At 44.5% G+C, this 128,890-nt stretch overlaps 1 protein-coding gene across 1 annotated transcript; it reads left to right on the forward strand.

Moving 5' to 3' along the window:
• The first annotated feature begins 30,447 nt into the window (after nucleotides 1–30,447).
• Nucleotides 30,448–105,736, forward strand: KCNJ6 (potassium inwardly rectifying channel subfamily J member 6). Its single transcript, XM_025871432.2, has 2 exons — nucleotides 30,448–31,362; nucleotides 97,029–105,736. The coding sequence occupies exons 1-2, from the start codon at nucleotides 30,465–30,467 to the stop codon at nucleotides 97,352–97,354; spliced, it is 1,224 nt and encodes a 407-aa protein (XP_025727217.2). The 5' UTR covers nucleotides 30,448–30,464; the 3' UTR covers nucleotides 97,355–105,736.
• The last annotated feature ends 23,154 nt before the right edge of the window (nucleotides 105,737–128,890 follow it).

Below are 128,890 nucleotides of genomic sequence, written 5' to 3' on the forward strand. Positions count from 1 at the left end.
ACAGCCTCGCTGTGTGAACTCTGCAGCCTTTGCCGTTTACACCTAGCCAAAGCGTCTTACGTCTTAGTCCCTCTTCCATCAGAAATCTGGGTCCCAGGAAGAAACACACAGGTGCCCTCAGTGTTCTGATTACAGGGCGCTAGGAAACATCCAGGATCACAGCTGTCATCCAAGCCAGGAAATGCCATCTGGGGCCCTAACTGTTCACTCTGGTTGTTTCAAAAGTTCAGAGTGCCCTGCTTCCACCTCTGGGCATCAGGAAGCCCCCGCAGATTTGCAGACACCCAGGCTGCCTTTCTCAGTATGGTGCAGGCCTATGCCACTCGTGAGCGTGTGTTTGCAAGGCGATTTCTGTGTTGCCATCTCAACCATACTCAACACAAAGCCTCGCCTCTGGGACTACCTTCTCGGGGGCCTTCCCCCTACTCCCTGCCTGACAACTTAATATATACCACCTTGGGCTGCATCCCAAACTCGAATATAAATTCCTTCCCAGAGAAAGGCAAAGTCTTACAGTCTTCCAGAGTTCCCCGTTCCCCACAGCTTGCAGAACCCTGAATTCACATCTTGGAGCAGATTCTAGACCAACTGGCTCGTTGCACAAACGCCAAGGCCCAGAGAAGTGAAATGTGGGCGTTGGGCTCCTTGAGGTTGCAGGAAGCCAGTCTGGTCACCTGTGGCCACCAGGCCAAGCTTCCTGGGAAATGAAGCTTCATTTGTCATCAGGATTTATCAGCACCGATGGGGTCCGGTGGCTCTGGTGACCCAAGAACAGTGAGTCAGCCTCTCCACCTCTACAACTCTGTGTCTGCTCAGTGCCCTGCTCCCTTCTCATCCGCCCCCCTCCTACCTCAAAGTTTCTGCTTACTGCCTTCTTGGAGTCCCTCTCGACTTTCATGCCACCTACTACTTCTCCACCGAGCTCACACTGACTTCCAGCGAGGGAAGACACTGGGTGATCAGCCACCATCCAGTATAGCCATCTCCCATTGGATAGAGCTTCACTGCAGGCCACCTCATAAGCTGCTGGTCAGCCTGTAGCAGCTATTTTCTCGGTCAGGTGTCCATCTCTGCTCCAATCAGCTGTGAACAGAGTAGCAGGGCTGCTTGGGAAGGAAAGCTCACCCTGGAAAATCCCCATAAAGGAGGCTGAGGGCATGGTGCGCTCTGGGGTCCAAAGTCTTATGAGGACACAGAGCGGCCTGTGTTGCATGTGTAACGCTTCTCTGCTTTCCACTTGGTGGACAGCAGATCCTTCAGAAGCCTGGAGAGCTGTCCTTTGGGTGACTCACCTTCAGTAGTCACTGAATGCTGAGCTGAATTTGCAAAGGAGCAAGATTCCCATACATTGTAGATAGAGAGCTTTCCATGGCTGCCCATTCTTTATGCTAATACACTCTTCTGAAATTGATGCATTCTGTTCACACAGCGAAAATGTCTTCCTTCCTTCCCTCCTTCCTTCCTTCCTACCTTCCTTCCTTTACCAAGAATACACTGAGGTCTTACCATATGTCATTGTGCTGGGGCCTGAGAATACAGAAGTCAAGAAAACACAGTTCCTGTCTTCAGAGACCTCATAATAGTAAAGAGCTTATAATACGTTGGTTTGTGATATGATCATACTCTACATCATTCTCCCTTCTGGTGAGGAATTGGGAGGAAGTGTTTTAAAAGGTGCCACAATCACACTTTTAAACTCAGTACACAGGAACTTAATTGCTTTTAGTCACGGCCCTTCTGTGGCACCATAAACATTACATTTAAAGGGAAGCCCATCCTCGGAGGTGGAGCGTCCAGGGACGGCTGGATTCCCTACAATGGTCCAATTCCCTGGGTGGGCTGAGCAAAGAAGCACTTCTCACTGCCCTCAGCAAGTGCAAACTCACCAAACACAGGAGTAGCCAAATTTGCACTTCATATGTGAGCGTGAAAACAGGCACATCCTCATACTAATGTAAGTGCCCACTTCACTCCTCTCCCTGGACCCTGCACTAGCACAGGGAGAGACCAAGCCCACACTCGTCAGCAAGTCGGCAGGTCACACTCTCCACATTTTGCTAATAGAAAGTCCGAAGTCCAGGAAGCCTCACACAACAACCACATCATGAATTATTTTAGGCATGAAGAATTCCATTGAGAAATCAGACAATTAGAAAATGTTCATGAGATCGAGGGCAGATGCCCTGGTGTTTTCTCTGCGTGTGCAGCTCTGTCTCACTGGTGCTTGGACTTGCTCCAGCTGCCCTGTCCAAATGACACGAGCCCTTCCTGACTCTCAAAGATATTCTCTCAGTTGTTCACAGGCTTCTTCAAAAGGACATCACGGAAACCCAAATAGAAATAGGATTCTCTCATTTCAGAGGGTTTGTAGTTAGTGTATTTGATTTTACTAACCCTAAACCCATAACAAGGGCTTCTCTGAGTGTGTGACAAGATCACAACTTTAAACAGCCAGTTCTTACCAAGTTTTAGTTTCTAATAAAACTATTACAAAAATGTAGTCTTCCATGTTCTGCTACCAATAAAGCAACAAACAGTTTTTAATATATAAATCCAAATGTGTTATCCCACAGATAAAGTTCAGAGCCATGGCTTTTTAGTCCAGCCCTTACCTCTCCTAAGATAACATCCTACTAATAGTTCGCACCGGTTGGAGCTCCTCTGGTGACAAGATGAGGCAGAGTGGGCAGGTAGGATTATTGCCCTTTGACAAATGTCACTCATTCTCTGGCACATTGGCTCCAAAGGCAGAAGTCTGCCGTGCTTCCCATGATGTCTCAATAGATTATATCCTTGCAACAAGCTAGAGGACTTGCTTAAGACCATTTTCCAACCTCCAACATCTTTTAGATTCAATCTTTAAGCTAATAGACTAGAAGTCACTTAGGATCGTGACCCACAAACATGACTTTCCTAGTTCCTTGCAATATGATGAGCTTAAACGTGAAGGCTCCCTTTACACTGGCATCTAAATCTTCTTGGAAGGGGGCCAGGACAGCCCTGACATCTCTACTTTGTCTCAGCACAGAGAGTTATAGCCAGGTTCTGGGCATGGGTGCAATAAAAATCCCATCTCACACAGCCTAGTGACAAACCAAGTCCATGTGTGTTTATTAAGCAGCTCTTACAGGGTTCCTGGCATGGCGCCACATTCCATCCACTGCTAGAGGATGTTTCTTCTAGTTATGTTGCTATTTGCCCAGCCTTACCCACATACACATCTCTACCCAGCTGTTTCCCAAGCAAAGTTGCTCCTGGCTCTGCTACTGGCTACACGCACAAACCCAGCTTCTTCCAAAGAAAGCCAATGCCTGTTCCTGCCCTCTCTCCCTGGGCAAATATCCCTGCAACTTGCTATCTACCTGCCACCATACAACCCAGCCTGACACCTACCTGTCACCTAAACTGCCCATGCCCCAACTCGAAAACTAGAAATTGTAGAGATTAATCTATACATTTCTAAAATTAATGCCTCCTATCAAAAACTGTGTGTGTGGGAGAGAGAGAGAAAGATGGATTTGAGGGTTAAATATCCATTGCCTACTCAGGATTGATTGATTGCTCCTTACCTAGCAAAACAGCACAATGCAAAGATCACCCTGAAATACATAATGCTTACGTCTCTCCCACAGTTTTATCCCTGGACCTTCCCCTTGTCATTGCAGCTCCGTGGCTTCCAAGTTTAGATCAATAAAACCCCAGTGGGGGCACTCAGACCCACTGAGTTTGTCCTTTATACTACAAAGCTGAGTACAAATTTAAGTAAAGTGGGCAAAAATTAAATTAAACTGCAAGTTCCTGGAACAGCTGTCAATCTCAGCATACCGTGTTGGGAACTGAGAGACAGTGGCCAGAGCAGAAGCCCCAGTCTAACACTGAAAGAAAGCACCTCTGAAACCTTCTGCTGAGACCTGACCCTTGTGATTATGAACACTGCCGTTATCTATTACCAGGATACAGTGTTGCTGTATTTTCATCAACATAAAGCCAAACTCTGAGAAAAATACTCAAAACACTTCTGCAATTTCTGGGTTGGACTCCTGATGTCGGTCTCTGAAAGTTTTGTCTCCTCCCGTCCCCTAAAGCCATTGAGCTTGGTCCCTACCTCCTTGCCCACCACTCCTCCCTGTCCAAAACACAACTGAAAACCCATCTCTTTTAAAGGCTTGCTCTGACAAGTACAATTCTGAAATAATTCACATACTCTTTTAGAAAAACCTCAATTAGGAGATTATGCTAAGTGAAATAAGTCAAGCAGAGAAAGTCAATTACCATATGGTTTCACTTATTTGTGGAACATAAGGAATAACATGGAGGACGTTAGGAGAAGGAAGGGAAACATGAAGGGGGAGGGGGATGGAGGGAGAGATGAACCAGGAGAGACTATGGACTCCGGGGAACCATTAGAAGATTTCAGAGGGGAGGGAGGGTGGGGGGATGGGTTAGTCCGGTGATGGGTATTAAGGAGGGCACGTACTGCAGGGAGCACTGGGTGTTCTCTGCAAACAATGAAGCGTGGAACACTACATCAAAAACTAATGATGTAATGTATGGTGATTAACATAACATAATAAAATAAAATTAAGTTAAAAAATAAATAAATAAAATAAAATTAATCCTTTAAAAAAAAAGAAAAAGAAAAAGCTCAATTAGCACAGCAGCTGTGGATCTGCTCACAGATCTCAGGTGCAAGACACATCACAATCCTAGATGTCCCTCCATGGCACTGAACTGGAGCTGAATGTCTGCTGTCCAGGGCTGGGGAGCCGTCCTGTATCGGCCGTTACTGACAGACACGACCTCCTCTCTGTGGGGTTGTACAAAGGGCCCAAGAGGCTCACGTGGTTCACAAAATGTGTGGGAGGGACTTCTGGTCTACACAGTCCATTTGAAGGTGTGAGACTGTGTGAGCATGAGGTTCACTCCTCCACATCCGGCAAATCCACCAAGACGTGCACTGTGGCTCCCACAGTCTCAGCACTGTGGCTTAGTCCCCAAGCATTCCCATGTCCCCCTGTGTTAGTCTCCTCATGCCACTCTAGCAAAAGACCTTAAACTTGATGGCTTAAACAACACAAATTTACTATCTTACGCTATTGACTGGAAGTTTGATGCAGGTCTCATTGGGCTAAAATCAAGTTTTCAGCAGGACTGTGTCCCTTCAGTAGGTTCTAGGGAAGAATCCATTTCCATGGCTTCTCTGTCTTCTAGAGGCTGCCCACATGACCAGCAACATGGGGCTGAATCTCTCCTGTGCTACAATTTCTGGTTGTCCCTCTTCTGCCGCCAAGGACCCTTGTGATGCCATTGGGCCCACCAGGATAATCCAGGATAATTGCCCTATCTTAAGGTCATCTGCTTGGCAACCTTAATTCCATCTGCAACCTTAACTCCCCCTTGTCATGGAAGCTACCATAGTCACGGGTTCCAGAGATTATGATATAAACATCTTTAGGGGGCCATTATTCTGCCTGCCACACACTTCCGCAGAGATCCTGCCACTTCCCTTTGTAACGTTCAGACACGGGTGCCCGCACTTGCAAACCCAGCCCCCTTCTCCAGGTCATGGGGTCTCTGCCCCTAGCAAGGCCTCTGCCAGCTTTTCCTGATTAAACCCCAACAGTTCACCCCTTTAGAACAACCCAGCTCTTTGCCTCCCACAGCCAAGGCTTTGGAAATCAAATAACCTTTAAAGGACTTCTCTAAGGCAAGACACAAATCCCTTCGGGTCCTCTCGAGAGGGGATAAATACCTGCCCCTTTAAAGGAAGGAGAAAGGTCAGCCAGTCTCTCAGTTGTCTTTCCTGCAATTGCCTTCTTGTGTCTGAACTCCTGCAGTGTTCCTCTTCCTCCCATTATGCTTGTTTGGGACTGGAACCACATCCTATATCCCTGGAACCTTCCACCAGGGCTCACACAGGGCTCTGTGCATATGTTCAAATGTTCTATTGATTTCACACCAAGACATGCAACAGTGGAGGCTTTAACTTTATCCGGGAAAGGCTCCAAAAGTCATTAAAAAATATAGAAGAATGTAGGGCTTTGCTACCAATTCCAATAGCCAACAAAATCCTATCACTGGAAAGCTTAAAACTGTTGCTTGGGTTCTATTTGGACACAGTGTTAGAACATTAAAAAAACAAAAGCTATGGAGCCATCAAAGAGAATAAAGGACAATTTAGGAAGCATGAAAAAGTTGTAGCCTACCACTCCAAAAGTTTGGTCTTGAAGGAAGTGACATCATTCATTCATTTATTCAAGAAACATTTTTTGAGCTCCTATTATGTTCCAGGGCCAGTTTTAGACTCTGAGTTTAGGGTCACAAGCGATCTCATGCCCTCTCCTCCCCACAGTTTAATCAGCGGGGAGTTACTCAGAGCAAAGTGAGTGTCGTGGAGGATATGGGCTTTGACCTCAGACAGGAGCTTGGATACCTGGGCAATTTAGCAGACTTCACAGATCACCTGCTGGGCAAAAGGAGGGAAATGGCTTTCTCAAAATTCCATGCTTTGTTTGAATCCTCATTTGTGATGCCCGCTACCCAGTGGAATCCCAACACCCTCTCCTGCTGCCACCCCTCCAACATGTGCCCCCTGTAAGCCTGGTCTCTAGTCTTGAGTGTCTTAGGGCTTTTTCTGAGAAACACTGCCTAGGAGAGAAGTTGCCAATCCTGTGACGCCCATGCTATTTCTTACTGTCCTTACTTCAGGAACCATTTAGTCTCCCTTACTATAAATGAAGGGGACTCTTTTGAGAAAGGCATTGGAATGGGGGTCCTGCCACTTTCGTTGCCCCTTGCCCTTTCCCAAGAGGACATGCTTGGTGAGACGGAAGCCCCAGATGAGGCCTGCGAACGTTATCAATGGGACCACTGAACAGTCTATGGCAGGGCAGGCACATGGTCAGGTCTGAATGGGAGAGACCTCTCTGGAAAAGCACATGGAAGTAGGAAAGCCTGGAGCCCACAGCCCAGACTTGGATGCGACTGCACTAATCCAGACAGAAACTAATGAGGGGGTCATAAAATACCTGAATGGAATGATGGCTTGCACATGAATGTGTCAATGCACAGAGATAACCAGAGAGATGTTCCCTAAAATGTTAACAGTGGCTATCCTCCACGAGGACATGTTATCATCTTTATAATCAAGAACAAAAAAAGCTTTGTTGCTGTTATTTAGTAAAAACTGGCAATGACCCTGAGAGACTGACTATACAAATGGGTGATGGCCAGACCACATAAATAAAAACAGAGCTCTGACCCACAGCCTGCAGCAACATGCCCAGGAAACCAGCCCCTCATATATAATAAGCAACCCAGGAAGCCAGCCTGCTGCAAGTCAGACAGCATCTCTAGTAACAATCTAGGAAGCTAAACAATGAGTTCCATAACAACTGGCCCCAAATGGCCAGGACTTGGTTAATAAGTGACAGCTTCCCTAATATTTGTTTCTTCTTCTACCTTAGGACCAACTAGAGAAAGCCAAATGTGCACCCTAATTAATCACATAGGATGTCCCACTGCGAGCTAGCTGCCTAGAGCAACTCCAGACCTATAGCCCTTCCTTTTCTCCACCATGAAGCTTTCCCACTCCCCTGCTTGCCTTTGAGTCTCTGCCAAAATTCAAGTGCCATGGCTGAATACCTTGCTGTAGCAAACTCTAAATACATTCTAGTCCTTGCTTTCTCATTGACTGGGCTTCACTAAATCCCTCAACCTGAACAGTTCTGTTACAGTGGGGATAGCAAAGAGGGACTATGAGGAAAATCTATTAGAAAAAAGTTGTGGGACTTAGGATCTACTGGCAGTGGGGTGAAAGAGAGAAGGCAAGGATGCCTCTAGCTTCTGGCTTGGGGTTCTGAGCCACATGCTGGTGCCATCTCTGGGGTCATGTAAAGGGAGGGAGCACATGGGAGAGGTACATGTCAGGGTCTTCAGGAGACAGGAAGCTCACATGGTGGTGTGGGGACAGAGGAGGGTTAGAAGACTCTGGAGGTATGGGATAGACTAGGGGAAACCAGCCAGGGATGGAAAGGCACCCCAGAGCTGGGAACAGCTGGAACCATCATCACCCTGAGCCTAAAGGTGCAAAGAGAGGAAACTAGACAGAACTACTGAATGAGAGTATGATGGTAGGGAGAGGAACTCCATGCATTTCAGCTCAGCCTGGGACCTGGGGGAAGATTCCATTTTCCACCTGCCCCTTGATCTCCTGTCAGTGCCTCCCATGAGCCAAGTCCACTGGGAAGCCAGAGGATATGAGAAACCTGGTGCACCTATAAGAGCCATTTCCTGGGATATAGAGCATCAAAGGGGTGAAGGGAAGCTCTCTGGGGGCAGATGGAGAATTGTTAGCCCAGACAGCATGGGGATGATGTGCTCCATCTCGACAATGTTCAGTTTGAGGATCCTATGGGAAATCCAGGTGGAGATATCTTGCAAGCAAGTCAACATGGCAGTATAGAAATTAAAAAGAAAGATTTGAGTTGCAGAGCTAGATGTGAGAGTCATCTAAATACAAGGAGAATTTCATAACAGGTGACCTCTCCCCGAGAAAGAGTGAGGAACGAGAAGAGAAGCAGACTGAGGACAAACTCTGGGGCTCCTACACTGAAGTGGGAAGGCAGGAGAGGTGGTCAGGGAAAGTCACTAAGAAGAAGAACCAATCAGAGATCTAGAGGCACAAACAAGAATGTCCATCAGATTTTCAGTCATACTTTTTAGCAGTGAAGTCTACCAGTAGGTTAGGCAAAGATCTAAACCAAAGGTATAGAATCAAACCAAACACAAATAACTCTTGAAGTTCATGATCTTTGGGGACTCCTGGGGAAGGGCAATCAGGGAAGGGCAATCACACTGTTTGCACTTTCTTGAACATACTTTAAAAAATAATAATAATAAATAAAGTAATAAAGTAATCCTAGCAAGAATACTTTACAAGCCAGTCTGGAATAATTGACTTGTGGGAAAGAGCAGGGTGTCAGACTGTGTGACTATCAACACAGGTGATGTCACCGATGCTCCGAAGCTGGGACCAGGACTCATTACTTCAGCACTACATGCCAATGCCTGGTGATTATTGTTATTTAATGAGAAGAAGCAGGAGCAGCAAGAGAAGGAGGAGGGGGAGGAAGAAGAGGAAGAACGGAAACAAAAAAAAAACTTTAAAAAAACTCTTTTTTAAAGATTTTATTTATTTATTTGACAGAGAGAGACAAAGCAAGAGAACACAAGCAGGGGGAGCGGGAGAGGGAGAAGCAGGCTCCCCGTGGAGCAGGGAGCCCGATGCAGGGCTCGATCCCAGGACCCTGGGATCATGACCTGAGCCGAAGGCAGATGCTTAACGACTGAGCCACCCAGGCGCCCCTTAAAAAACCCTTTTTAAAAAATCTTCTTAAATGACAGGAAATTAAAAATAAATAGACAAAGGTATATTTGCCAAATCAAAAGGCTTAGTACCTTCTTTCACCTCACTTTTCCTATTTGCAAGTGTTTGTTTTCCCATGAGCTGCCGTCCCCACCTGGCTATGCACAGCACCCACATAAACTGTGATCTGTATCTAGTTTCTCCGGCCAGGCACAAATTAGGTTATGGCTGGTGCGCTGAAAGCCAGCACACTCTGGAACAAGCTGGTTAAATGGCCACAGCTTTCAAACTAAGATGGAAAATTGTTTACACTTGTAGGTCAGCAATCTCCCAAACCTTTTTCAATTAGTTGTGCTCAGTTCCAAACCCTTATTAATTTTTTTCCCAAGTACAGAATCTTCAAGTTAGCTCCTTCCATAGGCAATCCTTTTTTTTTCTGACTTGGGACAGAAAATCGGCTGCTCCTTGGCATTAATTCCATTTCCAACATACCAGAAGGAATGGGCATTGCTGAGCACTGCATCTTCTCTAACAGCCTTACCAGTGGAAGTATCATGCCAGCCACATGTATTCTCTTAAATTCTCTAGCATACAAATTTTAAAAGCAGGTGAAATTAACATAATGATATATTTGATCTAACCAAATATATACAGAATATTGTCATTCTAATATGTAATCAATATGAAAACCATTGACGAGATGTTTTCCATTACTACGTTTCACATTCTAACTTCAAAATCCCGTTGAGTTCACATTTACACCATTCACTTACACACTTGCTCATTTCAAGTGCTCAGTAGCTACCCATGGCTGGTGGCTGCCACGTTAGCCAGCACAAATCTGTGAGGTCACAAAAGACCAAGAAGCTTCCTTCTCTGGTGACCAACACAGGATTCTCTCCAGCAATAGTTACTCATGCTTTCCATATAAAACGAGCCCTTCGGCCCATCCAGGCTAAAGAGGATCTCTTTGTTTTGGTGAGTCAAGAAGTTATCAGAGGGTACTGGGCCTGCAGGAGGGTTAGCAGGCATGTAATCCACACGCCTCCCTGTGTTTTCAAAATTATCAGCATTATCCAAGTCAATGGTGGGTCCACTTAAAATGCACACACAAAATTTTTCCTTGTCCACCTGACACTTTATTTGAAGACTATTTCTTGGGGCTCAGGGAAAAAGATACAAATAGGAATAGAGTGGACCCTTGAGCAATGCAGGAGTTAGGGGCACTGGCCCCTCCACAGTCAAAAATCCACATATAACTTTTGACTCCCAAAAATGTAACTACTAATAGCCTAATGTTGACTGGAAGCCTTACCAATAATATAAACATAGAAATCAATTAACATATTTTGTTATGTTATATGTAGTATATACTATGTTCATACAATACAGTCAGCTAGAGAAAAAAAATGTTACTAAGAAAATACATTTACAGTCCTGTATTATTAAAAAAAAAACCCATGTGTTAAGTGGACACACTTGGTTCAAACCTGTGTTGTTTGGGGATCAACTGTATTAGACTTAAGGTTAGGAATACCAATATCTGTGAATTTATAAGTCAAGTTTGCAAAACTGGATAAAACATGACTTTTCAAGGACACACCATTTGCAAATGTTGAGTTTCACAGGCAAGGCAATGTCCAGAGAAGAGCACAGATTTCTATTTTTTTTCTTTTTAAAAAGAGCAGATGTAAGTACTTCAGTGTATGTACTTGTGTTGAGAATTCAATCAAGTGACTTTAAAGAAATCAAATAAACCTTTGTGAGAGAACCGAAAGGCAAGAATGATTGAGTGCAGGCCGAGCAAAGCACACAGCAGTGCCAATGGGCCTCAGGGGAGGAGCACAGAAGCAGGAAAAAAATGTAATTTTAAAAGGACTAGATCCCAAGTGCATGAAACCCAAACAGCATCGCAGCCCACAGACCACAGGGTCAGGGAGCATGAGGCCATTTGTAATCTATGGGCTATTAATAAGTCAGCTCCAGGAGATGCAGAATGCCAAATGGGGCATCATAGTTACCCCCCAGGGCTGCCTGTCACCATAGCCCACACCAGTTGTCTGTGTGAGCAGAGAATCAGAAAGCTCACAGTCTCACTGTTAAAAAAAAAAAAAAAAAAAAAAAAAACAGTACCATGTAAACACTGAACAAATACAACAGCACTAGAAAGTCCTGGAACCCATCTTTCCAGCCAGGCCTCCCGGAGAGCTAATGGGGAACTTCTGAAGTTCCACAGGCTGAGGTGAGAGTTTTCTGCCTTTCTACTGGAGGTGTCTTCCATGAGAAGCACATCTCAGCCACAGATCCTTCCAACCTTAGCCAAGCTTATTCCCACCATTGGCTCAAAACAAAGACTTAAAGACCCCAGGACCAGAATGGCCTTGATACCCGGACAGGACCACCATAGTGCTACAGAGGTTCATAGTGCTGTAATTTGCCCCTTTCTGTACAGAAACAGTCCCATTCCAGAGCCTTGTCCCAGAGCCCACTCAGACTCACCCTCATGAGGCTTTGAAAGGATAGGAGAGAATCAACAGACCTTTCCAGACCTCTTTCCCTTCCAGGACAGGAAACTCAATTCAAGATCAGTTGTGGTCAGGCAAGGTCATCGCTAGGGAAACTTTCCTCCTTTTAGCAAAATGACACCAGAAGCAAACTAACCAACTGGCAAAGAACTGCAGAGAAAGTGCCCTCTTGACTTTCCTTCTGCTTCACTTCACAAACACACTTTATTTTCAAGAGAAACCTGCCACCTGCGCTGGGAGGACGACAATGCAAATATTTCCAATGCCTGATGAAAATCCACAAAGTACTGCAGGTTAAAGCGAGGTACTGCCTCAAGGAGTGAATGAATGATAGGCACAAATCCAGCTGCCTCCTGGCCATTCTAACCCTGAATGCGACTTCCTCATTGAGCAAACCTACCCATAGGCAAAAGCAAAGAGGCCTAGGCCTTCTCTCAGAATCAGGCTCTGACATAGAGCGGGGGCCTCAAGGAAAGAAGCAGTGCTTCTTCCTAAGGAACTCTTTAATTCCATCCCTGATCCAATGCCAACCTAGGAAGAGAGTGTTGAGCAATAGAAGGAAAAGTCCAATATCACAAAAGGGAAAATGTGATGCACCCAAGTAATTTGTTGGAAAACTGACCTCAGAAGAAAAGCCTGGTGTCACCCCCGTCAACTATAACAGTCCAATGTGGCAACTTGTGCCCAATTTGCATAAGAATATCATTAAGGGTGGTACCTCCAGTCCAGTGACCATGAAATGCTAAAGTCAGTTGAAGCTCAGAGGCATTCATCACAGCCACTGGTGATTAGAACATCTGACCTGCCAAGTATTCTAGCCTGGCTCTGGGCTCCAACCCATAAAGATGAACGCTGATGCGTGTCCAGGGAGAGGCCTCTCCAGGCCGGTGATGGGGGGGGTCTACCCACCGGGCGCCCTCATCTCTCTCCATCTCCCCATGGGGGCGGTGACCCTGGGCAGATATCCCAACATGCTCTGTCTCCCAGCTGCCCGTGTGGTTCTAAGGCTCAGGCAGGTGGAGGGGCCATAACCTTCTCGAGAGATCAGACTTCTGGACTTTTCCCCTACAAAGCAAATTCTTTTTTAGGTGAAATTCACATAACTTTAAAATGAATCATTTTGTAGTACATTTTAGTAACATTTAGTACATTGACAACGTTGGACAACCCCTGTTCTCAAACATTCTTATCACCCCAAAAGGATCCCATGCCCATTAAGTTGTCACCCCATGTCAGAACAACTTTTAAAAGAACATCCTGTTTAATTCCAAAAAATATCTCCCCTCCCCCACCTCCTACCCTGATGTCAGACCAGTTTCCAACCACAAAAGAACTTGGAGTTCCCCTGGCAAAGATTCATGTTGTATTCATTCTATTGTCCCCAGGGTCTAGTACAGTGCTTGACACATGGTGGGCACCCATCTGAAGTGAGAAGAACAAAATGGCCGAGACAGGGTGCTGAGCTGCACTTGGGCGTCAGGGATGCATAGTTCAGCTCATCTGATTTGAAGCGAGCTCTGAACTGCATTCCACTTCCTCACATTGACTCTACATGAAATTTGCCCATGGCCTCGCTGCCTGGGAAGCCAGCGAGAGCCAAGAGGAGAGAAGGCCCCTTCCTTTATGGAGTCCTGACCCCCAAGTGCGTCCCGGATGGCGCATCCCACCGCTGAGCTCCATGACGCCATTCCACCTCCCCTGGAAAGCCCAGCCATACATGGCCCATGGAAGGCTGTGATGGGCAATAACATCACAGTGGAGACAGCAAGCATTTTTCAGGGAAGGTAACTTGATTGTACCATGCTTTTCCCCTAGGAATTCCATCCAGTTCCAACAGTAGCAGCAGCCGCTGCTCTAGAGATGAGGTCTTTGCCATCAGCCTCCCCGTTGGGCCTTGTTCAGAGCCATGTCCCTTTGTCTTCTGCCTCCACCAAACAAGTCACTTCACGGACTGTCAGTCACCGAAGGCTTTCACTACCCCCTCCTCCTTGCAACCTCACACTGTACTTTCTAGGGAGGGTCAGGGACTTGCACGGAGCCTGATCTGGATACTACACCAGGATATGGGCACCACCTCCCCAGCTGCCAAATCAAACCTGGGTGCAGAGGTTCGGGGGCTCCCTGACATCTTGAGAGGGGTCACCACACTCATGTGTTTAGATAAGAAAGATGGGTTGGACGAAAGTGGAAAAGCACCACCAAGAGTCTGTAGGTAGTTCCCAGCCTTGGGCTGTCCCCATTTCTGGTTCTGTGATTCTATTTTAGAAACTTTACTTTCATCCTCCCCTCCGAGTCTAGCAACAGAGTCTAAGCTAACCTCCCATTTGTGTCAGAGAATCTTCCTCTATTTGGATAATATGTCACTCTCATCTTTGCTCCTCGCAGGGTGACTGAGTCACGTCTCTTTACGAAGGAGGCAGGGGAAGGCCCAGGTGCGTGAATGTGCTCAGAGAACAATAGGGATGCTGAGAGTCATGTCGGCAGCAACATGGGGCTGTGTCGGAGGCAAGGGGAGAGCAAGGCACCGGCCCTGAGCAGGTTGTGAGGATGGCCAAGTGTGGGCCTGACTCTCCAATTCCATGTGTATTCCAGGAACCTGCAAACCAGATATATTTCAAACACATGTTCTAGGAACCTGGTTGTCATGGTCATCCTGAGCATCAATGAGCTGGAAGAATTCTGGGAGGAACAAATTTAAGCAATTATATGTAATTGTATTATTACCTATAATGATAAATTTATATATATAATAGGATGTCTCAGAACCGTTAACTATGCTAACTTGTTCTAGAACTCTCCAAAAGGGAAGCAGAGGAGGCAACATTTCCCAAACCCATTATGCTATCCTTTCCCTTCCCGTTCACCCTCTCTCCCCACCACCTCCCAAGCAAAATAGGATCCCTTCACCCTCGCTTCTGGGTTGTAGGATTTGATCCATTAGGGTGCTAAAGTAAGCTCATTCCAGCTCCTGAGAGCTGATGGTTCAATATTAAGGAATTTTGAGAGCTGGTCAATAGTCAATAGTTTGAAATCTGCCATGGTGAGAGTTTTTATACCACAGATACTGGCAAACACTCACATCAGGGCTCTTTCTTTCCCCCCCGTACAGCCACCTTAATAGCACACCAGTGGACTTAGCCTAATTTATTGAATCTCCTGAACTTGGAGGGAGTTTCGGGGGGCTCTCTCCCCCATGTAGCCCTTGGATTTGGCTCCCCTTTGCAGGGCCTTTGGAGGCCTCAGCCCCTTCCTGTTTGCACAGACTGAAAGGGAGAAACACGTGCAGGCAGCCACATCCCACGCAATGCCTCCCCAGTGGGAACACTTTGAAACCACGCCCCCACTCTCAGCCCTAATGTGAGCAAACCCACCACATGCTGTTCATGAAGTATCCCCATCTACAGAAACAGTTTTCAGAAGAAAAATTATATCCTTGGAACCTGGCAACACAGAGAACCAGAAAGTCATATCCAGCCTAAGGATTCAGACCTCTGCTTATTGGCATCTCAGAGCCTTAGGTGCACAACACACAGGGATTCAAAGAAATGAGAAAAAAACACTTAAAACACAAGAGACAGCTGAAAGGGAAGCTGGTGAAGCTGAGCGCCCTCTCAGACAGCTAGTCAAGTCCCATTTTGAAGACAACCCAAAGGGCTGGCACACGCTTACAGAAAACGAGTTATCCAGGAAATGAAGCTGTAGGTAACAGAAGGGCCACACCTGCGTGCCTGAGGCAGGAGGGGAGAGGCGTTTTCTTCCCTGAAACTTGAGGGAACTACAAGCCTCATGGAACATAATCGATTATATGTGTAAGTTGATGGTAACACAGGGCTCTCACCTCAACTGAAACTTTGCTGAAGCCTTTGAGAACTTATGGCTAAAATCGTATTTCATTTGCTTTCCAGAGTAAGTCAAGTGCAATTTACTTGGTTGAACAAAACACATCAAGCTTCCTTTTTAAAAGGAATTTCTTACTTCATCCTAGAAAAAAATTGTGGATAGTGAATATTTTTTAGGGTGGAAGGTGGTAGGGTAAGTTAGCTACCAACCGTCTAAGGACATCAAGATGGCAGGGAAGTTAGGTCAGTGGCTCAAATAAGGGACCAAATGGTTATGTGACAACTTGGATCTTGGGACTCCAAATCCAGTGCATTCCCCCCACGGAACCCCGGCTAAGGAAGTGCCCATTTCTTAGGGCTAAAACAATGACCGAAGAGAGCCCACCTCTCTCCAAAAAGACTTTGAAATACCAACTGCGGTTTTCTCCAGAACAGTACAAATTTAATGAAGTGCAAAATGTAGGCCTTTTGCATTCTGATCGAGTTTCACTAGGAATTCAAACCACATCTCAGTAAAAATAATTCTCTTTTATTGATGCAGGAATTTGTGTAATCACTGAAATACATTCAGAGGACAAGCCTTCATAGGGAAAGAAGTCGGCATTAATCCGTTCAAAACACGTAAATTTCAAGTGCAAAGTTAAACAACACGATGCCTATAGCTTGTGCACTAAATGTGAAGTCAAGGGGGGAAATGATTCAACGAAATAACAGTTTTCTTGTAAAATTAAACATACCTTGTTTGGGCGGGTAAACACCCTCAGTGCCTGTTCTCCGGGCCCCCTCCTTTTTGCTGGTAGCAGGTGGAGTCTCCCAACAGGTGTTTCAACATGAGCACCCTTCATGTCAAACCCTCAGTTATGTGGTGACTGCTCTCGGTGAATTACCCAGGACCCTTCTTCTGAAACCCAGTGACTGTCGCCCCCAGGAGAGGGACAAGCAAAGGAAATGAAATTCAACTTTCCACTCACTAGAATTCTTAACAGAAACAGGTTTGTGGGAAGTGGACTGAGACATTTGTCTAAAATTGGAACTCTGGCTAATGTGAGGGCTTGGATCAGTGTTCTTCCCTCCACTGCAAAAGCCCATGGTGGTGCGGTCAAAGCAAACCCCCACTGGTCTGGCCCCAGAGAATTTACCAGGACACATCACACGCACCAGACAAGGGGCCAGTTCTTCTGAAAGAGCATCCCCTCTCCTCACTCCAAAGCTAACCAGATCTTCTGTAGAAGATTAGACTTTCCACACTTTTAGAATCTGAGGGAGGGGTCTCATGGTTCGGCTCTCCTGGGGAAGAAAGAAACCATTGTCTCACCTCTTCCTGTCCCTCTTCATGCCTCCTCAAGACTAGAAAATCAGATTATTCTGTGGGCTCGCCAGGAGGAATGACCAAGTCCATTGGCAGGAAGAAGAAAGGACTGAAACGGGTGTCACCATTCTGAGCTGGGCACAGCCTCGCCGACCCCTCTGGGCCTGGCGTGGTGTCTTCAGCCAACAGGAAGGGGCTGGTCTTCCCTCTGAAGGCAATGCTTGGCCTTGCCTTCCATTCCTTCCCAACCCCAAGGAGATACTCTTTGCATCCCTTCCTGAATTTCCCATGGCTCCTTCCCCCCGTCATTTGGAAAACCAGGCTTCACACTCATTGTTCCCAGCCTCTCCACCATCTCCCTCCTTCACCTACAGACAGAACGCCTCTTGCAGCTTCAACCCATCATCACCACCTCCCCAGTAGCCTGACTTTCATTCTGACCACCTATTCAGAGCTGCCCGTGGTCTCCTCACTGCCAGACCCAAGGGCCTCTCCTCTGCCAAATGCACTGCCATGGCCTCCCCGATCTGGACCCCCTCTCCTTACCTCCACTACTTGCTGCTCCCCCAAACCTCCTCCACCCTCTGCTCCTCCAACTGCCATCTGTGAACGCCCCTTGGGTGCCCGTGGTCTTGATTCCTTGGTGGCCCCCCTGCACTCTCGTCCTCTGGGACAGCTCACCCATCCACTCAGTACCACGGGGCTGGGGTGTTTCATATTTCTGTGCTGTTTGGTGAATGGAAAGAACCCTCAACTTGGAGCCAAACACTCCAGACCAAACACAATTCTGACTGTAACCTTGGCCAAGGGGTTCAGCCTCTCTCAAATTAGTGATACCACACAGCTGTATGCAGGATGGGAAGACAGAGAAATAACATGTGGAGCCAGAGAGCTCAGTGCAGGCACAGAGTAGGGAGTCAATACATGTTCATTCTGCCCTGTCAGTCCCAAAAGACACCAGAATATTCCAACCTACCAGACAGTTAGCGACACAATAGGTCCTAGAAAGGCTTTTCGGTACCCTGTCCCTTCTCCAGCTCCACCTGCCCCTCTCTGGAGTTGGCCCTTACTCCAGGAACAACCCCACAAATCCACCACTCCTCTATTTGCCTTCCTGTAACCCAGCAGGGCCATGCACTGCAATGGCACATGAGTGAGGGGGATCCTTCTCACTGTCACCCTTTCCTTTGCATTGTGCACACACAAACCACACACACCACATGTGCATGAGCACACCCATGCACACACACATGCACGCACACCATACACGTGTGCATGCACACACCCTTCATTTCATCTACCTGCAACAGCAGAAGAGAAACAATACAAGCTTCAGAATCAGGCCTACTTGACCAAGAATCCAATCCCCACCATAGTTTCAATGTGTAAGCTTCAGCAAGTGGCTCAACCCAACAGAACTCTACTGCCTCACTGTAAGATGGGTCAACCATCCCTGTGTGGCTGCACCCAGCCCAGTACGTGGCACACAGTAGATGTTCATCAAGGGTTGGCTTTCTTCTTTTCATACTGGAGGGTCACAGTCATTTCTCACCTCCTTCATGGTGCCTTGTCCATTAGTTCAGCCCCTGCTGACCTCTGTCTCTGGCATGCTGGAACATTCATAGTCTCTTATCCACAGTGTAGAATGCAACTGCGCATTATATGGGACAGTGTACAGGTCTTATGTTACCAGGCAGGCTCTTAACAACCAGATGGGTCTACCCGTCTGTGTCTCGGATTGCTTCTGAATTTCCCACAGTTTCCAGGACAATGTAGAGCTTATAAAACTAGTGATTACTATAACTGCAAGTTATGTACCTTCCTCGACCCAGACTCTATCGTAATTGCTACCATTTGTTCACTGTCAGCTATGTACCAGGTGCTAGGTTTGCTTGATTTATTTTTTTCTCACAGTAACCCTACAAGATAGGTCTTACAATTCTCATTTTCTAACTGAAGAAACCAAAACTCAAAGACAAAAGTGGCCTGAACAAATGCACACAGATTGGCAGTGGGAGAGCAGGTTCCACTCCAGGCCTGCCTGGGCCAAAGCCCATTGCCTGTCACCAGGCTGCACTGCCCCACAGGCATTATGTCATCTAATTCCCCCATCAACCCAGCAGGGTGGCATTGCACCTGTTCTGCAAATAAAGAATCTGTGGCTGGGATTCCCCAGGTCTGGCTAACTCCAAGCCCCACACTGGAGTAATCAGGAGGCATAAAGGATTCATGCTCCAGAAGGAAACCAGCAAGTCAAGGTCCCCGAGGGAGGGGAAAGCCTAAAGTAACCACCACTTCAGAGAACAGGGAAGATACACAGGTATACAGCAGAGCCCAGACTGGAATCCAAGATCTCAGCGCTCACTCTGGTTCTGCCTCTTGGTGTCAGCGGGCTTCCTGGGGCCTCAATTTTTTCATGTATATCAAAACAGGAAAAGGATGAAATAAATGATGTCCAGGGTTCCAGGACCACTGCTCGCCTGTACATGCTTTAGAGCAAATGACAAAAGCACCCTTTCCTCTGAGCAGACTCGGGCCTGAAAAGGAGCACGTGGGTTGGCAGACAAGGCACAGACTGGATTTACAGCCTCTCTGCTCCCCTTCTGTGGGTACCCTTGTGCAGTGGACAACCCACACAACAGTATGAGGTGGCCCTAAGAGGTTCCCAGTGGTTCTAACTGCCTAACATTCTGATTCTTGAAATCCTTTGAGAAGACAAATCAGGTTTTTGGATGTCGATCTCCTTCATCCAGCCCAAAGTGACCTGTCACTCCTCTCCACGGAGCACTGAAATTGCACATTTTACAAAGCCATTTCCACGCACAGAGCAGGCAACATTAGTCCTCTGACCTTGCAGTGGGTCCTAGACATTCTAAATTTAGGTTCACGTTGTGGAGCCCCCAAGCTAGAATTTTAACAAGAGCCTTTGCCCTTTGGTAGCTGTCACATGCTCCCAGTGGGATGTAGGAGCTGTTCTTCCACACAATGACACTAAACTCTCCAGTCTCTCTGGATTTCTGACTACAGTTGCCTCCCAAAGTCACAATAGCTCAAAGTACTGCGCAAATAAAACCCACCTCATCTTCTCATGACACATCAGACGTAAATGCCCAGCCTCACCAGTCCCCAATGAGGCACAAGCTTCAGATAAGGACTTATTATGCAAGAAGGTGAGCCAAGGGCCAAGGGGCCAAGGGAAACTGATTCTGAACTTCAGGCACCACTTAGAACCACAGTTCTGAGTCATCTGTCAAATGTGTCTCAGTCCTAAAATGGGAGCAGCAAATGAAACATGGAGGAGTGAATAAGGCAGGAAAATCCCACCCCGTCCTCAGGCTGCAGCATTTTAGAAAAGCTAATCTTTTCTTCTCATTTAGCAAATACATGTGCTTTTCTTTTTTTTAACACAGTTTACCTTTTTATTGTGGCAATATATATAAAACAATTTACCATTTTAACCATTTTTAAGTGGATACTTCTATCGCATTGAGTGCATTCACATTGTTGTACGTCTTCCTAAACTGAAGGCTCATACTTGTGCAACACTAACACCCGTCCACCGCCCCCAGGCCCCAGTCCCTAAGGATCTGACTACTCTAAGGACCTCAGGCAAGTGCAATCAGACAGCGTCTGTCCTTTTGTGTCTGGCTTATTACACTCAGCATAAGGTCCTCAAGATTCATCCATGTTGTAGCAGGTGTCAGAATGTCCTCCCTTTTTAAGGCCGAATAATATCCCATTGTACGTATGTACCGAATTTTGCCTATCCATTCATCTTGGTGGGGACACTTGAGTTGCTCCCACCTTTTGGCTGTTGTGTACAAATATCTCTTTACATAGGCTTTTCCTGACCAGTAAGCACGGGGAAACTTTTGCCTGGTCTTTGATTTTGCTGAGTTCAGTTATTTGCATTGTTAGATGTTGATTTAATTCAGTGGGTCTGCCGAAGTATGGTTTTCTTGAAATTCACACTGGAAAAGGAGCCAGATTGAAGCTCCTTCACCACAGAAAGCCTACGAAGGATGTCTCCAATACCCCCTTCCCATCTTTTTCTCCTCCCCCCACCCTTATCATCCCTACCTCTCCGGGAGGAAGTTTTGTCCCTTTTTCTGTATTTACCCAGCCCTTCACCTACAGCACCTTGGATTGATCTCCATTCCATCAAACACCTCACTCCACCACTGCCCCCTTCCTTATAAGGGCAACCTCTCCCTTTGGCTTCTTCTTAGCAGAGACACCCAACACACACACACACACACACACACGCACACGCACACACACACACACACACGCACACGCACACGCACACACACACGCAGAGTCCCCACTCTGTCAGCTCCCTCCAGCTCTCCAACTTTAAACACATTGTGTATACTTCTTTTTCTCACCCCCTCCCTGAACAATCACTCCCAAACCCACTGCAGTCTGACCTTAAAACCCTATCACTCAGATGACACCACCCCCACCAAAATCACCAATTGTATTAGTTTCCTGCGATTAACATGAGTGGCTTAAAACAACGGAAATTTATTCTCCTACAGTCCTAGTGGTCAGAGTCCAAAATTAAGGTGTCAACAGGGCCACGTTCCCTTTGAATGCTCTTCAGGAGAATCCCTCCTTGCGTCTCTGAGCTTCTGGTGGCTCCAAATATTCCCTGACTTGTGGCAACATCACCTTAATCCCTGCCTCTGACAGCACATGGCCTTCTCTGGGTCTCTGTCTGTCCTTTCCCATCTCTTATGCAGATGCTCTAATTGGATTTGGGACCCACCCTAATCCAGTATGCTCTTATCTTGATCTTTACTTTAGTTACATCGCAAAGACCTTACTTGCAAATAAGATCACATTCTGAGGTTCCGGATAGACATGAATTTTGGGGGGCAGAGGACACTATTCAACCCACTACACTGGTAAATTCCAATTGTCAAGCCCTATGGGCATTGCTCAGCAGCTCTGTGCAACATTTGTTTTCGTTATTCAAAACTGAAAGAGCTTTATGTTTCCTACGGATATTTTAGATGCTAGGAGCATATTCAGGGGAAATTTAAATATAGAAAAATTGAAAGAAAGCAAAAACACCCACAAACGTACAACTCAGAGATTGATCAGATTAACATTTTGGATTACATTTTTCTACACACATCTGCAAGCACACTCACAAGTGCACACACATTACTGCAAAATGGCAATGTATGGAAAGTAGACTATACTTTTCTTATTCTGCTTTTTCACCTAACACTGTGGCATGGACAACCCGCCAAGTCAGTAAACACATACCTGTTCATTCAGTAAATAGGTGCTTGGGTTTACCACCTGACAGGCACTTTTTCCAGAGCCTGAGATCCATCAGTGAATAAAACACACAGGGTCTAGACATTTAGTCTAAGGAAACGATGTTGCAAAAGTTTCTGCCCTCAAGGAGCTTACATTCTGACCCAGAACCAACAGACAATAAAAAGGTCCCATAATAACCAATCCCTTTGACACTGAAAGTGAAAAGTGCTACAGGAAAAGCAAACAGTGGCACAAGGAAGACTGAGGTGAATTCTGGGTGGCAATGACTGCAATTTTAAAAGGGGGGCAAATTTAGTCCTCAGTAAGAAGGTGATCTTGGCGCAAAGAGTTGAAGACCCACAAAATATTGGAAAATCATTTTTAATGGCCACTTAGTTTCCATTGATTATATCTGCAATGGTATGTTTAAACAGTGCTTATGGGCAGACATTGAGATTGTTTCTAATTTTTCACTATTATAAGAGAGGCTGCAATATATCCCCTGCATACAATTGATGGATGTTTGCATTATTGTTTCCTTAGAATAAAAGTCTAGACCCTGAATTGCTGATCCAAAGCAGCTAATCACTCCTAAATTGTGAGGCCTCCTGTTAGCTGCCCTCCAGGAAGACCCTGTCAGTTACACTGCCCATAACATGCACGTTCACAGTTCCACTGCCTCTCCCAACACACACACTCCACATACTATATTTGCCATTCATTTCTAATTGCGCCAACTTTAGAGTAAAAAAATGTTATTATATTTGCATTGCTTTTACTTGGTTGAACAGTCTTTCCATATGCTTTTTAGCTCTGTGCATTTCTTCTCTTATAAACTCCTTATTCATTTCCTATGATCTTTTTTTTCCCCCCTGTGGAGGTATTTATTGCTTTTGTAAATTGGGAATAAATATGTTATGTGTTGCAAATATTTTTCCTGGTTTGTCTTCTTACTTTTTTAACAAACATTTAAAATTTTTGTACTGACAAAAATACCAGTCTTTGAAAATAGTTTCTGGATTCCTATCATGGTTAGAGAGGCTTTCTCAACTCTTACAATTACAAAAATACATCTTCTACGCCTTCTGTAGGGTTTCTTTTTTTTCTTGGCATTTAAATCCTTAATCCACTTGGAATTTATTCTGATATAAGCAATAAGGAAGGGACTCACCACTTTTCAACCAAGTGGGCTTACGGTTGTCCCCACAGCGCGTGCCGAATAATGCCCCCTTTTTCTGAGCCCGGGGCTGGAGTCCCACTTGGCTTCCTGCCCTGCTCTCTCCTCCTGCCCCTCACACCTCTTATCCCTTCCTCTGCCCCTCCTCCCGCTGCTCCTCTACTTCTGACTTCTTAATGTAATTAGTTTCCAGGATCCTCTCTTCTATATTCTCTTCTCACTTTGCACAGCGCCCCCCAGGAGCTTCTATCCATACCCACAATTGCAGCTACCCCTTGTGCGCACCGATAAACTTCCAAACCTGGAGCCCAGGGTGGGGGGAGGACGAAAAGATGGGAAGGGGGTATTGGAGACATCCTTCGAAGGCTTTCTGTGGTGAAGGAGCTTCAATCTGGCTCCTTTTCCAGGGTGAATTTCAAGAAAACCATACTTCAGCAGACCCACTGAATTAAATCAACATCTAACAATGCAAATAACTGAACGCAGCAAAATCAAAGACCAGGCAAAAGTTTTTAAATTTTTTTAAGCGTTTTCAAGCTTCAGCCCCACACACTCAATTTCCCACCCACCTCTCAACCGAACCAGCCCAAACCGGCATCACACTCTAACTTCATGCCTCCAGGACCGTCCTGCCGTTCCCCAGATGATCTCCGGCCCACACCCCTCCAACTGCTGCTAATCTCCAAATGATGTTAATTCTGCTTCTAATTCAACCCTAAATCCACTGCCACCTCTTCATCCTCATGACTGCTCCCTTAATCCAGCACCTTGCTGTTTCTCCACCTTGCTGGCACCCTGTATCCGGAATTCAGCAAATCCAGCCTGTGGCCTCTTTTTGTACTGCTCATGAGTTAGGATTAGTGTTACATTTTTTAAGGGTTATCAGAAGTTCTTTAAAAAACAAAGAAGAATATGCAACTGACACTTATGTTGCCTACAAAGACTAAACTATTTACTACTGGCCCTTTACAGAAAGTTTGCCAACGCTTCTCTCTAATCTGTACTCCACATGACCACCCTCCAGAGGGGTCTTTCTAAAATACATAAAATATCAATCATATCACTCCCCATTTTAAGACCAGTCTCCATAGCCTGGTATAGAAGACTTCGGGGTCCAGCCTGGCTCTCATCCACTGCACTCCTAGCTCCCGCCATTTCCCCCACACATGCTTTATTCCAGGATCTCTGTCATTCCCAAAGAAAGCTGCTTCATCCCTTCAAGCCTTTCACACATGCTGTTCCTGCTTTTCAAGTGCCCCACCATCCCAGCTTTTGTCTGTCAGGAAGCGAACACACACTCGCCAATTCCTTGAGCAAACCCATCCTCTTCTCCACCCAAGATAGATTTAGGTTTGAGCTTCTTGATACCTTCCCAGTACCCCTTTCCCTTGTCTCTGTTTTCACATCATCTTTTAATTTGTTGCTTACTTCTGACCAGAGAAATTCCTTCCCAGTGAGGTCTTTTTAGAGCTCAGTAGTAGACCTCACATGGCACGATGCCCTGCATTTTAAATTGCCTCCTTTAATCAAGAGCGCTGAAGCAAATTTACCACATTCTTTTGATTCAAGGGAGAAAAAAAGAAAGTAAAGTAAAATAAAAGTGAGCCAGATCTGATAGACCATCTAGGGACTCTAAATAACCATGAACTATTTGAGTAGGTAATTTTTTTAAGTTTCGGTAAAACATATGTAACATAAAATTTACCATTTTAAACGCTTTTAAGTGTACAATTCAATAGCTTTTAAGTACACTCACAATGTTGTGCAACTGGGACCACTAACCATTTCCAGAATTTTTTTATCATCACAAACAAATGACTCCCCATTCTCTCCCCCCAAACCCTGGTAACCTCTATTCTACTTTCTCTCTCCATGCATTTGTCTCTCCTAGGTACCTCATATAAGTGGAATCATACAGTATTTGTTCTTTCATATCTGACTTATTTCACCTAACATAATGTTTTCATTTCAAACCCCAACAGTGGGGGTTTAGTTACAATTTTCTCAAATTCCTTAAATCACACAACTAGAAGGGTCTCAATGTTTTGTTTGAAAATTCCTTTTCTTTTTGATTATAGAAGTGATATAAACTCATTCTAGAAAATTTGGAAAAAACAGAATATTTAAAAGAAAATTTTAAAGCACCCATAAGCCACCCGCTCAGAGTTACCCTGTTAACATCTGTGTGCTTGTCCTTCCAACTTTTGATTTTTGCACCTGCGTCTGAGATCTCTCCTGCTCTCCTACTGGTTTTCTGAAAGGCATTAAAAGTTCTTAAAGTGCTTTTCGAACGTTTCCCCTAGTCAGTGGAAGCATCACCCAGAGAATTCATATATAATTTGAAATGCAACAAATTCCCATCAGGAGAACATTTATACTGGCCAGAGCACCCCAGCAACCTTCCCCGGAGGAGCGCTGCCCCTAAAACTCGACAACAGGATCCCAGTGACTCAAGGATCAGACCCCTCCCAGCTTGTGCCTCTGTCACTTGCTATGATTTCTTTTACGTTAAATTTCAACACTAGGCTGTTTTACACCTTAGCTTGTTTCATGTCAATTGATCAACTTTCTAAAAGAGAGAGGAAAAAAAGAAAGAGAGGGATGAGAAACAGCTGGCTTTGTCACATTTACTTTAAGACCCACATTTACTTTAAGCCAAAATCCCGTAAAGCAACTCATGAAGGAAATCATAGGGATGCTCGGCGTTGCTCCTCCCGTCCCCTTGCCCCTTGTCCAGCACTCCAAAGGCGGCAGGGAGTTCCTCCGCATTCCCTCTGGTCAAGCCACCCGCACGACCAAGCACAAGGAGCAGCACGTGTGGAGGGTGGGTCTGACCATGTGACCGCTGCGCATGCGTGGCCTGGGAAGGGGGCGGGGCGGGCGGGTGGCCAGCGGCCAGTTTCTGAGTCGCCGAGGGGGCGAGAAGTCGGTAGTGTCAAAGGCTGCGCAGGATCCCAGGGAGACATGTCCACTTTCCCGAGTGCAGCTGCTCAGCAGCTCAGAATGCTCTTGCAAATGCAATTCAGATCCGCTCTCAAATCCACACCGGGGATTCCAGGCACGAAAGGAACGTTAAGAACCATCGTTAAAGTCCCCTTCTATATTTCCCTTACGTGCATTTGCATTCCTGCTGAGAGGTGCTGAGCCTCGCTCACTGCTCAGACCTGGGAGGCCCCCCTCTCCCTCATGCAAGGCTCCCCGCGATTGCTCCAGACTGCAGCCTGGAGGCTCGGGCCTCCTTCTGCGCACTCCACACCTGCATCCTCATTGGGCCTCACCCTTCCTGCCCCTTGGGACTCCTCCTCCAGTGTCTTCTACTCCCCACGTCCTTTCACATGTCACTGGCTTTGTGGTTTCTCTCGATCTTGTGCCTGCCCCTACCCTGGGCCCCTGTTAAGCAAGAGGCCCAGCCTTACCTCCCACTGCCCAGAGGCAACCTTCTCCTTTCTCCTCTTTCCATCTCTGGCTGGACCTAAGAATTAAACCAACATGGAATCATAGGAGAAAAGCACACACCTGTACATGGGAGCCTAACTGAAGAGTACAGGCAGAACAGGTGACCACAGCAGGAAGCTGTCACACCATTCAAAGAGACAATGTGTGAAGAATTGGCAAGACAAGGGAGTTTGGGCTATGGGTAAGAAAAAGTGAAGAAGTGACGGGGAAGATGTGGGTTGGTTTAACAAGGTTTATCCACATAGCCTTCTCAGCCCCAAATTCCCTGTCTCTGGTGGTGAGAGTGTCTTCCATCCTCTTGGTACAGGAAGGGCACCTTTCACATGGGAGATTTATCTCCAGCTTTCCGGAGAACAGAGGGGCTTGGGGGCCTTCTTGCACTAGCTCTTTTGTAAGTACCTTTACTTCAAAATAATCAATATGCCAAAGTGGCATGATTGGGGGTGACATATTCTGACACCCCTCCCCATCTTCCCATGGATGCACCTTGCCGGCAGCCACTGCCTCTTCTACAGGGATACCTTTAAAGGCCACCTACCCACCTCACTCCCCAGGAGGTTTGGCTTTCTTTGTTTGGTTTCATTTTTACCTGTTTTAAAAAGGCACTTAAGTAACATATGCATTTACATTTTCCCCAACACCAAACCCCAAGCATTCCATTAACCACATGCTAGTTCATTGTAGACACCATCCTCAAACAGTCCGTCTTCTCTCCCTGCTCTTTCCCATGCTGGTCCCTCCGATGACACTTCCTTCTCCGTTTCAGTATGGCTGCCCGAAAAATGAGAGATAAGGCTGTGTTTGATAATAGACACAAAATACATAATGACTAAAACATGATCTTTTTCTTTCTTGTTTCTAGTCAGATGGCAGCTCTTTGCCACTGACTCGGGACCCAGGCCTCTCCACCACCTTCTGACTCCACCATCTTCCATAGAAGGGGCAGGGGTGTAGAAGGGGGCACATCCTCTATTTAAGGCCTTGGCCCAGCAAGACACACCAGCTCCAGACAGGCCAGGACTCTGCCCTGGCCACCCCTCAATGCAAAGGAAACTTGGAAATGTGGCCCAGTCCTGAGCTAGAAAAAGAGGAAAAAAAACAACAACAAAAAAAAGAATTTGGAGGATCAATTGGCAGGTTCCCAGGACTACCCAGAGCACTTGTCTCTACTCACTCATTAACTGTTCAGACAGGACGCTCCAGGTCAGGATAAATGCCTGGATTTGAAAGTTATGGCCCAGCCAGAAAAAGCAGGAAAACAGCTTCAAATTGGGGGTGGGGAGAGGGGGGCAGGAGGAGGGTTGTATGTTTCCTCTTTGACATTTTAAAGTATGAAATATCACTGAAGGCTGTTAAAAGTCGGCTAATCTGACAAGCCCTCTTCTTTGGGTTGGAAAGACTGAAGGACTTGGGGACACAGGGCTCAGGTGGCTCTGTACAGCAGGAGAGCTTACCACCCGAGTCAAGGCAAAACCATTCACCAGGTCCACCTGGGCCCTTGTGTCTTGCAAACAAAGTCTCCCCACTGTGGTGGGTTTGAGCCCCGAGTTCATCCCACATGAAGTCAGATTTATAGACTCCCAACCAGGGCAAAATTAGTAGCATGAGCTCAGGCACGACCACTCCGAGCCACACACATCCATCCCCGCCTTGTAGGGGTGCTGGCTTCTGCTTCCATCCAGATGCCCCACCCACCTCCTTCCCATCCTGACCTCAGCTGCTTCCCTTTGACTCCTGTCCTGGTCTCTTTGTTGGAAGAAGAAAAAGAACAAGCAGAGTTTCTCTTTTACAAATGAAGGCTATTGAGGGCAGTGATCTCAAAGTCAAGGTTGTCAAACCCAATAGCAGGTTCTGCAGAACAAGTGTTGTGTCTTCCTTGTGCTGAAATATAACAATAGATCTATGGGATTGATTTTTAAGGAAACTAACCAACCATGAACAAGGTTAATCTGTAAGTGAAATTGGTACCACTCAGGTCCTCTTTGCAACTATCTTCTTATTCGGGTAAATGTTTTCTCAACAGACTGTGTTTCTCCTTTAACCCAGGAGTACACGTAGTTACCACAGAGAAAATGCATGGTACAGCCAAAGACTCAGAACGAAAGCCTAGGGAAAGAAACGGCTTATAAAACTTTTAGGAAGCTTTAAAATTATTGACTGAACAAGTACTTTCATACAGTGGCTAATGTGTTTACTAGCAGTATCATTTCCAAATTTCCCTTTGCACTCAGATTCTAGAAGAGTTTTCCTAATGCACTGTTAGCTAACAACTGTACCAATGCATGAGTCATGAAGGCCGTCAGAAAGGAAATAACCACGAGCCAAAACTGCAGATGTTCCATGTTGAGGCAGAAACCAAATAAAACGTGTAACACATAGAAAGAGAGAGAACATTTCCCCCCACACCTTTTTTTTTAACCTTGGCATTAAATCAACCATTAGAGTATAATGCGTGCATACTTACCAACAAAAACCAGAATTTTTATTTCCCGGCTCTGAAATTCGAGACACAATTTAAAGAGCTCACTCAAAATTCTTGCCCTGTATAAGGTGAATACCAGCACAGGCACAATTTAAGACAAAGGAATATTTATTATATGTCTGTTCCATGCAAGCACATAGCACATACATGGTTTCATTCAACTTTATAAAAACCCTATAAATTGGATATCATGATCACCATTTTGTAAATGTGGAAACTCAGGCTCAGTGAATTCAGATAGTTTATTAGTCTACTCAAGCTGCCGTAACAGAATGCCAAAGTGGGGGGTGGGGCTGGAGGTTTAAGATTAAGAAGCTGGCAGGATTCCTTTCTGGCCACCTTGCTTGGATTGGAAGACCTCTCTTCCTGGTTTGCAGATGGCCACCTTCTAACTGTGTCTTTGCACGGCCTTCCCTGGTGCACACCCAGGTGTCTCTCCCTCTTCTTATAAGGACACCTGTTCTATCAGGGCTTCACACTTAATGTTAGTTATTTCCTTAAAGGCCCTATCTCCAAATACAATCACATCGGGGGTTAAGTCTTCAACACAGATTGGGGCAGGGGGGAGCACAATTCAGCCCATAACAGATAGCATGTCCAAGAGCCCACAATTGCTAAGTGGCAGAACCAAGACTGTCTGAATTGAAACATTTCTTTATCCAGGGTGTGCTGCCTCTCCATGTGATGGCATCACAGATAGAATGGGAAGACATCCCATGTAGGGGCTGACTCTTAGAACTTGCTGGAGGGAGACAGTTTCACAGCAGTAAACTCTGTCCTGGTGGGAAGGGTGAGGAAGTATTCACATGAGCTAGATTATAAGGCACAAGGGTCCAAGTCAACTAAAGGCCTGTCTAGAGATGCCAAATAAAAATGGCTTCATCTATTCTGTTAAAAGCTACACAAATGCTATTTGGTTTCACTACCATACACCATACACAGTGTGGTTTCCATGATCCCAAAAGAACCAGCATTTCATTCCATTTTTCTTTTCTTTCCTCCAAACCACCAGCTAACGTCCTGGAAGGCGACTCCATGGATCAAGATGTTGAGAGCCCTGTGGCCATTCACCAGCCAAAGTTGCCTAAGCAGGCCAGGGACGACCTGCCAAGACACATAAGCCGAGACCGGACCAAAAGGAAAATCCAGAGGTACGTGCGGAAGGATGGAAAATGCAACGTCCATCATGGCAATGTGCGGGAGACCTACCGCTACCTGACAGATATCTTCACCACCTTAGTAGATCTCAAGTGGAGATTCAACCTATTGATTTTTGTCATGGTTTACACAGTGACATGGCTCTTTTTTGGGATGATCTGGTGGCTAATCGCATACATCCGAGGAGATATGGACCATATAGAGGACCCTTCATGGACTCCCTGTGTCACCAACCTTAATGGGTTCGTCTCTGCTTTTTTATTCTCAATAGAGACAGAAACCACCATCGGTTATGGCTACCGGGTCATCACGGACAAGTGCCCAGAGGGAATTATTCTCCTCTTAATCCAATCTGTGCTGGGGTCCATTGTCAATGCATTCATGGTGGGATGCATGTTTGTAAAAATATCACAACCCAAGAAGAGGGCAGAGACCCTGGTTTTTTCCACCCATGCGGTGATCTCCATGAGGGATGGGAAACTGTGCCTGATGTTCCGAGTAGGGGATCTCAGGAATTCCCACATCGTTGAGGCTTCCATCCGAGCCAAGTTGATCAAGTCCAAACAGACCTCAGAGGGTGAGTTCATCCCCTTGAACCAAACAGATATCAATGTAGGGTATTACACCGGGGATGACCGCCTGTTTCTGGTATCACCACTCATCATCAGCCACGAAATTAACCAACAGAGTCCTTTCTGGGAGATCTCCAAAGCCCAGCTGCCCAAAGAGGAATTGGAAATTGTGGTCATCCTAGAAGGAATGGTGGAAGCTACAGGTAAGGTGTAATCCATCCTGGGTTATCTGTGGGATCAATGCTCATTTTAAGCTGGACCTGACATACTTATTTATGATAAAATATGAAAATTGAGTTTCATTCACTATTGACTCCACCCCCTTGTTTCATGAAATAATATGCCTATGTGTCCTATAACCTTGGTGTACCCTCCAAGAAGCCTAACTATTTAACTTTTTAAAAGCTTTTGGAAAATAAACCAATAAACAATTTTTCGAAAGCACCACTTACTATATTTTAAATTTCCAAATATTTCCTTAAATTAAAATCTTATCTGTCTCCAAAGCACTTTTTAAGTGGCTCTAAAACATTGGTTAATTTAAATACTTGAGGTTATTTACTGGCAAGCCAGGAGAAAAAGTTAAGCCTTTCGAAGGAAGCCTGACAAATTGCTTTAATAAAAATGCAATTTCACCCCTTCTTTGGAAGCCATTTGCAAGAACTGTAGCACTGACTCTTCTTTTATATCAAGTGCAGGCAAGGTGTCTTTCCACATACTCTACCTGCTGAACCCCCAGCTGACATAACATTGTAGACCCAGTAAATAATTCAAGCAGGAAAGGAAAAAATTGAAGAACCATTCATCACAATCCCTTCCTCTGTTAATGGCTGATCATTGGTGTGTTCTTGGGAAAATGATCTGTCCTCAAAATAGAGAAATGGTCTGTTTTTATTAATGTCTTCACTCGTATCTGAACTTTATGCATGTTATACATCCCGATAGCAAAGCAGTTTCTGCCCATATTCATCGGTAACATTCCACAAAATAGATCCCTACATTCTGACTTAAGCTAAGAACAGTGCCCCACAAGGAAAGTATAAACTGGAACCCAAATTCATTATTTTCTTTCCTGTTCTTTGGAGTTATCAATATTAGACTTAAAATCCTCTTTAGATAAGCAAGCTGCCCTTCTGTACTTTGAAGTCTGCAACCTGAGGCTCAGGGTTCATCTATATAATCTGAAAATGCACGGCCAACAGCCCAGCCCCGGATTCTTCTTCAACCCATAACCTGATCTTGGTCAACCTTGAAAGTCGTTGGTCCCCTGTTTCCATTTCCCGGTACCCAACAGGCAAAGTCATAACCTCTAACTAACTTCTCTTAGAGTGGTGGAAACTTTTGGGCTAGGTTTTTTTAAATGCAGCAAACAATGAAAATGTGAGTAAAAGTCTTTGTATGGAGCTCAGTGATTGGCATGTGCTTCTTTCCATAAAACAAAAGGAACATGGACCTAATTTGAAACAGCTTAAAGAATAACAAAATAATTCATGTGGAATACTAAGAGCTGCTCATGTGAACGGGGCTATCTGTGCCTTAAGCCTGACTTTCCCATGTACCCCTGAGGCAATGATTGTGTGCGGGGAGGAGGAAGAAGAGAGAGAAGAAGGAAGGGGAGGAGAGAGGGGAGGATACAATCCAAACGGGGACCTCTGTCATTTCCTCGCAGACCAGAAACTTCTCCCACCTCGGCTGAGCACAGGGACTCTGGATCCCCCTACTGGTGGCCACTGTGGTACAGCCATCGGCAGCATCAACTGACCATTCAAGATGCGGTTTTAATATTAGATTTCTCGCTATTAATGATGTACTATATGTTGGCTAATTGAATGTAAATTTAAAAAAAAAAAGGATTACTCACTATAAATTCTCCCAGTAGGACATGAGGCGGGGGGGGGGGGGGGTGGACAAGCCTTGTTATCATTGTATTTCTGAGTTCAAGAAGTAAAAGCCACTGGAGATGTACCCTCTGGTTATTGGTGTTAATCTGAGCTTCAAATTGCAGGAGCTGAGCTTTGTGTTCCCTCAAACCAAAGCCCAATCTCAAAAAACAAATGAATCCAGAATAAGCAAATTATCTTTGTAATGTCCCTGAGTTGGAATTCTCCCTGGGGCATACCCTGTCTTTCTGATGACAGCTTGTTATGAGTGAGGCTTTCTAAAGGGAAGAACATTGTTTTCTTGGTAATTAACAGTGATACTTGCCTCTGAGCATTCAGCAGTCTTTCTTACTGCTTTCTTAGAGAAAAGTTGGTAGTTGCCAGCAAAAAAGAATCAAAACACTGTTCCTGGGAAAGTCAACTACTGTTAATTTTCTTTAAAAAAATAGTTTTCTAATTTCTGTTAAGTGGAGGGAAGAGTATTCTAGAAAGTTCTGGGTTTGTCTGGAAGCTGGATATGTCTTGATCTTTTCCTGATGAGATTCATACAGTTCAGTACTTCCATAACATCTGATCTCTTCAACTTCAGCGGGATGCTTTTTCTTTGTGAATGAAAAGCACAAATGGGATTTATGGATACTAAACAGGCCCTTGAGGGATGATGGAGGGAATGCTCCAGGGAGTCAAAGCCACAGGAAAAAAATAAATGTGGACCGAATGCACACCAAGGAAAACAAATTCATAAGAATCTAATTATTCATTGTAGGGCTAGATGGGAAATCAGAAGCCTTGAAAACAGCAAGCTGACACAAAACAATTTCCGTTTTATTTATTCCTTTCCAAAATGTCTTAGTTAACCTTAAACCACTATCACTGATCCCAATTAGCAGTCCTCTTCCAAGGATGAGCCCCACACCGCAAACTCACCACAATGCTCTCTTCCTGTCATGCATGTTGTGGTTACACAGTGATCCCAATATGGTGCTTTCTGGAAATCTGAGCTATCCTGCAGTGACCTGAGTATCCACCAGGGTCCTTCAGTCTGCTGAGCACCCTGACCTAACATAGGTCAGTTGGTGTTCCGTTGACACATTATATTCTCAGGATAGCTGTACGGCAGCAAGCCCGCTTTGTCACATCACTTAGAGTCAGGCACGTTTTTAGCAAATGAAAGTAAGCTCCTTGAAGGCAGGACATGAGTCTTGCCCAACTTTAATGCCCTAACATTCTGGCCCCAGTCCTCTAGCCTCATAAAAGACAGACTCACAAAAGACCCACAAAAGACCTACAAAAGATAGAGCCACATCCTTGGTGGATGGCTTTAGTCTGGTCCAGCCCAGAGTCAGAGGGATGTACACGGTGACCTCTCAAGAACCTTCCAGTCATGTGATTCTATTTTTGAAAACGAATCAAACCCTGGAAAATTCTGACACCAGCCACCCAGACATCTGGGAACTGGCCGCGTCTCATCCTGCAAATATATTTTTAAAGGGGGCCCTTTATGTTCCTGACACATGGGCAATTTTGAGATAGTGATGTTTACAGAAGGGTTCACAGCTACGTAAACAAACATGCTCAGCAGCTGTGGCAAATGTGCTTTAAAATAGTAAAGCATTCATATAGACTGTTATTTATAGAGGGCAAATTGGCCTGGAGGCTAGATGACAGCTACACAGAGCTGGGCCTGTTGCCAGCCAGCTCCTCACTATAGCCTTTCTGATTGATGAACTTCCATATTTACCCCCAACGATTATGCAACTATGACAAGCAGCCCTTTCCAACACCTCAGCAAATGTGCCTCGTTAGTTAGGATGAATCCCCATTAAGCTTTTTTTTTTTTACACTTTTTATTATGGAAATCATAAAACTTATACAAGAGTAGACCAAATAGTATAATTAACTCCCATGTACCCATCATTCAATTTCTAGAATTCTCAATTCACAATCAAACTTGTTCCATCTATACTACCACTCACTAACTGCCCCTGGCATCGGATCATTTGATCTACACATCTTTCCGTGTGTGTTTCTAAAAGACAAGGCTTCTAAAGCATAATCAATTGCTTTCAAATCTGCTTGTTTGAATCGGGATCCAGAGGAGGCTAACACGCTGTGACTGGGATCTCGTTCAAGCCTCTTAATCTCTGAGCTCCACCTCCATCTCTGGGTTTGTTTGTTTTTTTTTCTTCAACTTTTTCTCAAGAGAACTTCCGGAAAATTTAAATACTGCACAGAAAACTGGGGAAATTGGAGGATGGGAAGAAGCCAAGTCAATGCAGATATACTAACACTACAGATGAGGAAACAGGGCTGACAGCCCAGCAGCCTGCGTCTGTCGGTTACCGAGGAGAGGAGTGTGCATCAGAAGCCCAGGAAGGCAAACCGGAGGTAGGCGCCAGCAAACCGGAAGTCGGAAATGGGAAGTGGGGGAGGGCGAATCGGAAGGAGTTTCCGTCCTTCACCACAGGAAAATTCAGCTCTGTCTCTAGAGAAACGTGCATGTGAAGAGGGTTTTGTCACAAAAAAATCACACCACAGATCACAGGAGTTCTGAGTTGCAAGGAATCTTCACCCAGCTCTTTACAGATGAGAAAATGGAGACCCAAGCAAGATGAGTTGCTAGCAAGACTAGACTAGTACTTGGCTAAAGTCAAATGGCTGCTGGGAAAGTAGGAACTTGAAACCCAAGATCGCTGACATTTACAGCCTCCAAGTCCAGTGCTCTTTGCATGGGGAAAGCTGTTGGTTCATGAAAATTCAATAGAGAAGTGCACCCAAAGAAAATGTCTGTTTAGTGTGCAAACAAGCTGTTTTCCCTTTTCCTCTACTATTAGTTCCTATTTTTCTTTAAGGTGTCTCTGTTGGTCTCCAATGTTACCGGTTCATTTTTAAAAACTCTTTATGCATTCACATGAATTTTTAACAGCCATATATTAAAATGAAATGTGCCACAAAACAGTTCTGCAATCCAAACCAAGTAAGCAATGTCTACACAAATACCCCTGGAAGAGTATGAGGTTCTGTCAGATCTGATTTCCAAGTACCATTATTCTTTCCTGTGATCAAAATGCCATTTCACTATAATAGAGGAGCATATGAGATCACAGATTTTGAAAAGGTGGCATTTTGCAGATAAGATGGTTGAGTGTTAGCATTACAGTACTCTTAAGCTATTTCTAGTAATGATACTTCATACCCATTACATTTTTCAAATCTTATTTTCTCCTTTTGATAAGTTACAGCTAATCTCTCCATTGACAAGTCATTATCTCAGGATTTACCATCTTTGTCTTAAGAGTTATAACCCCAACTACCTAGCCCAGGAAAAAAATTAATTGATGTGATCTGAACTTGGGTGAAACCCTCCTGGTAAATCTATATAAATAGGAATAAAAAAAAAAAACTTCAAGGACACATGAATTCATTTTTCCTATGTAGAAATCTACCATTCATCATCATCAAGAAGTCCAACTATCCTTTCTTCCTTGAGGATTAGGTTCAAGTGATTTATTCAGGGCTTCTTTCCAAAATGTCTACCTCAATATCCAGTAGTGTCATTGGCTGGATAAAAACTGATGATAATTGCTCCCCAAATAGGGTAAACTTTCTGTGGTCCTCAGTAGTCTGAGGACACTGTGTACTGATTCTCCAAATGTCCTAACAATCTGAGGTTGGATGCTGTAGAACACACAGAGTTTTAAGCTTTCCACAAGCCCTCTAAAAGGAAGAATACTATAACTCTGTTAAATATTATAACTCCATTAAATATTTCCCATAATTTAGGAGGCATGTAGGGTCCCATAATTTAGATGGTAGTACATCAAAGTCACCATATATTATTGTGATTGTGATTGACAAAATACAAAAAATTGACAAAACTGACAAAATATTTTTCATTATTAAAACACCTATACCAGACAATCCATTGATCTGCCTTTTCTAAATAGGCCATGAGGAGCTACTGAAATAGATGTCCCGTAGAAATTAATGATGGACACACAATACATACAATTTAGATTCAAACCCAAGAAAAAAATTGAATTAGCATCTAAAAGTTACCTCTGGCCCAAACTCTAAAGTCAATACTCATGTTGGGAAGAAATAGCACTATTCAGATTAAGACATGAGTCAAATAGTGTGAAGCCTCTAATTAGCATATCCTTAAATAAATGGAGTTTTATTATTTCCTAGGGCATCCTATAATATGGCCAGAGACAGCATGGTGCCAGTGAAACAGTTCCACTGGACAATTTCTAATGACCAGGAGAGAATCACTGGGAAAAACCATGTAAATTATTCACACAACATACACACACACTACACACTGAGCTAAACAAACAGCCAGAGGTGGTGCTTCTCCAGTTAAGCATGCCCATCCTCTTCTCTCTTTCACACACCCACTTGCAAATTCTCTTTGTTATATTAATTGTTTAGTATGCCTCTTTTTTAAAAGTAATCTCTCTCAGCTATAGGTAAGCTTAAGTGCTTCTTGGTGTTGTTTATAGTGCCAGCCATCATGGGTTCAAACCACAGTTGCTCCATTCACTGGCTTCCTTAATCTCTCAATGCCTCAAGATTTCTTCCACACTAAAATTGAAGTAATAGTGGTACCTACCTCACAGGTGACCTTTTGACTTCCTGATTCTATGAGAGCAGATCATTTCTTCCCCCATAGAATGCACAGGTGAAAGGCCACAGAGAGCAAAACTTTGAGAGGATGGGAAGCCTGGCAGTCCAAAGGGCCAAACATGGAGAGTTGGCTTCATTGTTTTCAGGGACCATGCAGCTGATGCCTTGACAGGATAACAAATGACCCTCTGAAGGCCCTCTGAATAGTCAAAATGGCAAATATTAACTTGTGATAGCCAGTTCAAGAAATGCATACTCACAACCGAGAGTAAATGCCAACCTGGACTCTGCCCCAGTTACTTACCATGAATTACAAATCAATGGGATGTGAATTAATGAGGATCACTGGACTCAGAAGAGCCTTTGCATTCCTATAGATAGTAACATTTCATCATTATAATTTCTGCCCAAAGTGGACATGAATATAGATTATTCTCGGGTCTTCTAAGGCAAGGGCTCAGTGAGGACAAGGCCAATAGTCTGCATCTGAAAACAGTATTTCTATGTTCCCAGTTCTCCTCCTAGGAGGTTTCTCATAAGAACTCTAAGGTATTGGGTGATGTCCCGATTTGGAGAATGTATTTTGTGCTGTTAACTCAACTCCACTAAATTATATTGACTTACATAATAATTCCTTAGAGATACTTCCGCTTTAAACTATGGATCTACTCCAACAAAACGGTCAGTTCACCCTTAAATGATGCGGGGATTTGAGGCACTGACTCCCCATGCAGTTGAAAATCCATGTATAATTTTGACTCTCCAAAATATAACTACTGATAGCCTACTTTTGAACAGAAGCCTTACCAATAACATAGTTGATGAACATATATTTTTATATGTTATATGTAATATACTGTATTCTTATGATAAAGTAAGCTAGAAAAAAGAAAATGTTAAGGAAATCATAAGGAAGAGAAAATACATTTACAGTACTATACTGTAAAAAAAATCCACATATAAGTGGACCCACATACTCCAAACCTGTGTTGTTCAAGGGTAAAATGTAAATAGTAATTTCTGTGTAGCCAACTCCATTGTTCTTTATTGACTAAGAAGAGTGATGAAGATATTGTAGCAGTCCACTTTCCATAAGTTATGCTTCAGTAACAAACAACCCTAAGTGTTTAAAACACAAAAGCTTATTTCTCATTCACATTACATGTGAGCTACAGCTCTGTCCACATCGTGTTTACTCCAGGATGCAAATTGAAGGAGCAAGCAGCCCTATGTAGGATATGCCGTTCTCATGGCAGGGAGAAAAAAGAGAAATGGCAGGATGCCTCAATACTGCTCATCATTTATTAGTCAAAGCAAATCATATGGCAGTGATTGATATCCATGGAATGGGGAAATATAGTTGCCTCATAGGACGTGGAATAAACAATTGAGAACAGAATAATACAATTTACCACAGATAACCAAGTGGTTTTGAAAACCAGGAGACTGAATTAAAACCTTTTTGAGTTAAGGTCTAAAATCGACAGTAGTCATTAGTGTTGTGTACCAAATATGTCCAGCTTTCATCCTTCCAGACACATGTTTGGATCACATTTCCCTGCTCCTGTTGAACATGGCCACAGGATGCACATTCTTCCAGAAGTATACACCTAAGCCATGCATATCACTCTGGTGGAAAATTCACAAGCCAATATGTAATGTTCCCTTCATTTTCTATGGTACTCAAAGTACATGTCACAGTGGCGCTTCTGTCATCCTGGACTGTTGACTGGCTTCAAAGAGTAGACCCCTTCCCCTGTCAAGTCACTTGGATCATGTAGCATGACTGAGAAATAACCTCATGTTATTGGTTAATATTGGGTTAAGCCACTGAAATTTGGGTTGTTTATTACCATGGCGAAATCTAGCCTATCTTGTCTGATATAAAATATCACACTAATATTTTGACAAGTTGGCTGTTGTACGTTGCTAACAGCTCTGGATTAGCCATGAATTAAATATGTAACTAGTTACTTTGCAGAACTTCCCCTCCCCCCCTTTAAGTTCTCCCTTCACAGGCCAAGGCTTTCAGATCAGCCCAGCTGACTTCAAATTCTGTCTCTACTCCTGACTATCAATGAAATTGGGTACATCATATTCCTTAATTTCACCAAACCTCTTTTTCCATTCTGAAAAGTGAGAATGATACATCTACAACAATATTCCATGAGATAAGACATGGAAGTCATTCATCATGGGTGCTATACTAGTGCATAGTAAGTGCTCAATAAATTTAGAGAGTGAATCTGTAATTCTGCGAATCATGCTATTCTCATCCATCATTCCTGTAGTGCCTATCAGATACCAATTACTTTAGTAGGTGCTTTGCACAAAGATTATTTTCAATCTTCAAAAAACTTCTAAAAGGTAGGTATCATCCTCATTTAACAAACGAGGAGTTGGCTCTCGAGTGGGGAGTTAGAGAGTAACTTTCCCAAGATCACCCAGCCGGTGAAGCGATAAAGCTAGGATTCACTCTCAGAGCTGCCCACCTCCCCATTCTATCTGCCCCATGCCTCTCCAGAGGAGGCACGGTACACACAGTCACATTTAAAGGGGTGGTTATAGGGCGCCTGGGTGGCTCAGTCGTTAAGCGTCTGCCTTCGGCTCAGGTCATGATCCCAGGGTCCTGGGATCGAGCCCCACATCGGGCTCCCTGCTCGGCGGGAAGCCTGCTTCTCCCTCTCCCACTGCCCCTGCTTGTGTTCCCTCTCTCGCTGTGTCTCTCTCTGTCAGATAAATAAAATCTTTAAAGAAATAAAATAAAAATAAATAAATAAATAAATAAATAAAGGGGTGGTTATTGATTCAAGTTCATTAGTACACTGACAATTATGGCTCAATGATACATTCTCTTCTGATTAGTGGCTTTGGTTTGCCCATCACGCTCACCTCACCTGACCATAAAAGGCAGGGGCGATCTGCTCTTGCATAACATGTGGCACTGTGTCTCCTGAAAGGGCACCTACTGGCTCATACTCCAGATTCCGCCCAATTCATTGTTATCAGGTGACCATGCCAGTTGATGCTCTGGGCCAACCCCATCCAAAACAACCTGATGCCATGCCAAGTATAACCCAAAGTGTAATCAAGCAGTCAGCTCACAAACCCTTAGGGAAGGAAAAAATACAGTTTAATATTGAAAGGGAAGAATCAATTTTGATTCTGAACTCCCTGCCAGAAAGTACAATAATAAAAAGATTTAGGCTTTGACTAGCCTAATTAAACTTTGCTGGGGCTTCCATTTCATTGCAAACTGTCCAACAAGAGTCTTTTTGGGGTTTGATGATGATGATGATAATTTTTCTCTAGTCACTGAGGTCATCCTTAGAAGATTTTAATTAAACTTTTGCTGAGTAAATACATTTCCTTTTACATTTTCTCAAGCACATTTTATATAGGGTGACTATTAATAGAAATCTGTGAAAGCCAGTGGTTGAGGAGGGGCTGATGAGTGATGGCATTAGAGGAAAACCCAAAATGGGAGCACTGAGGACACAAAGCTAAATGTTGAGTCTAAAGTGTATTGAGGAGGGCACGTGCTGTGATGAGCACTGGGTGTTATGCTTAACTAATGAATCATTGAACACTACATCAAAAACTAATTATGTACTATACAGTGGCTAACTGAACATAATAAAAAAAATAAAGTGAATTAATGCCCTGTTCACAGTGGCCCCAAATTAAGTATGTTTAATACAACACAGAGAGCTAAAGTAGCAGTAAAGTATTAGTCCTTTATTTGCTTTAGATACTTGGTTTTCTATATTGTCTGTTTCTCCAAAGTTGGAAAAGTTGTTAAACTTTGGGGGAACAAAAATGATGCTGGTCCATAACTCTTGCAGATGTTTTTAAGAGTCCACAAGGTCCAATAAGGGGCAAGAAAGATTTCCAAACACCTCCCTGAGTCTTTCCAGCATGATTCCTTTGTGTTCACCCAGAGGGACCTCAGCATGTTCAGTCTTACCTGAAGACTCCCTGTCAGCCCCCATAGCTAGGGGAAGAAAGAGGCCACATTTGTTAAGCCAACAGCAGATGACTGTATTTGGAGGCAGGCAACTTGATTGGCCATGGACAAACCAGGCCAAGAGCAAGGAAGGGCAGGGTTGTTTCCAGTACAACTTTGCAGCCTCCACTGCTGTGGGGATCTGGCACAGAGTTGCACCCTGTGTTTGGTGGATGAATTAGCAAAAGCTCCCCTGTAGCTGGAAATGGCCTTTCTGACACTGAAGAGGCTAGCTGAGGGCACCATAAATTCCCATGTCAGCAAAGCAAGGTGTCCTGTATTGCCACATTGAAGGGTAGAATGACACTGTGGCATTTCTTTCCTTGAGTTCAGTCTGATATGTGCTAAACCTGGTAGAAGGGGGCATCTCATGAGTAATGAGCATCCATTATCTGGGGAGGCAATAGTCTGGTGGACAGGAGACAGAAAAGATATTAGGTAAACTTGTGCAGTTGTTTTCACTGTATCTCACATGTCCTACCCTAGGGTCTCTTCTTAGGATGAGACAAAATTCACAGATGGATCCAAGGAGTATGCATTTAAATTTAAATGGTTAGTCTGTTCATGTTCCCATCTACCAAAATCTACTTTCTCCTCTCTCTTTGATCTAACAACACTTCTCCTAAATAACAACCTGGCCTCAAACTTAGTTGAGAAAATGGAAGCAATCGGGATGGATCGCTGATCCTCCCTCACACAGCCATATCTACCACCCTGCCTGGGCCATTCACCCCTGTCTGTCTTCGCTCCTATTCTTGGAGAGCCCTGCTCAACCCAGGGCCAACTCTGGATCCCACCCCTTCAGTCTACTCAGAGATTTTTGGACTGCACCATCTTTCTCTTTCTTCCATCAACAATTTTTTTCTTAACAGTCTATTCCCATCAATATAAAAACATTCCCTGATCTCTGCCATCTTCAAAAACAAACAAAAACAAAACTATACGTCTGTTGGCACCATGGTCCTCTCCAGTACTGTCCCATTCCCTGACTCTCTTTCTCACATTACTTCTAGAAGGGATCATCTGTCATCCCCACGACCATCTTTTAACTTTTCATCCTAAATGGGCTTCTGTTCCTAGCACACCACTGAAACTCCCTGGCAATATCCAGCCTGTTAGTTCCAAAGGCCACCCCTCTGTTCCTGTTCTACTTGGCCTTTCCACCTAATGACCACTGCCTCTCAGCGATAGGTAACACTAATATTTTGACAAGTTGGCTGTTGTACATTGTTTGATTTTCTCCAACCTTTCTCCCCTGGTGTTTATCACTTCTGCTTTCCCTCCTTCTTCAGTGAAAGCTCCTTTCCATCCTCTGCTTCAACCTATTTCTTCTTGCCTCAGAGCATATTCTATCTGGAGTCCTGTTGTCCACTTTCCCTCTGAGCCATTTCAGCCACGCCCTTGACTTCAATGACCATCTTTTTTTGCATGTGACATCAAATTTCTATCTCTGGCCTGAACCTCTCCCCTGAGTTCTGCACTCAGAAATCCAGCTGCATACATGGCATCCCTATTTAGATGCCTAACAAGCCTTCACAACTAATGTGGCCAAAGCAGAAACTAGAGATTCTAGAATCCACTACAATTTCTTCCCCTCTCAATCTTATCCATGTTCATAAATGTCATCATCAGTCATTCAGTGACTTACACCAAAAACTGCAGCAGCATACTTGATTCATCTCATTCCCTTATAGATATGACTTCCAAAAATATGTCTACGTCTATGGCTACCACCCCAGATTAAATTGTCATATGTGGAGGGAACGACATTCAACGGAGTCTCCCTGCTTTACTCTGACCATCCTACAAAAGCTCATTTTGCACATAGTATCTAGAGTGCTTTTACTAAATGTTAACCAGAGCAAGTCATTCCCATGCTTACAGTGCTCCAAAATATTCCCACGGCACTTGGAAAAATCCAGATTCCTTGCCATAGCCTACAAGGTCCATCTAGCCCATCTCCAGCCTGCTTCTCTGCTTTTACCTCCAACCACTTTCCCACCTGACTCACCATGCTGTAGCCGCATGGGTTCTCCACTCTGAGCACAAGGAATCTTCCACCAGTAGGTCTTCTCCAACCACCTGATAGAAACCAGCTTCAATCACTGTGCATACATTGTGTGGAACGTGTCACCAGCTGACATTATCTGGTTATGTGTTTATTATCAATCAGAATGTAAGTTCCAGGAGAGCAGTGCCTCATGCTGTTCTTTGCTGTACTCCCGGTACCTGGGATAATTCCTGGACCATAGTAGGCATTGGGTAAATATGTAGGTGCCAGAATAAATGAGTGGAGGAATGAATAAAATATCCTATATGGTCACAAACCAGATTGGTCCCTTAAGCACTAGCAAAAGTCTGGAATCACTTAAAATTGCAAAAAAAAAAAAAAAAAAAAAAAAAAATCCACCTGGCCATGGTCAGCTTAAAGCCTCTGCCTCCTGATATCGAGACTCACTCTGGGAACCAGCTCCAACCACCCATTCTCAGTCTTCTTCAGGGCTCCCTTCCATTATCTGCTATAGACAATTTCAGTGGCTCAGGGTGCCTGGGTGGCTCAGGCAGTTAAGTGTCTGACTCTTTGTTTCAGCACAGGTCATGATCTCAGGGTCATGAGATCAAGCCCTGCGTCAGGCTCTGAGCCGGATGTGGAGCCTGCTTGCGATTCTCTCTCTCAAATAAATAAATCTTTGGGGGGAAAAAAAGAAAATTTCAATGGCTCCCTAGGGCTCTGTCCTAAGCTCTGATCACTTCTTTCTGCACATCCTCCCAAAGTAACCTATCCCTGACTCTTGGCCTCACCTCATATCAGTGGGCAGTGTTTCCCACAGGTACAGCCCCACACCTGTCTCCTGAGCTACAGACCCAAGCAGCTAACTATGTCCTGGACACCTCCATCTGGGTGGCTCTCAGGTCTCTTATACATAACTTGTCCTAAATTCATATCTGCTCCCTCTTCTGTAGTCCACACTTTGATGAATAAAACCACTAGTTTCCCAGTTTCCCAGGTCAGAAAACTGGCTGTCATTTTACACTACCCCCTCCATTGCGCACTGCAGCTTTCGCTCTCCCAACCATTTCCCTGACCTCTGACTGCTGCTAGCCCATAGGGCTCCTTTGTGCAAAAGAGGAAAAGGCATCCCTCCTCAAGACACTCTACTGCCATCTGCTGGGAAATTTCTGTAACAAACAAATTTGTACTTAGATGTGATGAGTTGTGCAGTGTACAACCTGCACAACCATATGTGGCAGCCGTGGCAGCCCTTGTCCATTCCTTCTCATACCTGTCTGGAGTATCCAAATGTTCTCTCCTCTTCATCATCTTGGCCACTGCATTGATTTACAGCACCACTCCCATCCCTTGGAATATTACCTGTTTCCGTACCGTCTTCCCTAAATGTAGACTCTTGTTTCTATAATCCTCTCCTTACAATTGTCAGAAGACACTTTGTGACCTCCAAATACCATCCCCTAACTCCCCAGTTCAAACATTCTCAGCAGTTTCTGAGTAGTTGAAGAATAAAGACCAATCTTTTGTATGTCTCAGTCATGCACCTGTCTAGGTGCCCTGTCACTTTCCCCACCACCTGCCTATGCAGCTGAAATTCCTGAACACACTGTGGGTTATTTTGCCTCTGGACTGCACATGTGCTATGACATTCTATCCATCTAGGATATATTCCTCCATTTTTATCTTTCTGATAACTCCTACTCATCCACCAAATTTCCCTGCAAATGCTGCCCCCCACCACCAACCATGAAAACTTCATGACTGCTTCCTCTACATTTCCACACATTTCCATCATGTCTATTGTATTGTGGGTGATTGGCTACATGGCTGGGTGCCCCCAACAGACTCCACATTTTTGAGAATGAAGATTGTGCTTTTTCTTCTATTCTCAGCAACTAGCACAATTTGGCACATGACAGGTGCTCAAAAAAAGGGATGAATGCATAAATGATTTTTTAAAAAGCAAGGTCTAGCCTTCCCAAATGTGTCTCAGATTCTCTGAAGCATTTCATCTTCACCTGGCACCATGTTATCTCAACTCTACCAAGAGCCAAGGGCTACATCTCCCTTCCCTATGAGGCTGTTATATCGCTTAATTTAAAAATTAAAGACACATTTTATTTAAAAAGTCTGTTTATTCTATAGGATTCTGTCCCCACCCAACATTTAGCATGCATCTTATAAACTCCATCTGATACAGAAAACGAATAACTTAAAGCAGAGATCCAAAAGGTAAGCTTGTCCTAGAATTTGCTCTCTTATTGCACAAGAGCTCTGCCAAATAGAAATAACCCTAAGTCCCTTCCGAAAGCGGGTCTGGTCCACTGGAGACTCTCTGGGGCCGGGAGCGTGGACTTCTCGAGCAAGTGTCTCTCATGACTTTCATCCCACCTCATTCCACACACAGAGACTTCCCTCTGATATTCTCTGGTTCCACTCTCAAGCCTCCTCCCCTCTGCCAAGGGAATAAGCAAGGCTCTCAGAAAAGCAAAGTGTGGGAAAGAGTGACCCTTTTCCTAAGTTTCTATCAAGAAGGGTCTCACTAGACAACACTTCCTCGCTACAGTTAGGAAGGATGAGGGGGCGATGCTGAATCAGGACATACCACCACACCCCTGACACCTCCTAAGAGGCCTTTCTGGAAGTAAAAACTGAGTGGGCAAGGTGTCTTAAGCTGATGTGTATTCAGTCTGCAGGCAAGAAATTTCCAGAAACTTCCATGTGCCCAGAATTGTGCAAAGTTAGGAAAACACAGTCTTGTCTTTAGGGAACTCACATTTTAGAGCAGGATTTGGAAAAATGTTTTCTTTAAAGGGCCCAGTAGTAAATATTTTAGTCTTTGTGACATCTCTGTCACAATGACTCAACTCTGCTGCCATTGCATGAAAGCAGCCATAGGCAATAAGAGTAAAAAGGATTGTGGCTGTGTCTCAATAAAACTTTATTTATGGACACATAATTTTCACATGGCATAAAATATTCTTCTTTGGGGTTTTGCCAACCATTTGGAAAGGTCAAAACGACTCTTAGCTCTCCCCCGTTCTAGACATTGAGACAGACACACACAAATCACAATATGATACAAAATGGAATACTGTACATAAAGGGAACATTTTAAATGGAAAGGTGGGACAGTGTACATGAGCTCTGCTCTGGTAATCCCAGTCAGAACTGCACTTCAGACATACTCCACATCCTCACTGTGGCAAGCATGACACCTCCCTGGAAAAGGAGAAGCCGCCATAATCCATGGAAAGATGAAATCATTCGCATCTGCATCCCCCAGAATGAGAACACAATAAGGAGCAGAGGTTTCCTGACCGTAGAGAGAGAGCTAAAATTATCTTCTGTTCAAAAGGAGAGATTCATCAGTAAACAGTACTATTATTATCATGTTTTAAAGAAAAAAATAAAAAGACATGAGCAGTTTTGTTTAACGAGAGTTTGCACTGACTCTCCGTTTCCTTGTTTGCTTGCTCTATTTTGCTCTTGGGTGAAAAGTACTCCCACTATTTCAAGTTTTCTGACTCTTCTCATAGTAACATGTATTCTTAACATCAGTCCATTTGGAGGATGAAGATTCTAAAGTCCATTGCACCCTGAAAGAGATGTTTTTGGTCCAAACTCCACTCTGCCCTCACCCCCGTTTTTTTAGGAGGCTGAGTGGAACTTACAGTAATTAGCCATTAGACACACAACCTTTACTATGAATTACACATCCACACAAAACAACCCTGCACTATATCAGGCAACCATGGGCCACAGTCTATTCAGAAAGGTGCCCTTAACATATTCATCCAAAATGCCTCCAATCATACAGAAGAACTTGCTGTCAACATAGCCCCCCAAGTGACATTGCTCAGTCTTTCTAGTGTCACTGGTCCAACCAAATATGGTAGGTGGGAAGACCTCACAAAGCCCCACTGATGTATTTCGGCTGTATTTCTATCTAACCACAGGATTTTGGATCAGAAAAACTGTACTAATCATTTGAATCACAATAGCACTTAGGAACTTTCCTAATAAAATTGTGTTCCCTAGAATGGATTTTCACCGGAAAACACACAGGAAGCCTCAGGTTTCCTCCTAGTTCATCTTTGTTCTCTGTCTTTCCACACTGCCTTCTGTGGCTCTTTCTCCCCACCAGTCTGAATTCTCTACACCCTGTAAGGTCCAAGAGGCATCACCTCCTCCGTGAGGCCCTCACATGATGCAGTTGGCCCCATGTTCTCTTCTCTACTCAGGTCCTGTACTACTTCTTACTTTCTTGAGTGCCGTTGCCTTCTTCCCAGTAGACAGTGAGCTATGTTGTGGATAGACCCTAATCTTCTGGTCTTTTCTCTCCTTTGTCCCTCGGCCCTATAGTGAGCACATGAAGACCTCAGGGCCTGCTAGCAACAGCTCAGGGACCTGTCAAGGTACCTCCTGGCCTGCCCCTATGGATCCAAACCATGCTAAGGGTTCTTTGACAACAGTTTGATAAGTGTGAGGACCAGAATTGGTTATAAGTTCATTTATAGACACTCAGCATAGCTGACCCATTCTGGGTCCTCAATCCTATTAGCCATGCTATATCACCTGTCAGGGCAGCAGAAACAGTCTTTCACATTTTACCACATTTTCTTAACCATCCTCTCTAGATCTAGATGCACATACCAACATAGATAGATGTGTGTATACATGTATATGTATTGGAGATTCTTTTTAATCATTTGAAAGTAAACTGTAGACATGACTCCACTTTACCCCTAAATTCTTCAGTGTATATTTGTAAATATGAAGACAGTGTTGGAAAACCACAGTGTAATCATCAAAATCAGAAAATTGGTATTAACACAATGTTATTATCTAAACTGCAGACTTGATTCAGATTTTGCCAAATAATTTCTCTTATTAAAATCCTAGATCATACTATGTTGTCAAGTCTCTTAATCTCTATAATCTAGTGGAGCTCTTCTATCTCTGTTTAACTTTCATCATATTAACTTTTTTGAAGAGTTGAGGCAAGTTACTTTATAAAACGTCCCTCGGTTGAGATTTTTTTCATGTTTCCTCATGATTGGGTTCAGTTTATGCATTTTTTGACAAGAAAAAAAGAGACATGATGCTGTGTCCTTCTCAGGACATCATATCAGGAGTCACATGAGGTCAATATTTCCCGACTGGGTGATGTTAACTTCAATCACTAGTTAAGGGGGTGCCTACCAGTTTTTCCTCTGTAAAGTTATTATTTTTCACTTTGTAAAGAGTATTTTGTGGATGGGTACTTTGAGACCATGTAAATATCCTGTTCCTCCTCAAACTTTCATTTTAGCACTCATTGATGATGCTTAACTAAATCAATTAGGTATTACTAAGATGGTCACCAAATGGTGATTTTCTAGCTCCATGATTTTTTCTACATTTGGGTGTTGGCTTTCAACTATGAGGAAGAGTTTCTATCTATCTATCTATACCAGTATGGACTCACAGAGTCTTACTTTATTCAATGGATTACAATCTGCTGTTATTATTTATTCACAATGCTCTAATAATCCTAGATTTGGCCAGTGGAATCCCCTTCAGGCAGGCTTCTTGTCCTTTGAACATTTATTCATCATTTTTTGTGCTCTATCTTCCTTTATGGCACAAAAAGATGTTGTAGGTTCCCCTTGTAGTTTCCCAGTCCCCGCTATGGAACCAGACATTTCTCCAAAAATTCTTCATTCCCTTCTAAAGACCTTCCCTTTAGAAGCCAAGATCTGAGCACTAGGAGTGCAGAGCAGATAACCATATTAGGCTCCTTCAATTATAAAAGAGAAGGTCAGTTCTACCCCAGCTCCACTGGCTGCTAAGTGTTTCTATCTGAACTAAACCAGTAGCTCAAAAACACTGCACCCCAGGAACTTGTCAGGAAGAAAGTCCAAGCTCATCACCTCCAATATTTATCAGAAAGTTGATCTGGACTAAAACAGTTGGAGAGGCCTGCATGTAACCACACAGTCCTTACATTCTTCCAAAAAGTCTTAAAATCCAGCACCTACCAGAGATAGCATGATGCATGATATGAGAGCAGTCTCCCAAAACTGACCCTGTGCCTACTAGAAGGTGGTGCTGACTATAGTTCAGAGCCCCACCACCTTGTTGCAAACTCTCGGGGGAAATTTCCTCATGTCCTGGTACTAAGAAGAGTTGGACTTTTGCTTGGCAATTGCTTTCCTTGTATGTGATGGATGCTGTAAACCCTGTAACTAGCCAGGTCTCCCTTGTGGTTGCAGTAATGTCTAGAACCAAATGTGTGGGGCATCCGTGCATTTCATAAAGCATCAACCCTGGTGTTTCTCACAGCCCCTTCCTAGGTGGGTTTCTCTCTGTGGCAATCACTCCCATCATGATGGTTGCTGTTTACATGCTATGCGTATTAGGTGTCTAGGCCTGCCATAAAACATACCACAAGCTGCATGGCTTAAAAGAAAGACATTTATCTTCTCACAGTTCTGGAGGCGGGAAGCCCCAGATTGAGGTGGCGGCAGATTCGGTTTCTAGTGGGAGGTCTCTTCCTGATTTGCAGATGGCCACCTTCTCCCCACGTCCTCACTTGGCCCTTCTTCTCTGTACTCAAAGAGAGAGCTCTCTCCCTAAAAGGACATCAGTCCTACTGGAATAAAACCCCACCTTTAGGACCTCATTTAACCTTTATACCTCCAAATAGGCTCCATCTGCAAGTACCGTCACACGGGGACTTAGGGCTTCCTCATATGAATTTGGAGGTGGGACATAATTAAGTCCATAACACTCTGTAAGCTGCTTATATCCTTTGTGGACCAAGTCAGAGTAATAATAAATAAACACAGTATTTTCATCCTTGCCCAGAGTCTACAGCTTCACAGAAATTCCCCACACTCGACTGACGCGTAGAATGTAGAACCTGCCATTCTGCAGGCTGAAATGGAACAAAGGCCATACCTATGATTTGATTAATTGTGTTTCTCTTAAAATTACATAAAGCAAAATGCACTGAAACTTGGCTCATTATTCCATAATCAAGCGGTATGGAAAAATCCTGAAGTGTTCCATCATCCCTCCCTCAAAGCTGCCCACACCCTTCTCTCTTTACTGGAACATCTGAACTTGTCGTTGCTAAAAGAGCCCTCCAGGATGGGAAGGTCAAGGCCTATGTAAAGGTGCTGCATCACTGTCTTGGTGAGAACCACTGGCACAGACACAGAGCAGGGCATCCATGGGTACAGTTGTCTTCTTCACAGAAAGTGACTTCAGGAAAATCCTGAGAACACATGGCTACACACCATATCTGTCCCCCAGCTTGGACTTTTCCCCAGTAACTTCTCTATGTTGACCTTCAATGCCCTTTAAGCAGGAAGGATGCTGTCTACCCGGTGCCCAGCACAGCTCCTAGCATTGTTTATCTGCAGGTCTGGGAAGCTCTGTTGCTCCAGCTTATCCAAGGGTGTTTCTGTGTTTATTCCAAAATCACATATCAATTCATTTTGCATTATTAACTCTGCTGTGTCACCCACCCTCCCCCAGTCTTTCCTACCTACTATTGTCTGAGGAGCCCCATGTTCTTAGGGCAATTGCCCTCAGGGGCCCCATACAAAGCTCCCACCCACGCATATGGTAGCCCTTCCCATCTCCTGTCCTGGCCCAGAACCACGCAGCCCACTTTGCCTGGCATCTCCTCAGATTTGCCTCTTGCCCACCAGATTTGGCCTTTTGGACTACAGCTGCCATTTCGAAGCCCTGGCCCAGACTCTCTCTTGTGGACTCACCCATCATAGCACAAACCTATATGTTACTTCATTCTTCAGCTCAGACAGAACCTGGGGTCACCCTCTTGTCAAAGATGAAGTTCAGGCACCAGACTCCAAAAGGTGACATTAATCAAGAAACAACAGCACATCTGTATACCCCTGCTTATGTATCACTGAACTAATCATTCTTTGAGTACTTCTTACAACACCAATTCCCTTTTAAGAAGCAAGAAAACACATACAACATAGCACTGAGTACCATCTATTTCAGAAGGGAAAAGTATGACATTTAAATAATTGATCTGATAGATTTCTAAATTGGATGAATGTTATTAGTTTCCTGCTGTCAAAATAGAAATTATCACAGGAATGTTTCTCTCTATCCATTAAGCTTTTTAATAAAAGCTGGAAAACAGGATGGAACACAAACAGAGTGTAGCTAGTCATTACTGAGACCTTCTTTACAAGGTTGCTTACAGAATTGGTTTCACTGTGCTTATTTACAACACAAATAAAGGCTTATATAACAAGCTATCCCCTTTTGGTATCTATATCAAGAGCAAAATTTATCTAATCCAGCTCTTTAATTCTAACATTAACTAAATAACCATTTATTTGAGGAAAATGACTTTAGAATTTGGGCTAACTGGTTGGTTTCTTGGCAGGTCACTGGGTGACTGTGGGTCTCAATGGGAGATCTGTGTCTTAGAGAATGTCCACTTTTCAATATTCTATATCTCTTTGAAAGTGAATTATAAGTGTTCTCCCATCTTTCTGATTCGCTCCAAAGCCAGGATATAAACTCCTCATTTCAGAGAGAAGGAAGGGCTTGACCATTAGGTCCCAAAGTCCTACCAGAATCAGGAGAAGGTAGTATGCCCGGTCGAGATATGGCTCATACTGGCCCCCACATTCCCATCAATTTCCAGACTTTTCTACTAAATGAGACTCGTGGGTAGGGAGGTTACTGTTACAATCAGTAAGTGTAGGAACTGGGGCTGGTACCGCTGAAGGGATTATACTTGTTCTTCTGTCTACTTTAAACCAACAATCTTTAAACACAATTCAAGCTCCATGTGCAGCTCCTTGGAAATTACTCTTCAAGGGGAGAAAAAAGTGCATGGCATTTATTTTTCAAAGGGAGAGGAAGTTGAAACATAACAGTTCAATGGAAATGTGGGTGCCACTCAATGATTTTTAATCTCTAGAAGTGGATGTATATCAAATTCTATTGCCACAAACACCAAGTTACTATTGAAGTGTGTCATAATTCAACTACATCAAAAATTGCTTGAAATAAACAGGCAGTCAGCTGAGGTTGGAGACTTTTTTTTTTAATTATATGGTAAAACATCTCAAAAGAGCTATGTGATCCACAGTGGTGGATCCCAGCAAAAGCGCATTGAATGAACAAACACATTCGGTTGTCACCACTCTTTAACTTAATGAGTCCTGTGGGGTCCATGGAGTTCTGATGGCCGTGCTTTCTGGGTAAGCACAGGTGTGCTGTAGCTACAGACTCCACCCCTGCCGAGTGGCTTCCAGCCACATCTCACTACACCCCACTGACATTACCGGATATCAACTCATGCCAAAAACAGCAAAGCACAGTGAGCTGAAGCTGTTCCTGGAGGCTGTTGCAGCCAGAGGCAAAAGTGTGAATCAGGCATGGAACAGGACATCAAGCAGAACTCAAAAAGTCAGGTGTGGCTGGTGGCCCCATCCAGTGGATGTCAAGCTCCTTCCAGCTTCTGACAAGAGCTGCCAGGCGCCCTGTGGGCTGTGCAAAGCAAGGAGTCAGAACCCAGTTTGGCAGCCCAACTCTTCACCCATACTGATGTCAAAGAGTCAGAAACTTAAGATTAGATAATGTGATTTCAGACCACTCCATCCCCATACTTGGCCAGCTGACCCTGTGGTTGCTTACTGGACTAGGAAACCTGTACTGACAGCCACCACACAGTGCTATCTCCATCCTTCCTCCTCAAAGGTATGGCTTAAGAGTGCTTGGCATGAGATTGGAAATAACCTGGAGCTTCACGCATAAAATGTGTTTCTTTGATCCATACATGCATATGATCCATTTTCTGTTTGGGAAAGGAAAGCACTGTGGATTTTTAAAAATTCATGTTTGTGCCCCAGTGGCAGCCATAGACTGTCAACAGGGCCAGTTGCCATTCATGGTAACTGTGGTACTGTCCCCAGAATTCACAAAGATATTCATAGGCCCTTGGGCAAGTTCAAAAATCTTGAGGTTCCCATATGATTCCCACAGCCAAGGACTTTTCTCCTACCAACACCAGCTACAAGTGCAAAAATGTGTAGCTCCCCTGTAGACAGTTGCTGAAGCCAAAAACTCACCCCACAGAGCATCCACTGATTTCAGTGCAGACTGATATTTTATTAAAAGTCTTGTGGTAGACAGCCCTTAAACTTTTGCAAATTAGACAAGATTCAAGGGGGAAATGGTTAGTGTCAGGGGCATGCTGTAGAGTGGAGAGCCTTGAATGTAACAAATAATAATAATAAATGGAAATGATAAATCTCTGGACATAGAACAATTCATAGCAATGTCCTAAAAATTACAGTTGGTAATTTTTCATATATATGAATATTTTAAAGTGATTATATCATATGTAACTAAACTCAATTTTAATTACATAATACTGTATTAAGAAGGAAAAGGTTTTGGGGCGCCTGGGTGGTTCAGTTGGGTAAGCGACTGCCTTCGGCTCAGGTCATGATCCTGGAGTCCTTGGATCGAGTCCCGCATCAGGCTCCCTGCTCAGTGGGGAGTCTGCTTCTCCCTCTGACACTCCCCCCTCTCATGTACTCTCTCTTTCTCTCTCTCAAATAAATAAATAAATAAATAAATCTTTTTAAAAAAAAGAAAGAAAAGGTTTTATAAGGAGGTTTTATAGTCTCTAGTTGATTGCCGTGGATGTCTTCCACATTTTCAAATTGTTTATCCAAAATTAAGTTCTCTAAGGATACAGCAGCATGGGCCATTGATGATGAATATCATCAGATGGCTTGGCCATCTGAAACCCAACTTTCAACTCAGTGGAGACCCCAGCCAGCCTTGTTGATGGGGAGGATCTACTGCTTCCCCAATGTGAATTAAATGGTGTGAGGAAGGGAGTCTCAACCCACTCAGTGCCTCCCACCTGACTCCTGATGCCTGGCATGAGAGAAGTAAGAGACTAAGCCTTGCCTTTCACAATCAGACATGAGGTTCAACATACAAATAGCCCAAGATGACATGTCATCTGTGCTGACATTTGGTGGTAACTGTTTTCTTCTTCTTACTAATACATTGTTAATTCTTTTTTTTTAAGACTTATTTATTTGAGAGAAAGAGAGAGAGAGAGCACGAGTGGGGGAGGGGAGGGGGAGGGAGAATCTCAAGCAGACTCCCCACTGATCATGGAGCCCCACGTGGGGCTCGATCTCATGACCCTGAGATCGTGACCTGAGTTGAACCAAGAGTAGGACGCTGAACAAACTGAGCCACTCAGGCACAACCATTGTTAATTCTTGAGAGAGAGGAGAGAGATGTACTGATGGCCTACAATGTACTAAGAACTAGGGACTGTGGTTAGATAGATAACACCCTCAAAAATTCAACCTAAGCTGGAAATTCCCTTTCTTGGGAGGAGCAGGATGAGAGAATGCCTGAGAAGAGAACAAGGTAGAACCCCTTTGAAGGGGGAAGTGAGCAGAAAAGGAAAACATGCCTACCCACCAATGTTCCTTGTCACCCTTCTCCTCTGCAACCTGTCAGACCTTTTAATATTTGTGATTTTGAGGTGACCCCAGAGCATAAAATCCATCCAGATTTTACCTAAGGACAGTGGCGGGCAGGAAAGCAAAATTTTCGTTGTTATTAGGGCCCTGTCCACTGGAAAAGCTGTGGGCCAAAAAAATATTATTATTTAATAATAATAAATAAATAAAATAAATTTAAAAATAAAAGCTGTAGACCCTGAAAGTTCTGAAAGAGACTTCTCGCCCCATCCTGCACTTCAAATGTACATTCGGGCATTGGACCTGGGTCTCTGTCCATATTACACACATATTACACATATATGTACACAAATATACATACATGCACATTTGTGTAGACTGATAATACATAGATTTAATGATATCTTCACAGCAGTTGAATTGTACTGGTTCAGTATATCCTCAAAGACGTCTCCATTTGACCTCTATCATGCTCTCTTTGCCAAAACTGCCATCCACAACGTCACTGTGTCTATTAAATACCTTTTCTGAAACAGTAGGACAAAAAGAAATACTTACTAAGCAACCAAGTCTGGTTTCCAGCCAATATTTGCAAGACAGGTCTCATTAATGAATACTCTGAATGACACCCACATTCCTCTTCCCCACCTCTCTGCCGTTAGAATTCCATGTCCCAGAACAGGCTTAGCCCATGTTAAAGAAAAACCAGAGCCTGACAGTAGTCAAAGGGGTAAAAGCAGATTTTAATCAGCAACTATTGCAATAGGGGAAAGAGACCTCAGCACAGAACTGGATTTAAGGCCAAATACAAAATGGATAAGCAGGGATTCTAGCGAAGGGTGAGTCAGTGGATGGGAAAACACCAGGAGGAGGTGGGGGCCATTCTGGCAAAACTGACCTCACAGTATCCTTGCTGAAGGCAGACCAAGTGATCAGACCTCACTGGGGGCTGGATAAGAGGGATGAGAAACCTGATCCGATATTGAGGGTGACCGATATCAGAGTGGGGGGTTCTGGCTAACCTGACCTTGCAGGACTTTCGCTGAAACTGGACAATGCAAAGACAAACACAGAAGTCCAAAGGTCAAGGCCTCCTGGGGAAGAGGGTTCAGAGGAGCCTGACTGACGTGGGATCAGGAGCGCCTTTGTCGCCAGCAGTGAGTCATGTTTTCCATACCCATATTATTGTTAGGCTCCATCAGGCTGACAAATGAATGTGAGGTTCACAGGGAAAGCCCTGGGCTTGTGATCAGAAGATGTGCTCGTGACTTGATCCGGCTCCTCATGAGCCATGTCCTTGACCAAAACATCTGGTCTACCTGGAACCCAGTTCCCCTATCTGGTCAAGGGTGATAAAACCTGCCTGGCTTGGTTTGGATGATTCTTAAATGAGATGATGCAAAGAAATCTAGTATAAAATCTGAAATATAGTAGACAATTGGGGGGGGAAGGGTGCTTTTAAAATATTGGTATATCTCTAGTGCTCAGAGGTTCTACTCACCTGTAAAATGGCAAATGGCTTAAAGATCTAAAAGTGTCAAATTAGAAAAAGCACTCACCCTCCTTATTAGCAGGTGATTTTTTCTTAGGTTGAATTTAACAAGATGAACTAGGAATCCCATCACATATAATTCAGATATGTTGGAACACTTTTGCTCTGAAATTACCTTTATAAGGGGAAAAATAATACCTGTCTGCCAAGCCTTTCCAGAAAAACCAGCTAAACTGAAGACTGGAGAGGCCTCTTCTTCTCATTCAGGTCTTTTATACCTGAAACAGGTCAGACAAGAGGGACATCTTCCATCTTGGATGGTATGACTCAGTGAACAACAATAAAAAAATGTAATCCTCCAGAATCATTGAAAAAATAAATAGAATAAAGAAACTTTTCAATCAAGCACTTCTCTGCAAACTCGATCCATCTGGATTGCAGAACACAACGAAGAACCCAAAAGCAAGGACAGAAATGCAACCACAGGAGATATCACAATGTCCATTCATTGAACACCATACACTGAGCACAAGTGTCTGAGACCGATGTGAAGATAAGCAAAGCCTATTTCTTTCTTTTGTCTAATAAGAAATCCTAACAAGTTCAGTTGACTGGAGTCCCAGAACACAGTAGCCTGGAAGCAGCAAATAAAGGGAGGCCATGGGTTTACTAAAAACCGGCTCATGTAAAGCAGTGAAGGTTGAGACTGGCAGAGAGTGGGGAAAAAAAGCCCAGAGCTCTACATCAAAGAAAAAAAAGCCTAAACATGTAGCTGTCTGGAAGCACTCAGGAGAGAGGGTAACAAGCCTTACAGTCTCCTGGGGTTAGGTCTGCACTGCAAGACAGAATGATATTTGAGGTTTCAGCAAGATGGCCCAGAGGCATGAAGAACTAAGATTATACTAGGTGAAGTGTGCTTTGAAGCAGTATTTGCCACAACATACAAAGATTTCTGGCCTCAACTGAGAAGTGGTTATTAATTATATTGCAACTTAAAGGGAAAAACCTCAGTCATCTGGGGAAATCATTGTGTGGCATACGATCCTACGTTGCTGAGATATCCACTGGGGCCCAACCAGTAGCCTTCCTTGTTTCCAGCATCCAATTTCCCGAGCCCAGGCTGTCCGGAGCGAGGGCACACTGTCATGCTGTTGGACCCAAGCCAGCAAGCGAAGCACCTCTAAGGGCCCGGGGACTTTGTTTTAAGTGGTGTGAATGAATGATGCCCTCAGCCTTAAGGAGCCTCCCTAGATATTCCTGCCCTCTGGAAGCCTTGCATGCAGGGACAGCTCTGCCCCACCATGCTTCCCAGCTCCTAAAGTCCTTCCCCCCCTGGGGGGGGGGGGAGGGTAAGCAGTGAGTGGTCAGCAGGAACCAGAGGAGGGGGCTCCTGCTGTCAGCATGGGTGCCAGCCAGCACCACACAGAAGTCACTCTGGGCCTCACTCTCCCCGGAGCTTATTTGGTGGAGTATTTCTTGGGAGTTGACTTTGCATGCCTTTAGGAAGGGAGTGCGCTATGGGCTTGTCCACAGGCCGCCCCACCCTGCCCTGGACCTATTTTCACACTTGGTCTCCCACCTCCCTATCAGTCTGTGTCCTGGCACCTGCCCGCACAGGAGCTTGAGGCCCATGAGCGAATGCATAGGCCCATGTCTCCATTTGTGTCCTGATGGCCTCTAACGCAAGACAGGGGATGCATGGCTGTTAAGAGCTAGGAATGCCAGATTCAGCACATTATTTTCTAAAGCATAGTAGCTTTTTCCTTCCCAGACAGCAGCCACCTTAATCTTCCGCCTGCATCTCCAATTTACCCCTGTGATGAATCTCTCTTTATTTGCTTCAGTCTAAAGCAATTAAATTTTGCTTCTCACTGTCCTCAACTGTGTATTAAGGGGGAGCATGGAACAGTAGCCCAGAGCAAAGCCTCTTTATTGCCAGAGAAGAATCGATTTCTTATTCATTTTTTGTTGTAATTTTGATGTTCTTGCATTAAAAGTCATGCTTGCAAATGGTAAGAAATTCAAATAGCATAAAAGAATGCATAATAAAAATGCATCCCACTCCCATCCCCTATTCTGCAGACCTTCCACCACTCACAGTCACATGTATGCCTTCCAGAAATAGTCGATACCTATTCAAGCACATGTACATACACATTAATACATATTTATATTTTGTCACACAAGTGGGAGCCCATTTTGCCCTTGGTTCATTGTGCTTTTTTCAAATGTAGTATATACTAATCGCAGACCTGCACCTCTGAAACAAATAATACGTTATATGTTAAAAAAAAAAAAAAAAAAAAAGACAGCAGGAAGGGAAAAATGAAGGGGGAAAATCGGAGGGGGAGACGAACCATGAGAGACGATGGACTCTGAGAAACAAACTGAGGGTTCTAGAGGGGAGGGCGGTGGGGGGATGGGTTAGCCTGGTGATGGGTATTAAAGAGGCACGTACTGCATGGAGCACTGGGTGTTATACTCAAACAATGAACCATGGAACACTACATCAAAAACTAATGATGTAATGTATGGTGAGTAACATAATAAAATAAAATGTTAAAAAATGAAGTATATACTGTAAATCTTGATTAACATATTCTTTTAAACTGTAAAATAATATTCCAGGTTATGTATATACAGCTACTTGCAGAAGTAGGGCTTTATTGATGAATTTTTAGATAGCTTTCCACGTTTTTTTCTATTACAAGTAACACTGTAAGGAGCTTCCTTGATTTCCATAGGATAGATTTGTAGCAATAAAATGGACAAGGTAACAGAAGATATGCATATTTTGCTTTAACAAATAGTGCCATGGGTGCCAAGGTGGCTCAGTCAGTTAACCATCTGACTCTTGGTTTCAGCTCAGGTCATGATCTCAGGATCATGAGATCAAGCCCTTCATTGGGCTCTGTGCTGGGCATGGAACCTGCTTGGGATGCTCTCTCTCCCTCTGTCCCCCGCCCCCCAACCCCATCTCTCTAAAAAATTTTTTTTATTACAAAAATAAAAGATAGTGCCAAATTACCCTACATAGGGTTGTGTTGATTTATAATCCCAACTCCAGAGGGGAGCAAACCTATGTGACACACCTGCATCCACACTGGATACAAACGCGCTGATCTTTGCCAGTAGGGTAAGTGAAAACGAGGTGTCATTTACATTTCTTAGAGTACAGTTGAGTATCTTTGAATATATTTGTTGGCGTTTCTTTTTAGGCCCTTTGCCCATTTTTTTAGTGGACTTTTAGGGTTTTCTTATTGATTTGGAAAGGCCTGTTCTGTATAAAGGAAATCAGACCTTTGTCAGTTATATGTCTTACAGATACTTTTCGGAGTCTGTCTTTTGTTTCATGGCATTCTTTGTTCATTGTAGTTTATGTTTTGTATCTTTTGCCTGCAGAATGTTTTTATTTTATGCAGTGAACATCAGTATTTTCTTTCATGAGATCTCAGGTTTATGTCATTGAGATATTTGTGTTTTAGGAATAAATAGCTTGTTTATAAGAATAGGCCCTCCCCACTCCTATATTATGAATGTAAAACAACTCTGTTTTCTTGTAGCCTTTTTAAGAGTTTAACTTTTGGACTGAGATCTTTGAGCCAGCTGGACTCAGCCAGGGAGCCAGCTCACTGTGCTCTGTATGACCAGCTGATGAGCTCTAATGCCGTCCGCGGTAGAATGATCCACTTTTCTCCACTGACTTGAATGCCCATCAACTTTGCACTTTGTGATTTTGTCTGACCCCTCTTCAGCAAAAGAAAACAAAAGCCAATAAGTATTCTTGACCTTTAGGGTATGGCGACTTTCAAATATTAGTCTAAGCTCCTGTCGGCTGCCTCTACCAGCACCACTTTTCACAACTGTTGTTGTTGAATTGTGTGCCCCAAAATTCAAATGGTGAAGTCCTAACCCGCAATACCTAAGAATGTGGCCTTATTTGGAAAGAAGGTCATTGCAGATGTCATTAATGAAGATGAGGTCATAATGGAGCAGGGTGGGCCCTACTCCAGTATGGCTGGTGTCCTTTTCAAAGGGGACATGGGCACATGCTCAGGGAGAAGGCCATGTACAGAAGAAGGCACAGACTGCGGGATTGGAGAAGAACATCAAAGATGCCAGCAAACCATGAGAAGCCAGGAGAGGGGCCTAGAGCAGATTCTCCCTCACAGCCTCAGAAGGAACCAACCCTGCCCACACCTGGATCTTGGACTTCCAGCCTCCAGAGCTGTAAGACAATACAGCTCTGCTGTCTAAGCCATTCAGCCTGCAGTACTCTGTAATGGCAGCCCCAGCAAAAGAATACAACAATTACAGGGAAAGTTTTGTGATTTCTTATCTATGACTGGAGACCAGGTCATTGGCTGTCAGGGAAGGTACGATGTTCAACGCCTCTCCTCTCTGTAGGTCCAGCCTCCCAGACAGGGTCAGTGTGCACTGTAGACCACCAGGGAAAAATGCACACCCGGCCCCACTCCACCAACCCTGCACAGGGCAGCCCCTGCCCCACCTACCCAAGGAGTAGTTCTCTCCCCCGTGATCCATCAGGAAAGAGCCCTGGGCCCAGGGCCAGACCACCCACCCGCCGTGGCCCCTCCCAGCTGTCACACCAGGACTCTGCCCCCTCACTTGCTGGGGTTGGCTCTGAGCTTTCTTTTCGTCTTCCTGCAAACCAACAAACATGCTGAGCCAGGAGATCAGGCTATTCTGACCCTCAAAGATACAGTGCATCTGAGGTCCCTCAGCCAGAAGCACTGTCTGCACTTGCTCATAAAATGGTAGAGAAGCCAATGGTCTGAAGGAATGTGCAGGGAGGGCGGATGGTCGCTTCAGGGAAGCCTGAAGAAGGATGCATTCAAAGCTGCTCTCTTTAAATGCTGTTTTGAAAAAGCAAAAGCCTTGAAAATCCCTCCGGGAATGAGGGCTTCTCAGCTGCCACATCACACTGGCTTCCACGGCCATTTCTTGTCACAGGGGGAGTCCACATTTGCAACACTGGCTCCATCTTTTCCTGCAAAGATGATTTTTCTTTTGGGGCTTACTTTGTGCTTCTGTGTGAATTTTTGGTAATATCTTGTAGCCGATTTCCTCCCTCCGGGAATGCACAGCTGAAGAAATTATAATGTGAATCAGGATGGCAATATGATTCAGAGGACATACTTTTCCAGGAATGTATCCCTCACTGGACGCCAGAAACTGAGCGCAGTGGGTGGGAGCAAGCTGGATCTGCTTGGGAAAACAAAGGCAGGTCTTAACGCTGGAGCTTCGGTTTGGCTTGAGTACCTCTCCCAAGAGCCTGCAGCTTCCCGAAGGAGCCTTGCTTTTGTTCGCCACCACCCCAGAGCCTAGGGCAAGTGCGGGATTTGGGGCACATTCTCCGCAGGTTGCAGGGACAGGTGGAGCACTCCAGATGTCCTTGGGTCAACAGAGAACCACTCAGGTCACTGCTTGGGCACCAGCCCCTCTGTACTGGGTTGATGGATGGCCTCCAAAAGGATATGTTCATGTCCTAAACCCCAGGACCTTGGAACGTGACCTTCTTGGGAAAAGGAACTTCATAAATGTAATCAAGTTAAGGATTTGCAGAGGAGATTATTCTGGATTACTCCAGTGGCCCCTAAATCCTGTGACAAGTGTCCTTACAAGAAATAGACGAGGAGAAGACACACACACAGAGGAAAAGGACACGTGCAGACAGAGGTGAGACTGGAGGGACGCAGCCACAAGCCAAGGAGCATCTGGAGCCACCGGAAGCTGGAAGAGGCAGGAAGGACCCTCCACTGTAGTGCTCAGAGGGGCACAGCCCTGCCGACACCTGGATTTCAGACTTCTGGCCTCCAGACCTGGGAGAGAATCAATTTCTGCGGTTTTAAGCCCCCCGGTTAGTGGTAATTTGTTGCGACAGCCCCGGGAAGCTAACACACCATCCCTCCAGTAACCCTGCCCCTCTGCTGCCTCCTCAGAGACCACCAATATTTGTGAAATGAAGGAACCTACAGGATGATAAAGCGGCAGGCCAAAGCCAGTCCACCAACATGCCAGCACACCAGACCTCTTTCCCCTTCATGAAGAACAAAGCAGCAGGTGCTCCTCGCTGTCAGCACTCAGCCAGGACCAGCATCACGCACCTTGACCTCAAATGTCACAGGAGTTCTGTGGTGGGTGGTCTCAGTGCACCACGATGGCTGCCCAGAGCCTTGACCTTCCAGAAAACTTGCTTTGGGTCACTCCTTCTTTCCCCTCTGTTGTTTTTTGTTGTTGTTCTAGCCAGGTGACTTCACTAGAGGAATTCACCAGCACATACACATTCACAGAGAGGAAGTTTCATGAACAGCAAGATGAGAAAACATTACTCATGTTTTCACTTCCTTCAGAACCTCCTAATCAAATTACAGGTTTATATTTAGCCCCGGACAATGCAGGATCCTCTGCTAAATTCATCAATAGGCACCTGTCAGTCTCCTCTCAGGCAGAAACCAACAGAGGAACCACCCACAGAAGATGAAGAGAAGGGCCCAATCAGAGAAGCTTGGCTGCTTATCACATTACCATCTGGCTACTTCTAGATCATCCTTCATTATATCACATTATTGTTGCCTACACCTTGGGGATTTGCTCCCCTAATTGAGAGTTTCAAGTTGTTGGCATCAAATGAAAAATGTGAGGAAAAGTAAAGCATAAGAACTCTCAAGCCCTGGAAAGTTAGAGAAAGAAGAGGAAATTTGGTCCTTGGCATTGTTATTTCTGATCAGAGCCTTGGAGACCTAAGCTTTTTACTCCTCGATAGCTAACAGAACAATTCCTTAAGATCAGTTAGAAATTATGCAGTCAGCTCTAGGGCTCATAGCTCCCTCCACAACAAGCATGATCCTCAGCCCATGTACTGGATTGGAACCTCTGCAAAAATAAGATCGACAGGTAGCAGTGGGTGTTACTGCTCTGGGGAATGGACCCTCCAGTGAGCAGTGAGTTCTCAGAGGTGTGCATCAAAGAAGTTCTGTGGATGGGTCATAGAGGTGGTGGCTACAGTGTTCTGTGTAGTATGTGTATTAGTCTGGGTTTTCCAGAGAACAGAGCCAATAGGATAGAGATAGACTGAGGATGGATGGATGGATGGATAGACAGATGATAGATAGATAGATAGATAGATAGATAGATAGATAGATAGATGATAGCTAGATAGTAGATATAAAGAGGTTTATTATAGGGGACTGGATCATATGGCTATAGAGTTGCTGTTGGCTAGCTGGACACACAGGAGAACCAATGGTGTAAGTTCCTGTCCAAGTCTAAATCAGAAGGCAGCAGAACCCTGATATCCCAGCTTAAAGAGAGTCAGGCAGAAGGAGCAAATTCTCCTTCCTCCACCTTTTCGTTCTGTTCAGGCCTCCAGTGGATTAGATTAGGCCCACCCACACTGGAGAGGCACTCTGCTTTACTCAGTCTACCAATTCTGGATAACCAGAAACACCCTCACAGACACACACACAATAATGTTTTTGACCAAATATCTGGGTACCCTGTGGCCCAGTCAAGTCAAAACACTTTAATCACCATGGTATGGATACCTCAGCTTTCGGTGGTGACCTCACTCACCCCAGAGTTGGCCGGTCAGCTCAGGCAGTGTGTATCCTTGGAGACTGGTACAGTCTCAGAATTTCTGGTATGGGGTAGGAGTGGGTAAACCACGCTGAGGGTCATGGGAAGCACAAGCTGGAGAAACAGCCCCATCATGTGCCTTGATAGCACCTAAATATTTTGGAAACCAGTGTGGCCATGCATGCTGTTTGCATTTCTTGCAGGTGCCCTTAGAAATTCACAGTCAGGGGGCGCCTGGGTGGCTCAGTCCATTGAACGTCTGCCTTAGGTTCAGGTCATGATCTCAGGGTCCTGGGATCGAGCCCCACATCGGGCTCCCTGCTCAGTGGAGAGTCTGCTTCTCCCTCTGCCTGCCGCTCCCCATGCTGTGCTCTCTCTCAATCTCTCTCTGTCAAATAGATAAATAAAATAGTTTAAAAAAAAGGAAGGAAGGAAGGAAGGAAGGAAGGAAGGAAGGAAGGGAGGGAGGGGGGGGGGGGGGGAGGGAGGGAGGGAGGAAAAATTCAGAGTCAGTTGCTCACCTGGGCCCTGGCCAATCAGACCAGAGTCTTAGTTCGTGTTGAAAAATTCTGTTACCTTCATACACATCATACTTAGCGAAATATGTCACTCCACAATCTGTCTTGAGATGGCTTGCTTCCTTAGGAATTTCTGCACTGAGTGGGAATCTTCCTAACCTTTTTACTCCAAAAGGGGGGAAAAAAACGAGTAAGCAACAACTAAAAATGGGCTGTTATTTATACATACTTCTGGCCAGTCGGGGAAACCAGTTGAGAACAAGATTTACACATTTTGCTTTTGTATCAGAGAAAAAAAGCATGATTCACTGTATGCCATTTATTTATACACAAATATCTAGTTATAATCAAATAAGGATTTTAATAAAAATCATCATGACAGTAACTGGCCCTTCTGCTGATTCTGGGGCATCCCTGGGCACCCACACTCACAGATGCTCTTTGTTGCCTCAAAAATGAGTAATGAGGGTGCTTGGTAAAGCTTTTTAAGGTCAATATATAGGGTTCTTTCAACCAAGCATAGAGGCAAGTGAGTGTGATAATGCCGAATCACTGCAGAAGGCAGCTACGAGTGACTGAGACAGCAGGGTGCTGGGCTTGGCGCAGTCCCCAGCGCACAGGAGGTCCTCCCACGAGGAAGATGGGCTCCTTTCCTTCACCCCCTCATTGGCCAGCAGACATCCTAACCCTTGTGCTGAGTCTGGATTGGCAGAGCTTGCAAACTGGTGAAGATGAGTGTTGATTTCCCTCTTCCATTCATTCAGCAAGAGCTCTATTTCTTCCCCATTTTCCTACCTTTGCCCAAATTCATACAATTACCAGTAATACGAGTTAAAAGTAATGGCCATTTATTGCCATTAATTGAGCACTTACTGAATGCCAGGCACTAAGAACTTTATGTGTACTAACTCACAAAATTCTTAACTGACCCTCTACGATGGGGACACCGTGATTGTCACCCCTAATTCTACAGGTGAGGAAACGGAGGGACGGGAGACTTAATCAACTCGCCCAAGGGCACATAGCTTCTGTCATAGTTGCCTACTGGGACACAACAACTCACCCAAAAAATGAGTGGCTGAACCAACAAACGCATGTTGTCTCACAGTTTCTGTAGGTCAAGAATCAAAGGATTGAAAACAAACTCTCTGGGCCAACTTGCTCTCTGGGGAGCTGCGGGACCCCACACGCCCAGAGTGCAGCCAGATCAGGGTCTGGGGTTGGGGGAGCTGCACACCCAGCACTGAGCTGTTGCCATGGAAAAACCACTGCCTCTGGAGCTGTGCTTGGAGGAGTCCTGTCCCTTCCCAACCCCAGGCTGTTACCCTGAAGCTGGTGTGAAGCCACAGGAAGGTCCTGCAGTCAGAAGCAGTAGTCTGAAGCCAGCAGGGCAGTGGGCAAATAGATAAATGATGGGCAGTGGGCATTGATGGAGGTTTGCCCCTGGACACATAGATCTCCCAAGAGCAGCCTCAGCCCAGCCAGGAGCCCTGCCCTACAGTCAGCTGAGACCAGCTGTACTCACTCCTCATAAGGTCTCAGGCCCCATACCTGGGGATAGTGGAGGTCGTGAAGAGTCACCACAAGACTAGAAATTTCCAGCAATGCAGGGAGAGCCCCTGTGCTTTCTCACACCACTCAACCTTGGCACCGCTGACATTCAGGGCTTCTTTGTTATGGGACCATCCTGTAGAGTGTTGTGCGGCCGCATCCCAGGCCTCTACCCTCCAGATGCCAGGAGCACCCCTCCCCCAGTCGTGACAATTGCAGACACAGGCCATGTCCCCAGGTAGGCAAAGGGTCTCCACTGAGAACCACTGCACTGGCAGGAACATGACCCCTCCGCTTTCCCACTGTTTTGTTCGTTTACTTGTCACCTCTCGGATGGGATGGCCCCTGGGCACAGCCCCTGCAGCAACCTGCCCGTGCCCTCAGTGCCCCCCTCTGTGGCCCTTCCACGGGCACTGGGATTGCCTGCCTGCATTCTTGCTTCATTCCACAATTTACCAGCTGCCTGTATCAGCTGGTAGTGGGGTACAATGGTGAACAAAGGGCAAGGCCCATCCTTGGGAGGTTAGAGCCCACCTGCCTACCTGATCATGGGTGCCCTGAGGTCAGGGGACACATGCCTGACCCACGGCAGGACCATCTCTTAAAGTAAGATCCCCCAGGGCTCCTGCTCAATGGCTGGCCCAGTGGTCAGTCCCCAGTCCAGGGACCTCGCCCACCTTGCTGGCCGCCCTCAGACTGCAGGCGCTCCCATCTGCCTCTGCCAGCACCTGTGAAGCTCTGGGGCACCCAGGAATCTCCTGGGGATGGTGTTAAAATGCAGGCTTGGATCCTGTAGGTCTGGGTTCTGCAATTCCAACCAGCTCCCAGGGCATGCTGATGCTGCTGGTCCCAGGGACCTCACGCGGGCAGTGGAGGGCCAAGCTACAGTCAAGAAATCTGACAAATGCACCAGCAGGGTCAGTGCTCTGCCTCCTGAGGAGGGACCTGGGGACTGTGAGGGCTCCCGCCCTAAAGGTGATGCCGGCAACGGGAATTTGGGAATGGAGTAACACCGCGAGGACCACTCAGGGACGAACCTCCAAACTCTTCCCCAGCACACGAAGCCATGTAGGAGTCTACTTGCCGGTTTGATACTGTTTCTAGGGCAAGTGAAGGCCCCTAGTGACTGCCTCCAGGGTCAGAATCTAGAGGTCGGCCTAGTCAACATGTGCACTCTTATCACACACCCCCTCCTCGGGGGTGGAAAGTTCTGCGCGAGTGGAGGCAGAGCGCAGGCGCCAGGGACTAAGGCGCACCCCTGAGGCTAAAGCCCTCCCCCTCCGTAATCCGCGGTCCAACGAAAGGACAAAGTGCAGCTCCTCCCAGAGATGCTGGGGCCCGGGGGCCAGAAGGGCAGCCCAGAGAGTCCCGGCGAGCGCACCCTTCCTACCAGCGTTCGAGGTAGGCGCTCTTTCCCCAGCGCGCCCAGCAGGGACCAGGGCGACCTGGGCCGCGCGACCGGTCCTGCAAGACACGCGGGCGCGAGCGCCACCTCGTGGTGCAGCGGCCACACAGCCCGGCCGAGCCGTCCTCAGACTCGGGGCACCTGGGGCAGTTTGTAAAACCAGCGCAGTCCCTCGCTGAAAAACATACCCCGATTCTATTCCTCTCTTCTGAGGTTTGATCAGCGTGGCATTTATATCTCTGAGGTATAGCCATCATCCCTGAAATCCCAGAAAACTGAAGAAAAGATTTGGGGGGGTTTGCATTGACCATAAGTTCAAACGTTTACTGAGCACCTACTATTCCCAGACAGGGCAAGAAAACAGTAAACAAAATACAGTCCATGGCTCACAGGCTCAGTCTGAGCGAGACACTTAGAAAGTGGGGAGAAGGGTGTCTGCTGAGTTAAGCTCAGGACACCAGGGGAGCTCCGAGCAGGGTCCACCTGGGAGGCTAGGGGGTGGGACAGGGCTGTCTGGGAAGAGCAGCTCCTTGGCCACCCTAATTGAGCAGGTCGCCCAGATTTTAGGCGTTCATTCATTCCTCATTAATTGAGCACATACTATGCTGCGTTCTAGGTTATGGGAACACAGCAGTGAGTAAACATTCATGTTTACATGCATGTGAGCAGGGGAGAGACTAAGCCAGAAGTGAGTGTCAGAGTCCGATGTGCACATAGGAAAGGGAAGTCAGGCCCAAGCAGGTGGCACACCTGGGGCGCAGAGGAGTAGGTAAGGTCTGTCTGAGAAGGTAGTGCGAGACCAGGCCTGGATGGGAGAGGATGTGAGCCCCGGAGATAGTTGGGGGGCGAGTGCTTCAGGCAGAGGGGATGTCAGTGCAAAGGTCTTGCAGCAATGGGGAGCTTACAGAAAGGCTAGGAGGTCATGTGGCTGGTGAGAAGGTGCATGAGCCGTGCTGAGGAAAGCTAGACCCGGGCACCAGACCCGGAGCCCTTGCAGAGTCGGCCCAAAGAATCCGAGGTGGGGACTTAGCAGTACCAACAGGAAGCCAGGACTGGGGGCTCTTGGATCAACAGAAGCTGGCCTTGCCCATTCCTAAATCTATCCTTTGTCCTCCCCTTTTCCCCTCTCATCTGAGCCCCTACCCTGGGTTTGAATCCCTCCACTCTCAGTTGTGTAGTTTGCAGAAAATCACTTAATCTGTGCGTGACCATCTTCTTGACTACAAAAGGGGAGTATTATCTGGCTCTCTGGTTCTCAGGGTGGCTGTGGGGTATGAAATAAGATCCCCCGTGAAAACAGCTAGCAGCGTCCCCGGGCATCACAGCACGCTCACGTGCGCCCACTTCCATCTCCTCCTTCCACCCACATGCAATCCATTCTCTGGACTCCTGTGCCCTCCAGGAAGGCTGCCCTAACCACGTCTGACACTTCCATTCCCTGAATAAACCACCAAGCCTTCAGCACGAGCTCACACATCACCCTCAACTGCTGTCCAACTCTCCGTTAGGATATTTTGTTTCTTAGATAGACTTTAAATTGCTAAAAAAGCAGTAACTTCAAAGTACAAAATTGTCTGTGATACTTGTTGGACAGCTGAATGATTTCCTACCTCAGGCTCCTTCCTCCGCTCCTTGAACCACAGGAAGAGGCAGGAGGGGTACCCTCTCCTAGACGTAGCTGTATGAATCCTAGCTCTCTTATGAGGAGGGAGGCTCATCCACCAAGTTAGCAGGCTCCCTCCCTCCTACCCTGTGCAGAAATTAGGTGGAATAATTAAAAATTACCTTCCCACCTGATCTCACTATTTCCCTTTACAGTTCAGAACCGTCTCTGATTCCTGTGAGGTTTGTGTGCATCCTACCAATTGCTAAAGGTTTACCATACAACTAGAGTGAGTAATGCTCACCTTTTCCCTGGAGAAATGACTCCCGGTGGTGATGACAGACTTCCCCCGCCATGGGCTGCCTCATCAGCGAGGCTCTCGGGAACAACCTCCCCATATCGACACTCCCTCTCTTTTACTGTTGCATGATCCATAATCATAATAATGGTCACCATTTATTTAAGGCATATTCCCCCAAGTGACTTCCATGTGTGATCTCCTTGAATCCTCACAGGGATCAAACCCATGGGGTTGGACTTACTGTTATCCCATTGAACAGATGACTAAACCAAGCCTTAGAAGGAGTATTTCCTCTTTTTCTAACCCCTGTAGGGGTTATCTACCCCTAAATGTTTGAGAGAACCTATGGTAAAACCATTTGGGTTTTCCCATCCACGGTTTTCCTTTTTATGAAGTCTTTCAACTACCAATTTAATGTCTCTAGTAGTTATAGGACTATTCAGGTTTTCCTACTTCTAGGTGAGTCAGCTTTAGGTGCCTATATATTTTTTAAAAATGTGTGTGCCTCATCTAAATTTTTAATTTGCTGACATAAATTCATAATATTTCTTGTTACATTTTTATATCTCTAATACATCTTTAGTTGTGTACACTTTTAATTCCTAATGCTGTGTATTTAAATCATCTTTCTTCATGACTGTATTATCTCCTGAGGGGTTGGCCATTTTCATTAGTTCCAAAGAATCCACTTTGATCCTTTTTGTTACATTTTCATTTTCTATTTCATTACTTCCCACTGTCATCTTGATTGTCGCTCTACCTCTGTTTCTTGGGATTATTTCTGTTACTTTTCCTCCTTAATATCTTGAAGTGGTTGCTTCGCTCATTCATTTTCTGTCTTCTTTTTCTTTTCTAGTATGATTTAGGATTGATTTTTCTAAGATTCCCTTTTAGTTTCATCCTACATGTTTTGATATGTAGTTGTTTTTAATTATTATTTAATTCCAAGAGTTATCTCATTTCTATGATCTTGGGTTATTAACTGATAAATTATTTAGATAGAACTTTATTTCCAAAAGCATGGCATTTTATTAGCCTTGCTGTTGACCCCTAATTTAATTTCATTATGGTTAGAGAAAGGGAACTGAATGACAGTTTCTTTAAGATTTATCAAGTCTTGTTTGCTGACTTTGTTCACAGTCCTCTTAATGAATATTCTGAATGTGCTTAAAAAGAATGCAATCCCAGGGCACCTGGTGGCTCAGTTTGTTAAGCGACTGCTTTCAGCTCAGGTCATGATCCCAGGGTCCTGGGATCGAGTCCCGCATCAGGCTCCCTGCTCAGCGGGAAGCCTGCTTCTCCCTCTCCCTCTGACCCTCCCCCCCCACTCGTGTTTTCTCTCTCTCTCTCTCTCTCAAATAAATAAAATCTTTTTTAAAAATTTAAAAATCGGGCGCCTGGGTGGCTCGGTCGTTGAGCATCTGCCTTCGGCTCGGGTCGTGATCCCAGCGTCCTGGGATCGAGCCCCGCATCGGGCTCCCTGCTCGGCAGGAGACCTGCTTCTCCCTCTCCCACTCCCCCTGCTTGTGTTCCTGCTCTCACGCGCGCTCTCTCTGTCAAATAGGTAAATAAGAAGGGTCTTTAAAAATAAATAAATAAATAAATAAATAAATAAATAAATAAATAAATAAATAAAAATTTAAAAATCATGGTAAAATAAAAATTATGTTATTAGATGGACATAAATGTAGCACTTTCGGATCTTCCGATGAATAGAACCTTCTATCATTATGAAGTGACCCTTTCAACTCTTGTAATACCTTTTGCCTTAATCCATTTGTCCCATATTAACATAGCAACACAAGTGTTCTTTGGTTACTATTTGCCTGATCTCTTCCTATAATTTTTCTTCAACCTTTCAATGTTCTTCTGTTCGAGGAATGCCTCTTATAAACAGGATGCAATTGGATTTCCCAAAAATTCAGTAGGACCATCTTTGTCTTTTTACTAGAGAATTGAGTGCTTGAGGTCAGTGGTGTAATGGGGATTTGTCAACATTTTTGTTCATACAGTCCTTAACAAATTTGGCAAACTATTTATTCCTCACATAGTTTCAAAGTGACATCTAAAATTTTTATCATAAGTTTAAGTAATTGCAAAAGATTTTTTGGCATATTGTAAATATTGGCATTAACTATAAAGTGATTATATAATTCATTTAAATATGTCCCATGGAATATAAATATCTAGCAATCCACTACCCATCATCATCCATTTAAAAAACCCAACACAAGCCCCATGTTGGGCTCTGCCCTGGGCCTGGAGCTTGCTTGGGTTTTTCTCTCTCCCTGTCCCTCTGCCCCTTCCCTGCCCCACTTGCACTCTCTCTCTCCCTCTCTTAAAAAAAAAAAGACAAGCTTTTCTCTTTTTTTTAAGATTTTATTTATTTATTTTAGAGAGAGAGTGCACGAGCAGGGGAAGAGCAGAGGGAGAGGGACGAGCAGATTCCATGTTGAGCGCGAAGCCCAGTGTGGGCTCAATCTCAAAACCCTGAAATCATGACCTGAGCCAAAATTAAGAGTTGGGCGCTTAACCAACTGAGCCACCCAGGTGCCCCAAGACAAGCTTTTCTTTACACATCTGAAATGTTAGTGTCCCTTTATCCTTGAACTTCTATCTTCATTGTGCCTGCCCCACAAGATTTTACCCTAATGTCTTACATGTTTACATGATTCAAAATCTTTTGATCATAAAATCAGACTTCTTTTCAATAAGAATATGTATATAAATTTAAATTTTTTAAAAATCCTCTGACCATAAGACTGCAAGAATCAAATTGTTTCCTTCTAGATAGTTTTCATCACAACGTAAGTAGAACACAAATGATCAAAATATAGATATATTAATTTTAGGCAAGTAACTATTAAGTACAAATAGCAAAATTTTAATAGATACACATCTCTTAAGGACATGGGTGAAGTTTTTATTTTTGATATGTGGCTGTAGATTAGTATTACTTCAGTAGCCTGAGAAGGGGATCAGCACCATCTCCGTTCCAATTTTTTATTAGTTTGGCTACAAGTGCTGATAAACATCATTCCTATAAATATATAAAAGGGACTAGAATGAGTATCAATATAGTAAGTCACCCAGTTCTTTTACCTTCTTTGAAGTCATTTGTTTTAAAAATTGGATATTGATTAATCATCAAAAATTCTTTTAAATGACCTATAAGCTGATAAATGAGTTAGGTCCTGTTTCCATTTTGTTGAAAGCAAATCATTAGAAACCATCTGACTTACTAAGAGATTTGTTATTATGTTATAGCCAATCACGTGTGTAGTGTCAAGAAATTATATACAAAAGAGGGGCTTTATCAAGGCATATCAAATAGCTATTAATTACATCAGTTGCTCTTATAACTGGAGGCATCTCTTTTAGCCTGATATTTTCAAAGGCTTTTAGAAAAATACAAATATTATCCATTTCACTACACCTTTGCCAAGGAAAAGTTGAGTAAGGAAATGCTGAATAGGGTGTTCAACTAAATTTTGGCAAAAGATAATAAAAATGCTGCCCCATAAGTGTGAATAGATGTTGAAGAAACTCTAAAACACTCTCTTATCTCTGATAAATTCAAACTCTCAAAGACATTATGATAATCTGCTAAACGTGGTGATTTTTATCTTCTTGTTCTCAAAAACAGGCAAATGATGCACAGACTGAGACACCCATGAAAGACGGGACTCACCAGGATTAGTGGGGTTAATAAAGGCAAGGTGCTTGACTCCTGGTGCCGGTACCTGGGGCCATAAGCTGCTTGCTAACAAGCTAACAAGCTCTTTCTACCTCTGAGGCTGCTGAACGTGCAGAGGGGTGGCTCTGAAGCCAGCGAAGCCAGCATGTCTTCTCCCAGTCCCAAATATTTCTAATGCAGGTGTTGAGCCTTGTATGTGTCTGCTGTGTGGGTGACGTGAGGCACCGCTGTCCAGGAGTCTTTGTTTTGTCCTGGGAAAAATACGTTCTGTGACCACAGTAGGGGATGGAAGAAGCAAGGTGGCTAAAGGAAAATCAGCATCAGGTGGATTGGGAAGCCAGGTTCCAACCCAGGCTACAACACGTACGACTTCAGAACATTGCAGCCTGGGCCGGAACCTGGCTTCCCACTCAAGGCAGTGCAGGGAAGACAGGGATTGCCTGGAAGCCCACCTGCAGCATGTAAAAGGGTGTCCACTGCACTGATATTTCATATGGTCTGGGACCTCAGGAGGTTCTTGCACTCTGGAGCATCAATGCTGATGGAATGTAGTTGTTCTGGGTCAACTGCAATGGGACCAGTCACAAAAGAAAAGGATGACAGAGACTGCAGGTGGGCGCCCAGACAGACACGCTTGGGAAAGGCTACCTGGATGGTGAGGCTCTGCAGGTGATGCTGTGCTGAGCCCCCTGGGGAGAGTCACACACCCAGGTGGACACAGAGCAGTCGCCTGAGGCGTGGGGTCAACGCCTGCCCTGGGACCACCTCACCACCATGCTCCTGTAGCAACCTGGACCTCTGTTCGCATTTTCTCTTCTGGCTTCTAAGGATTTCCTTTTCTCTCCAGCTTCATTTTTCACTGCCACCTACATTTTTATCATGTACCGAGGGTTTTAAGTATTTTGGAAGGTGACAACTTTTCAGGTTCTCTGCACGGCCATATTGCCAGAAATGAAAATGCTTCTGTAGTTTTACAAAAGGTTTTCAATCACTGCCCAATGGGGAGGGCCGAGAGAAGCCAAAAGCCTACAAGATTGGGTCCCAAAGCCACAAGCTTGAGGAGGCATCACAACCCCCCATGTGTTGAGGATAACTGTGCCCCACTTTGGGTTGAGGCTGGAGAGTGCCGGTTCATTTGAGCCCCACCACAGTGAGGAAGTTGAGGGTCAGCTTAATGCCCACCCCTCACCCCCGGTCAGTCCTGAGGCAGTGTTCAGAGCAAGTGCCCCCACCCCCCTCCAGGTGGATTTCACATCCAGTCCTTTCTTGGCAATTTGCCTCTTTTATTCCTGTTTCTTTCTCTTTCTCATGCTCCCTGTTTTCCACACTCATGTTCTTGGACACAACTCAGACCTACCTGTATACCCCAAGGAGTACATATAGCATCTTACACATCTGAGGTCACCAAAGATCTGCCCCGTGTGTGAGGGGGTGGTTGCTGTCCCCAACCCCACTTAGAACGAGGGCTTTGTTGCCAGTGAGGGTGTCCTGAGAGCCGAGACTCACTCTTGGAGGGTTCTCTCCCCTCTCTTGGTCACAACGTTTTGGTTCACATCTGTGACATTTGGTACTGAGTTCACAGTCAGGAATGCAACCTCACAGTTACACATTTTTCTCGTGGAACAGTGCGATCCTATTGTGCTGCAGTTTCTAGGAGTGCCTGGAAAAAAAAAAAAAACAAAACCAGGGGCTGCCTGTAACTCTTCCTCTGAGCTCCACCAGGGGCTCTGAGAACTTCCGTGAAGTGAGTTCTAACCAACTCTAACCCTTACAAAGCAGCGAAGCATTTAAGGCCAGGAAATTTTATTAAACTACATCTTGTTTGAGAAATGAGTTCGGAGCATTCCCAACTCAGTTTCCAGCTAATGTAAACGCTGAAAGCACATTCCTCATTTGGGGAGTGAGAACAAGGAATTTTGTGTTTTAAGTGTGGGAGCCAACATTTCTAGACAGATTCTTAATGTTTTGGGGTGGGACAGAAAGGAGAGAGAACCAGCCTGGGAACGGGAGGGTCCAGGCAAGCCCCAAGCTCTGCCACTAGCTTGCTGGACAGCCTGCAGCCAGTGGTTGCTGCCTCTGTTTCCCCATCTGGAGCAAGAGGAGTCGGAATGGTCTCTGAGGTCCCATCCACCCCGAACGAGCCAGGATTCCAAGCCACAGAGAATCCTTTGGCCTCAGCATCCCTTTTCCTCCCGTAAGTCCTGCTCCTGGTGTTTGTGTTGCCTGGTGTGCCCTTGGGAATAGGCACAGTGTTTGGGTACTTTTCCTCTTTTCATCCATTTTGCAGACAAGCCAAAAAAAAAACCTATCACTATCATCCACTTCTCCAGGGCTTTTTAAACCATCAGAAAGTTGCACACAAACATCCCTTCTGCCTGCTTGCTGCAACATTTTAGCAAATGAAAAGCTCTTCTGAAATGTTCTGCACTGCAGATATTTTAGGACCAATTTAAAATGGCTGCACAGCAGCAGAAATTGACAGACACTCACACGTGTGAAGGCAAATCCAAGAGATCTCAGTTTTCTCATCCAAACTAAATTGCAATGTCATGCTTGTCTTCGGGGACCAAATGCTTCCGTCTCTCCATTTAATTCGCTGTGCATTCCTGCCATGCAATGCTTGCAATGCACTGAGCTCGCTTTTATTTTCCAGTTAATCTCTAAAATGAATGTCTCAGCCATGCCATGGTTGCCATGAAATCAGTTAATTGGGCCCTTACTGCAGACAGCTATGCCCCTGCCCCGACCACGTGCAAAGCAATCCTGTTTTATGTGTAATCAAACAATCCATAAATGTTTATAGGAACAGGAGCCTCGTTGTAACAGAAAACACCCAAGTTACAAAGCGAATCTCCAAATCCGAGTGTAGTCCAGCATGGGGCAATGAACTTGGGTGGCCAACAGATCTGAGCTCCCATCCCCACTCACCACCTCACCAGCTTGCAAAGCAATCATGGGAAAGACACCATCATCAAACACAGATCTAAAGCGTGCCACCTCCTCAGAGCTACACTTCCTGTTGCAGGGACCTTTCCAAACCAGGTGGTGGCCTACATGGGTCCGTTATGAGAAATCACCACTTCATTCAACTGTATTTTCGCCAGGAACAGTATGGCAAAACTAGAGGAGTGTGACTTTCAACAAGTCCAGAAAGTGAGGGGAGCCCCTCTGGTTTTTCTGTGGTCACCCCAAACAACCCCCAGCCTAGTGCCTGGGTGCCTTCAAGGAAGGGAGAAGAGAAGGAGGGAAGGAAGACCCTGTTGTGCCCCATCGAGCTTGGACTGGCTTTCCCACTGCTAACGGGGAAGTAGGGCTCTCTCCTGGGCACAGTGGTACAGGTCCCCCCCGTCTCAGGACCACCCACTCACCTGTGGGAGTGCTACCCCAGACCCACCCCTAAGATTTGTGGGGTCAGAGCAGAACACGGGTGGAACCCCCAGGACACACCTGTCCTCTCCTGTTCCCATCTCCCAGCTGGCCTAGTGGAGGTCCGTTTCCCACGGCCACTGATGTCATGTGAGCGGCCATGCCTGCCCTGCCCCCACCAACTCTGCCAAGTTGACAGCCTTCACCAGCAAAATCCCTAAGTCCACAGGGGCCAGCAAGAGCTCCCCACATGCCATGGGAATGCTGAGAGAAACCGGGTGACAGAGGCCATGGTGTGACCTAGGATCCTGTGCAATCTTTTGGGGCTGCATGCACGGGACAGGCCCACACCTGAGTCCGTGTGGGGGTGTCAGCAGCAACGGAAGCCAGGGTGGAAGAAGGTGGTGAGAGTAACAGAGGAAGGAGACAGATTGTGCCTCCAGGCCCCCGCTCCCAGCACCGTGCCTACCAGCCGGCCCCATTGTCTTGCGCCCCAGCACCCGGCTCTAGGTCCTGATCTCTGAGGAAGAAATCACACCGGAGCCATTGCCGACGGGAACACATGGCCCATCACTAAGAACCAGGGGAAGGCCCCGCATGGAACACCTTCAGAGGCCAAGAATCAACTGAACGGTAGTTGAAGCTCATTTCATATTTGAGAAACACTTGTAAATTCACAAAGGACTCATATCACTCTTCCTGTGTCCCGCCTTCTCTCATGCACACACACACACACACACTCACACACACACATTCGCACACACTCACACACACACACACACACACTCACACATTCACACATTCACACAGCCTGCATGGAGATCCACATAAAATCTAGAATTACTTCTTCCTTGGAACAAAGAGTCTGTTGAAATTCTTGTAAAGAACAGCCAGTGAGTTCATTCAGCTTCTTTATAAATAATAGCAGCTTTGATTTGTGGGTCACATTCAGAGATGCCGTCTTTGAAAGACAGAATTTTTGGAAGTGTAATTACTTCGGAAAGTGATCTGGCTACCACCGTGGAGGGTGTCAGTCTAAGAGCTCCAAGGTTCACATCCCAGCCCTGGGGATCAGTTACCCCCTTCGTTGCTGGTAGCGCAGGCACACACACACATACATGCGTGCTCTGCAGCACAAAGGAAATGTGTTCAATGGCCAGGAGAGCTAGCTAAGATGTGGCTCAACCCATGAGTTCAAACGTTGTTGTGGGATCTTGCCTCCTTCTGTCTCTTGGCCCCATTGTCTCTGTGCTGCCTCTGCCTCACACCCTCTCAGGTTCAAGTTCGATGGAGAAGGGCTGCGCTCCTTTCCTGTAGCTCCCAGAAGTTCTGAGAATCCCTGTGACCAACTTGGGCCCCATCTGGCCTGGGGATGTCCACGTGGCTTGGCAGAGAGGATGAGGAAGAAGGTGTTGGGGAGGCAAACCACGCACACCCACCACCTCCAGCCTCCTCCACGAATCTGCCCTGACCCTCAAGCAAGACACTTCATCTGATAAGTTTGCTCACATTGGAGCAGGAGTGGAAAGCCTACTGCTTCCCAGGGTGGTTGACAAAATGAGAGGAGACCAGTGTAAGTGGGAGGGAGGTATGTGCTGGTCCTGACCATGAGCGGCCACACGACCTGCCCAAGGACACAGTCAGGGCTCTGACAGCGGTCAAGCCCATGCTCCTGCACCTGCTGCATCCAGGAGCTGTGAGACAGGGAATCTGTGATTGTCACCGACAGAAAGCATGCCAGGAGGAGTTATCAGGTGACGCCAACACTTTTTCTCCCATTTGTTAATCCAGCAGAGAAATGTTAAATCGGGAAGGCAGAAGACAGCCAGAGTCACAGAGAAGACCTTCCAGCGGCTTCGCTCTGCTGAGCGCACAGAGAGGGGATGCTGGGCTCACGCTCACGTTTCATGCCCCCAGCCCCTCCGTGGTGCCCAGAACATTGCAGAACTGAGAGACGTGTGCATGCTGGCACCGTGAACCAATGAATGAAAAAAAAAATGGAAGAAGAGCTAACACGCCAAGCACCATGCTTGATGCTTGACATCCACAATCTCTGATGCTCATAGAAATCCCACGAGGTGGAGCATCAGGTTCTGAGAGGTGGCAAAAGTTGCCCGAGGACACCCTTGCCAGAATTGCTACCAGATCATCTGGAGCACCTGGGTCCAGATCCCTTCGGGGTCTCCACGCCTGAGCCACTTCATCATCATGGGGTTTGTGCTGGGTGGCATTACTTCACACTCTGAGGACTGTCATTTATAGTACAGATTCATCTGACCTAGTTTTTCCTGCAAGTTGTTATAACTAAGAGCCTGCCTCTGACTTTCTGTGGAAAATCTTTCAGTATATAAAGCAGGTCGTCTGTTCTGACTTAGTGTAGCCCGGGTTAACATGAAAAATATTATATAGGAGAATAAGAAAGACAAGATAATTAAAGGAATACTAAACTAGAATTACACCAAAGCTGGAGCTGGAATACAGGAGGGACATGGAAAAGGAGAATGCATCAAATACTGACCCAAGTCCCATAATCCCATATGTACTTGTTTCCTGCCATAACAAAGTCCCACAGACTGGGGTTCTTAAACAATGGAAACAGATTTTTTCTCAGATTCTGGAGACCAAAAGTCTGAGACCAAAGTGTGAGCAGGTAGGTTCCTTCCAAGGCTATGAGGGAGAGTCTGTTCCCAGCCCCTCTCCTAATTTCTGGTGGTTGCTGGCAATCTTTGGCGCTCCTTGGTTTGTACATGCATCACCCCAACCTCTGCCTGCATCTTCCCATGGCATTCTTCCTTTGTGCATGCCTATCTCTGTGCCCACACTTCCCCTTTTTGTAAGGACACCAGTCCTGTGGGATTAGGGCTCACCCTGATGACCACATTTTAACCTAATTACCTCCACAATGACCCTATTTCCAAATGAGGTCACGTTCTGAGGTTCTGGGGGTTAGGACTCCAACATGTGAATTTTAGGTGGACACAATTCACCCCATAACACCATCCATCCTAGAATGGAAAACCATCTAACTGCATTTGCTTTATTTCTAAAGCGCATTTATAAAGCTTGCCTCTGCTTCAGTCATCCACTGTCTTTTCCCTTTGGAGTATGTTCGCCCCTCCCTTCCTCTGTCCTCACATCCCGTTAAAAATGCACAGGTTTACAGCCATGCCCACACCCTTTCCACCCTTGCACCCCGTGACCCCTGGCACTGATGGTGACGATGCACACATCCAGCTCAACCGCAGCCCCTACCTGTCACCTCAGAGCCTTGCCTTCCACCTTACCAGTAACCCCAACCCACTGATTTCACTCCCAATCCATCCTCAATTCCTCTCGTCACTTCTATCTTTACCCCGCCTAAGTTATGTGGTCCGCCATTTCAATAAAACTCTTGGCAGTAAGTTAAATCTTTCCTTCCTAATCTTTCGTTACTGTTGTGGTTAGGTTTCCACCTGGAAAACTGTCAGCCCTAGAGGAAGCCAACCACCAATCTTCCCTGATTTACACATCTGAGCTGGACGATCTCACATGCAAAATGGGTGAATGGGTATCATTATAAAGTCAAGGTGCCCAACCTCACATGGCACTTCAACACCATCCAGCAACACTACTGGATTTCTCCAGTCAAATTGCTCTCACAGGCTCTGCAAAGGCCATTTCAAACTTTCTGCACTCATCCTCCCTCAGCAGAGGGACGTATCTCTTACTTGATAAAAGAAATAGAATATGTCAGATGGGTAGCTCCCAATTCCCCCAAACAAGCCTACAAACGTTCCTCCATCTCAATTCATCCTTTCTTTTGCTCCCACTGCCTTAGAGAAGCTGCCCCTCCTCCTGTGGACATCGGTTCCTGATCCCATGCTTTGGATCTCATCCCCTTTGTCTTTCTCCATAAACTCAGGGGACCAACCATCCCAGTTTACCCAAAGCCATTCTGGTTTCACACTGAGAGTCCTATGTGCCAGGACACCCCTCTGACCTGCACAAATCAGGACAGATATTTACCCTAAAACACTAGAGATGATACCCTCTTTCTCCTGAATATTCAGCCTCTCCCTTGCCAAGAAATCCTTTGCAATGGATGTAAATGTGTTAGAGTCTTTCTTGTTAAAATAAAACAAAGCAAAACAAAACCTTCCTGCTTCCACAGCTCCCATTGCTCTCTCTCTCTCCTCCCTCCTATGAGCAGATTCTTCATGAGAATTGTCTATATCTCCTCCCTCCCTCTTCCTCGTGCCCGTTCACACCTCAGCCCACTCCCGTGGTATCTAACCCCACTGCTCCCCTGGTGCATCTCTTACCCAGCTCCCCAGGAACATCAGCCCACCAATGAACGCAGTTAGCTGGCTCGGGTCTTCATTTACTTTATCCCTCCAATCAGTTTTTGATGTTGACCACACTTTCCTTCTCTCCTTTCACTCCTCTGTTCCCTGGGCATCTCTGACATCTAATTCTCCTGGCTTTTCTTCCCCAATTTTTCTCGGTATCTCATCCAAGGTCATAGTCCCCTAACCAGCATGAAATGTCAGAGTTTCTCACAGCTCAGGCTAAGACCTCTGGCCCCCTCACTCTATCCTGTCTTCAATTCTCATCCCACCCAATTCAGTTGCCATATGCCAGTGACTCCCAAATTTACGTCTAACTCGGCCGTGTCCTTGGAGTTCCAGAGTGTTCTATCCAGCAGCCCATTTGAAAGCTCCCCTCAGAGCTTGGGTGTCAAAGGCACCACAGTCCACATATCCAAACCAAACTCACAAACACCCCCAATTCCAGTCCTCTCCCTGGAGTCCACATGATAGGCAGTTGCTCAATCCAGAAACCTAGGAGACATCCAGATACCTGCTTCTGCCCCACCACCATCTCCAATCCTGCATCAAGCTCAGCCCTTTTCAGCTCCTAACTATCTCTTGAATCCATCCACTCTCTCCCTCTTGTGACCTTTACAATCCACTGACTCTTGCCCAGACCACCAGCAAGGCGCCTGGCTGCTCTCCCCATGTCCACCCTCACTGTACCCCAGCACACTGTGACATTGCAGCCCTTTTCCCAACACAGATCAGGGTCTTTCTCTCTCCTTAAAACTCCTCCAGTGATTTTTTTATTCATGAAGTTCTTGGTAGTGGCAGGTCCCTAACACACAGAGAAAACATTCCCTGAATCAAGCTCATGCCACGCTGTCACCTTCCTATTTAGTGACATAGAATAAACATACAGGATATTAATGTGGCGAAATTGGGACCCAGACTGGTTCATTTGGAAACAGCCCCTTCAAAAACACCAGCGAGAAGCAGCTGGTCAACCAAAGGCAATCAGCCTCTGACAACAGGCTACTGTCATCCCCACCACCTCCCACTACAAAAATCCTAATCTCCAATTGATTTCATCATGGGATTGTTGTGGAGGGCTTTTGTGACTTGCAAAAAAAAAAAAATCCTCTATACATCTCCTTCCATTTCTCATTAATAATGTCTATTGAGAAGTATGTAATTGCAATGAATTCTAAATCTGTGGAACAATACAAACAATGAGTGGAAACTGGAGGTGGCTGCCAGAGAGGAAAAGGCATCACATCTTCCTCCTAGAAAACTATGCTAAGATTCCTTGCATCAAACTTTTCTGATTCCTTCCACAACGGGTCATGGTTAGCCTGCAAAAACTGAAATATAAGTCGAGGGAAGGAAAAGGAGAAACACAGTGATGTATGAACTTCCTTTCATAGGTGACCAGTTCTTTACAAAAAAAGAAAACAATAAACACTAAGAACCCAAAGGAATGAATCCAGTATGATGTGACTCTGGAAATGACCAATGCTGGGAAATAACAGAAAATAGGGAAGAAGGTTGATTTTCATCATTATATTGGGCTGAGAAAATCCCCATGGAGTCCATGGCCTGGGAAGCAGCACAATGAAATCAGAGAAGTCATTTGAAATGAGCACCTATTGACAGTTTGGTTAGGAGAAAATGCTGAAAGACTGAAGTAAAGTTATCCAGAAAGGAAAATAAAGGATTCTCATTTTTGTGTCCCAATCTAAATATTAGCAAGATGACATCCCGCAGAGACCATGGTCCAGTTCTGCAGGGTTAGCAACTCAAGTGTTGATGGCCACGATGTGTGCCACCAGAATTTCCCAGGGGAAAGGCTGGCCTTGAAGGCAGGTGGCCTCCCCCATAATTTCTCTGAGGAGCGTTCCAAGAGCTCACCAAGCAGGCAGAAGCTCGTGGAGGTTGAACAAGGAAGACCTGCTACTTTCAGGACAAGGTTCTGCAGACAGAGCTGCCAGGCCTCAGCAATTCTAGCCCACCCTCATGGGCAAAGCCCCTTCCCCCTGAGCCCCTTCCTGGCCTTCACCCCCAAATCCTAGCTCTCTCTTGAGGCATTTCAATGCTTGTGAAAAGGTTTGAGAAAGGCAGAGAATGTATTCGAAGATGCCACTGCTATGGGCTCCGCGTCAACCTGACGTCCCCCCAGGGCTGTCGCAGCCACCGTCCAGCTCATCCCTGGCTATTCCCAGCCGGAAGGGCCTCCTGGCAGCCTCAGAACTGTCACAGACAACACGCCTGACATCGACACAGGGTGCTGGCCCAGACTGCGGGTCTCAGTTTGAGGTTCAGGAAACACAGGCAGGCTTGCAGTGTAGCTACTTCCTCCCACTGTATCGATGTAAACAAAGCCACGGACGCGGCTCTCTTTCTACCTGGTATTGTTTTAAAACATAGCGCATCAGTAGATCAGAGATTTGGTAAGGCCAACAGGTCAGGAGACAAATGTCATTGCAAAGCTAGTTTGTTACTCACAGATGTCAAGAGGACGGGGCCACAGCACAGGACACGGACCCACACGGGGAAGCACCAGGGTTGGTCAGCATGTGGGGGCTGGGGGGAACTGTGGCAAAAGCTTTTATTGTGGTTTCTGCGAGAGGGAAGGAGCAAAACAGGATAATTTGAATTATTTCAGTGGGCTCTGGACCTAGGAGCTGTCCCTAGCTATCTTCCCCATGGTGATTAGGGCAGGTGAGAGCCCTAATCACCTCACCCAGGGTGTCAGAGCCCAGAGGTGGTTGTGGTGTGAGCTCTGGATTGGTTCATTTGTGTTTGGAAATAACTCTCACAGGCAAGCTATTTACCATCTATCTGCAGGGATTGGCCAACGTTGGGATGGGCAGTCCCTCCAGGGCCAGCAAGTCCCCAGATGTCAAAACATAGGAACACAGGGGCGCCTGGGTGGCTCAGTTGTTAAGCATCTGCCTTCGGCTCAGGTCATGATCCCAGGGTCCTGGGATCGAGCCCCGCATCGGGCTCCTTGCTCCGCAGGAAGCCTGCTTCTCCCTCTCCCACTCCCCTTGCTTGTGTTCCCTCTCTCACTGTGTCTCTCTCTGTCAAAAAATAAATAAAATCTTTTAAAAAATAAAAAAATAAAAAAACAGGAACACAGAAGATTAAAGATATTGTTATTCACTCAGAACCAAGTTCTTTCTGAAAGAGCCATGAAGTATTGCTCCCCTGTCCCACACCACCCCTCACAAACACACACACACACACCTCAGCCAGGTCTTGACATTTAATAGGACACTTTAAGAAAGACCAAAAGACTCACAGCATCCGGAGAAATGAGCTGAAAAGTAAGAATCCCATCAGCACTTTTAGGACACAATAAGGATAACTATAGTAATCTGTGCTTAATAAATGGTATCATAGGCTGGGAACATATTGAGTACTCTGCACAGTGCTAGATACTCATGAATTATTCCATCTAAGAGATGGCTTGTCTTCCTCACACTGGGACAGATGTGGGGTTCTGTCCCTCCCCTTCATCTGATCCATGCACACAACCTAGGCCTCTCCTGTGCAAGCCCCACTGTTAGGACTAGTCTAAATGGATTGCAAACATGCCATGACCCAGAATCCTGGTACCTACTGTTCCTGCTCTCAGGAACGCTGCTGAACTTCCCCGGCATGCCTGTTGGAACCTATCAGCCTGCCTCAGGGAGGAACAGTAAAATGAGATGGCAGAGATTAGCCCAAGGAGGAACACTGTCTTTCTTCACTGCCTCCTTGCCTTAAAAGGCAGGGCCAAGTAAATGATGAAGCTGCAAGAATATGATATCAGCCAAGGAGAACACCAAGCTGGAGGTGTGAGTACAAATTGTTGGGATATTCCTGTCACGCCCGGAAACTAGCCATCGAGCCAGAATGTGGACACTTGGTGGTGATCTGTGAGCCGAAGGATGAATCAAGGTGAGGGTTTATTTTGGCACACCAAGTTTTCATTTGTTCTTCAGGGATGTTTGAGTCCCCTTAAACATCAAAAATCCATATTGGAAACATCAGTCTTCCCGGGCTACATTTTTCACCCATAAATGGATTGGAATGAGGAACATAGAGATTAGGTGGTATATTTACTTTAAATCAATACTTCAGAACCAGACTTGGACGAAAGCAGGCTCTCATTTCTAACGGTATTACGCATATGTTTACAAGGCTGTGCTCATTCAGAAGGCTTGCCTCACCCTCTACAAACCAAACCAAATTTTTGACAGGTCAGGAAAGATTCCAAATTTGAAGAAAGGAGGTAGGTTCATCACTAGAGTCGTAAGAAGAATTTGCCACAGTTTCATTAACTGTTCGTGGTTAGTTGAAGAACAAAGACATTCCAACAGATCGCAAGAAAGGCTATAGCTATTGTGAGACTTATGGACATCTCGAGACATTTCTGGTAGTAAAACAGGATTGGATTTATGAGGAAGCTCTAGAAAAGGCTCCTAAGTGCCTCCCACATAATGTTTTCGAGCCTAACAGCCACTGTTAGAGAAGGGACGATGCTTTGCAATTGCATCCCAGGGTAGCCTAGGTAGCAATGCCCCAGAATCTATCAGATGAAAGCTCACGTATGGCATGTGGTTCAGTCAATCCAATGTCACCAACGTCCAAAGCTTTACAAACACGCAGGATGCAAACTACACTTTTCCAAAATTCGCCCCAAATTCCAACTTAAGACCACATTTATTAAACAGCCCATAAGAAGATGCCTTTGCCTTCATAAATACATTGCCTCTGTTATATTACCTTCCTGGCACTGGATTTGTGAATTAGTCTGTAAAGATCTCCACCCGTCAGTGGAGCAAGTGACTCTTGATCTCGGCGTCATGAGGTCGAGCCCCACATCAGGCATAGAGATTACTTTCAAAAAAAATTTAAAACAAATGAAAGTCCATTGCTTTGGTTAAAAATCCCTTAAAGTCTGTTTTTCTAAAGAAAAATACCTGTTTTCTTGCAGTGGTGAGCTCTCACACCTGCTCCTTCTTTTATCCATCAGTTCTCCTTCCCTACGGGAAGGACACCTCGGAATCTTTCTGGAAACTGGAGGACAGGAGGGAGGATAGGGAGTTTGGGGGTTGTTTTGCAGGCACGCTGTCAACTTTAGGAAGAGCTTCAAACATGCTTGGGGCATCTCCTTATTTTTCCAGTTTCACTGAGATATAACTGACATGCAGGACTGTGTGAGTTTAAGATTGTCATACATAAATTGTGGCATGTTTACCAAAGTTTAGTTAACATTCGTCATCTCACATAGATACCCTACAAAAAAGAAGAAAGGGAAAAGGGTGGGGGGAAAGGGTTTTCCCTTGTTACGAGAACCCTTAGGATCCACTGTCTTAACTTTCAGCCGCTCCCAATGAGGGTGGTAACTGTGGTCATCATGTTAGCATTACATCCCCGGTACTCTTTGATCTTCTAACTGCAAGTTTGTCCCTTGGGACCACCTTCTCCCAGCTCCCCCATCCCTACCCCACCCCTCCGGTAACCACAGATCCAATCTCTTTTTCCATGACTTGGGTGCTTTTTCTTGTTTTCAGTCCACAATTAGGTGAGATTACAGGGTATTTGCCTCTCCCAAGGCACGTCCTTCTGACAGGCTACAAACAAAGCAAGGTACAAATGGGTCCTTTGAGAAAGTGGAAAGTGTATGAGTCCACAGATGGATCAAACATGGCTCTGGAGTTGCAAAGTTAATGAACATAGTAAAAACATAGACTACTATGAAAAAGCAATAAAAGTGAACTATGTCAGGCCAGGTCTAAGCTCTCCTTAATTTTCAGCTACCATTCTCCAGTCTCTGCCTGCTTCTGAAATTCAGATCCACAGGCATGAAGGAAGTCAGGAGGAGGGATTTTTCCATGTTCTGTTCCCTTCCCACCCACAAACCATCCAGTTACTAAAAAGGGTGGTGTTGTACACATGTGTCTTAGAGGCAGAGACAAATCTCCGTTTGGGAACTAAAGGTTGTTTAATAGGTGTTGATGGCTTTGTACCTCTGCCAAATCAAATGCATGGTCAGCCGATGGTCTCCTGCCCTCACAGACACCCAGACAGCTGGCAGATGCAACTCTGTGGCTAGGAGTGGTCTAGACACCTAAGTGGCCTGAAGCCAGGAGTATCCAGAGGATGCCAAATTTAGTTTTTCTGGAACTGTCTAGTTCTACCTGGGATCACTTTAGTCCAGAACTTGTGTGCAAGTGACACATGGAGGATTCAAGACACATAGGGGGGTCCCGCTAACCTGAAAGGCCCTCCTGCCTCTTCTTTGGGGCACAGCTAAGGGCATCTTTGTCCGGGAGCCTTCCCAGGTGGCCAGCCCCATGGTCTTTAAGCTGGGCCTCTCCCTAGGCTGCTGGTCTTAGCCTTGATCATGTGCAGCCTTGACCATCTGTTATATTTTTCATAGTCGAGGGCATTCTCTTTTCAACTGGATCCATGCCATTGTAAGTTATCAGTGTAAGAATTATTGGTTATACTTTGTAATTCCCTCTTATTTCTTTAGTTCCCCAAATCTTTATTGAGAACTTACGATGCCCCACATTGCACCCAGCTCCAGAAACACAAGCCAGGCACAGTCCCTGCTTGTCACGGTATTTATGTTCTATCAGCAAGAAGTCTCACGGGGAACAGGTGGGGTGTGATAGGCAAGTGTAACAGAGAGACCTAACTCAGTGCAGACATCAGGAATGGCCTGCTGGAGGTGGTGATACGGCCCCTGAGGAAAGTGTACAAGTCAAGCAGGGGAGCAGAGACCCAGAGAGACTGCATAAGAACTTTGGACCTTATCTTAGGAGCAATAGGAAGTCACTGAGAGGCTCTGAGCCAGACACAGATATAATCGTATCTGCTTTGTTCCAAGGTCACTCTAGTGTCAGGAGAAGAAAAGAGAGGAGAGAAAAAAGGGAAGTCAGGAACTGCTGCTAGAGATGAGGGTGGTATGGGCCAAGGAGGTAGCAGTGGCAATGGGGAGAGAAAGAAGCTGAGATCCAAGATATATTTCCGAGGTAGAATCAACCGTACACATGAAGTGATTGGATGTCAGTGGTACCATGGACTGGAATCAGGAACCTAGGGTGAGGGGCAGGTTTGGAGGAAAAGATGATACACATTGCACGTGTTCAGTTAGGGGCATTGAATGAGACCCCTACGGGAAGCTACCCAGTAAGCAGGTGAGTGTATGGGTTTGGAGATCAGGCATGAGGTTTGGGTTGGAGGTTAGAAAGCCAGCAGCTCATGAAATCACATGAATGAATGAGATCAACCAGGGAGAGAGTACAGACGAGGACCTCGGAGCCCCAGAGAAAGGACAGAGAGGCCGAGAGGACATAGAAGGAGGAGATGGCCAGCAGGGTCAGCTGCAGAGCCAACCGAATGAGCCTGCACGTAGTAGGAGCTCCAAGACCACTTCATTCTTAGAAGACCTAACAGCCAATCAGTTCCCTGTGGCAGTAGTGGTCCATCTGAGGTTTGGGTCCTGTGAAGGGCTAGTAATTCGGATGAGATCATCATCCAGGGTTTGCCTCAGCTATGTTTAACTCCTGATGGCCCCACAAAGAATGTAGTCAGTGGTTTGTGTAAGTTTTAGTCTTCTCAAAAACACAAACTTACTTTTTTTTTCATTTTTTATTGTTATGTTAATCACCATACATTACATCATTAGTTTTTGATGTAGTGTTCCATGATTCATTGTTTGTGCATAACACCCAGTGCTCCACGCAGAACGTGCCCTCTTTAATACCCATCACCAGGCTAACCCATCCCCCCACCCCCTCCCCTCTAGAACCCTCAGTTTGTTTTTCAGAGTCATCGTCTCTCATAGTTTGTCTCCCCCTCCAACTTACTCCCCTTCATTCTTCCCCTCCTGCTATCTTCTTCTTTTTCTTTTTTCTTAACATATGTTGCATTATTTGTTTCAGAAGTACAGATCTGTGATTCAACAGTCTTGCACAATTCACAGCGCTCACCATAGCACATACCCTCCCCAGTGTCTATCACCCAGCCACCCCATCCCTCCCACCCCACCACTCCAGCAACACTCGGTTTGTTTCCTGAGATTAAGAATTCCTTATATCAGTGAGGTCATATGATACATGTCTTTCTCTGATTGACTTATTTCACTCAGCATAACACCCTCCAGTTCTATCCTCGTCGTTGCAAATGGCAAGATCTCATTCCTTTTGATGGCTGCATAATATTCCATTGTGTATATATACCACTTCTTCTTTATCCATTCATCTGTCGATGGACATCTTGGCTCTTTCCACAGTTTGGCTATTGTGGACATTGCTGCTATACACATTGGGGTGCACGTACCCCTTCAGATCCCTATATTTGTATCTTTGGGGTAAATACCCAGTAGTGCAATTGCTGGATCGTATGGTAGCTCTATTTTCAACTGTTTGAGGAACCTCCATACTGTTTTCCAGAGTGGTTGCACCAGCTTGCATTCCCACCAACAGTGTAGGAGGGTTCCCCTTTCTCCACATCCCCGCCAACATCTGTCGTTTCCTGACTTGTTAATTTTAGCCATTCTGACGGGTGTGAGGTGGTATCTCATTGAGGTTTTGATTTGGATTTCCCTGATGCCAAGCGATGTTGAACACTTTTTCATGTGTCTGTTGGCCATTTGGATGTCTTCTTTGGAAAAATGTCTGTTCATGTCTTCTGCCCATTAACACTAGTGAATTAACATGCTAGGGCAAGAGCCCACAGGTCCATCAAAATGGATGGGTGCCCTTTACTCATCAAAGAGAGAGATCCTAAGTCTCTTACTAACACTGAATCCCACCCCCGTCTCTGTATTGTCCTAATTATCAAACTCAAGACTTAAAGATCTGGGTTTTTCACTAGAATCTTAAAGTCGGTTGAAATAAAATGTTTATGTTCAACTATGCAAAGAGTAACAGAATCACGTGAGCTTTATAAACCCTGTGGATGGCACTCTCAGGGTCACAGACTCTGCTTTTTTATTCCAAGATGAAGGCATTTTCATTATGAATGTCATTTTCTGTTTTATTTGGGAAGGATAAGTTCTAAGAATTTTAAACGAACTTTTTAAAACTATGTCCAAGGAGAGATTATAATTTATAGACATGGCACTCAGATAAGTTCTACTTATCTGAGAAACAGAACTGACTTTGTTTCTCTGCGACTGAAATTAACTCTGCTCTTAGGCTCCCTTTCTGTTTCCTGGTAGGAAAAAAAAAAAAACATACATTTCCAATTAAAGGTAACTCAGTCACTTCCAGTTTTAAATGTGGTTAATTCAGATCTAAACTGTCACTCAAAAAGTTCCCCTCCCCCACCCTAAGAGCCATCTGAATGGGGGTGGGTTACACATTGTTCTGGCACTGGTGAGGGGGTGTGGCCCATGTTCATCCTGCCTCCTTGCTCTCCCCACAAGGGCTTTGGGGTGTCACATGGCCTCACTCCTGGGCTCCAAGGGCTCACCAAGCTCCTGGATCAGAAGCTGCTGGGTGCCTCTCCCCACTGGTCCTGCCAGTGCCCCCAAGCTGTCCACACACACTCCTGCATACACACTCTAGATCACGCACACTTGCGCACACACACACACACACACACACACACACACAGAGGGCAGCTCACACAAGCACAAAAATGCATGTGCATACACGCTCACACACTAACAGGAGCACAGCACACTCATATACACGCATACATACACCCACACACACTCATTCTGGGGCCAGCTCCAGGCCACCAACCAGACATACCTCATTTGAATGATTTACAATTTTTTTAAAAGGATGACAAAAGCTAATCCTAAAAGGAAATAAATATAGAAACAAAGGAAACTAACTAGACATAAAATAGATGACATAGCCACACAGAAAAAAAGAATGAATTCAAGTAATTTTGAGCACAGTACTTTGATTATACTACCTCAGTGGGAATGTTCTAAGATGAAAAAGAAGTGCAAAGAAATTTTTAATTTTACCTCTGAAGCTTGTGGTTGATAGTGTCAAAAGTGCAACAGCACCTGGCAAGTTCTTTTAAAAGATTATTTATTCAGATATGAGAGAATCTGCTACCATCACTCTCCTTCCTTCTAGAAGAAACTCAGATGTCTTCTTTTAAACATTAAGAAAATGCACATTTCAATTTATTTTTGCATAGCTGGAGGTGAACCTCACTGGCCCTCCAATATTTGGGTAACAGAAGAAGTACAACTGTTTATTGAAGGGACTTTTAACTTGAGTGTAATGCAGGGCTCACTGTTATTTAAATAATCGGCAGTTGGCTGAACCTACTGAATTAAAATTATTATTATACTATGGCAGAAATTACACTATACTGTTTCTTTCTGACAGTGGGCTTGGTAAATCACCAATATTCTTCTCCCACACAAACACTTATAAACATAAGTGCAGAACTCTTTATTACTGTGCTAATTCAGTGCAGTTCTTACTGAGAATAGCAAGGAATAAAGAGAAACATCCCATCATTTAGCCAGTATCTGAAATAAAAAGGCAAAGTACAGTCAATTCTTTGTTTCTGAGTATTACAGTCTAGATTGATTAATTTTACAGTATTCAAAGATGGTGATGGTGGCTTATATCCATCTTATTTTACTGGAATCATGTTCTCCAAGCAGTTTTGATGCATTATCTGTTTACACAGAGTTAATACCTCTGGCTTTATGCAGGGGGCTCTCCCTTGAGGATGATTTTCATCATATTGGTATTCTGCTCAAAATATTTCGCATAATTTGCTGCTGGGGATCTAAAAATAGGGCTTTGCCTGTTAAATCCTCATCTTGCTGGGCCTGACCCTATGTTTGCTCAGTCACTATGACAGATTCCTTAGCTGTGCCCGTTTGGTTTCCTGGCTTCTACATGGACTGGGCTTTGCATCCACCACCAATAACATGCGCTCCCTCCCCTCCACTCCTTACTCTTTCAGTCTTACTCAAGGAATGAAATGGCCACCAAAAAGATGGACAATTTCTAATCAGTTCCCTGCAGGTTAAACTCTTAGAAGATTAACCAGAGATCCAAACAGAGAAGCTCTCAGTGGAGAAATTATGAAATGAAATAATTTTTAAAGATGCACACATAGGGGACGCCTAGGTGGCTCAGTCAGTTAAGTGGCTGCCTTCGACCCGGGTCATGATCCCAGGGTCCTGGGATCGAGTCCCACATTGGGCTTCTTGCTCAGCGGGGAGCCTGCTTCTCCCTCTCTCTCCTTCTGCTTGTGCTCTCTCTGTCAAATAAATAAAATCTAAAAGAAAAAAAAAAAGATGCACACACAGTGTTGGGCTTTGGGAAAATAACTTAGACCAGACAACACTGCTATGAAAATCAAGCTTTGCCTTCCAAAGCATGAAGTCAAAGGCATGCCTGGACCTAGAACACTCCAGAAGACCTCTTCCTCCCCTACGCTCACCTTGCCTCATGCCATCTTGCAGTGACATCTGCACCACTCAGCATCTTCTCATTTCTTTTGAGACTGTGAGGACAGATTCCCCAGGGATGTAACTTGGACCAATCTCACTAGAGGTGTGTCTATTTCTTAGACTTTTCAAAAAACCAATGTTTGCCTTTATTGATCCTCTCTATTCTTCATTTGTTTTATATTTTATTAATTTATGCACTGATCTTTATTGCCTATTTCCCATGGGTTCATCCTGTTGTTGTTTTTAATTTTTTCTTTGAGTAGAGCTGACACACAATGTTACATTAGCTTCAGGTGTGCAACACAGTGATTCAACGTCCCTATACCCTGTTGTTCTTTTTCTACTTTAAATTGGAGATTCTGCACATTCATTTTCAGACTTCCTCCTTTTCTAATATAAGAATTTGGACCTATACATTTTTCTCACTTTCCATGTATCCCATAATTATGACATTTAGAATTTCAGTATCATTCAGTACCAAGTATTACTGAATTTCAGTAGGGTTTCTTCTTTGACGGAAGTTGTTTAAAATGTGATCATATATTATGAAACACGTGGTAATTTCTAAAATTCATCTTTTCTTCTTGTTTTCTGCCCTGTGCATGCAAAGCTCAAGACTTGTATCAACTCATGCACAGAATTCTCTTCCCCAGTTCTGTCCTCTGTAGGATTCCCTACCTTTTTTCAGCTCGCAAACCCCCACTCTCCATCTCCTGTCTAGAAAGACAGGATTTCCCTCTGAATGCTAGCCACTTGTGCTCTGCGTGGTTGCACACACTCAGGTCACTCTCAGAGTAAAGTAGTGAGAAACGAGAAAAACACTACCACAAACTCTTTGTCCACAATCCCCTTTCCCAGTCCTCTGGCCAGAAAGATTTTCTCCAGGATTTGGGGGCCTGTACCATGCTGCATGTGAAGCAGTTCCCAATGAGGCGGCACTGGGGGCTGGGGTACCTGACGGGGATTCCCCATTTTCATCCTCCGGCTCAGAAGGGCACCTTGTCCCACCGCTCTGGTCAGAAGAATGGGGTTTCTTCCCAAGATTTTGTTGTCAGCCCCTGCTTCCCAGTTCTGTGCTGGGGCCACTCTCAGGTTAAAGCCAGGTGATGAAAAAGGAAAATGGAAAAACAAGAAATGTACCCCCTAAGAAGTCAATCTTCATGTTTGGTACCCCTCCCCATCTTCTTGCCAGTATTAGATCTTCCAGAGTCTTCCAGTGGAAGGTTATGTCTACAGGAGTTAGTCGTTTGTAATCAGCAGGAGAGAAAAGCTGTATTTACTCCATCTTCACTAGAACCCGAAGTCCTATCCCTTACTTTTTTAATTGAAATTACTTTCGATTAAAATTATGGACTTTGTAATTTTCCAGCACCTAGTTTGTATTTTAGCCGAGGGTCCCTCATAGACAGACTGGCATAATGCTGGAAGCAGAAACCTCCCACTTTCCTTTTTAAGGACTCACAAGCCATCTTTCTATTTAATAATACATCTCAAACATTTCCAATCAACAATTTTAATTAAGCTGCTTCTCTATAGTTTCCCTAAGCTGAGTTTTTTTCACTTGAAAACGAATATTTACTGGGAAGCTACAATGTTGAAGCCCTGTAGTAAATGCTAGGAACATGGAAATAAACAAGACCAATGAGCCCCAGCGTGATCACAACTCAACAAGGGAAACAGACACTTAGAGGTAATTTCAAATGATGGGAGGGCGCCTGGGTGGCTCAGATGGTTAAGCGTCTGCCTTCAGCTCAGGTCATGATCCCAGAGTCCTGGGATCGGGTCCCGCATCAGGCTCCCTGCTCCTTGGGAGCCTGCTTCTCCCTCTGCCTCTCTCAAAAAAATCAAATGATGGGATAAGGTGTCACTGAGAGTGTTAGGGGACCCTGGGCTCAACAGTTCCAGCTGGGACTGGTCAGTCACAGAGTGCTCCAGAAAGGAGATGATAAATTAGTTAGCTCTTCAAAGATGAGCAGGATCCCACTGGAGGAAGGCTGTTCAAGATAAGGCAAGTAGATGAACACGGGCATAAAAATACAAATGCAAATGGTAAGACAGCCAGTATGCCTAGAGAGTGGAGGGCGATCAGAACCGGACATAAGATTTCTCATGTTTTGCTCTTCACCAAAAGAAGCATCTCTTTTTCCAGAGAGAAATTTACTCACTAAAAACCTACTGCAGGGGGACTCTGTGATGATCTTCCTGATATGGAAAACAAGCACAACATACATACACACGGATATAATCTTGGCAGCTCTGCTTTTCTTATGATGTTAACTCAGCTGGCTTTATTTTGTTACTTTTTCAAGTTCAATGAAAATCACATCTTTAAAGAATGGACTGGAACCCACGTCAATAGGTAAGACAGGAATCTTTCTGAAAAAAATGAAAATTATCAACTTATACTAGGAGGTGTTTTTAATAGTGTACTGTTGGACAAATACATTAATATTATTTTTTATCTCTTTTTAAATGAATTAGGACACCACAAGATGAATTAAAAACATGGAAAATCATCCATGAGCATTTCTTTAAATCTTGCTTATTCATCTTTTTATTACAAAAATTAAACAGTCCCACTAAAATGGTGCTATGGAAAGATTTTGCTATCTCTGTAGAATTCAGTAAGTGTATTTGTTTGCTAGGACTGCCATAACAAAGTATCACAACAGGGGCTTAAACAACAGTATTGTCTCTTGAACATCCTCTTGGTTGTATCCAGTGTTGTTTCTTGATGCCAGTATCCCAAGTTTCTGATTCTCTCTTCAGCCAATTCTAATGTGATGTTAAATATCCATTTAGATTTTAATTTTAATAATTTTATTTTTTATTTCTGGTTATATTTGATTATTTATATCACCAAAACTGAAGGTCTAGGTGGATTTTTTATTTGCCCATCTCTGTTTTCTAATCACTTCACAATAAACATGTACTTCCTTTATAAAAAAAAAAAAGTTGCTAAAGTTATTTTATCACCTTTCCCCCTTGACTTCCTATGTATTCCTTTCTGAGCCCACATGTCCCTGCTACCCCCCATCACTCCCAAACACAGATAAAGAGTCGGCAGTTCAGAAGAGAAACACTGGTTGAGAAATAAAAGCAAGGCAGTGCTCTTTTCTTTTCAATACCCAGAAGTCCTGTAATACTTAGTTTGGGGATGAAGAAGAAGAGCCCAGGACTGGAGTGAGGGCAGTGCTGATTCTGGCCCTGACAGCTGCATGGGGTAAATCACTTACGTCCCCCCTGGCACCCCAGTTTCTTCTTCTAGTCACAAGGAGCAAGTGCAATGCTCTGAGAACATTCCATATCTCTGAATTCCTCTGTGTAAACGCCCACATATGTCTTCTTCTCCCCACTCTACCTGCATTCCGCACAAAGCAGTTGCCTGATACACCTTATTGGCTTTCCCAGTGAATGACATCCTGACTGCCTGGCTGTGTTCTTGAATGAATGAACAGGGGCCACAGTATGACTTTTGTGAGTCTTAGGTACTTTTACCTTTGTGGACCCCAAAAATGGTTTAATTATATTACATTTTACAATCTAATTAGTATAAAGATGACTATATTAACATTTTTTCTACCTAAAAGTTTATCTTTTTTTCTTTTGATTTTAGAAGAATTTTCATGGGTCCTTGAAAGCATTGTGGGCCCTAGGCTCTGGACCGGCCTAGCTAATGGGGAAGTCATCCCTGCAGGAACTACTCAATGGATGCTTCCAAATCCTGAGAAGTTTCATAAGAGAGACTTTTGAGCAGCGCACCAATGCATTCCCCAGATTTTATGCCAAGCCAGTTACCTAGTTTTCTTCTCTAAGGACATGGGTGGAGTTTCCCTCATTCTGTCATTTCACATTAAAATAAAGCTGCTCCTGACTCCTGGGCTCCAGTAGCTCATATGGCATTTCTGTGCAAATTAGAAAACGACTTCTTATTTTTAAGAAGAAGGGGGAAAGCCATTAAAGTATTATATTATTGCACCATCTAAATAACTATCCCCACTGAGCCTGGGGAAAGTGCAAACTCAGGTGGGCATCCTTTCCAACCTCACTTGGGGGCCACAGTCGTGGCCTGCATGGCATAGTGGTGGGACAGTAACAGTAATCCATGGCATTCAGCTTAAAGCCATCCTAGGCATAGTTCCATAAACCAAATTTCATCCTAAGTCTGTGGCCAGAATGGCCAAATCTGAGTAGGACTCAGGCAAAGCCTCTAAAAGCAATGGGAGACCAGAGTCATGGCCTCCAGTTTCTCCTAGAGCAAAAAGTGGATAAGGCACAACCACATGAGTGTGCACACCACACGCTTTCCTGTGTGTGTGCATGGCCTTGCAGGCAAGTGTGGCTTAATATGAGCTAGAACTCTCATGTTGCCCCCTGGAAGGCCCCCCAAAAGGCCGGGAAGCTCCACCACATGCTCCTGTGTGTGTTAGTGTATGTCTACAACATGAATAACACCCTGTGCCGGGCACAGTCTGACCAGCTATACCCAGCAGCCACACCTAGCTCACTGAGTCCCCTCACTGACGGAAAGCCTGCACTTACACATAATAAAGCCTCCATCCATTCCCTTCTCTGCAGGGATGACATGCCAGGCTCGGAGCTCCTACATCACGAGTGAGATCCTGTGGGGTTACCGGTTCACACCTGTCCTGACGCTGGAAGACGGGTTTTATGAGGTCGACTACAACAGTTTCCACGAGACCTATGAGACCAGCACCCCATCTCTCAGTGCCAAAGAGCTGGCTGAGCTAGCCAGTAGGGCAGAGCTGCCCCTGAGTTGGTCTGTGTCCAGCAAACTCAACCAACATGCAGAACTGGAGACTGAAGAAGAAGAAAAGAACCTCGAGGAACAAACAGAAAGGAATGGTGATGTGGCAAACCTAGAGAACGAATCCAAAGTTTAGTCTCCTAGCTGGGTAGCTCCTTCTCCTCTCCCCTCACACAACCTTTTCTTGTCTTTCATTCTCTTTCTTTTTTGTCTCTCTTACTTGGTTGTTTATTTATTTATATTTAATTTTGACATTACCAGAAAACAAATCTTCAAGGTGTAAAATATCTACCTGCCCTCTCTCAGTTACTCAGATTGACAAGGTAGACACGGATTTGGTTAAGGTGCAACGTGCCCTCATTTGTGGCCCAAGCTTGCTCTCTTTCCTAAATACCACACATCCAACTCCTAGGGATTTAAGCTGCTTACCTGCATGTCTTGTACAATACCAGATCACTCAAAGAGTGTGTCAAAGATTTTACCTGGGATATGACAAGTTAGGTCTCTGGTGCCTATTTATTCATGCAGTGAGACATAGCATATAACCCTCAATTTTATAGATTCAAATAAATTTCATCTACAGGGTGAGGTGCTTGCCCCATACAGGCATTGCAGTTCTAGGACCCAGGTCAGGTAAAGACAAAACACTGTACATATATATGCCTTATGTAATTACTTTCTTTTTGCAGTTAGTAATAAAACCCAGCATGTACAAAAGTACTATAGAACAGAACTTCTAAATAATGTACATAAATGTATAATTAGTGTAGGTTTAGATATATAACTTTAGAAATAAGATGCAAAAAAAAAAAAGATTCCCAATGTACAGTAGGTATTTCTGTTCTGATGTCTTTGCTTTCTTAATTTCTTTGGTCCCATTGACCACTGGCCCTTAGTGCATGGCCTTTGTTCCATATCCCAAACTGGTAGTGTTTGGGTACCCCACTGTTACCTTGCTGATCTTTTCATTGAATCTAAGAAGCCATAGGTCTGGGGGAAGTTAGGAGGTCTAGTACATGGCAAAACCCACCACCAATATGCTGATATACTACGAAATGTTTACAAAACTGAGGTCTCTTTTTTTAGTAACAGAAGCCTCACTGACTAGCTTGGGGGAATATTCCAGGGGAAGGACACTATCTGGCATGTCACCAATGATGTGTTTATGCTTTTCACATGAGCTGTCACCCTTTGTAGTACAAGAGTTTGGGAAACTCTTCTTCTACAAAACCATGGATTCTCCAGCTGTTCCACTCTGTAATCGTAAGAAACTACAGACTTAAAAAATGAGACATGGTAATTTAGCAGAAGATCGTTTCAGTCTAAAGCCATGACATTGATGAAGGCACGTAGTAGGAGACATATATTGTCATCATTCACCTAACACACTTTGACTCCATCTGACTCTCTTCCTGTCCCCACCAGCTTATCCATCAGCATTTCTCGCATTTGTATTTATTATTATTCGTATTCTTTTATTATTATGAAATGATGAGAGTTCAATAGTCAGAGATTAGATCAACAATCTAGGTGACTATGAAATCTTTCTAGAGAGTGCCACAGGTGGGAAATCAAATCCAAAGTGTCTCCCAATCAGAAGAAAACGAGCAAAAAACTACAGCCTTAATTCATTTTAATCTGCAAAGATAAATGGAGAGAGATTAAGAGAAAGAGAAGGAAGGCATTTTGTACTAAAACTCTAAATTCAAGATGAAAAAAATTCAAATAAAAAGATAAATGGAAGAGAATGTCAGACAAAATCTCAAGGGCAGGTGGAAATTTTGCACTGTAACAGATCTTTCACATTAATTTCACAATTTTAAACTATTTGTTCCCTACAACAGTCGCCCATCATAAATATTCATTGACCGAACTCAAGTTCCTTTTCAGCTCCTATGGCTGTGCTCAGTTTGAGGCTTTGTGCCATGGAGGTCAAAGAACTCAAACTAGCTATCACTCACTCCCTGTTGCCCTTGACTTCCCTGACCAGATTGCACAGGCCTTCGCTGTAGTTTGGGGACCTTGTCTACTAAAAAGCATGTCCCAGAGATAAGGAATGTGGCTTCTCAGTTTAACACGGGGGTCTCCTCCCATCTCTGAGACCTAGCATCAGGATACCTGCTTCTTGGCACTTGGACTTAACTGGAAACAAAACTGTTGGCCATAGCCCTTTCCTGTTTGCCAACATCTCATGTTTTGCATTGAATATCTGTTGAATCATTTATTCATTCCACAAAATCCAAGGAGGAGGTTGTAGTCGAGGAGAAGGAGAGAGCCCCATACACTTCCTGCCAGGCTGTGGGGAGGTACTGTGGCCTTACCTCGCTGTAGCCTTATGAAAGGCGCCCTTGACTTGGGGGCGCTAACCCTGCAGCATCCCCAGGGTTGCAGGGCAAGGCATGGTAGCACAAAGAAAGATGAAGCATGGGCTGCAAAAAGTCTGCTAATTTAGCTCTTGATGACTCAGTGGGCCTTTTTTAATCCATACTAAGGCTCAAAGGACAACACACATCCTGTTGTCTGGTTGGAAGAGCAGTTCAGGGCCCTCTAGCACAACTGAACAAAGAGCCTTGACAACCCTTTGGTCATGCACACATGTTAGGTCTCTATCTGTGCCAGGGCACCCGGGGGTGAGGTCTCTCCCTATTTCTCATTGTCTTTGGTGTCAATGTAGTTGGAGACAGAACATGAACCAAATCTCGTTTTTGTAATGTGAGCCTCTGAATCTTTAAACAAGGATGCTCCAGAAGAACCTTTTACTAGAATGTCCCTATCAAACATGTCTATTTTTCTACAGTTATTGATAACACAGTTTAACAGTGTATTTTGTGTCAACTGTTAAAATTTGGAATTGGAAGAAGCTCATTAAGACTGAATTTTCTAAGCAGCAAGAATTGAATGATGTTTTTCATTAAGACTGTACAACAAAGATGAGCCCACAATTTCTACTCATTCTATTCCATCATATCTAGTCCCCATTCACACAGTCACTTTGTTAGGAAATCAAGTGCTATGAAAATAAATAAGCCTATTTTAATGCAACAATACCCATAACTAATGAGGATCACCCTCAACTTGATATTTTGGTCTGTTAGTTTGGTGTGTTTGAGTCACTTTCCATAAAAGCATGGTGGGATCTGATAGCCAGATAAGAATTTTGAACCAACGGGTTACAGTTTGCCACAGTTGACCCCAATCTGGAGAAAAGGGCAGACTCAGCTGGAAGCATGACCTCCCCAAAGGCCGCTGAGACCCTTAGATTCTCACTTCCACTCACCCCAATATGCTTTCCAACTGGAAAACCTATTTGTTTATAAGTCAACTTTATGTAACTAATAAAACTGTTTATGTTTTTGGCTGTCCCCTGGGCAAATGATACTCTTTTAAATTAATGTATTTCTAATCACTGTAATGCCAGGTCATTGCTTATCCACTCCCTCATAACATGGCATTCCAGCCTATTGATCCAACAGATAGCCACTCCATGTCCATGAGAAGGAACTCCCTCTTCCCCCACTCCCTTCCTCTGTCTGTCTCTCTATTTTGTGCTATCTCTAGTTCCCCAGAGCCAGGTCCATTGACTTAGTTCAATATCTATGTTCCCTAACAAAAATCCAGCTATTGTCTCTAAAAATGTCAACAAAGTTCTTAAGCACAATTTTCTCTTGCAGGTTTAACCAAATTAGGGCTCTGAAATGTCCATTTCTCATTGTACTTGGATTAAAAAATTATTTATGACTTCATTCAAAAGCCTAAATTTTGAAGTCTCCAGAGCAACATCCTTATGCTTTCCCTCCCTACATTTTCTTACATTTCAGGTTTCTTACTTTTTCCCCTTTGCTTTTTAATTTAGATTTAGGCCAATATCTTTGGGATGTTCAGAAACTGTTCAGAAAGGCAGGAGCTGGTGGAGAGAGAAATTATAAAAATGCCATTAGAAAACTACTTGAATTCACCCAAAGAATGTGAAATCATTTCATTAGCTGAGTAATTCAAGATAAAAAGAATCAAAATATTCATAGTCATTTCCAAGATAGTTTGCCAATAGTCTGACTAGTTTTCAGTCTTTCTTTCCTTGACTTGGGTAATACTCTATGTGACTCAGAAAAGTCAAAAGGGTAGTTGGAAATTAAACACCCTACATAAGTGGGAAACAGTATCCTCTATGATTTCCTTTCAATGGATGGCTATAACGTTGAAAAATATAGTCAGTATATACATAATAGATGATTCATTGATATTGTATTACAATATAGTAAAATCATATAATCCTGTTTCTAGACTTTATGGTCAACCTGTTTAAGAAAATGTAATCCTTTCATTTAAAATGGAGTAAAACACAACTCTTCCTAATATTTCTGCCCTTGATGTCTCGGAGAATTTCTGATACAGTGTCATCTAGAAGTCAAAAGCTCTGTAAGGCTACAAAGAGATTTTGACAAAGCACAATATCAATACATAATACATTAACAAAACAATATTCCTAAGTTGTCTACATTGTGCTGTATTTGGGAACATTCAGAGCACTTGCATAAATTATGTCATTTAATTCCAATCCACCATGAGAGCTTGAGTGTTATAATATAAAAAGAAAACTAGGGGGTTTGGGCAAACTGAGTAACTTCCCCAAGGTTACAAGTCTAGTAATAATAGATCCCAGTCTCAAATCCAGGGGCCAAGTCTTAAGCCATGGTCTCTATTTACTACAGAAAGTGTCAGCAAACCGAATCTACTCACAGACTCCGGCCCACTGCCTGTTTTTGCACCACTTGTGAGCAAAGAATGACTTTTACATTTTTAAGAAGTTGGGGGAAAAAGACAAAAGGATATTTTCTGACATGTGAGAATTGTATGAAATTCCAATTCCAGTGTCCATAAATAAAATTTTATTGGAATACAGCCACACCCATTCATTTGTGTATTGCCTATGACCGCTTTCACACTACACTAACAGAGTTGAGTATTTAAGACAGAGACCATATGGCCAGAAGACTGAAATATTACTATCTGACCCTTTACAGGAAAAGTTTGCCGACCCCTATACTGTACTATTAAGTACTGTTCATGTATTAAGTACTACTAATTACTAAATGTTATACTGTGCTACCAAGAGATTCCTGGACAACTTAGAATGATGACATTTTTTTCCAATATAAATGCATTGCAGTCACTCACAGATCTGTTTCCAAGAAAAAATAACACAGTCATATAGTCAGTTGTCAAAGGAAGAGTCCTTCCTTTCCGTAACCATTCTCCCGAAGCGCTAAATAAATAACCAGCCAAGACTGAGCAGCCAACTCAGAAAGTGATAAGGTAAAACAACTTCTTAATGAACAAAAAAGAAATGTGAATCTCCAGTCCAGTGACTGAAACATTGCATCGCTGGAACCTATAGGTGTTTAAATATGTAGATAGTTGGGACACATGTCTCTGACCAACAGCGTGAACTGGACTTGCAGTGGTTGCGACATATCAATCCGGCTTGCCCTCCCTAACTTGTCTTCTCTCTTATGCCCGCTTGGACTATGGAGCTGTACTTGGGTCTTCCTGCTAGTTCTCTCTAGCCTGCAACTGATCAACATGATAAAGATGAACCGATTGCTCATATCCAGCTATCCAGTTCTGGCTCTGTCCAGTTCTGGCTCTCTCCAGCAACTTGGCCAGAAGTTTAACATGAGAATTAAGAACTAGATACTTCTCTTGGAAAACCAAGAGGTTCTTTGAAAAGAGCTCAGGGAGAAACAGAGTAGTAAAGTGTTGCCAGATTGTTTGTCACTTTCTGAATCTTAAGCATGAGATAAAGATTGGTAATTACAGAAATATTGAATCCAAGAAATCCAGACAACGGAGTTTTGAGACATTCTTTACTATCACTAAGCTGAACTCACTTGTGTTCTAAGAAAGCATTTCCAACGCCAGACATAAGTCAGACAAGTGAGATTCTTTATCTCTTTAGTTCTATTGGAAAAATATACATATCAGGTTCTCTTGAGTGCTTTCCTGGAAATTAGGTGGGAGAAAAATTTTTGTCACAAATCATTGTGATGCACAGCTGAAAGATAAATGATGGAAACTGAGATAAATTTGATCCTGTGTCTAAATCTAAATAGTTATAATATCCGCAATATAGATGATGCAAAAAGCTCATGACCCTGCAATTGCATGGAACAGCATAATAGCTAAGTGAGAAAAAAAGAAATCTCAAAGTTCTATACCATAAAACTTAAATGTAAAAGGAGTCAAACTTTTACTTGGCCTCATTGCCTTGGTAAAAGAAAGCTTGATGCATCCATCTAATTCAAATAGGAAAGTCCTAAGAAGGAAACGAGGGCAAAATACTTTGAGACGTGCAAAAATAGCTCATTGAGATGGTCAGCATGATTAAGTGATGGAGATTTATCACCAATGAAAATGGCTTTTGTAAAGTTAATTTTAGATACTACCCCCTAGTCATGAATCCTACTGTGCTCTGTGGTCAGCCAGAGAATTGTGACCACATAGGCAATAGATCTTGATTTCAGAGAATGAAATGTTTCTACAATCAAAGGGTAATTGACCATTTCAAGATTAAGACTGCACCCATTGTATTAACACTGATCATAAATACTGTGATATAAACCAGCCAATCTTTATAAGAATATGAAGGGCTGTTATTCTCAGGCAATGTAAATATCCACTACTAACAGGCACTAGTGAAATAAACATGTAATGCATCATTATTTCTAAAATTCTGATAGAAATCATAAAATATCCATCCAAAGGAGCAAGAAGTCCTGGGAGCCCAAGCTCAGATCTCTTTGGCTACTAAAACCCAGCCCAGGCTGAATGCCTTATGGAGTATGTCAATGTTGGGTCATCAGCACTAAACACAGCTACAGAACTGGACTGACTAGAGCACAGAGAGGTGAGCTTCCATCCGCTGTGCATGATCAGAACCTCTGGCTCCATGGCCACTACTCTTAGAGAAGGAGATGGAACACTGTTCTTAGATCCAGTTGGTGCCATTCTGGCATCATCTCTCAGCATTATTGCAAATGGGAGTGGATGTGAGCAACCTTCCCTTGGTTCAGTTTGGCCATGCCAACCTGCGGCAGGCTTTCTGGATGAGCCTCTCCCTCCAGGTCTGGTTCCTGCTCATATAGACAATGACACCCTCCCCCAGAAGACAAAAGGGACTCTGTGTCTTTTGAGCTTATCTTGGCTAGCATTCTTGACCCTACAGAACACATACCTGGATCAGGGGTGACAACTCTCCCTAGGAGAACTGAAGTAAGACTTTCTGAATCCCCTGTGCAGAGGGGTGCCCCTCCTATTCATAAGTCAAAACCAAACAATACTACTGTGTAAATGGAGTAAGTGTAAGGAAGTCCAAAGAAAGTTCTCATTTTCCCAGGTGATTACCTGGATGATTTTTTTTCCCTTTACATATCTAGTTCTTCAACCTCTGGAAATTCTCACTTTTTAATATCATGATGCTGTGAGCACAAACTCAACTGGTTCATCAGGCAATCCCAACCATCAACCTAGATGGTCTGACCCTGTTCCTTTTTTCAAGTGGGTCTGATTTGTTCAAACCTACCCCTGGACCAATTCATATGTTGCCCTGGCCAAGAAATTTCACATACCCTCTCTTTCCTCTAACAGGAACCAACAAACAAGGACATCATTGTCAAGAGTCTCCTCTTTATTTGCAAGGAACTCCCCTGGATTGCCACACTTGGAGACACAACTTATGTTGTCCCCAGGTGCCCACAGGGCTATCACGTTACCACAGGTCATCATCCAAGCATTCTACCCAGCTCCTCTTTCTGAATCCCTCCCTTGGCTCACCACCAAAAGTCATCTTTCCAGGCACCTTCCTCTGAGTTTCCATTCCATTCTTGAGTGGCCGCCAAGAACCCATTTTGAGGCTAGTCCCATCTCTTACCACCTAATTGTCCACCACCAATTTTAATTGAGCACATAATATGTTCACAGTCTGACCACCTGAGACCAAAAAAGTAGAATTTTTCATTTCTGCCCCCATATACACCTTGAGAGCTCCTGAGTAATGGCTGGGCATGATGACATCAGCCCATTACTGAGCAGTGTAAAGTGAGGTCTTGTGCCAAAGGGACAGCTGGACTTTTCCAGGGGAATCTTCTTGTCCCTTTCAACATGCAATTAGGCTATCCAGCTTGCCAAAGATTATCCTGAATATCCTTATTCAGCCCAGTGGATCAGCTTCTAAAATGAGAGTTATACAGGAACAACAGTGAACTCCCACATGTGTACAGGATTCTGAAATGATGACCTAAATATATGCCTATGTTGGTAAAGTGGCCTTTCCTCCCCCACTGTCTGTACAGACTGTGCCTTGGGGAAAAACCAAGCACACATGTGGTGCCTGGTTACCTAGGCCTGCACGGCTGCTACCATGGCAACCTGCAGCCTATCAGCATAGACCTTTCCATGGAGTCTCTGAGAAGAACTGGCAAAGACCCCAAGAGCTGGAGTTCCCAAAGGCTGGTCCACCTGCAGACAGCCTTCAGGGAATCCTAGGAGATATGGGGCAATGCCCAGGCAAACAGGTACTCATTCAGTGGCCAGGTGTAGGATATTACTATCCCTTCTTCCTAGGATAGTATGCACGTGGTGGCCAAACTGCTCCTAAAAAAGCTGTTCTTTAAGCCATCATTCCCATCCCACATACACACCCACACCCAAATCACATTTGCCTTTAAAAGAGAGAGAGAGAGATTCCAAAACTAAATTCACATTATCTGGTATAACAGAAATCTGAAGTGCTGCCATTTTATTAATCATTAAATAAGCTCTGCCTAAACACTGTTTCAATAATAAGCCCAAGTATAAAGAAAAGCAATTTAAAATTTTTACTTAGAAATTCTTTTAGAAAAAAAAAAAAAGAAGTTCTTTTTAGAAAACCTGATTTCAAATGTTCATTTTTGCCCCCAGGATGCAAAGTCTCTAGAATACTATTTCTCCATGAACTTGTCGTATCCATCTGGCTTTGAACCTGAGAACAGACTCCTTTAAATTGGCATGAAAGATTAAGTAGAATTTAACACTGAAACTTTCAGAGTTAAATTCGGTCTGGACTTATGAACCCAGCTAGGAGTAAACTCTGCTAATCAGGAACAACTCTGCATCAATCCCCCTAAATGCTAACCTCAGGGAAATTTTGGATGTGGAAATTTTGCTCAAGATGATGGCTTGCTTTTGGAGAGAGGATGGTAGTGTTCAAATCTCTGAGTCATGCCAACAGTATGCGAATCACGCCAGATCAGCTTACCTGGTCTACAGCTTGTCCAGTCAGCTGGCCATGTCCATAGGGGGCATTAGTGAATAAATGAGAACTTTCCGTGACCCGAACAACCACACTGGAAGACTTTTCTTCCATCTTATTTTCCAGTTCTGTTACAAAAGAAATCAACAAAACATGTGGTTTGTTATTCCATGGTTCCCCTCTACTTGTACCTTCCATATTTTTTTTTCCTTTTCCAAAAGAAGGTAGGCTCCTCTGAATGTTGCATGATATGGTGGTAGTGTTTCCAGTCCTTTGTAACTAATATTTTAACAAATGCAACAACCCTCTCTCCCCATATACACACACATATACATACACACAAGTATACATGCAGTCACACACACACACACACACACACACACACACACACACACACACACACTTACCTCCCCAGTCAGTTATGGGCTAGTCCATGTAAGTGAATTTCCAGAAAACCAGTCTTAAGAATAACAATAATTCCCTCCCTCAACCATCACGGTTGTATTCTTTCTAAAATGTAACATAGGCTTCCCTGGACTCACAGGCAATGGGGTCATAAAGTAACCTTTTTTTTTTTCATTATTTTGTAGGAAACTCAGATTCAGTCTGAGGAGAACAGGATTCTGATCCTGTTCCATCCCCAGATGAGTTATATGGTCTTGGATAAATAATTGGACTTCTCAAAAATAGTTTTCTCGTCTTTTTTTTAACTAATAACCTTTATTTTTTTTTTAGCAAAGTTTTAGGTTCATAGCACAATTGAGTGAAAAGTACAGAAAGTTCTCATACATCTCCCTGACCCCACACATTCACAACATCCCCAATTATCAATATTCTGCACCAGAGTTGTACACTTGTTACAACTGGTGAACCGACATTGACTCATCATTATCACCCAAAGTCTATAGTTTACATTAGGTTTCACTCTTGGTATTGTACATTCTATAAGTTTTGACAAATATATAATGTATAATGACACATATCCACCAATATAGTATCATGCAAAATAGTTTCACTGACCTAAAAATTCTCTGTGCTCTGCCTATTTATCTCTCCCTCCCCCCAACCCTTGACAACTACTGATCTTTTTACCGTCTTTAGAGTTTTGCCTTTTCCACAATGTCACAAACTTGGAATCATACAGCATATAGTCTTTTAGATTAGCTTCTTTCACTTAGTAGCATGCATTGAAGAGTACTCCATGCCTTTTCATAGCTTGATAGCTCATTTTTTAGGGCTGAATAATATTTTATTGTCTGGATGTACCATGGTTTATATATTCATTTACATACTGTTGGTTGCTTCTAAATTTTGGCAATGATGAATAAAGCTGCTATAAACATTTGTGTGCAGGTTTTGTTAGACATAAAGTTTTCCGTTCATTTGGGTAAACACCAAGGAGCATAATTGTTGGATCATACGATAAAACTATGTTTAGTGTTGTAAGAAACTGCCAAACTGTCTTCCAAAGTGGCTATACCATTTTGCATTCCCACCAACAATGAATGAGTGTTTCCTGTTGCCTCACATCCTTGCCAGCATTTGGTGTTATTGGTGTTTTGGATTTTGGCCATTCTAATAGGTGTGCACTGGCATCTCATTTTCATTTGCATTTCCCTGGTGACATGATATGGAGCATCTTTCATACACTTATTAACCATCTGTACATCTTCTTAGGTGAGGTGCTTGTTTGGGTCTTCGCCCATTTTTAATCAGGCTGTTTGTTTTCTTATTGTTGAGTTTAAGAGTTCTTTGAATATTTTGAATAACAGTCCTTTATCAGATCCTTCTTTTGCAAATATTTTCTCCCAATCTGTAGTTTGTCTTCTCATTCTGTTGACAGTATCTTTTGTAGAGCAAAAATGTTTAATTTTAATGAACACCAGCTTATTAATTCTTCCCTTCATGAGTTGATCATGCCTTTGGTGTTGTATTTTTAAATTCATTGCCATACCCAAGATCATCTAGGTTTTCTCATATATTATCTTCTAGGAGTTTTATAGTTTTGCATTTTTACATCCAAATCATTTTGAGTTAATTTTTGTGAAGCGTTTAAGGTCTGTGTGCAGATTTGCGGCGGGGCGGGGGGGGTTAATGTATATAGTTTTTCTAGAGCCATCTGTTGAAAAGACTATATTTGCTTCTCTGTATTGCCTTTGCACCTTTGCCAAAGATCAGTTGACTACACTTATAGGATTCTATTTCTGGGCCTTCTGTTCTGTTCCATTGATCTACTTGTTTATTCTTTCACCAATATCACACTGTCTTGATCACTCTAGCTTTATAGTAAGGCTTGAGGTTGGATAATGCTAGTCCTCTGATTTTGTTCTTCTTCTTCAATATTGTGTTGGCTACTCTGGGTCTTTTGCCTCTTCATATAAACTTTAACAACAGTTTGTTGATAGCCACAAATTAACTTTCTGGGATTTTGATTGGAAATGCATTGAATCTGTAGATCAATTTGGGAAGAACTTGACAATATGGAGTCTTGACAATATTGAGTCTTCCTATCCATGAATATGGAATATCTCTCCATTTATTTAGTTCATTTGTTATATTTCATCAGAGTTTTGTAATTTTCCTCATATAAATCTTATACATATTTTGTTAGATTTATACCGAAGTATTTTATTTGGGGGAACGCTAATGTAAATGGTACTGTGTTTGTAATTTCTGATTCCATTTGTTCATTGATGATATATAGGAAAGTGACTGACTTTTTATATATTAACTTTGTATCCTGCAACCTTGCTATGATGTTTTTTGTTATTCTTTCAGATTTTTTACATGGACATTCTTGTCATCTGCAAACAAAGATAATTTTATTTCTTCCTTCCCAATCCCTCTAAGTACTGCTTTCACTGCATCCCACAAATTTTGATAAATTGCATTTTTATTTTCATTTTGTTCAAAAAAATTTTTTAATTATCTTAAGATTTCTTCTTTGACCTGTTATTTAGAAGTGTGTTGTTGAATCTCTGAATATTTTGAGATTTTTCCATCTATTTTTTTGTTGGATTTCTAGTTTAATTCCATTGTGGACTAGAGAAGACATTATATGATTTCTATTATTTCAAGTTTGTTAAGGTGTGTTTTATGGCCCAGAATGTGGTTTATCTTGGTGAACATTCCATGTGAGCTTCAGAAAATACCTGGTGTTAGTTTTCTTGTCATTTTCAAGAAGCATTTAAATCCCTCAGTGTCTGCTTCTATGATTCTAATAGCAGTTCCAGTCTATACCACCCCTAAACTAGATAGCCCCAGATGGTTTAGCTTTAAGTCTTAGTTGTTTTTAATAGTTTCACTAATTCCTATGCTGGCAGCAATGAAATTTTACCACCATCCATATACTTGTCTCCAGGATCTCTTCACCAAACACATCCCTCTCCTCTACCACCACTAAACCCAATAGCAAATAGACAAGTTATGAGTTAGGTGCCTTCTAGAAAAATGAAGTGTTACTAGACAAGCATTATAGTCTCCTCTACAGTAGATTAAAGCCCCCAAACACGTTTGCATCTTTGATAGAAAATAAGTGCATGACTACATCTTGCTGGCTCGTCCATGAATAGTTCAATCAGCTCCAGCAGGTTATTGGTAAGTTGCTTTTAACCTGAATTCATCTTTACCTTCCCTGAGGTATGTATCTAGGACCCCAGGACAAAAAAAAAAATTAATACTAAATCAAGTAGAACATAATTAGGGAGGCAAAGAGCTTAAACCATAACATTTTAATTCAACTGTTTCATGTCAGGCATATCACACTTTTCCACTATTAATTGAAAGATAATTCATTGTATTTGCCTTTCCTAACAAAGTAGTATGATACTAAGGCCTGAAATATTTAAGAAGGCCCAATAAAATATGAGTCATTCTGTGGGCCATTTCCTGAGACAGAAAGAAAATTATTCTGGAAAGTTCACTAGTTCAAAAGTCCAAAGCAGTACCTAAACTTCAGTAATCTTTTTAATCCCGAATCTATGAAACTGAGGATAAGCCTTAATCTGGTTTTAGGGCTGCATGTCTTTTAGACATTCATGTTTCTATTGACCTGGAAGTTCTCATTCTTACCATCACACAGAACTGTTAGTAATTATTTAAACAAAACAAAGCCTAGCCATTCTAAGAAGCAATTCATCAAGCTGGGGATCTTTAGGCTGCATGTTGGTGTTCCAGTTCCAGTATCCACTCCTAGAGAATAAAATTCTTCTAAAAAGAAATAAGGCACAGACATATTTGACCTTCAACATTGTTCCCAGAGTTTTAAGAACTTGAGTTTTTGATAAGATGCTCACATTGTACAAAGTAATAAAATATTTGGTTTTCAAGGTGCATGAAATTCACTAATGCTGGGAGGAGGCACATACTCGTATCTCCATTCTCAGGGATCTAAGCTGCCAACTAAAATTAGACAAGGACAGACCTCCACTCAAAATATTCTGAAAGCTAGTGGATGTCCCATATTTTATTGTTCTAAGTTGACAATTACTTGACTGAGTATTGACCCATGAACACTTGTAGTATAGTGGGCAATGTCCTAAGCAGGTTGCTGTAAAGACCAAGAAATAATGACATACTCCTCTGCCTTCAACAAGCCTACAACTTCATGGCAACCAGCTCTTACCATGTGACCACACTGTGCTGAGTGAATTGGACTACGCAAAAGCCCTGTGACCAAATGTTGACTCCCACTTTATAAATAAACTGAGGCATAAAGAGAAATATTAACTTACTCTAGTTTTAAAAATAAGACAACCTAATAGGGAAGGTACAACAACTGTTCTGAAATTTAAAGAAAGCAGATCAGCTTCTGTGTAAGTAATCAGAAATGGTTTCACGGGGAAGAGAGGGACATTTGTCCTGACATTCCTGGAGATTGGGTGGGATTTGGAAGATACAGACCCAGGAGGGAATATTCCTTTCAGTGTGAGGAACCAGCATGGGAGAGAGTCCAAAGATCGACATGCACAAAGCAAGACTGGGGGGTGGTGCCTAGGCCAGCCTAGATGGTATGGGATGGCTTACTGTAGGATTTGATAAAATATTCATTTTGAAAACTGGTGCTAAATTGTAGAAGACTTGGGGTTTCAGGCTAAGGAAGGCAGACTAAGGTAGGAATAGTAAGGCAGCATTTATTAATAAGCCCACCATAGCACTTAAGAAGTTCATAAATCTCCAGGATTGAGTTGTCCCTAAATAATAACGTTCACTGGAAAAAAGGCAAAAACGTCCTTAACAAAACTGTCAAGCACTTTGAAATGATTCAGTGAATCTGTGAAAAACAGAATAAATCATTGGTGGAATTTCAACAGCAATTAGTAGTAAACTACATGTCCAGCAAAATCATAAAACAAGGGTTATTATAGGAGAGAATTATAGATATTAAACAACACAGGCACAAGATAAAGTTTTATTCAGGCAAAACCTTTAGATGATCCTTTAAAGATGAACAGAAAGAAAATAAGGAAATGCATCTTTCAAAAAATTCTACCAAGGCTTCTGACTTTTCCTTGTGATGAGTCACTAAGATTTGCTTCCGAAGTCAGTGTTGTCAACCTTCCCACCATGCTTTTTGGAAAGGAAAGCCAGGAAGGGCTCAAGTACCGGTTTGGCTCCTGACCCACCTTTTGGTCTTTTTGTAACTCCCTTTACTCAACTCCAAGTACATCTGTGCACGGACAATGAGACGAAAGCATGCTACATGCGAAAGCACAAATTATGTATTGAGATATCACTACAATGCCAAATTTTTTAGAATAAAAAATATATCTTTAAGAACTCGCTGTGTTAGGGAAACTGTTTACATACTGAGGTGTTCCTCTTTTTTTTTGACTGGAACAATAAAAAAAAAATTTGATATGGCCTTGGTTTCTTCTTCTGTGTGTGTGTGTGTGTGTGTGTGTCCAAAGAGTCAGCCTTTTCTATAGGTGGGAATATAAATTGTTTTCGAAGCAACGTATCCTGCCACAGCACCAGTCAGGATGTTGAAGTTGTCGAGCATCACAGGTTTGAAATGATCTCCTCTCACTCTCTCCTCCCCTCTCTCTTCTTTTCCCTCTCTCTCTTCCTCCCCACCTCCACCTCTCCCCAGGCTCTGCCTGTGGCCAGATCCCAGCAATGAGTCAGCTCTGCTCCTTCCCACACCTGCCCACCCAAGCAAGACCCATCTTATACCCATACCCATTTGCCATTTGCACCTCGTGGAACTTTAAATAATGAAAGGGACCTATGAACTTTCAGGGCAGCTCATCCTGACACTTGCCACAGCCAAAATGTCTTGGTCAGAGGGGTTTAACAATACATGATAAAGTCCAATGTTAAACTAAATAAACATTCCTAAAAGAGTTTTCATGTTCTCAGTCAACCATTTTGCATGGTGTTGGCTTTGCCTGACCCCAGCACCTCAGCTCCGGCTCCTCACCCAGGAGAAACCTGGTAGCATGGCCAGCCAGCCCTCCCCAGGGAGGCATAAAGGAAGCCTCTGAGTCATGCTGACCACTGAACACTATAACACGAACAAAAGAAGTAACCTAAAAATAGACCCAGGTTACATCCTTTCTCAGAGGCTGCCAGATGTTGAGACAAGACAGGACACCATCACCACTTCATCCCACTTTTCCTAATGGGATCCCTGCCCGGTATCACTGTTGTGTCTGATAGAGTTACTAATCCATTATCTGCATCCCTCTAGCCCTTTATGCATCTGTCCCACTTAGCACTCATTATGCCCAGCAGAAACCCATGGAAATGCATCCATTCCTTCAGGCACCAAAGGAAGAGCCCCCATCTCTGCTTCTTGCTGACTCCTCTGGAACCACCCTCCACATTACCCCAGAGGCATTGTCTAAAGCAACTCCCTGACTAAAGCCATACCTGGAGCCCCATCATCCACTCCAGTGGGTTTCAAACTAAGCTGCAAAAACTTTCCTCTGAAGGAACTCTCAAGCAGAAGCTCAATATTTAAATCAGACAAAAGCAAAGTTGCCCTGATACAGCAGGAGTAGAGGTTCAGAAGCCTGCACCTCAAGCCCAAGTGCCCCAGGGCCCCTGTCCTTGGAGCACAGGTTAATAATCACCACTGTGCTGCATTATGTCCAAACTTCTTGGCTGGACCTATAAGGAATGGTAGGTTCTGGGCCCCAGGACCCTCTCAGGTTCAATATCCCACCTCATTACACTCCTTATTAAATGTCTGTGTTCCTCTGACAGGACGCACCTTCCCAGGCCACCTAGACTCTGAAAACATTGTTCCTTCTTCATGGAATGTGAATCCAGAGCCACCAGGGGAGTCGGACTTCTTTCCCTAACTCCTTTTGATTCCAGCTGGCTTCTGAAGCCAGGTCTTCAGAACTCAAACTAACCCTGCACTGTGTTTTAACTCTTCCTGTCTGTCTTACTCAGTAGACAACAAACTCCTCATAGCCAAAAATTATTTCACTCATCTTTGTCCCTGACACTTTCCACAAGGCTTAGCACTTAGTTGGTTCTCAGTGCTTATTTGTTGGATGGATGGATGGATGGACGGATGGATGGATGGATGGATGGATGAGCAGGTGAGTGGATGGATGAGCATGTGAGTAGTAGATGAGTGGGTGGATGGGTGAACGGATAAGAAGATGGGTGGGCAGGTGGATGGATGGACGGGTGAGTGGGTGGATGAATGGACAGACAGATGGATGAGCAGATGGGAGGGTAAATGGAGGAAGAGAAAGAGTAAGACATTCATAGTTTGCCATTCGAGTGGCCACAGCAGCCACTGAAACACCTATTATTGGTTAACAGTTGCATTATAGTTTGAAAATCTCTCTCTTCCCTAGCTGGAAAAATCTGGTACTTCCTTCCATCTATGGTCAAGTGGTTTCTTCTACCAAATCACATCATCTGACATCTTGACAAAACATGTTATACTGCTCACATCTCAGCACAGCCTTATGAGTGATTTCTACGAAATTCATTAATTTACATTTGGTAAAGAAGTCCTCTTGTCTTATCATTATTCATTACTGTGACCCATTTAAAACCAGTAGGCTACAATTCAGCCGCCTAAGATCAGTATATACCCCACAGAAAGGCAAGTGCTTCCACACTCATCACTTGGGCAGGGCCCATCAGGAGGGATGGACATTGTAACCAAGAGGACTCAGAAGAGCACAGTAGAGGGGGGATTCTGAACATCCAGCTTCTCTCACAGCTAATGCTTTCCTGAATGTCACTTTAGGCTTTCTTTAGCCAGCACAATGCATACATCCTTTCACAAGTTTTGCTCAAACAATATGATCTTTCTTCTCTTATAAAGAAATATATTATCTTGGGTCTTCTCAACAATTGTTAGGGTTATAATTTTCCTAAATCACAACTTCATGCTTCATGTTCTCAAAATCCTGAATTCATCCCTAGAAAGAATACTTCAGAGCTAACTTCCATCCCCAAAGGATGCTTTTAGCAGACCAGGCCCTTCTTCCCTGCATTCCAGTATCAAGGAATCCCAAAGGCAAAAAAATGAGAAGACCAGCTCCTCAAACCATGCTTATCCCTACCAGAGTGGGTAAACTGAGACAGAGAAGCCTTGCTGAAGGCCACAATCAATACATTTTAAATCTCATTTCCAGCTTTTTTCCCACCAGGCTAGTCTTAAAAAAAAAAAACAAAACAAAAAAACACTGTTTTTCCACTTTTACAGACTCAAGGCAAGCAGATGACTGTTCCTCTTTCTGGACTCTGGTTGTATCACGGGCACACCCACAGTAATAACAACAACCACTCATTAGCATATTAACATATAGGTTCAGGGTATTCCGTATACATTACCTTTAATCCTTACAGCCCTGCATAATTGGTAATAATAGTCCCGTTTTCCAACTGAGAAAACAGGGGCACAGAGATTATAATATTTAGTCCAAAATTAGATTTTGGCAATTTGCTATTTTCTTGCTATAATTGCAAGCTACAATTATAATCACTCAATTATAATACTGAATTGGAAGTTATACTGTCAGTTACATATCAAACATTCTGAGATGATCCAGCATATTCATCCATTCAGGTTGAAAGAAAGAAACCAGCACCAACCATCATTACCCGTGTGACAGGGTCACTAGGATCCAGCCAGGAGGGGGCAGCAGAACATTAGCCAAGGAGTGAAGGCCTGCAGGGGCTCAACACTGGCCAACGTTAGAGGAAACTAGCTGATGGGGTGTCAGTGACTTCCTCAGCAGGGTCGCTGCACAAGGCCTGGTTGGGTCTCTCTCCAAGCTCTCTCTCTCTCACCAAACTCCCAGTATGCCCACCCCTACTCCACGGCTACCCCATGTCTGGGCAGTGACTCCACTCTGAATGGCCTTCCTCTCTGGAGGACACACGGGGATTTCTTGGGACTGTCCACTGCACTGTAAGACCCTGAGAGCCCAGCTTGTGTCTGTTTGGCTCCTCTTGTCTCCGTGTGCCTGGGAGATGCATGCTTAGTAGGCATTTGCTAAGTGGCAAAACAAATGTTGAGGCCATGGGGGTGTGGATCATGTATACTCATTGTTCCAAGTGCCCTGCTCACACCCAAAGGCAGCAAGATCAGGGCCTCATCAGGACAAGCAAGATCGAGGCACAGGGATGGTATACCAGACCCCTCTCTTCACTTTTACCTGGAGAGCAGGTGAAATTTTTATTTACCATTTCATTGGGCATCTTTTCTTACAGCCTCCTCCCCAACCCAGCTGTGTGACCAGTCTTGTCTTGACTAAATGTCCAAGTTAACGCATCGCTCCATGTGAAGCCACTCCAAACTTAGAGGTTTTACACAATCATTTATTTTGCTCATGATTTTGTGAGTCAGGAATTTGGGGAAGATATGCCAAAATGGTGTGTCTCAGGTCCTTGGGCCATCAGCTGGATGCCTCAGTTTCCTTAGCTTGTTCCGTCTCCAAGTGGCAGCTCATGGCCTAGGACATGGGCTTTTCACAGTATGGACATCTCCAGGTGGCTCACGTCTCACAGGACAGTGCTTCCAAGAGGTGAGAAGTTCTAGCTGCTCAGTGAAGAGCAGCACCAGGAACTGAGCAATTTGTCACCACACTGTGTTGGCCACAGTCCCCATGCCTACCCTAGACTTGAGGAAGCCGAGACCCCACTCCACCATGGCAGAAGGGCAAGTTCATGCACCACTGCGGTCATCTCAGAAAAACCCCATCTGCCACATTGAAGGGCACAGCAATCCCCTCCACTCTGGCTTTGGGCTTGGAACGGTGAAGTGAAAGGTTTAACTCTCTCTGCCTGAGTTGGACATCGTCCCTGGCCCCTTCTACACCTTCCTGGGCAGCACTCACCAGGCCTCCTCCACTTCCTCCCCTGTGGTTCACATACATCTTCTCCCACAAAAAAACAACAATGAGAAAAACAGAACCTCATCATCTTAATAACATTCCAGTTAGAGCAGTGTAGTGGCTCCCTGATGACAACAGTCAAGACCACTATTCCTGTCATTCCTGAGTTTCTACCTGCGTGGAAGCCACAAGAAGTTTGCCCTATAAAATGATATGCTCGTAAGAGATGAACAACCAGCTAATGGGCCTTAACAAGCCTTGGATGGGAGAAGCCCGAGATAAGAAATGCAGTCGGACAGCTGTTCAGATGGCCCTAGGATGCAGCTTGACCAAGGTAATTGGTGTCAAATGCAATCCAAACAAACAGTCTCTGGGGTCTTGGTCACACTTTGAAATGCAAAAGGGAGGCTGCCAGGGCCAAAGATCCAGGAGAAACAAATTAGGTGGAACTTACCCCACCACCCCTTGCCCCCTCCCCCTGACGAACCATATTGCCAGAAATTGGAGAACCAATACCTTCAGCTGTCCTTTCACCCACCATGGTCCAGGCCAAATGGGACACTTAGTCACCTGCAACTAATATATCTGTGCATGGGGAGATATGCCTCTAAGTGAAAATTTCTGCCTCTAAGCATTGATGGGTTGCCATGAGCCCATAAGGGCATACAAGCTCCTAAAAGGAAGGTAGCCTGGGCCATAATTACTTGCCAGAGCCTGGTCCCTAAGGACTGCCAAGACCTGCAAGCCTATTATGTATGCACAAAGTAGGCAGCATGAGATCCCCACAAAGCCCAAGACAGGTGCAGAGACGGATAACAGGGCTGAGAGGGGACAGAACAGAGAGACCCTGGTATAAGTCCCCCACCAATTTCTCAGTTTATATATTGTGATTGTCTCAATGATATTTTTGAATTAAAAATATTTGCTTTTACCATGTGTTTTTTTTTTTCATTTTTATCTTCTCAGGAACCACAGAATTCAGACCGTGGCTTTGGTTTCATTGTAGGCTACTTGAAACGACAGAAAAAAGGAAGCTCTCCAAAGATATGTCTGCAAGAAGAGTCAGGGAGATGTCAAACGGGAGTAAGAACGAAGTCAGGCTCCTCTGGTGCTGAAGGAGGGAAGCAGAGGGACACTCTCCTGTCCAGTCAGCGTCAGTGGGCCTGTCTCAGAGCTGGAGGAAGGAGTTTCCAGACCACTGAGACTTGAATATCTTGCTACCCCAGGCTGACCCCAACATTAGCCCCTGTAGCAGGTTGGATAGTATTCCCAAGAAATTTATGTCCACCCGGAACCTCAGAATATGATCTTATTTGGAAATAGGGTCTTTGCAGATGTAATTAGTTAAGGATCAAGATGAGAATATAGGGTGGGCTGTAAATCCAAAGACTGGTGTTCTTATAAGAAAAGGAAAAGACACACACCAAAAAGAAGGCCAAGTGAAGGTAGAAACAGAGACCAGAGAGATGCGGCCACAAGCCAAGGAGCTCATGGAGGCACCAGAAGCTGGAAGAGGCAGGAAGCATTCTCCCCTAGAACCTTCAGAGGAAGCATGGGCCTGTGGACATCTTGATGTCGGACTTCTGCCCTCCAGAGCTGTGAGAGAGTACATTTCTGTTATTTCAAGCCTCCCCATCTGTGATGGTTTGTTAGGGCAACCCTGGAAACTGAATACGAAGCCTAAACCCCCAATGTCAAATCAACAAAAAGGGAAATTCAGAAACAGAACTACACACACAAAGGCAGCAAAGACGGGGTGGGCTGCACTGCTGGGTCCAGGGCCTAGCATGGTTTCCCTGATCTCAGGAGACACCAGATCCATACTTCTCCCACCTGAACAGGAGGGACTTGATCTGTGTCTGGATTCCACCCAGACATGGCTGTAGCATCCTGAACTGGCAGGAGGGCGTCCGGACAATAATGGTCCACCTTTGTAGCCTTCTCTGACAGCCACTGTCCCTCATGTTTCATGGGGAATAGAGTGAATGAGAGAGCTCACGGTATCTCTCCAGCCTCAATGGCAGGCAAGGTGGGAGCTGGTAGCATCCACTGTAGGTGCGGATGAAAGCTCTGAGGGATGAAGCAACTTGCCACCTAGAGCCTATGCTGGGGTCAAGCCCAGGGAAGGAATCAGAGGGCACAAGGGCTTCAGGAATGTGGCGTGACCCACCAAAGGGGGTGTAGTGCATCACCTGGATCACAATCTAAATGTCAACCACTTCTATAGCACCATGGCGGTCTCCACTCTGGTAAAAAAAAAAAAAAAGGCACTAAACTTTCCACACTGCCATCATTCAGAGTGAAAGAATGAAAAGACTAGAAAGGTCAGCCATGCTTGAAAGCACGTTATGAAAAAAGAGAAACGAGCCCGTGGAGTGTTATTTGTTGCTCCTGCGTGCCTTCATGTTTAGATACACTTTACCAGTGCATTTTTTAAAAAGAAAAAAAAAAACAGTATTGAGATTTTTTATGCCTTCCCTTCTGGCTACACCCTACACTCTGGGGGCCACAGCCTGTTAGCATGAAGCCCATGCACAGGCTTAGGAGGGGCTTTCTGCAGGAAGCAAGGGCCCCCTTCTTAGCCAAGATTTCAGGGGGGCACCGTGAGGGAGAAGGGGACCTGGGGTCCTTCCTGAGTTCCCCATTCCTAGGAGAAAGGAGGGCAAGGGGAACGCCTCCACCAAGAGGGAGGTGAAGGCATCTAGATTTTGTGCCCCTGGGCACCGGAAGCAGAGCAGTTTCTGTGGGGTTGCTGGACCAACTCACCCTCATTAGGTGGCACACGACAGCCTTCTAGATGTTCCCCAGGGGCTGTGCAGAGGGTAGGCCCAGGGTTCAACCAGGTAGGTACTATGGATCCCCTGGAGTAGGGCAAGGGCTCCCCTGGGGGCAAGAGCAAAGCTCACCTGGGGGCAGGACCAGGGAACATCTAGGGCAAGACCAACGCGCATCAGGAACAAGACCCGGGCTACCCTGGGGCAAGTCCAGGGCTTACTGGGGAACAGGATCAGGGCTTACCCAGGGACAGGGCCAGGGCTCACCAGGGGGAAAGACAGCCCAGAGCAGTACAGAAAACATACCATGCTGCCTATTGCTTGGCAGAGGACACTAACACATCCTTGACTTCATCTAGTTATATATGGTTTCATTTCTTTCTAAAACCCTATAGCACACAAGAGATCTAGAATTCTAAGGGTATATACCAGGAGGACACAATCCCATCCCTCATTTCATAGCTGAAGGCCAGAAGGAGATGCAGGTGGCCAAAAGTCACCTTTCCAGCAGTGACAGTCAGAAGCAGGACCTGGACGTCCTGCCATCAGTCCACCAGCATGCTCGTGTGCACCTTGAACTCACAGCCAGGATGACAGTGTTCTATGGCACCCATGCACATCGACCCCGCCAGCTCTTTGAACACAAAGTTCAGGTGGCTCATGGCCTAGGAAGGAGGCCCAACTGTCAGCGTCTGCTCTGAGTTTACTGAGGTCACCTGGGAATGCTGACCTAGGGGGAAAGTCCTGGAGGACGGACACAGCACAGCAGTTACATACACCTGCTCTGGGCTCAGGGAGGAAATAGGTTCACATCTGCCACATTTGGTATATCTCTGGGCAAGTCACTCAAACTCCCTGAGCCTCAGCACCTCAGCAGAACCTATATCAAGTTGTGTTGCCAGGATGGATGAGATACTAAGAGCAAAAGCTTAGCTGAGTGCCAGCACCATACTTGTGTTCAACAATTATAGTCAAGAAATAGTATCATCGATTACCTTCCAAATTACTGCACTGGAAAAATCCAACTTGCCATCCTGAATTTCCACCCAAGATAACCTAAGCAGAGAACCCCAGAGAAGGGACAGAAAAGTGACCCATGGCTACTGCCTCATCCCAGGGCCTGCCTGCCATAACCCATCCTTCTATCTTCATTGCCGCCTCTCCACCCTGGCACTGCCCCCGCAGGCAGGGCTGGCCTCTGCACTCACAGCACGGAGGAGGAAGGCTGCCCAACTCAAATTCAAAGGCAGATCCTTTTTTTCCTGACCCTGAAAAGTCTGGAAAGCTAACTAGCCCCTTCTGGAACATGCAAAAGGAGAGATCGAATCCCACACCCTGACCTTCTAGCCTTCCCAGACTTTAATATCATCAGCCTCCTGGAGGCCCTGCTTGGAACAAGCAACTGCCTCTAAGTCTGGAGTCTTAAGTTCTTTTCTCCTCTTTCCTTCAGAGAAAGTAATTTGGATAAAGAAAAACAGACTGGCCACATGACTGTGGTGAACACAGAAAGTTTCACTTGTGAGTGCTTGGTGTGTAGAGTCAAAACAGCCGCCCCCATGCCTCCCACTGCCGGGCACTGAGCTATGTGCTTCACAAACATTAACTCGGGATCCTGCACAACACCTGATGAGCTAGGCTTACTTGTCCCCATTTCTGAGATGAGATAACTGAGCTCAGGGGTTTCGGGAACCAGTCCCAGGCCTCGAAGGTAGCAAGTGGAGAAGCCAAGAGTCTAGTCTATGTTCTGACCCAGCGTCCACACAAAGCAACCCGGGAGCCCTCCCCGTGTATGTTCAGACCCCTCCAATGTCTGAAACTAAGATTTCCATGCACCCAGTGCCCATTCGCTGACAGAAAGTTCTGGAAGCTTTGAATAACTAAATGGCAATAATTTATCTGTAAAATAATTGTTTCCGGTGGGCCTGGCTGTCAAAATGCCTGTCAGTCTCATCTGTCAGACCAAATTAAGAATGTCAGCATTATTAAGACTGGGAAAACTTCAAGCAACAACTTCAAATTATTTCATTAGCAACCCTTTTCTGCTTATTACCTCCCCGAGACAAATATTCTGGGCATGATTGAAAGTTATCATTTCTTCCCCAAAGTTGCTCTCATGGTTGCTAATTCAGCCCCTAAAATAAGAAGATTATGCATATCAGGTTAAAAAGGACTGAGAATCTTACAGAAATAAGAAGCACCCTTCTGGGCGCCTGGGTGGCTCAGTCGTTAAGCGTCTGCCTTTGGCTCAGGTCATGATCTCAGGGTCCTGGGATCGAGCCCCGCATCGGGCTCCCTGCTCAGCAGGAAGCCTGCTTCTCCTTCTCCCACTCCCCCTGCTTGTGTTCCCTCTCTCGCTCTCTCTCTCTCTGTCAAATAAATAAAATCTTTAAAAAAAAAAAAAAAAAAGAAGCACCCTTCTGCTTTCTAAGAGAGCTCTCTTCTCAGACAGATGAGCCCCCCAGCCCTGCAAGGACAGAGCATGAGATGGCAGGCATCTGAGAAATCAGAAAGCTCAGCATTTCATCACTGAGCTCAGTCCAGATTGCCCAAAGCCCCTGACCCTGGCAGTGTTACGAGGGCAGGGGACAGTCCATGGTGGTACATCCCTGAAGAACCTGAAAGCCAAAGATCAAAGACTGCCCCTGAGCACTGAACCGTGGTTTCAGGATGAGGGGGAGCATCGAGAGCCCTTAAAGGACACTTGGCATCCTTACTGGGCATGACAGGGTCGAGCCAGTCTGCAGGATTCCCACGTGACCACCCCATCAGTCAACTTGGCTAATTTTCACTGGGGGAAACGGAGGCCCAGAGGGTGAATACAGAGCAGGATTAGGATGCAGGGCTGTCTGGCTCTGAAGTCCACCTGCCCCCTGAGGCCAGGCGGAGGGGCCGGGGCTGTGACCATCGTTAGAGAAGGTGCTGCCATGCTCTTGCTGTGTGTTGAGAAGGTTCCTCTGAGAGCAGAAGAGGCTGAGGCTAATAAAGCTGAAGATAGTCTCACCGGGACGTGGTGCTGATGGCATGGGGCAGGAAAGCAGAGGCAGGAGTCAGGGTGACACAGACCAGAGAAACAGGGGAGCGATGTGACAGGTGTGGTGAGTCTCACAGTGATCTGAGGTCAGTTCAGGGCAGGCCAAAACCTCGTTGAGCATCTGACATTTGAGACTCCATCGACAGATTCCATTAGCCAGCCCTCCCTCTCGAACTTCTAAGTGCAAACCGCGTGTTCACATAAATCCTTGGGAGGCAGTGTTGTTTCAGCTCTGTACAAAGAAAGACTTCCTTGGATTGAGATGCAATGTGATGCTTCGGCTTTCAAAGAGAACCACGCTGCACCCTTCAGTGTGTCCCCAGGGCACCCACCGCCCTGTAAGGCTGACAGCCTGTCCACATAAGAGACACTGGGGGAGTTTCCATGATTTGGCCAAACTGCAGCTAAAGACCATGGTCATCATACTAATCTGTGGCTTTCAAGTTTTAATTTTAAATAATTGACTTATGGAACTGAGTAAGTTTCCCCCTTTAGTCTTCACTGCCAGGAAGTTCAGAGTTAAGGAGACTATCAATTCAGTCTTAGGTGCATTCTTAGGGCCAGGAAGTAATTATTTCTCAGTCCTTTGATTAGATGTTTGTAATTGCCCTGTTGCCTGTGCACTTAACTTTGTAAGCTGCATCCAAGGTTTTCTGAAAGCAGGCAAGGGATGCATCTCTAGAAAGATTAAATGCACCATCCTAGGCAGCTGCCTCTGTGCATCGAAGGGTACTGAGCAGGGAATGAGACACACAGGAATGCCTACTGTCTGGTGGCCCCACCTCACAGAGTAAAGGCAAGCTCCTTGTGTGCCTTGTATAGTGTCCCCTCCAAAAAAAAGTTATGTTGAAGTGCTGACCCCTGGTACCTGTGAATGTGACCTGATACGGAAATAGGATCTTTGCAGATGCAATTAGGATGTAAACTAGGATGAGAGTACATTGGAGTAGGGTGGGCTCCTAATCCAATATGACTGGTGTCCTTATAAGAAGAAGAGATTCACAGACACATAGAGAGGAGCTCCATGTGATGACAAAGAACCACAGAGGGAAGGTGGCCGTGAGATGGTGGAGGCAGGGACTGGACCGATGTGTCTATAAGCCAAGGGGAGTGGAGGACTGCTGATGGAGAGGGAGCGTAGCCCTGCCAACACCTTGATTTCAGGCCTCTAGTCTCCAAAACTGGAGGAAAATAAATTTACGTTGTTTTAAGCCACCCAGTTTGTGTCCTTTATTACAGCAACCCCAAGAAATTAATAGCGTCCTTCGTATGGAAGCTGACACCTTCCATGACCACACTGGTCTCCTCACTGCCCCTCACACCACTACAAGGGTCTCAGGTCTCCCACCCGCCTTGGCCGCTCTTCCTCCTGAAAACCTCAGGATTTGCTCCCTCCTATCTTTCAGGTCTCGGCTCAGATAACATTTTTTAACACCCCCTGACCACTCTCTCTATATATACAAAAGCCTACCCGCTCTTGGCTCTCCATATTCTCCCCCAGTATTATGAGCTGAACTGGGTCTCCCCGACTCCAGAAAAAAACTATGTTGGAGTCCTAATCCCCACTCAGCTCAGGGAGTGACCGTCTTTGGACGTAGGATCTTTACAGAGGTGATCAAGTTAAAAAGAGCTCATTAAGGGTGGCCCTAATCCAATATGACTGGTGTCCTTATAAAACAGGAAAATTGGACAGAGATAGACACAGAGAGGAGAGACAATGTGAAGACACGGAGAGAAGCCTGCCACCGACAAGCCAAGGGAAGAGGCCTGGAACGGTTCTCCCTCACAGCCCTCAGAAAGAATCATCCCTGTTGATACCCTGATCTCAGACTTTTGGCCTCTAGAACTGCGAGACAAAAGTTTCTATTGGTTTAAGCCACCTAGTCCGTAGCATTTGGTTAAGACAGTCCTAGAAAACTAATATACTGCCTGACTTGATACATGCTTGTTTTTTCTTTCCACCTTATTAGAATCTAAGCCCATATGGGCAGGGACTTATTATATTTTATGCACCGCCCAGTGTCTGGTGTGAAGCTGTTGTGCAATAAATATTTGTGGAATAAGTGAATGAATTTGTAAATTGCTCACTCTGTGACTGGCATCACACATACATGATATACAATCCTGAGGGGTTTTTTTCCTCCTGATACCAAATACCTGGTGTCTTTTCTAATACCACTTCTTTGATCATCCAATACCAACTGGGTGTCCAACAATTCAGCTCAATCCGACAGCATCTACCTGGCATTAGCATCAGATCCCACGAGCTAAAGGGCTCACTTCTGCTCCCCTGTTCAGACCAAGGGCTTCCCTGCCTTTTCCAGGTGTGTCACCCTTCCAAAACCTCTATGTGCTCAGCAATGTGGATGCTCCCTAAATCCTAAATCCCATTGTTTAGGGGATTTCATCAAAATTCCATTATGTAGGCATGGTTGATTAAATCACTGGCCATTGGTGACTGATTCAACCTCCAGCCCCTCTTCTCTCCCAAGAGGTCAGGGAGTGAGGCTGAAAGATCCAGGCTCTGTGTCTTCCTGGCCCCCCGCATCTCTCCTATTTGGCTGTTCCTGAGTTAAATCCTCTACAACAAACTGGTAATAGTAAATAAAGTGCCTTCCTGAGTTCTGTGAGTCATTCCAAATGATTATCAAACCTGAAGGTGGAGGTCTTGGAAACCTCTGTCAGAAGATTAGGGGGCCTAGGATTTGTGACTGATATCCAAACTGTGGATGGCTGATGAATCAGTCAGAGGACTCAGTGCTCATTTCATGCCCAGCACCATCCTGTAGCTGCTTCTCCACCAGTTGTGATTGGGCTCTGCCAGTTGGAAAATAAGGAGCACTTTCCTCCAAGAGCATCTTACCTGCTCAGAATGATGCTAGAAATGAACCTACAAAGCATGTTGTAGGTCTGAGATATCTGCTCCTACCAAATTGCTATCATAAGTTCTAAATCATAGAGCTCTGGACTGCATTAAGAATCATCCTGGAGGATCCCAGAAAGGTGAGGATTTGCCTGGGTCCTTTGTCTCTTTACAAGTTAAGAGGAAAACTGTATTAGTAAGGGTTCTCAAGAGAATCAGAACCAATATAGACAGATAAACTTATTATAGAAATTGGCTCACATGATTATGGAGGCCAAGTCCCACGATCTGCTATCTGCAAGCTGGAGAATCAGGGAAGTCAATGGCATAAGGCCAGGAGAAGATGGATGTCCTAACTCAGGAAGAGAACAGATCAACTTTTCTCTTTTTGTTCTGTTCAGGACCTCTTTGAATTAGATGATGCCCACCTGCATTGGTGAGGGCAATCTTCTTTACTCAGTCTGCTAATTCAAATGCTAATTTCTTCTGGAGATACGCCCAGAAATTGTTTCTCTAGCTGTCTGGACATCCCTTAGCCCAGTCAGGTTGACACATAAAATCAACCATCATAAGAACACAGCCCTAAACCTACTGTCCTGAGGGCCCTGCAGCCCTGGTTCTGGTTCCTCCAGCATCAGGGATTTGAAACACTGTTAAGTTTAGCCTCGGAGACCCCAGGGATGGAAGCACATCTCCTCCTGCCTCAGCATCACCTCCCAGTTGAGTGAGCAGGGGACTCCACTCAGAATTGGTGGGCATCCCCTTGTTCTCTTGGTTACAGGTAACTTAGACATCCAGGGATGGCTTTGAAAAGAAAAGATGTTAAACAGTACAAAATAGTAAGTTGTTGTGACAATTACTATTGTTGCCATCTTTGTGTTTGTGCTAGTAAAATGGGTCTTACAAGGTTGTGCAGGTAACTGCAAATTAGGTTTTCCCATCAAAAATCCACAAGGCACCTTCATCCTTAGAATCAGGAAGGAGGCAGGGTCTGCTGCCAAATCATCACTCTCATCCCCTCTCCCCTTCTTCCCGTCTGACCCTCTAAGTCTCAGAGGCTCTAACTTCTGTGTGAACCATGTCTTCTGACACCTATTGATTAAAATGAGCATCTGTGACTGACTCAGGCCAACTGGTCTTAAGTTTGAAGAAGATCTCAAAGTAGCAAACACAAACCTGAAGAAACACAGATCCGAGTGGCTTCAGGACCAGAACCTGTCACCACCAGTGTTCTCATACACAACTCCTTCCTCCTGGGCAGGAGCATCACAGGCATAGGTACTGGAGCCCCAGGAATGAGGACCTTGTGAGGGGACCTGGCAGGCCACAGGTGCTTTGAGAGTGAGACAGTTAGGAGTTTAAGAATGCCAAGGCCCATGGAGGGGGACAAGGTGAGGTTCAAGATCACTAGAGCATGAGCATAAGGCCTGGGAACCAAAATCAGGGAGCCTCTGGGGCAGGAAGGTCTGGGGGAAATCCATAGACAACAAGAAACATGTGGCTTAAGTTTTCCTGGAGAATTAAGTTCTCCTTATTTGGAGAATTATGACCTATGTTATATGAGATCAGTATATGACCTGATATGATCTCATATAACATAGGTCATATGCTCATCTCGATGAAGAATTTTGTCAATAATACTAAAAAATTTGTTGCTTTTATTTGTCAGGATACCTTGCATTTGTTTATTTCAGGGGGCAATTTCTAAGAACTGGAAAAATGTATTTAGTTCCAGGAGGTCAAAGACATCCTGCCCTGAAACAGGAGAGGAATATCACCTATGTTGGGTTGACAGACTTATTGCTTTGAAATGTATATGGAAACCAACAGAAGAGATAAAACAAAACTCTTTAAAAATACTCAAACATAAATTGGGCAGGAAGGGAAGAAAAAAGGAACAAAGAACAGATGGGACAAATAGCAAGATGCATAACAAGATGATAGATTTAAACTCATTCATATCAGTAATTATATTAAATACAACGGATCTAAACACTCCAATTAAAAGTAAAGATTACCAAATTGATAAAATAAGCAGAACCCAACTATATGCTGTCCGCAAAAAATGCATTTTAAATAAGTGAAACATAAAAATGGGAAAAAGTATTCTAAGCAAATACTAATCATGAAATGGCTGAAATGATTATTTTAAAATTAGACATAGTAGGTGTCAAGATCAGGAATATTATCTGAGATACAGAGAGACATTTTATAAAGATAAAATGACCAATTACTTAAGAAGCCATAATGATATTAAATATGATCAATTACAAAGTTTAAAAATCCATGAAGTAAAAATAAGAGAACTGAAGAAGAAATAGACAAAGCTGCAATTATAGTTATATATTTCAAAATACTGGCACAAGAAGAAATAGGGAAAAAAAGAAAAAATATATATGATACTGAATTTACAGTTTAAGTTTTCACACACTGTTTCTCAATTATACCTCAGTTTAAAAGAAAAAAAAGGGCAATAGCGGAGCAAGATGGCGGAGGAGTAGGAGACCTGGATTTCATCTGGTCTCAGGAATTCAGCTGAATAGGGATCAAACCATTCTGAACACCTACGAACTCAACAGGAGATCAAAGAGGAGAGTAACAACAACTATCTGAACAGAGAAGCGACCACTTACTGGAAGGTAGGGCGTGCGGAGAAGTGAATCCGAGGCGATATTCGGGAGGATAGACGGCGGGGGAGGGGCCTCCGTCGGCCGCTTCTGGCAAGTGCTAGAGCCGCAGAGCACAAAATCGGAACTTTTAGAAGTCGGCTCCGCTGAGGGACGTGGCTCCAGTGGCTAAGCGGGGGGTGGAATCCTCCCGGGACAGTGTGGTCTCAGGACCCTCGGGGTCACAGAGAGACCGGGGGTGCCTGAGTGCGGCAGAGCTCCCAGGTATCGGAGCGGGGAAGCCGGCTGCAGAGACGGAGCCGAGGCGCGGGCTCTCAGCACCGGATTGCCATGAACTGTGATCGGCGACACAGTCAGGCCACTGCTCCTCCAGCAGGGACCCAACAAGCGGCAGAACTGGGGAGACTCCCCTTTCTCCCCTGGGAGGAGCGGCACTGGAGCGCACCGCAGGGATCTGCTGGGTTTGGAGACTCCACACGGGGTCGGGTGCCAGAGATAGAAACGCTCGGTCACAGGCCGGGTGAGCGCGGAGTGCGGCCGGAGACCGGGGACACGGGAGTGACTGCTTTTCTCTGGGGGCGCACTGAGGAGCGGGGCCCGAGTTCACAGCTCCTCCGGGCGGAGATTGGGAGGCCACCATTTTCACCCTGGTCCTCCAAAGCTGTACCGGGAGCTTGCAGGGAACAAAAGCTCCTGAGAACAAACCGGAGCAGCTTGCTTAGCCCGGACTCACAAGGGCGGGGCAATTCCGCCTCCGGCAAAGACATTTGGGAACCGC

The sequence above is a fragment of the Callorhinus ursinus genome, unplaced genomic scaffold (genome assembly GCF_003265705.2).
Source record: "Callorhinus ursinus isolate GAN/ISIS: 27379988/994484 unplaced genomic scaffold, GSC_fseal_2.0 scaffold1, whole genome shotgun sequence".
Taxonomy (NCBI): Eukaryota; Metazoa; Chordata; class Mammalia; order Carnivora; family Otariidae; genus Callorhinus; species Callorhinus ursinus.

Coding starts and splice junctions, on each gene's coding strand:
- KCNJ6 (XM_025871432.2), top strand. CDS start 30,465: ATGGATCAAGATGTTGAGAGCCCTGTGGCCATTCACCAGCCAAAGTTG. Junction 31,363..97,028: donor AGGAATGGTGGAAGCTACAG/GTAAGGTGTAAT, acceptor CCTTCTCTGCAG/GGATGACATGCCAGGCTCGG.